The sequence below is a fragment of the Lepisma saccharinum genome, chromosome 20 (assembly GCF_977018435.1).
Source record: "Lepisma saccharinum chromosome 20, izLepSacc3.1, whole genome shotgun sequence".
Classification (NCBI taxonomy): domain Eukaryota; kingdom Metazoa; phylum Arthropoda; class Insecta; order Zygentoma; family Lepismatidae; genus Lepisma; species Lepisma saccharinum.
The window spans coordinates 64,044,895-64,189,073 of record NC_139248.1 but is presented as its reverse complement, the minus strand read 5'-3'; the positions used below and the strand labels follow the sequence as shown (position 1 = coordinate 64,189,073).

General features: G+C 38.3%; 1 protein-coding gene across 2 annotated transcripts; it reads left to right on the top strand.

Annotated features, from left to right (window-relative positions):
* Positions 1-53,757: 53,757 nt before the first annotated feature.
* wapl (cohesin release factor wings apart-like) lies at positions 53,758-139,040 on the top strand. 2 transcript variants are annotated; one of them, XM_083141535.1, is made up of 15 exons: positions 53,758-54,068; positions 55,076-55,268; positions 81,325-81,354; positions 85,116-86,818; positions 90,327-90,454; positions 92,273-92,393; positions 94,962-95,219; positions 106,808-107,023; positions 110,622-110,844; positions 114,746-114,861; positions 118,223-118,322; positions 121,828-122,004; positions 123,738-123,826; positions 128,821-128,922; positions 137,882-139,040. In XM_083141535.1, exons 2-15 carry the CDS (start codon positions 55,091-55,093, stop codon positions 138,002-138,004), a joined length of 3,564 nt encoding a protein of 1,187 aa, XP_082997661.1. In that variant the 5' UTR covers positions 53,758-54,068; positions 55,076-55,090; the 3' UTR covers positions 138,005-139,040. The 2 variants fall into 2 exon arrangements, with proteins under 2 accessions (XP_082997661.1, XP_082997662.1); XM_083141536.1 differs by lacking the exon at positions 81,325-81,354.
* The last annotated feature ends 5,139 nt before the right edge of the window (positions 139,041-144,179 follow it).

Sequence of the window (144,179 nt, the reverse complement as noted above, 5' to 3'; positions counted from 1 at the left end):
GAAAGTGTGTGGAATGAACAATTTTCTACGTGGTTTCAAAGGATGCAAAAGTGTATTCGTGTCTATAGAGAGTACTTTGAAAAAGTGTAAATATCTGGTTTCAGTTGGATGATTTTTGTGGGCAGAGCTAAAATCTTTTGGCATTCCCCTCGTACAGTGCTTTTAGATGGTGCTTCATCGCCAAAAGTCGAAGTGAGTTGATCGATGCACTGTTGTTGAGATAATCCACGTCGAAAGTCATTGCTCGAAAATGTTCTCGAGTTAATTCCATTGTTGGCCTCCGATGAAATTTTCAAGTCCCTGTAACAAACAAAAATAGCATCCGTAAGCACAACGTTCTGGGTACATATACCCTTGTATGTTAACAATTGCACGTGCACTTATACATCATATAATATGTCATACCAAACCTACCCCCCCCCCCCTTTCGTACACACGATCAAGTACTGAAGACTTATTATATTTTTACTCCACATTATATATTAAATGTATTCAATGTATTATTTTTTTCATTGTATAATCTTTATATTATCTTTATTATATTATCATGATCAATATGTATTTTTCTTTCTTTGTTTGTATTCACTTATTGTATTTTTGACAAGGGTTGGTTGTAAGAACGGCCCATGAGGCCGAAACACGCCTGCTTAAATAAAGACCATTCTATTCTACATACCTATTATTCTACTTCTTCCGTGATTTGTTTCGGCAAGTGCTACAATTCAATTGTACTAGCAATATTATCATATTGGCAGAGCGCCACAAGTTCCTTGCATTTCGTTCCTTTGAGGGAAATTTCCCTTCACGTAGCAACACTGCAGAGAAAGGGAAAGCTGCTTCATAAATAAACTCCCGATTATGCTACGGAAGCATTTTTTCACAGTCTGCACACCAGGCGTTATCGCGGCGCTGGTGTCTGTGTGCCAGTGAACTGATGCGCGAACCTTCTCAAAAATTCCTTTATTAAATGGAAAATCCCTATTGCCAAAAAAATCTCTCAAATTATAGAACTTCAAAAAGAGAAGCACAATATTATTTAATTATCAAAATTGAAGTTCAGTTCACTTTTTACTTGAGGCTAATCAGCATTGGAACTAAACTTTAACGTAAAATCCGAAAACGCTGAAATAAGCCTCCACCGGCAATTGAATCCAGGACCTCTTGATGACAAGGTCACAGCTTTAGCTATTTCTGGACATACACATGTGTCATTACTAGACCTCGGATTTTAGGTTTTTGACCTATTTTATCCTGATGAAGTTTTATAGCGCCTAAAAAAACCTATTTTGCTTGTTAGAACCTGTTTTGGGTTTATGTGCCTAAATCAAGCTTTTTTAAAAAAAAGTTTTTATATATTTTAAAAGGATTTACAGGATTTTTATGTCACACAGAGGCATTTGATTTGTTTGGTCACGAAAGAATTCAATGACAAACGTGTTTGAAACGTACTCTGTCGATTTCCCTTCCTCCAAGTCCATGGAGATTTTTCAAAGCTCTAAAGAAAGCAAAATGTCTGGTGCCACTGTTACTTGCACAGTCCAAAGTGCAAACTTCTGATCCATGTGGTCTTACTCACTTTCGCGTCACTTCAGTGCATTGTGGCATTCACACCTTGCAAACTAACATTTCAGCATTATAAATTTGCACCACTGACTATGCTTTTGTTGAAAGATCATTTTCAGCATATAAGATGATCCTCACAGACAAAATTGCGGAGTTTGACTGTGGATAACATGAAAGAAGATTTTTGCCTAACTATATGGCGAAGAGTGGATTTTAATAGCAAATTTCCAATGGTAAGTTCTGCCATCGCCGTAGAGTTAGGCAACACACATAACGTTATTTCAGGATATAGGTGTCCCATTTGCATTCCCGGTGACTATACCTAATCAGCATTTTTCAGGAATTTTGAACTATTTTAAGTGTTTTTGAACCTATACTTCAGGATTTTTCGAGCCTAACTTTAGATATGTTAGGACCTATTTTAGAATTTTTAGAACCTATTTTAGAAACCTAAAAGCACACTTTTTAGATTCTAAAAATCCGAGGTCTGGTCATTACGCTAAACTCTCCTCTGCCCCTCACACAGCAAACACTTTTACATTACGTCGGAGAAAAGCTGCCGAATTATTTAATTCGATTTATTCGTCTGCATATTTCATCCAGAGATGTTGATTTTAATGCAAATGGATAGTGCTCATTAACTTTCACATGTAGTATTTTTGGCATATCACCACATTGCGCCTCCCTGGTGGCTTAGTGGTAACACCGTTTCCTAGTAATCGGGAGATTCTGGATTCGATCCCCCGTGGAGGCTCATGGTTCGGATGCCACCCGATTATACAGTTTGTGCATAAAGTGAACTTAGAACAAAAACTCAAACAAAGTATTGCCAGCTTATTGAAATAAAAATAAAATATTTTTTTGAACCGGACTGGAATAAACTGCTTATTAAAAATCTCCAACATGATAGAAAGAATGAACATTATTCAAATATGAATTCCTCATAACCTGCACTGCTCTAACAACGGACCAAAGAATTGTATATGCTGGCGCGAATCCACGGGAAGGTCAATAAGGGCGATCGCTCCTCCAAATTGCCAGGTTTTTGTTTATATTATTATGCCTAATATTTTCGAAGTCTCAAATGTTCTTGTCATTTATCACAAAGTTTAACAGGCTCGAGAATTCTCCTCGTGAACTGGACTTACATTTTAAATTTTGATCTGATCCACTGTGCAATATGCTTCAAAAGGGGATCCAGTCCGGGATCCTCTGAAAGAATATGTTTTCGTTTCTTTGTTATTCATCTTTTCTTCTCATAATTTATCCTTCAGTTTAACGTGGCAATAGGAAAGAATACAACATACAATAATTACATCTATTCCAGCCCTGGACCCTTATTTTTGCAAAATACCGGGTGTCCCAGAAGTCTTTCCTTGATTACAAACTTTATTCATATCCGCTATATGCAATGTAGAGATGTGAAAGTGGTGTCAAAATGTTGGAAAACTAGCCAAGTTTATTTGTTGCAGGTTTCAGTAATGTGGTGCAGACAAAATTGCGGAGTTTGACTGCGGATAACCTAAAAAAGTGGATTTTAATAGCAAATTTCCAATGGTAAGTTCTGCCATCGCCGTAGGATTAGGCAACACACATAACGTTATGCAAGATATGCATAACGTATTTCAGGGTATAGGTGTCGCATTTTCATTGCCGGTGACTATACCTAATCAGCATTTTTCAGGAATTTTGAACTATTTCAAGTTTTTTTGAACATACTTCAAGATTTTTCGAGCCTTACTTAAGATTTGATGACTTATTTTACGGATTTTCGAACCTATTTTAGGATTTTAGAGCCTATTTTAGGGTTTTTCGAACCTATTTTAGGTCAAGGGTTATGAACCCCCCCCCCACCGGGCACGCAACTGGCGTCTTCTCCTTGCAATCAAGGAGTCCCAGGTTCGATAGCCGGTGGAGCATATAGTGGTTCGGATTCCACTTTAAACTGTAGGTCCGATCCCGATTAGATTATCTGTGCAAAAAACGGACTTACTCAAACTGGAGTAAGCTCACGTTAGAATTGATTCTCGGTGAGGTGTGGCTATCTTACCGAAATTTACCCCTGACAACTGTAATGGATCTCCAGGATCCGCCACTGAGTATATAGTATATAATGATCGATATTGATTATGCAATTGACAATTTATCCATCTCACATCCATTTTGAACGCCATACAGTCGCAATCATATGTCCAGAACCTCACTTCTGAAAGAGAGCGCAGTGTTGCCAACTTTTAAGCTTGCATGAAATGTCCTCCTTTTCCCGTATCTGTGAAATATTTCCCTTTACCGACCAACGATGCTCAGGCGCTCAGGGGAAGCCAGTGAAAAAAGCGACAAAGCTAACGCGGTGTTACAGAGTAACCTTCCGCATGAATATAACATGTGTGTCGTCAATGCAGCGTTGCCGTGATTTACAAGAGAGCAGAGAGGCGTTCGCTGGTTGCTTGCAGCTGCCGCGTCTGTCGTTCTTCAGTGAATCTGTTGGGGTTGGAATCGCAGGAAAGCGACGGCAGCGCCTCGGCAGATACACGCGGCCACTACGCGGACGAACACCTTACAAAAGAGCTGAGTAAAGCTTTCAGTGGTCATGGCTCATTATTTTTGTTTCTTCTCTTCCTACTTCCTCTTTCTCTCTTCCAGGGTGCGAAATTCGGGGAGAGGGGGAGGGATTATCCCCACGAACAACTTGTGAACATGTCATAAAGAAGTGTTTTAAGGGAGACAAAAGAAGAGATGAAAGGTTGGTTGGTTGATTTGCTGTTTGAAGTCCACTTTATGCACAGTAAGGATAATTTGGACTGGACCTACAGTTTAAAGTGAAATCCGAACCACTATGTGCCTCCAGCGGGTATCGAACCCGGGACCTCTTGATTACAAGGCGACGACGCTACCACTGGGGAGGCTCTGAGAGATGAAAGAATAGGAAAGCAATTATATAGAACGAAAAGGAAAGGTAAATAAAGAAACGTCACACACAGTCACACACACACACACACACACACACGGAGAGAGAGAGAGAGAGAGAAAGAGAGAGAGAGAGAAAGAAGTTATGGAGAATATAATTGAAATACAGAAGAGAGGAAAACACAGAAAGAGGGAAGAGAAATGAAGACACGGCACAGAGAGAGAGGGAAAATGATAGAAATAGAGAAACGAGGGAGAGAGAAAGAAAGAAGGCAAAATGGTAGAGAGAGAGAGAGAAATAGAAATGCAGAAGCAAGCGTGAGAGAGAGAGAGAGAGAGAAATAGAAATGCAGAAGCAAGAGTGAGAGAGAGAGAGAAAGATAAATATACCAGAGAGAAGGAGACATGGAGAAAGCGATAAAGAGAGAGAGAGAGAGAAAGAGAAGAATAGAAAATATGAAAGAAAGACAGGCTGGAATAGCAGAAGACCGGTAGAAGGGCTGTTAAAGGTACAGAAATCCGTAAATTGTAATGGGTTCTATTGGGTTCCGCAACAGGACCAGAACATTTCTCTCGCACAGTTTAAATTCGGTCCAAGTTCCGTATTGTTTCATTTCCGGAAAAAGGGTTCGTGGACCGAATTGAAATACTTTACAGATAAAAAGGTCCCTTTACGGTCCAGAACCCATTTACGCTTACTGATTTTCTCTCCTGGACCGGAATTGAATTTATTTAAAATTCCTGCACCTTTAAAAACCCTGATGGTTAGAGAGGAAAGCATGAAGAAGAGAAAACAGGCAGAAAATTGGAGGAAAACTTTGGAAAAGAAGTGATCAAGAAGAGATATTTTACGAGAGATATTAAAACTAAGGAAAGGAGATGGAAAGGGAAGAAATAGACAGAAGAGGGAGGAAAGAGAAGTAGGCAATTTTTCCTTCCCTCCAGGATCCTTGCGGGGGCCCATGACAGGATATATACGACAACAAAAGGTAAAACTATATTTGTGGTATATCCGCTGTGCGAATTAAGCTTTTTGCTTTGGAAAGGATATCCACTCATTGGCGTATTTGTGATATCATTTCGTAAGGTATTTTTGGGGGGGTATGCAAATTTGGACACGTCACCAGCAGTGGCGGATACAGAAGTAGGGAGGGGCGAATTTCAGTCGGGTATATTAACTCAACGAGATTCAATTCTAAGCTACACTTGCACTATTTTGCATAAAGAATATATCGTACTGTAAGCAAGAACCAAGCTGGTATCTACGTTTTGGAGATTAGAGTATTACTTTGCAAAAATCAGATACGTGGACAGGGGCGTGTCCAGGAAGTAAATTTGGGAAGTTGGTCCAAAGCCAATGGCACATCCCCCAAAGCCAATGGTGCGTGCCCATAAAAGTACGAGGATAATTATCTCGTTTTTTTGTTGTTTTTTTGTTTTTCTTGAAATCGTAATTTCAGAATTGAATGTCTGTTGACACTTTTCAGAAGGAGTTTGAAATATTTGGCTGGACTCTTCATCTGAAATTTCCCGAAGTCTCTGAAGCAGTTCTGTGACGTCTCATGGGTAAGAAAGAGCAGAGGCTAAATTGTGATGAGGGCTGTAAACACTTTGTACAGTAAAACTCAAAACCTTTTCACAGATAAAGAGTACAATTAAGAAAGTCCCCTTTTCAACTGCGGCTAGAAGATCATTTGCTTGGGATGGTTCACTCGGACAGCTTCATTTAACTGAAGTCAGATTTTTAGCTGGTTTATCACAACCCAGTGTGAAACTAAAAAAAAAAAAACTTTTATTGGATGTTATTTTCAGAATCCACAAACCGTGCACACAGAGAGAATTTTCTATACCTTCCACATCAAGTATGCTGAATCTACCATAGTATTTAAAAAAAAAAAATAGAAGGGGGTCCAGACCCCCTGGACCCACCCCCTGGATACGCCCTTGTACGTGGAGTAAAGAGAGTAAACAAAGAAAACGGAAACCTATTATCTCAAGAGTTTCGGGTTCGATACTCTTTTGAGGAATATTTCACAGTAGTTCGGATCCAAATTTAAACTGTAGATCCCCCCCCCCCCAAGGCCTACGACGCACTCCCCCCAAAGTAGAAAATCCCCCTGTCCCCTTTATGCCGAATTATTTACTCAAATTATTTTGGTCAGACAAAATTTGCGGAACAATATAACACAGACATATTTAAGCAATATATCTTTACTTTAGGTATTGTTTACAATACAGACATTTACATGTATATTGCATTTTACTTTGACATTGATTGAAATAACATTTCACATAAAAGCAGCAAACGTAGTGATAATTTCCTTATTTTGCACCACGCACATTGTTAGTGTAATTAACCTAATTCTTAACAGTTTGTCTGCTTGACTAACCTTGTATGAATTCGAACAGCACGCCCCCCTTCCAAACAGATTTTAAAGGCATAGGAGGTGGTGTTGCATTTCAACCCATCGCCGCGATCACCCATAGGTAGGTAGAAAAGTTGTACATAATAACCAAAACTAAAAATCAATAACAAGTCAATCAAACGAAACGAAGTAACGACCGCCCACCCCATTTTTGTGTGAAGATACATGCAATTGGTAGCTAAACTATACAATTTTGTCCCCCCCCCAAAATCCGCCTTGTGGGCGGACACCAGTGATGTGCCGTAGACTATAAGTTTACGTCTACATGCGTTGTCTACACGTAATCTACGTGTAGATTACATTGGGTTGTAGTTTACATAAACTACGTAGACAATCTAAAGTGCATTTTCAAGGGTTTCATGAAAGGAAAGTGACATTTTCAACTATATTGGTTCCTAACGAAATGAAAAGAACGCTATTTACAACAAAATGTATCTTCTCTTCTATTATCAACTATGGAAGAAGATAAATAGTATGCAAAAAACAACAACAAATGGCAGTCGTGAGGCAAGAGTGGTCTTTTCCCCATAAAACACTAGAATATTTCATATATTAGGTTTCTCCTAGGTGAGAAATTGTTCGAATTTGGAAGAAATAGTATGAAAAGTTCTCCTCACACATCAAGAACTGATACGCAGTATAATTTTCTTCTAATTCCACGGCGCCCTTTGCTAAGCTATCACCTTTCGCCATGTTGTTTACATAGATTACGTCATCTACGTGTATAAAATAGTCTACGTGTAGAATGTAGACTATGGTTGTTTACGCGTAGACGCACATCACTGGCGGGCACCCCTGGATCCAGTTTCAAATAGCCTATCAGGAATATAAAGCAGACTGAAACTTCAAAAGATATTATCGTGCCTGTTAAACTTTGTGACAAAGACAGAACATGTAAGTTTTCAAAAATATTAGGAACAATAATACATGTTCAAAACCTGACAATTGGAGCGGGCAATCGCCCCTAACACCTTACCCGTGGATCAGCGGCTGGTTACCAGTCAGTGAACTAAACTATTGCCTCGCACTTCTAAGTACTTGATAACATAAGTTATAATCTACGACATCAAATCTCATGGTAACATTTAGACGTAATTGAGAAATAATTAGTGTATTTACATTCTAAGAAAACCCAAAGTCATACACAAAAAGAGTTATCGAACTAGTAATATCGAAAACCTGAACAAATTTCTATTTCCAAGTTTAAACTTAACGTCCACCTAACCTAAGTTTCTTGTGAACACTTACATGTAAAATATCAGCACTCGCCTTGAAAACTAAAGTGCAAACAGCCTGCTGTCAGGCACGTATATAGAAGCAAGTACCTCAATAATAATAATAATAATAATAATAATAATAATAATAATAATAATAATAATAATGTATAAATTAAAGTAATTAAGTTGTAATTAAATTAAATATTAATTAAAATATGTACATTTATTAATATTGCATTTTTATTATTTCATGAATACGTAAAAAGATGGTATAAGAATATAGATATAAATTTCGTGTACTTAAGATCACCAAAATTTGCATAAAAACAAGGAAATTAATGTAAATAGGTAAAGAATGAATAACACTGGGGAACAAAAAAAAGATTTTATTTTGCGGCATAAAGTTTAATAACAGTTTCAGCACACAAAACAGCTGTGATTGCCAATTGTATGATTGGTTCAGTTGAATTGACTCCAGTTATAAAAATAAACACACCATGGAAAATGTAGGAGGTAAAATTACTCTACGCTTTTCTCGGTAATATCAAAATTTGATAATGGGCTGAAATTCCCATAAGAAACTTATTTATTTATTTGTAAATTGTTGATAGGCAACTTATGAAGCATTGCTAGGCAATATATCGGACACTCAACAAACCTTAAGACACACAAATTGCTTGGTATTATGTTGGATGATAAATTGAAATGGAAAGCCCAAGTAGAACACATGGAAGAAAAGGCGCTTAAGGCGTTTAACATTATAAAATGTCTCACAGTCAAGAAAAAGTGGGGAGCAGATCCTAGACTGCTCCACATTGTTCACAAGCAAATGCTAAACTCAAGATTAGAATATGGCTCTTTCTTGATTAACAATAATCTAAATTGGGCATTTGGGAAAATATCTTCAATACAATATCATAGTTTATGTAGAATCTTTGGTCTATGGAAAGGAACACCGAAACAGGCTACGTTTGTTGAAGTAGGAGAACCACCATTTCATCTACGGGCGCAATATCTTGCGAGAAAATTCTTAATGAAAAAGATGTCTTCCATATCCAGTCCGATAATACCAAAATTATCACTTTTACAAGCCTTAATGTCATCAAACCGTACAGCTAAATATAAATTAAATCTTCCAATCTTATTCACAGCATACAAGTCGATTAAGGATTTCATACCGAAAGTTATTAGATTTTCAACGTCTCCGTGCTTTACGACAGACTATTTTAAATTAGCAACAATACTTCCCGTTCACTTTCCTCCATATCCAGATAAAGATACACGAACGTCAATGCCAAGTATAGTGAATAACATATTCATGGAATATGTACACTCTGTAGTGCATGAAGATTTTTACATAGTATATACAGACGCATCAAAGTTCGCAACTGGTAACACTGGAGCTGCAATATATTGCAATAATCTAATGGAATACAAAATCTACCCATTACCAGCAGAATTTTCAATATTCACGGCGGAAGCGTTTGCTATTCGTCAAGCATTGTTGTATATACAGGAGAAAAACCTCAAGACGGTAGTGATAGCCACTGATTCGGCGTCAGTCTTACACTCCCTGGGATCGATAACAGCTGATTACTATGTAGACTGGTACATTGTTAACATAAAAATTTTATATTACAAACTAACCAACTCAGGATACAGTATTTCTTTTGTCTGGACTCCTGGACATACATCCATAGAAGGGAACCACAGAGCAGACGCATTAGCCAAGTACGCAGCTGAAGAATCAAGTCACCGATCGCTTCGGATCAAATTTTCTGCAAAAGCGCTCGAGTCGCATGCTAAAACAGAATTGTTGAAAAGTTGGCAGAAACAATGGACAATTACAGGGAAGACTAATGGGAAAAAATATTTTTCAATTCAACCACTTTTACCTAAAGAACCTTGGCATCAAGACATTAACCTTTCAAGAAACTCTTTAACAAGTATTCTTAGATGTCGGCTAAATTACACCCTAGCACCTAAAGACCTGTATACTAGGAACATTGTTCAATCCCCAATCTGTCAGTGTGGTGCAACTGAAGGAACACCTGATCACATTATATTTGAATGTCGCCTTAATGTAACTACGCGTGATTATTTCTTAAGAGAGCTAAAAGAAGCAGGATATAATGGCGCATACGCCTTGTCAACACTTTTGAGGAACCCAACGAAGAAAATAATATATGTACTTAAAAACTATATTGTGAGAGAAAATATTATATTATAAAATTATGAAATGGTAAAATTATGAAATTGTAAAATTATAAAATTGTAAAATTATGAAATTGTAAAATTATAAAATGTAAAACAAATGTAACTGGTGCATAGCAGCAAAGCTACAACCAAATATACATTTATATATATATAAAAAAAAACCTTAAGGAAGAATACCAAAACATAAAAATGGTTTTAGAAAAAAATTGAATATGCTGAACATAAGTAGCTCGTGTGTGTGGATTTGAAGATGGTGACAGGACAGCAAAGTGGGTACACAAAATATCCCTGTTTGCTATGTTTGTGGGATAGTCGTGCTAGAGAAAAGCATTGGACGATAAATGTTTGGCCCCCCAAGGGAAAATATTAGTGGGAAAAGCTAATATCATTCATGAACCGCTGATAGATAGGGACAAAATCATCCTTCCACCACTGCATATTAAACTTGGGTTGATAAAACAGTTTGTCAAGGCCTTAGATACAAGTGGTGATTGTTTAAAATATATATGCTACACTTTTCCAGGACTAAGTATTGAAAAATTGGAGGCAGGAATCTTTGACGGACGACCACAAATTCGTACACTTATAAATGATGCCAATTTTACAACTTACATGTCTTACATCCAATCTGAGGCCTGGCTGAGCTTTGTGTCCGTCGTCAAAAACTTTTTGGGGAATCACAGAGCAGAAAAGTACCCCGATATATTTGTAAATATGTTGAAAATTTTTGAGAAATTGGTAGCTAATATGAGTGTGAAGATACATTTTCTACATAGCCACATTGACAGATTCCCTGAGAACCTTGGTGATTTTAGTGAAGAACGGGGAGAAAGGTTCCATCAGGATATAAGGATAATGGAAGAAAGGTACCAGGGACGGTGGGATCGCCACGTGATGGCCGACTACTGTTGGAGCTTACAGAGGGATTGTCCTAAAAAGCAATACAGCAGGAAATCGTATAAAAAACGTTTCACATAGTTTGTGACTTCATTGTGTACATATTTTCTTAATTATTTTGATCATAGGCCTATATACATTTATTTTTATAATAATGATAGTAATCACAAAAAGAAATATTAAATTGTTGTTGGAAGTTCATTTATATGTATATCTTATGATTCCGCCATTTTGGTTTAGTTGCATTTATTTCATAAATTAGAGCCAATTCAGGAAATATATTATTATATCATTATTCAGCAGCATGAAATTGCCCTAAATTAGTTCTCAAACACTGTGCCGCAATTTCACTGTTCCCCAGTGTAATCATCGAATAACTAAAAAAGATGTTAGATCCAGTTGACGAAAAATAAATTAGTAGTAGTGTGCATAAATCTTCCTTGGCAATGTCCTTCAGAGCGGTAAGATCCAAATTAATAATAATAATAAATATAATAATAACCCTTGCCTTCCAAGTTGAACGTAAAGAAATAACCATCGATTATAGTACGTACAATCGGGTACATTATTGTGCTGAAATGTACATTTTCATTATTTTATTTCAGTACTTAATAAGCCTTTCGGGGGGGGGGGAGGTCCGACTCCGGACCCCATGAACCTCCTCTCCCTAAATACGTCCTTGCCTGCTGTGTCATGGATCGGTTTCAGAATGATGTCCTTCTTTAATCCACGACTCGGGATAATTTTCAGCAGGAAAATCTTTGATGACGGCCATTAATGGACCCGAACGTTTGTTACATACGTAGTTAAGAAATGGTATATTCTTTCAATTGCATTTTTTTTTGAGCGGGAAACATCCCTAGCAGAGATAAAATCTTTTCTTTTGCCAGGATAAAATGTTTATGTAGGGGGGGGGGGAATCCCCAGCAACCCCCTCCCCGTTAATTCGAACAATGGATATATCTGGGCAGGGCCGTATTTAGAATCTGTAGACACCTAGGCCGAACTTGTGGTGCGGGCCCTACCGGGGGGAAATTTTTTGAAAATAATGTTTCAATTGAAAATAATATTTTAATTTTAAAAATAACATATTGAAATTTTAAGTAAACATGTTAGGCAAATGCAAGATAAAAAAAAGGAATGTAACAAACAAGCAAATTTTACTTATATTTAATTCATATACAGTACTTTCCCAAACAATCCGACTTAAACTGAAAGTGTCAAATAATCTTAGTGGCTAATTGGTTTGCGCCTACATTTCATACTAATGAAGCTACTTATAATATCTTCATAACTTAGTTGTCTTAAAATATCACTTTCAATGCTGACCAAACCCAAAACGTTGAGCCTGTCTTCTAACAAGGAGGTTCGAAGCCTGTTTTTGATCAACTTCAATTTTGAAAATGACCTTTCTCCACTGCTGTTTGTGACCATAAGTGACAGGTGCATTCTTAGAGCGACCTCGATATTAGGAAAACAATCTTTGACTTCTTTTTCTAGGAGGAGTTTATACATTCACCTCTCTTGACTAATGACTTTTTCATTTTGCTCATCATCTTTTTTAACCTCGTGGTAAAAAGCCTTGAACTGAATCAGTTCATTTCCCAATTGATTGTCTAAGTCATTGTTATATGTTTCTACTGAGTTTTGAGCTTCATTAGTAAGTGTATCCAACTTGTTGAGAAACCCAAAACGGGTATCAACTAGTTTGTATGCCTCAAGCCTCTGCCGGCCGGACCCTGTGGCCGAGTGGTTAGCTCATCGCGCTGCAAAGCTAGGGGTTCCAGATTCGAATCCCGCTCGGATTTGGTTGTTTGTGAATGTCCATTCATCAATTTCATCACTCATCCCCATCTTCGCAAATTAACCAAGAAGCACAAAACGCGAAGTAAAATAAACTCAATCAATCAATCAAGCCTCTGCCGCAATGAAGATTCAAATTGATCTATGTCCATTGCTAGGAAAAAAAAACAGAGCCATGAACGTTTTATGGTTTCACAATTCCGTGTTTTTCGCATAAAAGAACTTGTTTGGCATTTTCTTGTAATTTTTTTTTTCTATCACTTTGCTTGAAAGATTTACAGTCAAATAGATCACCGTCACAATTTTGAAGTGCTGTGGCGCCCATTTTTATGCAGTAATCTATATTACCTGGTGTCGTAAACTCCGGTCACAATCCAATGTCATTTTCCAACCGATCGAGATTCTTGAATGCTGACTCAACTCATATCAGCTGTGCACTGAAGAGTTCAGCCGAATTAGCCCACACAACACACAAAATAACTGCGTCGACGTCTTTTATGATTATATTAGGGCCCGCACCACAGTATTAAAACAAATACATTTTTTTATTTAGTGTATTAAAAATTAAAATTCTTAATTTTTTTTTTCTGTGGTGCGGGCCCATAGGCTGCAGCCTAGATAGCCTGCGAGTATAAATGTGGCCCTGTATCCGGGATTCAAGCACGTGGTTTCATATCACTTAACGCTAGCCAGTACACCACGGTCTGCTTCGGCTTATCAGAAACAAACAAAATATTCAGTACTGATGATGAGTGAACAGTGAACAGTGAGGCCAAACGGGGATATTGTTTCATGACGCATTTATACCTACGCACTTGCCCAGCCTCTACAATGAACCGAAAATAACTTTGCGGTCGGAAACGTGCTTGTATTTATCCACACACTTCCGCTTCGAAAACGTATTGTGACATCATAATTTAAACGAGTATGTTTAATGTAGACGAACAACTTTGGGAACACTCACGTTCATTGACTCATCATGGTAATATAAGGTGAATAAACTGGTAAAAAGATTAGCACTGCAGTCGGGATAATCATGTCTGTAATAATTCTTAATACTTCATAGATCCTTCAGCGACGCACACTCAAAGCACAATGGAAAGAGAGAAGGGAACGTTATTTAATAGAAATCGATTACTAAATACTTTTCTGAAGAACTAGTGACAGGCATTTCTTTAGTTAGTAAACTCACTAAGTCTATCCCCACTATGGACGTAGCCAGAAATTTTTGTAGTGTCATTGAAAAATATTGATTAGCGGAAATAATAACAATAATAATTATTATTATCACTATTATAATTATAACTATTATAAACTAATAAACCCAATTATTATTATTATTATGGGGGAGACTTTGCTACTCTGAGTGGATATCCAGCACTACTGTTTTCCATCATCAGTCAGTGTAGCGAATTTCATATTTTGTTATTAACTTTTCGACGCCTCGTTCAAGAAAAGGCTCTAAAACTTAGGGGAAAGTTTTACTCATAATAAAGTTTATGTAGTGGGACCTCTCACAAAAAAAGCTATATTTTTTTCAATTTTGCAAACTGTAGAACCATTTATCCTTTTGATTAAATGATAGAGTATGGAAATATGACCTGGTTCCTGTATTTTACAGTACTTTTTCCATCAAATGCACTTCTTACTTTGGTTATTTACTCGAATACAACTAAATTAACTATATTTATGTTATTAATAATAAAAATATGACGCTTTCTGTTTATTTGTAACTTTAAATGAACGATGCCAATTTCCAGGGGCGGTCGACGGTCCCCACCCCGTCTTGCCGACAATCATGCCCCACCCCTTCTGGTAATCACAAATCGAACCCTGGTATCACAATATCCATTTACATTTGTAAGGACAACTGAGTATAATTTATAATGGAGGTAGTATCATTATCACATAAAATTAGGCTTATGATATCAAACATTCATTACAATATGATATATCATATACATTACAACATTATTTTCACAATCATGTCGTTTGTATTTAAATCTTTTTGAACCAAGTTATCTGTTTACACTGTTATGAAACACACTGTCATTTCAAGAACCAATTTCTCTTCCTTGCAAAGTTTTGTTACGGCAGATTATAAGTTCGCTAGATTGATTTCCTTAGCAGTCCAAAGTATTTGGCTGGGAATGACCATTGGATCACCCTGCACATCAGTGTTTCTCAACCGCAGGGCCGCGGCCCGGTACCAAGCCCTGGCGTCTGTTATATACCGCGTCCCGAGAGGTTTCTCCTGAAGTTTGAAACTTGCAGCCCGAGCTGGCAACCACCTGGAAAGATGGCCCTTCGTTCACCAGCAATATAGAGGAAATTCTTTCTCTCGACTGATGGTGGGAAATCAAAGTCGCTGAGGGGTGTAAGGGGTGCTCCTTCCACGTAGAGCACCCAATAGTCAACCTCACTTCCACGTAGTACACCCTGGACTGCAGACTAACGAGGCTCTGGCGACTGGCCCGATGTCCAGTATAATTTTGTTTGTGTTGTCCTGTGTTTTGTCCTTATTTGTGCTGAGTGCTCCTTTACAGCCTCAGCTTTTAACGAAAGTCAGAATATTTTATGATTTTAGTTATGCAACGTTAGAGTTGTTATGTGTAACGATAAGGGGCTGGACCCGTATAAAGTGACGGGTGCAAAATAGCCTTAGTGCTGACGCACCCAAAATTTTTAGTTCAAAAATTCAAAAATTCAAAGTCGCTGAGAGAAGGGACTCTCACCTGTGCAGCCTCCAAACTTGAATTACAACCATATTTGGCCGTTCTCGAGTTAGAACCGGAAGGATGAAGCTACTTGCAGCCCGAGCTGGCAACCTCCTGGATAGAAAACTTTTCGTTCGGGTTACCACTGCGATTCAAGAGGAAATGCCAGGGTGCGAAATCAATTAAGACCAGTAGGGGGAGAAAGATCTTAATCTACAAAACCCCCTCCCCACAAACATACATATAAATCATATGATATACATATTTGTAAATGTATTAAAAGTAAAAATAAATTACTAATTTAAAAATATATTATTATTATTAATTAATTAATAGTGGCCGCGGTGGCTCAGTCGGTAACGCGTCTGACTACCATGCTAAAGTTCCCGGGTTCGATCCCCGGCCGGTTCAAATCCGGGAACTTTTCTAACGGTGGAAGCGGCCCCGGCGCCCACCCAGCGTCGAATAACATGGGTACCTGGGGGAAACCCTGGGAGGTAAAGGCGGTCAGGGGCGTGATGCTGATCACATCACCCCCACTCACGACCGGATCAAGAAAGTGTGGGGCGTTACCCCCACATCCCCTATACGCCTTCATGGCGTGGTGCTATGCACAGGGGAACACTTTACCTTTTATTATTATTATTAATTTTTAAAAAACAAATAAATTTGTTACTTTCAAATATATCACATATTATGAAGTAGCAAACTATGTCCTTTACTAACTATTTAAAGATGTTAATAAATTATTAAATAGTTGAAGTGGTTTTATTATATGTAAGTTTTTATTAAGCTTTTTGCTTTATGTTAATATAAATCAATTAGATTTCATAGTTGTTATTGTTTTGCATTCTTGTTTTACTTTTAATGTGCGCATTGATGTAGATTTGTTAATGATCTCTTGAGAGAGAAATAGCATTGAACAGTCACAACTACACTAATTTGTATGTTTTTCGATAATATTCTTAGTACAGTATATTTGTAATTTAAAGTAATTGTTTATCTTTTGTTTGTTGTAACAAAAACTCTCTCCCCCCAAAAAATTTTTGGTGGGGGGAATTTTTGAGGCCAAGATTGTTGGTGGGGGAAAATCCCCCCGTCCCCCCAGGATTTCGCACCCTGGAAAATGCTTTTGTGACAGTGGTGGCGAGCAATCAAACGTCTTAACTGAGGGTCGCCTTGCTTCCCGCCTCCAACCACGGTCAATTTAGTTTGCGCAACAATTTTCATTAACAAATATATTGAAGTGGATATATTCTGCTTAATTAGAATTCTTGAAATGAACATTAGCACTTACCAAATTAATTTAACGATATTGGCTAGATGAAACGTAAAGATTCCATTAGATCCAGTCCTTGTCAACTAATTTAAGGGGGAACCGAAGGCAATTTTGCAGTAACTTTTCGATAACAGATGGCAGCACCGTTTGTCATGGCAACGGAGTGCCATGTTGCCAGATCTACGCGTGAATCAAGGGTACGTACTAGAGTGCTGCATCGAGGCTTTTTTGCTCGCTCGTCTAATAGTTCGCACGGATGACCCTAGATGGCTTACGGAATCGACTGTTTCTGCGCTCGAGCGAATAACGCTCGAACGGGCAAACGATCGGTGTACTCTCGAAGCCCATTAGTACGCGTATAACCGTAATTTGTCTATGGTAGTGGGCCTTCAAATGTGCTTCGTGAAGTGAAAGACGCAGTGAGATTGAAACTAAAGTGAACATAGTCACCATTTTCATGTTAAAATGTAATTTAGTCTATTTTACCAATACATAGCAATATATGAAAATGAATAGATGATTATGGACTTAAACTGCCAGCACGAATTTATACATATTTTTGTACGATTATTGTCACATTGAAATAATATTTGATACTCTATATATCACGCTTGAGAGTGGGAGATTCGATCGAGTTTGAGCGAGCGAAAGTGGTCCAATGCAGTACTCTAGTAGGTACTATTTGTCTAGGTCCTCCTCCGCGACCTTGCGGTCTAAGGCGCTGTGTTTTGGGCGGGACGGCTTGGGTTCCAGTCCACTTGGGTTCAGTCTCTGGGTTCTCGGACTGTGTATAGGGCCGGTGGCAACCCTCCATCGTGAGGAAATTTAGGAGCTTCGAGTGAGTAGCGTAACCCAGTCGCGGTTGACAACAAACTAGGCATAATCGATCTAATGCACTCTATGCATATGCCTTAATGTACTTATTAATATTAAATTTCAAGGGTACATATTAATTAACATATACAGTTTTAAAATATAGCAAGTTATTTTCGAGTAATATTGTTGTTAGATTTAATGAAATTTAATGAGAATATGAAATTTCATAAAAATCCGTTCTCTAGAAGTAATGTATTAAAAGTATGTTGATTAGTAGCGGAAGAATTCAGGCTAAAATCCGTGTAAGTTTTGCTTTGATCTGTTTGAGTTTGAATTTCGTTCTAAGTCTACTTTATGCGCAGAAAGGCTAATCGAGTGCTCCGAACCACTATGTGCCTCCATCGGGTATATAACATTTGACCTGTTCATAACTAAAGTTGTGATACAGGGGAGGCATTAGCTTTTGATTACGCGCACGTGCCATAAGAAGTGAATACGAGCGATCTCCGAGGCGGAGTGTTTAGCACAGGGTTCGTATCTGGGCCTGGCCATGGACAGGGGTAGAAAAATACAGGACACCCCGGTAGCTATGCCTAAATTTCCAAATTCAGTGTGCTAAGAAAAATATATATTTTTAATATTTCGAGTTCGTTTATGGATTGATTCATTGATTTGGTGTTTTAAGTCCACTTTATGCACAGTAAGGCTAATCGGGACTGGACCTACAGTTTAAAGTAGGATCCGAACCACCATGTGCCTCCATCGGGTTCGAACCCGCGATCCCTTGATTACAAGGCAATGACGCTACCACTGCGCCATCGAGGAGGCCCCAAGTTCGGTTATGGAAATTTGCATAATTTTCTTTTGGAGTAACGAGTACAGTATCTGTTTTGTAATGTATGTGTTTAGTACTGTATCACGTGCATCATTAAATCAGAATGTAGACATGCCATTATATTTTTTCACTGTTGCTAACCGATAAAGTACATAGTCTTCTATATACTTAGAATGTATTGCACAGTTTTTCATGCTGTTACCAGTTGAGCATTCTTTAGGAAGGTCACTCCGGAGCAAGAATGAATTACTTTTAATCCAATCTTGTATTAATTAATAAATTAGCTTTAACTCAGTTGGATTCATGGCTTTCTTAAACCATATTTGCCCCCACCCCAAAAAATAAAAGATCGTTTCTGACAAAGAGTTGTATTCTTTTTCAATCCCTGGTCATGCATTGTGAATGTCCCTTCATCAATATCGTCATATCATCACTCATCCTCATCTTCGCGATTAGCCAAGGGTGACAGAAAAGCGAACTAAAATTAACCAAATCAATCGAGAAGCGATTCGGTGGTGAAATAATTACTCCTTCCGTGGTCACGTAACTTCCACCATTTCTGACGTCAACATCACGTGACCAGAAAACAGTCTGCAAACGTAGAAACTAGCAGATCGTTTATCGCGGCAGAAGTAAACAAGCAACATAAATAGGCTGATAATTGGCTGTTTGCACCTACGTGGCAGAATGAGACTGCACGTTTCAAGGGGGAGGAAGTGCGCGAGGTTCATTACATACGGAACATTTATTATCCGAAAGCTCTCGCGTCACATCTGATTTTAGGTCAGGAAGTTGGTTTTTTCAATTATCGTATTGACAAGCTTTATATCTCTCATGTCCTTTCGGATATCGGAGACAGAGCATAAACGATTTTGACATTCGGCTGCGTTGATATGGAATTACAGCGTCTCATCCCCGTCAGCCATACACGGGACTTTCAGACGACATGAGTCACTTCAGAGCTAACTTTAGAAATAAATGCAATCTTTTGTTTGAGGAAAAGCGGGTTTGTCTGTGTTTTTTTTTAGTGTTGGTTTGCGTGTTCTGTATTTGTTTGTTGCTCGATGTAAAAAATAGAAGAAATGAGTGCAATTGTGAGGATTTTTTTTACGGCTGAGGTGATACCACATTGAACCGATACCGATACTCTTACCGATTTATTACGGCTGAACCGATACCCATACCATACCGATACTATTAACCGATTTGTTACGGCTGAACCGATAGAACTTTGAACCGATACCCATACGGATACCGATACTCTTAACGATTTATTACGGCTGAACCGATACCATATTGAACCGATACCCATAAGGATAACGATACTCTTACCGGTGTATTACGGCTGAACCGATACCCATACCGATACTATTTACCGATTTATTACGTCTGAACCGATACCACATTGAACCAATATCCATAGCGATATCGATACTCTTACCAATTTATTACACCGCTGAACCGATACCACTTTGAACCGATACTAATACTCTTACCGATTTATTACGGCTGAACCTATAACTATACCGATACCGATACTCTTACCGATTTATGACGACTGAACCGATACCACATTGAACCGACACCCATACCGATACTATTACCGATTTATTACGTCTGAACCGATACCCATACGGATACCGATACTCTTACCGATACCACATTGAACCGATACCCATACCGATACCGATACTCTTACCGATTTATTACGACTGAACCGATACCACATTGAACCGACACCCATACCGATACTATTACCGATTTATTACGTCTGAACCGATACCCATACGGATACCGATACTCTTACCGATACCACATTGAACCGATACCCATACCGATATCAATACTCTTACCGATTTATTACGACTGAACCGATACCACATTGAACCGACACCCATACCGATACTATTACCGATTTATTACGTCTGAACCGATACCCATACGGATACCGATACTCTTACCGATACCACATTGAACCGATACCCATACCGATACCGATAATCTTACAGATTTATTACGGCTGAACCGATACCTATATCGATACCGATACTATTACCGTTGAACCGATACCACTTTTAACTGATACCAATACGGATTCCGATACTCATACAGATTTATTACGACTGAACCGATACCACATTGAACCGATACCCATACCGATATCGATACTCTTACTGATTTATTACGGCTGAACCGATACCACATTGAACCGACACCGATACCGATACCGATACTATTATCGATTTATTACGTCTGAACCGATACCCATGCCGATACAATTTCCGATTTGTTACGGCTGAATCGATACCTCATTGAACCGACACCCATACCGATACCGATACTATTACCGATTTATTACGTCTGAACCGATACCCGTACGGATACCGATACTCTTACCGATCTGAACCGATACCACATTGAACCGATACCCATACCGATATCGATACTATTACCGATTTATTACGGCTGAACCGATACCACTTTGGACCGATACCGATACCGGTACTCTTACCGATTTATTACGGCTGAACCGATACCATATTGAACCGATACCGATACTCTTACAGATTTATTACGGCTGAACCGATACCCATGCCGATACAATTACCGATCTGTTACGGCTGAACCGATACCATATTGAACCGATACCGATACTCTTACAGATTTATTACGGCTGAACCGATACCCATGCCGATACAATTACCGATTTGTTACGGCTGAACCGATACCATATTGAACCGATACCAATACTCTTACAGATTTATTACGGCTGAACCGATACCTATATCGATACCGATACTATTACCGCTGAACCGATACCACTTTGAACTGATACCAATACGGATTCCGATACTCTTACAGATTTGTTACGACTGAACCGATACCACATTGAACTGATACCCATACCGATATCGATACTCTTACTGATTTATTACGGCTGAACCGATACCACATTGAACCGATACTCTTACCGATGTATTACGGCTGAACCGATACCCATGCCGATACAATTTCCGATTTGTTACGGCTGAACCGATACCACATTGAACCGACACCCATACCGATACCGATACTATTACCGATTTATTACGTCTGAACCGATACCCGTACGGATACCGATACTCTTACCGATCTGAACCGATACCACATTGAACCGATACCCATACCGATATCGATACTATTACCGATTTATTACGGCTGAACCGATACCACTTTGGACCGGTACTCTTACCGATTTATTATTTCTGAACCGATACCATATTGAACCGATACCGATACTCTTACAGATTTATTACGGCTGAACCGATACCCATGCCGATACAATTACCGATTTGTTACGGCTGAACCGATACCATATTGAACCGATACCGATACTCTTACAGATTTATTACGGCTGAACCGATACCCATGCCGATACAATTACCGATTTGTTACGGCTGAACCGATACCATATTGAACCGATACCGATACTCTTACAGATTTATTACGGCTGAACCGATACCCATGCCGATACAATTACCGATTTGTTACGGCTGAACCGATACCATATTGAACCGATACCAATACTCTTACAGATTTATTACGGCTGAACCGATACCTATATCGATACCGATACTATTACCGCTGAACCGATACCACTTTGAACTGATACCAATACGGATTCCGATACTCTTACAGATTTGTTACGACTGAACCGATACCACATTGAACTGATACCCATACCGATATCGATACTCTTACTGATTTATTACGGCTGAACCGATACCACATTGAACCGATACTCTTACCGATGTATTACGGCTGAACCGATACCCATGCCGATACAATTTCCGATTTGTTACGGCTGAACCGATACCACATTGAACCGACACCCATACCGATACCGATACTATTACCGATTTATTACGTCTGAACCGATACCCGTACGGATACCGATACTCTTACCGATCTGAACCGATACCACATTGAACCGATACCCATACCGATATCGATACTATTACCGATTTATTACGGCTGAACCGATACCACTTTGGACCAATACCGATACCGGTACTCTTACCGATTTATTACGGCTGAACCGATACCATATTGAACCGATACCGATACTCTTACAGATTTATTACGGCTGAACCGATACCCATGCCGATACAATTACCGATTTGTTACGGCTGAACCGATACCATATTGAACCGATACCGATACTCTTACAGATTTATTACGGCTGAACCGATACGCATGCCGATACAATTACCGATTTGTTACGGTTGAACCGATACCATATTGAACCGATACCGATACTCTTACAGATTTATTACGGCTGAACCGATACCCATGCCGATACAATTACCGATTTGTTACGGTTGAACCGATACCATATTGAACCGATATCGATACTCTTACAGATTTATTACGGCTGAACCGATACCCATGCCGATACAATTACCGACTTGTTACGGCTGAACCGATACCATATTGAACCGATACCGATACTCTTACAGATTTATTACGGCTGAACCGATACCCATGCCGATACAATTACCGATTTGTTACGGCTGAACCGATACCATATTGAACCGATACCGATACTCTTACAGATTTATTACGGCTGAACCGATACCTATATCGATACCGATACTATTACCACTGAACCGATACCACTTTGGACTGATACCGATACCGGTACTCTTACCGATTTGTTACGGTTGAACCGATACCATATTGAACCGATACCGATACTCTTACAGATTTATTACGGCTGAACCGATACCCATGCCGATACAATTACCGATTTATTACGGCTGAACCGATACCATATTGAACCGATACCGATACTCTTACTGATTTATTACGTCTGAACCGATACCACATTGAACCGATACTCTTACCGATGTATTACGGCTGAACCGATACCTATATCGATACCGATACTCTGACCGATCTGAACCGATACCACATTGAACTGACACCCATACCGATATCGATACTATTACCGATTTATTACGGCTGAACCGATACCACTTTGGACTGATACCGATACCGGTACTCTTACCGATTTATTACGGCTGAACCGATACCATATTGAACCGATACCGATACTCTTACAGATTTATTACGGCTGAACCGATACCCATGCCGATACAATTACCGATTTGTTACGGCTGAACCGATATAACTTTGAACCGATACCCAAACTGATACCGATACTCTTACCGATTCTCACCGATACTCTTACCGATTCTCACCGATACCGATACCCATGCTTGAAAGTTGTAATCATTAAAAAATGTTCAAAACATTGTAGTGGGTGAGTATTCCACTCCAATTATATTCATCAATTTACCTGAGCTTTTATGTTTTAAAAATTACATCAGATTGAAATAATACCAGTCATGTAATAACAAAACACAGTTTCTTTTCACATAGTATTCGTCATATTTTTGCTTACCCCGAACGACCAAAATGTCGGAAATGTATCGTTCAGTATCGGTAAATAAAATCAAACCGATACTTTCCTATACAGATACCACTGGTATCGACCGATACATCGACATCGGTATAGGCTCAGCCGTAGAATTTGTCCATAGCAATGAGATTTGTACACCACAGATGTGATTAGCCTATAATATTTTTTTTATTAATATCAGTGTGTTAAATGTTTGGCATATTTAGACGAACAACAACACATACACACCATCACACAAACACACACACACATTATATGTAGGCATCTTTGGTTCGATACCCGGTGGAGTCACATAGTGGTCCCACTTTAAACTGTAGGTCCAGTCCCCGTTAACCCTTTCTGTGCATAAAGTGAACTTAAAACAACAATTTAATTTCAATAGAAAATTTTGATTTTCCAAAAATTTCTGGAGGGCTGCAACTCCATCAGCTCCCCCCTGCGTACGCCAGAGATGATAAAGAAACTTTTCTAAAGAATCAAACTGAAATATTTGCTATTGATAAACATTAAAGCATTCCAAGAACCATACAGGCTTGTAACTTGAAACGAGACGAGAAAGATCAGAACATAGGGCGGTCTTTAAGAAAGTGATCAAAGCGCCACACACGGCGAAGCGAGGAACTGTGCCAGAACTTTAACTTGCTGCGTAGTGCGCGTGTATCAGACACCGGAAGTAAATCTTGTATTAGAACTTCCGGTGTTGCATGTGCATAGGGGACATAGTGTTCACCTCAAAGCACACTGGGGCATCGTATGCTCTGCAATGTGGTTCTCAACCGGGGGCACACGTACCCATGTGGGTACCTTGAAAAGTAGTAGAAATGAAGGCACTTTTGTTGCTATAATTTTGTTTATGTTTGTAGTTAACTAACTTCCTAGCATACTTAAACTCGAAGGTTTATGGCTGCAGCAACACAAGCCCCTATCCTGGGCAAGATCAATCCAATCTTTTCCATCCTTAACGATTTGCTTTTCGTCCACCTCAACGATATCGCTCCATCTTCGTCTTGGCCTTTCTACAGGCCTCTTACCACCAGGTTTCCCAACAAGAATCCTGTAAACTCTTCTTTCCTTTTCCATTCGTGTCAGATGACCTGCTCACCTAAGTCTTCTTGATTTAATTAAAAATTACTAAATTATGTAACCTTCTACACTAACCTGACTTTCCATCTGTCTGTAGCGGGGCTATTATTTACATTAATAATTGCTAATCCTATAGTTGCTGTTTCTGTAGTTCATTTGATTTATTATAAATATGATGTGTGTGTCAACACTGAGGCCACTTGCAACCTTCACGTATTACAAGGACAAGTCTCTTAGCAACAACAAAATCTAATTTGAGTCAGCCAATTAAAATAATATGAAATACCACTGTACTTTTAGAAGAAAAATTAAAAAAATTGAACATGTCTGTACAATAATTTAATAGTTTAAAAATTCTATAATTGAGGGCAACGGTGTGAAGGAATATCCAGTTGAAGATGTCAGAAAGTTGTAATGATCCACAAGAACACGAGATATGTTTTTTTCCACCCGGCGACTGAATTTCTAAATTTAAATTCATTTCTATTTTTTTATAAATATTTCAGTTGTGGTAACGAAGGGGTCATTACTTTATTACAAGAAGCGACTCCAGTCGATCTCCGTGGCGAAGTGGTTAGTCCCGGGTTGAATTACGGCCTGAGCATGGGTGTTATCTGTGAGTGTCCTTTCATCAGTTTATCATATCATCACTCATCCTCACCTTCACGATTAGCCAAAAGAGGCAGAAAAGCGAAGTAAAATAAATGAAATCAATCAATCAATGAATGGTCGAGCAAACCTCCCTCCTGCAATATTATGACTTTATAACACACTTTGGACTCAGCATACGGTCACTGGCGTAGGTATTAATGTCCAAACATGATCATCCTTCATCATCAACACCTCTATTGTACTTTCAGCTTTATATTCTGTTGATTATGCTTAGGTTACATGTTGATAATGCCCAAAGAACTACAGGGGCCTCCCAGATGGCGCAGGGGTAGCGTCGTCGCCTTGTAATCAAGGGGTCGCGGGTTCGATCCCCGATAGAGGCTCATAGTGGTTCGGACCCCACTTTAAACTCTAGGTCCAGTCCCAATTAGCCTTACTGTGCACAAAGTGGACTTAAAACACCAAATCAATCATTCAAGGAACTACAATCTCTTAGCAACCCAAAATGTGCAGGTTAGTACAAGACCATTTTTTTGAAATTACCCAATTGCATTATATACTCGAATTGACGTCATAAGTAGAGCATTAAATGTATTTTAATCCTAGCATTTGCAATGTCCAACTGCTTAATTAAGATTGTTGTCCTGGTTACAAAATTAACATTTTAGTCCCAGTCCAAAGTTGATTCTAACGATAGTTTGGCAAAGTTTCAAAGAATCCTGTGATTTCTTTTGCCATCCGACTCCACCATGAACTGGCAACAGTCGAGTATGAGGTGGGTCATGCGGAAAACGGAAATGTTTGTTTGCCCCGCCAGATAACGGGAGATCTGTCACGCGAAGATCTGCAACAGGATGAGAGAGAGTTTCGTTTTCCAAATATGTGACTGACAGTAACGAATCCGTCGGGGAGGCTAGGGGGCGATGTCCCCTCTCAACTTTCATGGCGGAGTGTCTGCGCTTGTAATGATGCCTCAAATGTTCTGTGTAGGCACCGAGAATATCTTCTAAAAAATCAAAAAGGGAACGGGACCAGATCTTTCGATATCGAGAACGAGACAGAAGTCTGTATAATCGTGACGAGACCGAGACTTAGGGTAGGATACTGTTTCGAGATTTGGGGGTCTCCCCTGTTGTGTAGTGGTAGCATCGTCAGCTTGTTTTCAAGAGGTCCTGGGTTCGATACCCGGTTGAGGTTCATAGTGGTTCGGATCCCGCTTTAAACTGTAGATCCAGTCACGATTAGCCTAACTATGTGTATGTAAAAAATGTGCACTATTTCATTAAAGTAGGTTATTTTATGAATAGTAATTGAAATGCAATAGCTATATTACGCAGGTTAATGAAAATTGGATTGCACTTTGGACATGTGTACAATTTGTTTAATAAACATTGTCCACTAATTGAATAATCGCATCAACATCTGAACAAATCATAATAATATTTGAAATCATTTTGAAAATATAACTTGTGGTTTACAGGTGTTCCAAAGATATAATGAATTGCCTTATATTCTTCATGCACAATAATTTTCATTCTATTCATATTTTCAGAACTATCAGAATTCATAATGCTCAAGCCGGTCCCCGTGTCGGAGTGGTTAGCACATCACGCTACGACGCCAGGGGTCTCGGGTTCGAATCTCGGCCTGGGCATGGATGTTTGTGAGTGTAAATTCATCAATTTCATCATATCATCACTCATGGCCGTAGGCAGGAAATTTTTTGGGGGAGGGTTTCAATCATAACTGTTCCCATGGGCGTCGCCACAAATTTGAATAATAGTAATAATAACAATAATTATATAATAATAATTAAAAAGTTACAGATTTTGGTTTCTGAACTTCCATTAATCCAACATGTCACAAATTTCGGCGGGGGGCAAAGTGGCACAAAAGCGAAGTAAAATAAAGCAAGCCAATCAATCAAACATTATATTCAAATAAATTGTAAAATGAAAAAAAAACTGGTGTGTGTGTTTTTTTTAAAAAAATACAGATATATTTTGGTGTATAATTTGGAAAACCTGAAAATGAAAATATAAATGTATGCAATGAAATAATAATGTACATGATTGTTAATATAGTTGGTGCACGTCGTTTGTACATAGAGGCATTTGAAAAGTAACATTTTATTAATTCGAAACTGTTTGAAGACAATAGCAATGTAATTATTAACCAGTTTACCATTAGTGAATAATCAATCCCTAATCAATAGTTACACGAAATTTTATTTTACTATCCTTGGACGAACGCAAGTTAAACCTCTCCAATTATTTTCGCTGTAAATACGGACTTGGCTTTATATACAATGTTCAATTTGCTTCCTCATATCTTTTTTGCTATTATTACTATTGGAATGAAAACTGGGGATGTGAAAGTGAATGCTGAACTGGACGTAAGGGCCGCGCAAGCCCCTCCCCCCTCCCACGGGGACGCCCATGCTAGTACGCAATGGATCATCTCAAGTGTTGGCGAAAAACCAGCAACGAAATACGTGAAGTTGGATGACCGAATTCAAGAATGTTGACACGTCATGAAACAGAGCGTGACGTGAAGATGCGTTTGAAAATCTTCAGCCCATGTTGGTAAATCGGAACGAAAGGAAAGGTGATTGATGAAGGTCACTGCCCTTTGAGTACCCGTTTCTTTGTCGTTCTTACACTGTGGAAAATAGTTGTACGTGGTACAACCAAGGGCGAAAGAAACAGTAGGCGAATTGTCCACCACCATTTTTATTCGGTCTGTATTACACATTGTGATGACAATGAATTGAAATAATGACGTCAATAAACAGAGAACAATGACTGCTTTGAACCAACATAGTTTCATTCCTTAAAACAACACAGGATGTAGAATAAAAAAGTAATGTAAATAGTGATGGACAATTTACCTACTATTATCTTTGCAGTTGACTGTACCAGGGCCAGATTAAAATCTGCCACACTTACCACACTATTTTCTGCGATTAAGGCACAGAAAAGATTGATGAATTGATTTCATTTATTTTACTTCGCTTCTCTGCCACTTTTGGCTAATCGTGAAGATGAGGATGATATGATGAAATTGATGAAGGGACACTCCCAAATAACAGCCATGTCCAGGCCGGGATTCGAACCCGGGACCTCTGGCGTCGTAGTGCGATGTGCTAACTACTCCGTTACGAAGGTGGTAAACAGGGAAACGAATTTCACTTGTTGTACACCGTTGCTGCACTATCTAAATGAGCGTGCATCAATATAAGAATTTGCAATTGTTATTTGCAACTGGAATTGTACTAAGTGTAATTGTAATTGTAATTTTCAACTCTTAGAGACTGTACAGAAATCATTAGCTAGACTTATTTATTACCAATTTAAATTACTTCGTCTGTATTATGACTATGAAAATATCCGATAGATTACATCTTAGGCCATTATCTGATAGGAGAAGAAATCTTGAAATTAAATGTGCGGGTGGTATTTTGACTGGACAAATATCATGCCCCAATAATCTAATGAAATGGATGATATTCAGCGAACAACTTCCCCCACAATTCATTGCGCTGACTGAAGTGAATGCGAATCCAATTTGTGTGTGTATAAAATAGTTTTCTACATATTAATAACATTCATTACATAATACACACTCAAAGTGTAGCACGTCTTGAAGCTCTCCTGGAGATGAATAATGAATAGCTCTCGAGCTATCAACAAGATGAGTTCTGGAAGGATTCTCAAGTTTTCAAGATCACTTTTACCCTGAAGTTGAGACTGACGTCAGATCTCGAAAGGTTAGAAACTTCCCAAGATCTCACCAGATACATATGCAGAGAATATTCAACATATGATTTGTTTCATTAAGTTTTTGACATACAATATACATACATAAAATACTTATAGTAAAATAGCAAAAATATTAAGCCGATTGTGATTTTCATGAAAATTTTTATAATAAATAATTTGGAGGTTTTTTAATAATAATATCAAAGTAAAATTTCTCTAAGCGACGGATTATTGTGGAGAATTTGGAAGTTTCGGAGGGGCCAGTGCTCCCCGGGCTCCTTAACGACGTCCCTGCTTATAAGCAATATTTCTGCTGCATTTGGTGCTAATTTAACTGTGACCTACCTACAGCAAATATTCCTATCTCCTCAATAATTTCTTTGTGGCGACGTTACCGAGTTCGGAGGGGGAGGAGGAATTGTCCCTTTCTTAGATAAATCTTACCCATGGCCCATACACGAGTTAATAAGAAAAACACTTCATCGCAAAATAAAGAAACATGCCTGGTTTGACATTTGACAGATTTGAACACTATTCGACTAAATGCTTACGAAAGGAAAGTATTGATTTCACTTTCCGGGAGACAAATATAGTTTTTCCTACGCTTACGTAACGCGGGTGAATTATTTATACCCCAACTATACGCAGGGCCATGAAAATAGGCGGCTGGGCAGAATTACGCAAAGCGAGAGCAGGACAAACGTCACTGGTTCCCGCACACTGTGTGGCAACGTCAACCGGGCTGCGTTGCCTAGTTGAGCGTCAGACCGACCTCTCTACGGGGCACTTTTGTGTCATCCCTGGCCTTTAGAACAAATACTGCAGTTTGTATTACGTGGATTATAAATACCAAATCTACAACGAGACCTTTAATTCTCTTAAACCTCGGAACACACGGGGTTGTGCTCTGACGTGGCAACAGCGCGAACTTCTGCCACCCGCCTTATTTCACGGCCGTGAGTTTAAGTAACATGCATTATTTTTCTTTGAGGCTTTTATTTTCATCTTAAATTTGCTTCCCCAGTACTTCACACGCATAAAACGGAGATTATGTGAGTTTTAGTGTTCGTCTATTATTAGTTCGTCTACGTTCGGCATTTTGTTTACCTTTGTTCTGTGTTTCGTGACTCCTGAATTCGTTCATACTGCGAGGCACCTGTGCTTCTTGGAAGCGAGCCACTATCGATTGTCACCCCGGGTGGAAAATATGAGGGGAAATGTGTTCTGGGGACCCGCAATCTCTCTTTTCTTTTGCCACAAGGCCCGGTTTGGTAGAAGAGAGACCTAAAAACTGATTCTCGACAGATAAAACCTTCCTTTGTGGGGGAGGGGGGGCGGTCGCCTTACCTGCTTGCGCCTCGAGTACGGAAAAGATTGATTGATTTATTAATTTGGTGTTTTAAGTCCACATTATGCACAGTAAGGCTAATCGGTACCGGACCTACAGTTTAAAGTGGGATCCGAACCACTATGTGCCTCCATCGGGTATCGAACCTGGGACCCCTTGATTACAAGCCGACGACGCTGCCACTGCGCCATCGTGGAGGCCTAAAAGATTGATTGAGTTTGTGTTTTAAGTCCACTTTATAAACCGATAGGCTGATAGGGACTGGGCCTACAGTTTAAAGTGGGACCCGAACTACTACGCTCCTGAACCGTGTGTCGAACTCTATGACCCTTGATTACAAGGGAACGAGTACATGGACGTACGGAAAAGGGAAAAGGGAGGGACCAAGGCTTCCCTGGAAAATCGATGTTACCATGAACTTATATATTTCACTCATATATTTCATTTCAGTCACAGTAATTTATGTTAACTATTAGAAGGATGTTGCAGGAACATGATAACTTCAATGTGATGAAGTGTTTGTTCCGGGTAACACAACTATGGGGGGGGGAATATGCCTCGTTGCCCCCTCCCCTGTAAAAAATTACCTTGCTTGCGCCTCCCTGGAGGATTATGGAAAAGAATTGGAGCTACAGTTACAGCACCCGAATGCTGCGAAAGAAATCATATGTAACAAGGTCCAGGGGTGCAGGGTTCGAATCCCGGCATGGGTGTTCTTTGTGAGTGTCCCTTCATCAATTTCATCATATCATATCTCATCCTCATCGTCGCGATTAGCCAAAAGTGGCAGAAAAGCGACGCTAAATATCAAAACAATTCAAAATAATCAAATCGAATCATACGCTAGTAAACGTCCCCCAGGTTGTACAGTGGGATCCATAAGTATTGCTCAGCAAATTGTCCATGACCATTTTCGTTGGTATTCATCTTCATCCTACGTATTTTTATGGACTGTATTTTTACGTATACTGGTTGAGAGGTTGTAAGCAGATTGTTTGGTGTTTTGTATCAGTTCTTGAAGCTCTCATTGCATAAAACAAAGGGAGTTAACGTGCTGATGGACAATTTGCTTGGTAATACTTATAGATCCCACTGTACACCAGTCGTCAGAAAGTTAGTCCGCTACTCCTTTAGTCGGGAACATGAGAATCTTTGCAAATCATCAGGGCTTGCTGGGTAGAAAAGAAACACAACACCGTATTCAAAGTTAAACGCAGTTTTATAATCACTTATATTTCCTATCGTATGTGGACTTACAAGCAAGGTACAGATTTGCTTACGTTTCTGCCTGAAGAGGAACAAGTCTGCCAAAAAAAAAAAAAAAAAGTGTTCCCCTGTGCTTAGCACCACGCCATGGAGGCGTATAGGGGGTGTGGGGGTAACGCCCCACACTTTTCTTGATCCGGTCGTGAGTGGGGGTAATGTGATCAGCACCACGCCCCTTGACAGCCTTTACCCCCCAGGTTTCCCCAGGTACCCATGTTATTCGACGCTGGGTTGGCGCCGGGGTCGCTTCCAACGTTAGAAAAGTTCCCGGATTTGAACCGGCCGGGGATCGAACCCGGGACCTTTAGCATGGTAGTCAGACGCGTTACCGACTGAGCCACAGCATATTAAATCACATCACAATCACTAAACACACTTGCATAAAGAATTAACGTTGCACAAGACAAACGTAAATACACGAAAGTTTCTGTACTTAATGATTATTTCCGAGTATAGCTAGAATGAAACGAAAATAATTACCAATTACACTATTCGGGCATTCCATTAACCGTTACCACGTTTCTATTGATTTCTCACCTTCACCTGTTTTCTAACTGAGTCGACAGGTGAAGGTGAGAAACATTCAGGTGGGTTCACTTCCTCTGCTGAGATGAGAAAGTGACGTCAACACGAACAGATTATGACGTATTTCTAAACATATACACAAGTTTCAACCACAATTGTATCAATCTAAGTATAGTTGTCTGTGACAACTTGCACATTATTTGAAGCAACAAACCTTTTAAAAATCTTAACTTCTTACAAATATAAAACCTTAAACTCTCAGGTTCGTTACAATATCTGATCCTCATCGTCGCGATTAGCCAAAAGTGGCAGAAAAGCAACGCTAAATAACAAAACAATTCAAAATAGTCAAATTGAATCATACGCTAGTATTTTACAGATTCTTCTCTGTACCAAGTTTTATATTTCCATTTCTAGTACTGATATAAAGGGCACTTTTTTCTGTCTTCCGCACTACACCCTGTCTCGTGTATATCTGGAGCAGGCTAACGAAAATAAGTCTCTGCAAAGTAGTGATGTGAGACGGCTCCACCCATGAACACGCGAGAGGGAACGGTATTGCGTGAAAGGGTTGGGGAGGAGCCACTGCAGTTACCAGCCTTCGAGCAACGTGTGCTGCTTCAGTCTGCCAATTCGATTCACAACCCCTTCTCTGCCGCTATGCACGTCCTTGCTGCAGATATGTGCGGGACACAACTTTTAGCTTAACGCCCACTGAGACGCGGAGAAATGCGGCAACTGAAAGCAACAGAACTTCTGTTGTTTGCTTCTATAGAAATCAAATGGTATAACGCCCACTACAGGGAAACGCGGAATTTTCTTGCCAGAGGTCTGCAGGTTATCATAAATATTATCGCCCATTGAGACGCCGGAAACTGGTCTCTTGTGTTCTGTTGCAGCGTTTCTCAGTGAGCGTCAAGCTTTTCTTTTTACAACGTATCCCACCCGAGGGGGGTTCTCATAACTAGGGCTTGGAAGTTGAAGACCTGTAAATTGCCAAAAAAAAAGACCTATAAAAAGAACTAAAAATATCAATAAAGGACCTAAAAACGGAAAAAAGGACGTATAAATGTGATCCAAATTAATTAATAACTTCAGTTTTAATTACATATTTAATGAATATGAACCGCACTTCCTTATCTGACTTGAGACTGCAGGCGCCTGCTGTTTGGTCGTATACACCGTGCTGAAAGCTTCAAAACAAGAGAAAGTTGCCACTTACCGCACGACCTTCCAGACAAGTTACGGTTAAAGGAGCTTGTACCGTATCTGCTTCAGTCGTCCAAAAATGTTTTCCTCTCGTTTCAGGGATGGTTCAAATATATATATATATATATATATATATATATATATATATATATATATATATATATATATATATATATTTCTTTACTACAGAAAGGATTGAGAATGGGCAGTAAAACAAAGGTGAAGTTGCAAAAAAAAGCCGTTAAGATCTAAAAAAAAGGCTAAAAAGGACCAATAAGTCAAAAAAACGCCGAAAAAGGCAAAAAAAGGACAAATAAAACCAACCTTTTTCTGGCCTACAATGACCCAAAAATGAACATATATTTTGTTGGGCTTTCTTCTTAGAAATCTAGGAAAAGAAAGGATTTTTCCTCAACTTCCGAGCCATAATCATAACGCTTCTAAGATTGAGTCTGGTCAGGAATTTGTTGTTCAAAAGTGCAGGAAGCAATGAAAAGAACTGGATTTCGCAATAAAGAAATTAACATATCCTAAGGCTGTTACGTAAATAACTTGTTTCTCTTCCCAATTAACGCTTCAAGGTCGCCTAAACGAATCCGTGGTGCAAGAGATCTATGAGGACCAGGGTTTGCCAAGTGGCTTTTAACTGGATAACCTGTAGTCAACGCATCAAGTCCCATTGCCGCTGTTTTCTGGCTTCCAATTAGCTCCCTAGTTGTCCGCACAATACTGGGTGAACAACGAAATTTTTGAACTTCCTTCCTTGATTGATTTGGTGTTTTAAGTACACTTTATGCACAGTAAGGCTTATCGAGACTGGACCTACAGTTGAAAGTGGGATCCCAACCATTATGTGTCTCAACCGAGTATCTATTTCTTGATTTTGTTTATTTTACTTCGTTTTTCTGCAACTTTTGGCTAATCGCGAAGATGAGGGTGAGTGATGATCTGATGAAATTGATGGAGGGACTCTCACAGACACCCATGCCGAGACCGGGTTTCGAACCCGGAACATATAGCGTTGTAGCGCGCTGTGATAACCACTCCACCGGGGCCCCTGGATTACAAAGCGAACTTGCTCCGGGAATTGAATCCGTTGCGTTCGGTAGCGGAAACTCCACTGGGCCAGAAATGAAGGGTCGGGTTTCGGGTTCGAATCCAGTCCTGGGTATGTGTGTTTTTTGTGAGTGTCCCTTCAATTTCATCATATCATCACTCATCCACATCTTCGCGATTAGCCAAAAGGTATGTGTGGGCTGTAGAGAGATACAAATTTTCACAAAGAAGCCAATAACTTCGACCCCCAAAATGAAATCAAAAGTACGCCACTGTTATCCATAATTAGCTTTTTGTCATGGGTTTCTCACCTGGAAGTGATAGGAGAAAGTTATATTTTATCTGGAGAACGACAGAAATTACGTCGGTTACAGAGCATGCTATTTTGGACATGTGATAAGATACCCATGTGCAGTACATCGAACGAATTGAATCTAGATGATAAGGGAAAAAGCCGTTAACGGATTATCCGCCGTGACAGATAATTTAAATATCAACAGGAGCATCCAGAGTGCTAGTCACAGTGAAGACGCGTGCACGTCATGCAAGGCTACGCATCCACGCACAAAACGCATTTGAGTTGCCGGTCAGGATACACAATCACAATCAATAACGGATTTTCCGAGATAGAACAAAAATAAAAGATAAAGGAAAATCAGTGTTGCCGAGAGTTACGTTTTCTATAACTAACTGAGTTAGTTATTTGTTAAGAAAAGTAACTGCTACAGTTACTAATTGATTGATTATTTTATTTTACTTCGCTTTTCTTCCACTCTTGGCTAATCACGAAGATGAGAATGAGTGATGGTATGATGAAATTGATGAAGCGATACTCGCAAATCAGGCATGCCCGTACCAGGATTCATATCCTTGACCTTGACCACTGGCGTCGTAAAACGGTGTGCTAACCACTCCGCCACGGAGGACGGCTGTTACAGTTACTATACTGAGCGCAACTCCACCTGGCGACTGACCTTGACGGTTATTTCTAGCCCCTTTCTGTCCCCCAATCGTCTTCGGGTGTGTGGCTCGATGGGTGTCAACAAACTCAGTTGCGAAGTAAAAGCTGACGGGGTCATATCGCTCTCCCGAAGCAACGTTGCCAAGCGTGCTTCTGTTTTTGCCAGTTGTCTATTTGCGTGTTTGCGTGTGAAACTCCCTGAAGTAGGACCACGTGTGCAGTTGTACCATTAACACCCCGCTGTTTTCTGGTGCTGGCAATATCGTTGCCCGGGAGGACACTCTCGCGCTTTACAGTACATTTGGCAACATGTGGTGGACCCAACGCTCATTTGTATCGTCCCGCGAAGAACGTTCGGTACCTCGTGACTCGAAAATGCCCGATCTCAGTCGAAGAAAATTCAACTGCTCGCTGATTCGCTGTTTCCCAGCCGCCAGTTGGACTTGCGTTCAATATAGTACTTGGAAATTTCCTTGCAAGCAAATTACACAAAAGAGATCATTAATCGTAATAAAATAAATAGAAGGCTTAGAGCATACATGTGTTTTATTTATGCCTCTGATACATAATATACGTCTCCACATATTAATATTATTAAAACCTCAAAAAACATGGAACAAAACACCTAAGTCTTCAAGTACATTCAGAAATCACGATTTACAACAAAGTGTACTTGTTCTAAATTGTAGCATGCAACGCAGCCTAGCTTCCTTCCCTCGGGCGATTCCACGAGAACCCTTTCACCTTTGTATCAGAGAAGACATGTAGTTGGAAAAAGAGTTGTCAAAGTTAGGTCTTCCCTGACACTTAAACGTAACTGTTAGCAACATTATTTGTGTTACAGTTACAAAAACACTAAGGAATATTAATACTTCATCAAATTACTATTTCTGTTTTGATCATTCACGTGGGTAATCAAAACTAATTCTTCAAATTACAAACGTAACCGTATCGTCTAATGATGAAAAAATAATCATGTTCTCTACATATTTTCCATTCCAGAATTTTTGCTAGTGACGAAAAGAAAGATGTGTATTGTCTTACATTAAAGAGACACAGATACTTGTTATATTCCACAAAATATGTGTCCTTTCATCAATTTCATATAATCGCCATTCATCTTCATCGTCACGATTCGCCACCAGCATCGAACCTGAGACCGCTCTCACCAAAGGTTTATATATATATATATATATATATATATATATATATATATATATATATATATATATATATATATATATATATATATATATATATATATATATATAAACTGCTCGCCATTAAAAATGCAACACCCAGAAGGAGTAATCGGAATCGGACGAAATGTGCACAGTGTGTAGAGGAGAGGTGCAGAAGGAAATGATTAGGTGTTCAAGGCCGGCATGCGTCACATGCGCACCGTGGCACTAGGCTTCATGACGCCTGCATCATGCATCATCACACAGGGCCTTCATTGGGTATCATGGTATGGGGTGCCATCGCCATAGGTGTTCGTTCGCGTCTCGTACGCATTCAAGGGACATTGAACAGCCAACGGTACATCACACAGGTTCTCACCCCTGTTGCTGTCCCATTAATACATGCACTGCATAATGCCACTTTTCAACAGGATAACGCGCGCCCCCATGTTGCAAGGAATGTCCTCGCATTTATGGAAGCTAACCACGTGCCCCTGCTTCCTTGGCCAGCACGTTCGCCGGATATGTCGCCAATTGAACATGTCTGGTCCATGGTGGGTCGCCGGCTGGCCCAACTCAGGTTTCCGGCACGTAATGTTGAAGACCTCTGGCACCGTGTGGAAGCCGCTTGGGACGCCATACCGCAAGCAGACATCGATAGACTACTCATTCTGTCCATGCCTCACCGTGTTGCAGCAGTTATTGCCGCCCGTGGAGGCTGTACACACTACTAGCTCCTTGGGGTTATGCAACCATGTTCTACGTGTCACATGTCACACCACCGAGCTCTAACTGTAATCATTTTCTTATCTTATTATGAACTACATATTTGCCAAGTTTCGTGTTTCTATCTCATTTCCATCTGGGTGTTGCAATTTTAATGGCGAGCAGTGTGTGTGTGTATATATATATATATATATATATATAAAGAAAGCCCCTAAGCGGAAGCTTCCTCCATCACACTTCATTCACTCATATCATTTCACTCAAGTCTATTTCAGGACAATCACAAACATCCATGTCAGAGCCGGGATTCGAACCCGGGACCCCTGGCGTCGTAGGGCGATGTGCTAACCAGTTTTTTATTATATAAAGGAAATACTCCCTACACGGAGGTATCCCCATCATTCACACTTTTACACTTTTCAATTGTTACAGTTTCTCAGTTTCTTATCATCTGGACAAACACAAATACCCATGCCTTACCCGGGATTCGAACTCGGGAAGTTAGCGCGATGTGCTAACCAGTTCGCCACGAAGGCCGACACCATTAGGCTACGCGTGACTTTGAGAGATCCACAGCTCCGGCTCCGGCCTTCAATCAAGCTGGCCGTGGTGTGACTCTTCATCAGTTTATTATATCATCATCGGCAGGATTAGCCAAACATGGCAGAAAAGCGACGAAAAATAATCTAATTAAATCAATCTATCAATCTTGTATATATGTAACCATTATCGATGTGTCAGGAAACACAGCAACTACAATACTTCCTCTATAGTAAGAGCAAAGTCTTACAAACAAATCCACATGACTCACGAAAAATCTTATTCGCATCTTCCAGTGCAACATTCGTTTACAATTCCTTCTATTTCAGTAAAAATGGTCGTTAGTTTAGGGACACCCTGTATTCTTACATCTTTGCATCAATTCGATTCCCAAACTAATTTCTGTGGCAACGTTACTGGTTATTTTACTCAAGCTTTTACTAAATTTCTAACATGTAAAGTGGCATATCCTGTGTTGAGAGCTTTCAGTCAGCATGTTAACTCCAGCGCAGGAAGAGCTGTGATAGCTGGACTTGGCAACGTTGTAAATTATGTAGCGGGACTCAAACATTGCCCTACTTTTTTCTTCAGCTGCTTTACCTCGGAACAAGTAAATTACACGTGAGAACAAATGCCTTGGATGGCTTGCGAGTTGATAGAACCGGCCTCAGGGAGGGAGGGGGGCATTGCTTTTTCTGGTTATTTCCACTGTTAGCTTAATCTTGACCGTGCATAGCTATGGTGTGGTTATCAGTGACGTAAATAACACCCCCGAAACACACGTGGGCGAAGGGGAGGGGGAGGCGCAGATGTCGTGACTCAGTTTAAGCGAAGAAATCAAAGAAGTCGAGTTCCATTCTGAAATGTTCACATTTAGCAAAATCTCGAATATACCCTTTTTAAAAATAGTAATCCACTTATTTTCTATTTGGTTTATTTTACTTCGCTTTCATGCCACTGTTGGCTAATGGCGACGATGAGGATGAGTGATGATATGATGGAATTGATGAAGGGACACCCACACGCTCAGGCAGAGATTCGAACCCGGGACCCCTGACGTCGTAGCGCACTGTGATAACCACTCCGCCGGGAGGTCGGCTAATTCACTTTCTTTGCTAACCGGTCTATTCATGAGTTCCCGATGGCGTAGTGGTATCGTCGTCGCTTTGTATAATCAAGGGGTCCCGGGTTCGATACCCGGTGGAGGCACACAGCGGTTCGGATCCCACTATGTGCTGTAGGTCCAGTCCCGATTAGCCTTTCTGTGCATAAAGGACTTAAAATGACAATTCAATCAATCAATCAATCATGAATAATTATTTCAGGGTTTCAGAGTTTTAAAAACCCAGTAGCGTTAATAAAAATATTCTCCCCGCCCCCTCCCGCAAGCTTCTCTTGTGTGCCCCTACCAGTGTTGTGCGTTTACGCGTAAACAACGATAGTCTTCATTCTACACGTAGACTATTTTATACACGTAATGACGTAATCTATGTGAACAACATGGCGAAAGCTGATAACTTAGCAAAGGGCGCCGTGGAAGTAAAACAAAATTATACTGCGTATCAGTTAATCATGTGTGAAGAGAACTTTTCATACGCTCCCTTCCAAATTCGAACAATTTCTCACCAAGGGGAAAAACCTAACGTAGGAAATATTCTAGTGTTTTATGGGAAAAATACTAATTTTGCCTCACGACTGCCATCTGTTGTTATTTCTTGCATACTATTTATCTTCTTCCATAGTTGATGATAGAAGAGAAGAGAACTATTGTTGTTGGAAATTGGATTATTTTCAGTTTGTTAGGAACCAATATAGTTGAAAATTCCACTTTCCTTCATGAAAGCCTTGAAAATTAATTGTAATGCAATTTATAATGTGTACGTAGTCTATGTAAACTACAACTCAATGTAATCTACGCGTAGATTACGTGTAGACAACGCATGTAGATGTAAACTTATAGTGTACGGCACATCATTGGCCCCTACTCGTTAAAAGTACTGTATTTTCCAAACACTAATTCACGCCAACATTTACATTAGATCGTATACAAATAAGTATTAAAGGCAATGGAATGGAAACAAATGCTTGTGCTAGTTGTTGAAGCCCTATCGGTTTCCATGCTCAGCAGCGCCAGTCTCGTCCTTGTGATTGCACTTGTACAGTCACGGACACGCCTGGGTTGTAACTATCAATGGGATCATTACAGCCCACAAGTGTCCATGATTGTACTTCTCGGGTAAGATGAGAAATAAATAACTTCTTACACTGTGTGCCGGAACAATCATGTTAAAACCTGACTTGCTTTGAAGCCAGAAGGTTAAATAACACAGCACAAAACGAATTAAAGGCTCAAGGTTATCATCGCCGACCTCTGTGGCGAAGTGGTTAGCGCAGCATGCTATTATGCCAATGGTCTGAGGTTCAAATCCCCGCCTGGGCATGGTTGTTCTTTGGGATTTTCCCTTTAACAATTTCATCATAACATTACTCATCCTCGTGGCGGAGTGGTTAGCACACAGCGCTACGACGCCAGGAGTCCAGGGTTCGAATCCCGGCCTGGGCATGGATGTTTGTGAGTGTTCATTCATCAATTTCATCACATCATCAATCATCCCCATATTCGCAAATTAGCCAAAAGTGGCAGATGAGCGAAGTAAAATAAACCAAATCAATCAATGTGTGGCAATAATAGACAGATTGGCTTAGTAACTGAATCGTTATACTGGGTTCATCACTGTAGACAATTTACACTCTAAACGTTTACGACAAGCTATGTATAAATGTATGAAATGATGTTTTATTCCTATTGATAGCAGTCTGCAAGCAAGTGATTTAATTCTGTATTTCGGATGAGATCCACATGTCAAGTTGCCCGGAGCCCTGTGGCTGAGTCAGCACGACCCTGCATATTATGGCAAAAATCTTATTGCTGTGTGAGCTGAGGACAGTGTGTGAATTAACGGGGGGGGGGGGGGGGGGGGGCAGGAATCCCCCAACACACACACAAATTTTCATCCCGGCAGGAGGAAAATTTTTATTCCTGCCAGGGATGTTTTTGCCCCCCAAAGAGAATGCAATTGGAAGCATATACGTACCATTTCTTAACGGCGTTAGTGTGGGATAGTGTTGCCCACGAGACGAGACTTTGGCCTGTCTCGTCTCGTGGAAATGCTGTGAAATGCTGTCTCGTTTCGAAAATATTCGTTTGTCTCGGGACACATGATCAATCTCGTCTCGTCTCGAATTTTTAAAAGCCTGTCCCGTCTCGTCCCGTGGGCAACACTACTGTGGGAGGGAGCTCTTTGTAAAACCTTTGCACGCAACGACAATGCAATTGTACTGCATTATAGGTTATATAACTATTTTCCCGAATGATATTTCAGGTTCCACAGTTAAGTCAACTACGAAAACATACCGCTATGGCAGATTTTGATTTCGTTAGCTTTATTCGTTGGAGGGAGATTACCTATTTCACCGAACGCCGTCATTCAATTGAACGGGCAATAGAAATTTCGTCACGTTTTCTCAGTGTTTCTCAGTGTTTAGTTTAACCCTCCCGTTGCCAAGCTTTTCGACACCTTTATTTTACCAAGCGGGGTATTTTGATTACCCCAATACAATTTTGTGATTTAGTGTAATATTTGTTTTTAGATTCTGTTATTTTCAATGAATAGCTTTATTTAGTATTGAAATACAGTTTTTCAAATTATTAAAAGTATTTGAACTAAACATAAACACCGTATGGTGACACTAGTGCAGCGTTGCCATGTATGCGCGCTCTAATTCAACTCAACAATAGTAACCTGACACAATAGAGAACAATATATGTTATTTGAGCTAAACAACGGATGTATGGTAAAACTCAACAATGGAAAAATGAAATAACGAAGATGAATGAGAGACATATTTCGTAAAACTTTCATTTTTGACAAATAAGAAGATAAGACAATTCATATCAAGCGCGTTAGTCTCCAACCCCCACCAATATATCCCGTCAATAATAACTATAAAAACAAAAAAATTGAGTCAGTCACAAGTGTGAATACAATTTCAATCATTTTAGGACAAAGTCATGAAACCACAAGTATGTAGCTCTTCAGATAAAATTATTATAGGATAAAATCAACCTGGGGTAGTCAGAATACCCCGCTTGGTAATGCGAGGGTTAATAACTTTATTGTTGTATGTGTTTTCTTATGATGTAAATATACTGTTTAGAAAACGTGTAAATATTATCGTAAGATTTTGATGTCCTACTTAAGAACCATTGTTCTAAAGTACTTAGAACTGGAAAGTAATAATTTAGTTTACTAACTGGTAATATACAGGGTAATTCAAAATGAATGGTGCAAATTTACACAGTTATTTTGACGTTACTATTTAAGATAGAAAATCAGACAAAGCATCAATATAAAGAAGAACTCTGGACATTTTACTCACATGACTCGCATTATAAAGATTCAACATGGAAACCACGTGTAACGTGGAAAAGGTCAAGTACTTGCTATGCACGAGACAGCAAGTCGTTGTCAACGGTTTCGAAGGCACTAACAATTCACAGTTGTAACTTTGGCAAATCTTTCGGAAGGGTGAAACGTATACATTACTACCGAAAAGAACGCAGAAATGTCTTTGCACCATTGTGATTGAATCAGTTCTCGATAGCTCCAACATACAATACGCCTGCTACTGGTCATTAGCCATTTTGCGGCACTGGCGATCCTGGTGGATCATCGACTAAGCAGAATAAGCCCGCTAAGTGGGAATAAAACTTCCAGAGTTTTTCTTTATATTGATGCCTTCTCTGATTTTCTATCATAAATAGTAACGTCATAATAACTGTGTAAAGTTGCACCATTCATTTTGAATTACCCTGTATATAGAAATTTGAATACCCAAAAACCTAACCCCCGAAATGAAATCACAAATACACTACTGGGCATCCCCCCAGAGCAAAAAGCTTAATTCGCACACTGTGTGAGAACCAGAGGGACGTAACTCCAATTTATCAAATTTGCAGGAGAGAGGAAATAATGTATTCTCAGGAATATGTATATGGACCACTTACACGAGACCAATTGTGAAGACATTCCACTAAGCCAATCCAATGACTACTGGCGCCGAAAACTTTCAAACCATTCTAATTTAGTGGAGTGGCTTGAGACAATGGCTGGATTGCCTCTATTCACATGATGCCAATGTTGGATTGGCTTAGTGGAATGTCTTCACAATTGGCCTCGTGTAAATGGTCCATTACTTTTAAAGAGACTCAGTAAATTAGCAATACGTGACTCCACCTCACTGCTAAGAATTAAAAGTGGAGATATGTCGACCTGAATCCAAATAGACCTCTTTAGAGGAGATTATTTAAACAACCGAAAACAGCATTTTTGGAGTTACGTTTCTTTGGATCTTACCAGTAGCGGCTTCTGCCTATTCGCACGTGCACACCCAAATAAATCTGTAATGCTAATCATTATTATTATACTTATTTATTGAACTCTATCTCCTTCGAAACATCAAATGTTCCCACGCCGCTCCACCAAGAGAGATGGTGGAGAAGCCTGCGATCAGTGATATCAACTCGCGTAGACCAGGCCACGATTGGGGTTGAACACAATGGTAGTTTCGCTCCCTATGACGCTGCTGCAGCAGTCGCGTAGAGGAAGCTGATTGGGTGTTTTGGCTTGAGCGCCGTGTGAGGGGAGGTTGCATCATTTAGGAAGGCAGTGAACACAGCGATCTGTGTTCGAAGGAATGTAGTGTTGCAAACCCATTCCATTAGAGATCGTGTGACGGAGTCGATGCAACCCATACATCATCGCAAATTGAGGGATTTTTTCTTTATGAAAGGGAAATTTCGATATGGTATGTTGTCCCAACCATAACAAGGGAAGAAAAGGAGGAGAGGGCAACTGAAACCAAAACGGGTGTTTTAAGCATGCCTTTGCTTCGTGCATCTTGGTCAAGATAAACGGCCTCTGTGGCGCAGTATAGCCGAATTATCAACCCGCATCAAATAGTCAGCTGTTTTGCATTGTGTGGCTGTTACTGCCTTACAAAATTGTTTAACGCTGTCAAAAGGTCGTTCCTGTTTCAGTGCAAAGTGTTCGATTTCATGATGAATAGGGAAACTGTACATAGCGAAAGCAGACTTAACGTTATTGAATTTTTGGAGGGAAATTAGCTACAAAGCCTGTAGCAATTGCAGTAATATATGGATACGGCGGAAGAGAAGGAAAATTCTGAAGTACGATTACGAAGCAGGGCAGTGTGAACTTAGTGAGTACTGTTATTTGCTTTAACATTTATTATTCTCTTGATTTCGCTTGATTTGCTTGGTTTGATCAGTCTGTCATTAGAAATAAACAGCAGCTAGATAGATTACAACTGATTTCCTCCATGTGGTAGTTGGATCGGTGTACGCCTTTGATGTACGCCAATGTTATTATTCTCCTTGTTCATTAATATCAGCAGAGCGGGGGAGAAAGTTTTTATGAAATATTTTGCAAGTCGACAATAGTATTGATATTGTAGATAGGAATTTCTATGTTTTGAGTGATTTTGTCAGGTTACCGAATACTGAATTACATACTGCACAATAACATCGCTCTTCTCGTGATTGACTGGATAATTTCCGAAATATTTGAAATTTGTAAAAAAATCCGTGTTAAGAATATCATGAAATACGTAAACTCTGTCATAGCCTCATTTTCACTGAAAGATGATCAAAACTTGGGTTGCAAATATATTAAGCTTCATTATGTACACAAAAACGGGTGTGAGTATTTCACAGGGGTGGTATAACACTTCTGGACGATAGACTGAAGTGCACACCCACAGAGCCAGACCACGAGCCGCCACTGGATCTTGCGCGACGTTAACATATGTCAATGGGAACCCACTCGACCACGTCCTCATACAAAAAAACAACGATAAACACCGAGTCTTGAAATTTCCACTTTGAGCACTGGTGAAAACGAGTTCAAAGAGCAGGAAATCGATGCAAATATGTGATAATTTACGATTACGAGCGTACAATTTGTTTTGTTCTATATCACGGATCAATGCCAAATGAATGTATGTTTTCTTAGAAATCGAATGAAGATTATGTAATCGTCTGCATTTAGTTTAAATTATTCACGATGCACATTTTCCCAGATCGAAACTTCGAACTGAGTTGTGCAACCCCGAGTGTGCACCATATGACTTGTTACGCTAGTCTTACAATGTAAATGTTGATATTGTTGTTGTTACGTTGGAAGATTGAACTGGGTACTTTTGATTCAGGATATCATTATTTCAGTGGTTAAAACATAAACTCAGTGTATATATAAACCCATGACATGTGGCTAAATTATGATGCTAAAGAAGAGTGGAATTCTGGTGGGGGGGGGGGGAGGCCGTCACATGTTCATTTGAGCTGAAGAGTATATATTTATCAATTTTTAAAAGTTTTGCTTGGGGGTGGTAGACTACAGTTAACTGGGATTGTTCATCCCTTCCCCCTTCTGTCACCATCTTGTTCGCACCGCCAGGCACGTAGGTACAAATGAATAGGGGGACGGTCCGAACTAGGTGTCTCTCATAAATAATAATAATAATAATAATAATAATAATAATAATAATAATTATTATTATTATTAGTATTATTATTATATTAACAACAAAATTTAAGTAACCATATTATAATTGTATCAGTTTAATTAAAATAATAATTAAATATGTAAATAATTAATATTATATTGTTATTATTAAATGAATAGGTAAACAAAGGTATAAGAATAGATATATAATATCACGTATTCATTATCTAGTTTAGTAACTGTGTAGTTAAGATCGCCAAAATTTGTATATAAAAACTGTCCTGGAAAGGAAATTAACAATAAGTAAATGAATATTTATTGAATAACAAAAAATGATGTTAGATTCAAGTGGCGATAAATAAAGTTCCTGCTTGATATTTTGTACATATTTTTATAGGTAGTAGCGTGTATATTATCTTCTTTGGTACTATCATTCAAAGCCGTATGATACGCATATAATTCTTGCCCTTCCAATAAGTTCGGCGGAAATAACCCTCGAGTATGCAACAAATGCTAAACATGTATATTTTCATTATTTAATGTTCTAATTGGCAAGTCTTTTGGGGGGGAGGGTCCGGACCCCCCTTCTAAGTACGTCCTTGCACCACGCTTATTTTCAAGGTGACATGTATTGGATATTGGTAGCAGGCAGGCATTCAAGCTAGACGTGCTCCATGGGTAATCTCGACACCAGTCACTTGTTGAGTTGTTGGTTTACTTTGTCGCTGATAAGAGCTGCCTATATCAACATTTGGTGTTGCATTCATCTTTTGAAATTCAAACATTCGCTAGCTGGCTGCAACTGTTATTAACGGCACTGTAATTGTCATTATCAGTTACCACACGTTCTCCTTTTCGCGGACATGTCTTAAATTTCAGGGTCCGCAAAGTTACTTTTTAAAAGTAACTGTTTTAAGTTAACTGTTAACTCTCTCTCTCTTTTCCTGTGTTCTTTTCTCCTTCTCTTTTTACTTTTCCCTTGTATCTTCCTTATCTTTGTATCCATATCGTTTTTTTCCTAATGAGGTACCTGCACCCAATATGGCCCACCTAAGGTTTGCGATTGTTTCTAATAGTGTACAAACTCATGGCCGCGTGCACCAACGGCGATTATTTCGAAGTTCAGATGAAAGAGATCAATTTTAATCTACTCTAAATGAATTTTGTTTAAAGATTTGCATTGCACCAACGAAAAACCACGTTCACGAGATTCCGTTCAACTAATCAGAGATTAATTTGTAAAGCTATACCTGATTGGTTGGCTAAAACAAATTACAATCAAGAACTAGATAGAGTAGTGGATGTGTTAAAGTATCAACATGTAGGAGAAGAAAGTAATTCGGGCTGCAAACTTCTCTGAATTTGAGAGATGTATTAATCAACCTTGTCGGTTGTCGACGAGTACAAGGATGTAGTAGAGTGTAAAAAAATATATATATATATATTAAAAAAGAACTGACGGCACAACACAAAAGGGGAAGGAGAAGGCATGGAACCTTCTTCTACGGGACTTGAATGACTTACGAAATGCATTCGATTTCGATTTTGATGCTACTGATATTTGAATTTTTCTTTTCTTAATTCTTATATATTTATATTGTCGTGACATGTAAATAGCCAGTAACATGAATTTTCTTAAATTTATACAATCATATTTCCAACATCATGTAATAATATCGTAATATTGCTCTGGTCTAATTTACCTTGCACTTGCACGAAATATATGACATTTATATGTCTTACGTTCTGGGGTAGAAAGTATTTAGAAACATTACGACTTTGCACCACAGAACCAAAAATTATTATTATTTTTTTGGAAGTTTTTACACAGTTCTCGAATTATCATCATTGTACACCCAACATCTCTAGCGTTTGCACACCCTCGATATTATTTTCCGCTCTTTTTATATTCAAAAACAACTGCCTGCAGTCGAAGCGTCAGTATCGGGAACCAAGATCAGACACCAAAACGGTGGCGAATGGACGATCAGAAGATAAACTCGTTTTGATGTTCCTAGATCGCGATCAAGTGTTGAGCCGTCTTCATGCAATGGAATTTTCCAATGATCCTTTCCCGATCCGAGTCTAAATTTTGATCTTTGTTCGTGCACACGGCCATCAGAAAAGTAAAACTATTCGCAATGTTCAGAAGAGGGAATATTTCTGGGCGTAATTGGAGCCAATTCCAAATAATAACATAGGTGCAGGGAAGATTTTATTAAAAAAGTTACGTTTAGGCCATATTGGGTACATATGTGCCCAACATGGCCTAGTCATATACTTATTTTGTTCTTTCACATCAAAAATGCAACAGAAATTGTAAAGAAAGTCCACAATGTTGTTTTTATAGGTAGATAAGTATATTGATACACTTACATTTTATTAACATAATGACATATGAGATTTGCACAAAGGGATAACATTGTTTACAAACCAATAAACAAGGAAGTGACGTCACAATTTGATACCAGAAGACCATGGATTACAGATCACAGTCTGGGCAAATGAAAAATGTCGTCCTTTATCATCCTTAGTAAGTCTCACACACTCTGCGTGAACACGCTCTTTGCTTCTCTATCCTCAAGTTACTGTACTGGTAGGTACAGCCAACATGTTCAATCAGGTCATTCGGACAGTCTAAATCACATACTAACGTCATCTGTTGAATTAACCATGTAACTACTTGGAAACAGCAAATAGGCCATATTGGGTACTAAGCCATATTGGGTTCAGGTCCCTTATTTGTCTATACTTTTTCCCTTTCCATCTTTCTTACTCCCTTTATCTCTATTTCATTTCATCTATCATTCTTCCTCTTTTTTACTTCTTTGCTTTGATTCTGCATTTTTAGATCTCTCTCTCTCTTAATTTCTGTCGTTGATTTTGTTTATTTTACGTCGCTTTTCTGCCACTTTTGGCTAATCGCGATGGTGGGAATGAGTGATGATTAGACCTCGGATTTTGGGTTTAATGTTGAATATAGTGCTGGAGGGTTTGCTTTCATATTTATATCAGAATATGCTAGGTTTTAACCATTTTTTCCTTTCTAGGTAACTAAGAAATAACATAACAACTGATGAAGTTTTATAATGCCTATAATAACCTATTTTGTTCGTTAGAACTTATTTTAGGTTTCTGCGCCTAAGTCAAACCTTTGTTTAGGTCTTTATGTATTTTTTTAGTGTTTTACAGGGTTTTTATATCACACATAGGTATTTGATCTGTTTGGTGAAAAAAAAATGAAATGACCAACGCGTTTGATGTATAGCTACTTTCTGCAGGGCCTCCCCAATGCCGTCAAGGGGTCACGGGTTCAATACCCGGTGGAGGCACATGGCACGGATCCCAGTTTAAACTGTAGGTCCAGTCCCGATTAGCATTTCTGTGCATAAAGTGGACTTAAAATAACAAATCAATCAATCAACATACTTTCTGTCGATTTTCCTTCCTCCAAAGCCATGATTTTTTTTCCAAATCTCTAAACGAAGCAGAATGTCTGGCGCCACTGTTACCTGCACAGTCCAAAATGCAAACTTCTGATTCGTGTGGTTTTCCTCACTTTCCCGTCAATTCGATGCTACGCCTTGCGAATTAAGGTTTCAACATCCAAATTTGCACCACTGACCAGTAGCGGCTTCTGCCTATTCGCACGTGCACACCCAAATGAATCTGTAATGCAATTAATTTTTATTATACTTATTCACTGAACACTATCTCCTCCAAAACATCAAACGTTTCCACGTCCCATCGGCGACCACATCTTTGTACGAGCGCCTGCAGACTGAGGTGCGTTCATTTCACACAAGTCGCAGTGTGTTCATTTGCCACTGTTTGCAGCACGCAAGGGGAGGGAAGGGATTGGCACCTGTAGCTTGCAGTATTATGGGCTTTACGAACACTGCTAGTGATGTGTTCACAATGCAACACTTCTTCTGACGCAAGGCTGAAGTGCACACCCATAGAGCCAGACCACCTGCCGCCACTGCCACTGACTATGTTTCTGTTGAAAGATCATTTTCAGCATGTATGATGATCCTCACAGACAAAAGGCGGAGTTTGACTGTGGATAACATGAAAAAGGTTATTATGTATTCAGGGTGATAAAATTCAACTGTAATTCTCGGTTTTCAAGGCGAACTTTCGAAAAATTCAAGGGTGCAAGCAGATGTTTTAAAATTTGTTACGGTTCTTTTGAAATTTTGTTTTTCACGATTGTATCTATACTTTGTTCCAACTATCTCTGGAGCAAGGTCGCGTATAGTGGCCGAGAAGGGTGGGGTTCGAGGAGACAGAGCGAAGAAGTACACGCTGCTGCGAAGGCTGGTAACTCCAGACGCTCCCCCTCCAGGCAATCCCGTTTCCTCTCACTTTTTCATTGGTGGAGCCGTCTCGCGTCACTTGCGCAGAGACTTGCTATCTTTCGCTTGCTCCAGATAGGTGGCCGGGAGAGAGTAAAATCATTTTTTTTTCAGGAATTTTGAATCATTTTAAGTTTTTTGAAACTAACTTCAGGATTTTTCGAGCATAAAGCCCCTATCACACGGAACTGGATTTCTAGTTGGAATGCCCTAGTTGGCGCTGAACTAACTTTCTAGGTAGCAATCATGGCCGCCTGGCTGACTGCTTTGGAGGAATAGGACATGTACTAATTGCTACTTGCTTTCCTCGACTGGATTCTGTGGAACAGCCAATCAGAGCAAAGTTTCGCCATGTGAAGATAATCTGTGAGTGTGCAAAGGAGCGTTTTTGTCTGTGGTTTCCGAGTGTTACTCCAGCAATGTATAACGTATACAGCATGAAAGGCGCGTTGAGTGCCGAGTGCACGGTGTTTACATTTGAAACAACTAAAATATGCTTCCATACGTGTACAGTAAACGTTGTAAAGTATGTATTTAAGCAGCGCCATTGTTTTGTACCTGATAATTTTTTTTATACGAAACGTTATTCCTCTCGATTGAATAGTTATCGGCTTTTAAAAATGTGAAGTGATACATTGTTTACTTCTCACGCGGCCGCCATTACAAGTTCCCTCGTATGGGAACAAAAGTCTATCGACAAGTACGCTGATAAGTATCGTGTGAGGCGAAAACTAGCAAATGGGTAGCCAGTCCAGCGCCAACTAGGGCATACCTACTGGAAATCCAGTTCCGTGTGATGCGGGCTTAATTTGAGATTTCTAGAACCTACTTTAGGATTTTTGAGCCTATTTTATGAACGTAAAATCACGTTTTTTAGAACCTAAAAATACGAAGTCTAGTGATGATTTGATGTAATTGATGAAGTGACGCAAAGAACAGTTATGGCCAGACCGTGACGGAATGACCTGACCCCCTCCTCACACCCCTACAAATGTCTCCCGCAACGCCCATGCACGTGAGAAATGCTTGGTGATGCATTCTGCAGATGAATGACACAAGCATCTGCACAGTAGCTACTTGCTCTAAACGTCACACGCTTTGACAACCACGAAGGTCATTTGAGGAAACACAGAGAGGAGGGAAGGGGTAGGGGAAGAGCGATGGAACACAAGTTGATATAACGCTGCGATGTTGCTGAGACTCTGGAGTACCAGTGATTTATCTACACAACTGAACACAGTGTTTATCAATCGCCGTGCCGCGGTCCCGTACCGGCTGCTGGCGTCATTTACACTGGGTCGCGAGAGGTTTTGAACTGCGATTTGCAGCCCAAGTTAGCAACCACCTGGAAAGGTTGCCTTTCGTTTGGGGTTCACCATCGATAAAGAGGAAATTCTCTCTCGTCAGTGCTGGTGAGAAATCAAAACCGCCTATAGAGGGACTGTCACCCATGCAGCCTCGTCATTTGAACCACAACCGCGAGGCCATTCTGGGAAGCGACTTGCAGCCCGAGCTGGCAACCCCTGGGATGTTGGCCTTTCGTTCTAGCTTCGAGGTCGATTGCCATAACAGGAAATTCTATCGCGAAATAGGTTCCTAACGTGAACTTCTGCATGGTTTTTTGCAGGGAGGGCAAGCAAGGTATTTTTCCAGAGGGGACAAGGGACACATATTCCCTCCATAATAGTGTCGCCCGGGAAAAAAAAATACTCTATCAGTTTGAAGTTATCAAATTTCTACAACAAATGCGACTGAAATAAAATTATATGTGTGAAATATGTACTTTTAAGTTGATATTCATTTCCAAGGGGAGCACGCCCCCTCTTCCGGACGTCCATGGTCAACTCTATATTTTCCATTTTCTGTATTTATACGAGTGCGAGGTCAAAGACGGTTACCTCCCCCACATCCCTCGACTACTTGATTTAATTGTTTTATTTTACTTCGCATTTCTGCCACTTTTGACTAATTGCGAGGAAGGACAGGCACAAACACACATGGACAGGACACAACTCAAGCCTCCCATAGGATCGTACTGTTCAGACGCCACAGCATCTTTGATCTGTAACAATGCAGTCCAGGGTGTACACACGTGGGAGTGAGATTGGAACTTGAGTGCCTTCTGAAAACGCTACTTCTTACACGTAGTGGCGTGCCTAAGGGAGGGCCATAACCCACCTTTGGCAAAATATTCCTAAAAAGATGAACGTCATAGTCAGGAAAAGATGGCAAAATCAGGGCTCACTACTAAAGAAAATCCTGAGCACTCAACTGGCCACTGTCTATGGGTACTTATTTTCTTAACACCCGCCTCCTACCAGGCCCGTAGCCAGAATTGATCTCGGGGGGAGGGCCCACGGGTTATCAGAGGGGGCTTTACAAACAAAGTTCATTTTCAAAAGTTTAACAGTATTATATGAAGATACATTATGTGTATGTCGGGAAGGGGGTGTTCATTAAGTTAATATGGAACACAGAAAATATAGAAATATTATTCAAATACAAATAGTTTATTTTCAATATCATGCAAAATCTCTTCTTCCCACTCATAGCAGAAGCCGAGAGAATATTTTCATTACTTCCCTGTAATTTGTAAATGAAATGAATGAATGTGACATATATTCTTTGTATTCTGTGAATTTAACCTTTATCAAGTTCTGGGCAAAATAATATCTGCTGTCTACATTTTCACTTGTCCCTGTCAACAAATTTCAGAAAGTAGATTTACCAAACTTAAGAAAGGGCTGACGGCAATGCCAGGGGTCTCAGTCTCAGCCCCCCCCCCCCCCGGATCCCTGCCTGGCTACCATCACAGTTCATCCGTTTAGAGGGTTTCTTATCACGTTAGCTCTCTTCAGTCGAAGAATGATGTTTTTAAGTTTCGATCCGTTAAAAATATGTTGATTGCTCGGACTGTGATGTGACGTCATCAGAAAAATAAGCGAGCGGGGAGACAAAAAGGGCGGGGATATTTTCTGGAGCCGTCATATTTAGTAGACACTTACACACACAAAAAAAATCATATTTTGGCGAAAATAGCGTGTACCTTATTTATCTATTTTTCCTTCTTTACTTGTGAAGGGGCGAGCTGGTCGACGGGGCGTTCGCTCCCCCGTCCCCTCCGGCGCCGTCATTGTTGGGGTGTGTGATGTGCTTGGCAAGATAAATAAGATATTGACATAATTTTTACTTACTTATTGTCTATAAAATCATAATTATTTGACAAAATTATAATGATGGTGATAGGAGTAGGAGAATGGAAACGTTCATTTTGTCTGCATAAATTATTAAAAATACGTTTTGCAGAGTTAATATCACTTTCCCGCGGCGCGGACCGGGACACACGAACGCGCACAAGTCCTGCGCGTGTTTGTTTGAAATTTGCACAACAGATGGCACCGCTGGAGAAGTGTTGTCAATAGCATGTTTGGTTTACTTCGAATGTGTAAAAAATTAGTGTACGTGAAATCAATCCTCATAATATCATCTGTGCAGTGTGAAGATTACTGGGAATAACTGTTCATTTTATGAAAATGTCTGTGTGCCACATTAACGAAAGGCAAATGAAAGGTTATGAAAATTGAGCAAAGTAGTTCCACTGAATTACTGCGATAGGTCAGCAACAACATGGCTGCTTTTGTTTCGTGTATTGAGTTTGCAACATTAACGAGATGTCTAGCAAGAACAGGATAGTGAAATAAGACGAACCAATTTGGTAAGTTTAACTTACATTTCTCCTTTTTAAGTATAGCAGCATAGTTTCGTAACAGCGTGTATTGTTTATTGTAAGATGTTATATTCTTTGGTACCTTCAGGCATAAGATTCTAACCTGAATTACAGTAGTGCTTCAACAATATAATATGATATTCGGCATACATATATGAACATTTATTGTGTCATTTAATTTTATGAAATACAATGTATTGCCATAAGTTGCTTAGGGTATGAAATAAATCCCTATATTACTTCTGGAGTGTTTTTGCTTCTACTACATATTGCTCTCTTTACCAGGCAGAGAAACCAGATAATCGGAAGACTCCTTGAATTTATAATTTCGGAGATTTATGTACACATATAATTTTGAATTCAGGAAGCAGTGACACTTGTAACGAAGTAAAATTCATACAGTATGTAAATGCCCTAAGTCGAGTGAATGAGTACTTTGTTTATGTTACTACGAACATTTAGTTTTGTTGTGATTGGCGATTTTATTTGGTAATTTTCTGTGATTATAAATAAAGATTGTGTTTTTAAAGTGGTCTCGAAGATTTTCGACGAGGCGAGAGTTGAAAGTTGTCATAAATAAGGAATTAATCAAGATGTTAACTAGCTATAGATCCAGAGCAATACCTTTGACATAGAGCGATATAAATTACATTTGTAATAAAGATGTAAACATCCAGTGAAACTGTAAACAGGGCATAGTATTGTATACTTTGGTTTTGGATGTAATACCGGTTTATATTGCAAAATTCCTTGATTTTATGAAATGTGCAAATAGAAGCAAACTTTGTTGTTAACTTCAAAGACAAGCTTGCTGGTACCGAAGGCAAAACATGTAGTAAGCACATGAAGCATCAATAATATTAGACTTGTGTAAAAAATAATTATTTAATTACTTTTTTTGTGGTTTAACTGTATAGTGCTGTAAATTAGTGTACACGAATTACATAAAGATAATTTTGTTCTTGTATTGACGTCAACTGTTGCTTTCTTCACAGAATCCACACAACACCATGTCTGGCAGGTACTCACGGACTTACAATCGTAAACATGCTACAGCTCACTCACAGGCAAGCATCCAGTTTGATAAGCTATTCAGTACCAATCGTCCATCAGCAGCGAAGTCAGCAGGCACAGTGGGAAGATGGGGCATAACATCATTCACATCCTTAAGAAGTTCAAATATCAATGGTAAGTCTCCATACCTTAGGTGTGCTGATTTCAGTTGCCCAAACTGCATCAAAAGTATTGTATGGAAGCATACCTAATTGTCTCAGATTTGTTGATTATGTTCTGTGCTTTTGTTTTGTATGCATGTTAAGCTGGTGGAGGAGGTATTATCGTAATTTTAATAGAGTAAGTTCATGTGTAGTTAGACTGATGAGGATTATATTGTGATTGCATGAATTGTTTTGAGAGATTCACTGTTATCTGTGCCTGTTCAAAAAAGAACCTTAAGAATTACTGTAGGCAAAGACCTAGGGCTGAGTTGATACACAAACCAGTGCTGATACTCTTACAGATTTCCACTGATGCTTAAGCTAGAAAATTGTAACAATTGAAAGTTGTTCAGAATATTTATTAATATTAATGGGTGGGCGTTCCACTGCAACTATAAGCATCAGTTTGTCATAGTTTTGCTTCAAAATATTCAATAATTACAACAAAATATTAAAATATCTCTTATGTAATCACAAAATACACTTTCCCACACAATATTGCTGCAAAATATAAAACCTTTGAATTTTGCATAATTTCCAGAATAATTAATTAGACTCCACAAAGGCCAAAACACCAGAAAAGGGAACGACTTGAGATGACCGGACCCCTCTCCGATTTTCTTCTTATTTGGCATACTCACTAATTGAGGCCTCCTAATCACGAATCTGAAGTTAAAAGTTGTCGGAAACGTTTAGAAATTGCAAAATAATTGAAAATAAGGCGTTAGTTTTCGGAATGGAAACTGTCTAATTTTGCGAAATTTTTTGTTTCACAAGGAAAAATATATATATTCCTGATACTACCATAACACCAAATTTTAACTATGTTTGCCTAACCTAACCACACGTCAATGGTTCATGGGGCTAGCGTCAATGGTTCGCAATTATTTTGCAATTTCTAGATCGTGATACTACCACGACACCAAATTTTAACTATGTTTGCCTAACCTAACCACACGTCAATGGTTCGTGGGGCTAGTGCCAATGGTTCATGGGGCTAGTGTCAATGGTTCACAATTATTTTGCAATTTCTAGACGTTTCCGACAAATTTTAACTTCAGATTCGTCATTAGTAGGCCTCAATTAGTAAGTATATCAAATATGCAGAAAATCGGAGAGGGGTTCGGTCATCTTAAGTCATACCCAGAAAAGTATTGGCCAATGTCGATACTTTCAGGTTATCAATTCAGTCCTAAAGTCTTACCAATCTCTAAAACTAACCTAGGTCTACATACATCATTTTGTAATGCATGTTTATATGTGCTACTTTCAGTGAACTAGTGACTAACATTTACTCCTGACTCCCAATTCTTAGTTAAGCATGGTGGGACCACATGCAAAAGGATCTGCATAGAACTGCGTGTCCTGTACATGGAGGGGAGTAGTAGAGTGGAGTTAGCTTCCTTATGGCTCGAGTTGAATGGATGGGGGGGTAGATGCGTAAAGACTTTTGACCTTCTGTGGACGTCCTGCACACAAACCATAGCATATTAGTCGGGGAGCAGTTATGCTGTGATGACAGGAGTTCCGGGTTCGAATCCCTCCCTGGGCATGGTTGTTGTTTGTGAGTGTACCTTCTTCATCACTCGTCTTCATCTTTGCAAGTAGCCAAAAGTCGCAGAGAAGTGAAGTAAAATAAACCCAGTTAAACCACCTTAAGAAATTAAGATAATCCTTTGATTATCCTGCCTGAGCCCTGGCCTGAGTATGAGTGTCTTCCCTCAATTTAATAATCACCCATCTTCATGTTTAGTCTATGAAGAGGCAGAAAAGCAACCCAAACATGAGCATCGCCAGGAATATTTGTAAGGGGGGTGGTCAAGCAATTGATGGTAAAAATAATTATTATTATTATCATCATAGTTATGATTAGGGCTCGGAAGTTGAGGAAAAATCCTTTTTTTTTCTTAGTGTCCAAAGACGAGGCCCAATATAATATATGTTCATTTTGGGTCATTGTAGGCCAGAAAAAGGTGGGTTTTATTTGTCCTTTTTTGGCTTATTGGTCTTTTTTTAGCCTATTTGTAGATCTTAACGGCTTTTTTTTTGCAACTTCACCTTCTTTCGACTAGGTTTTTACTGACCATTCTCAATTCGAATCATCATCGGTTCATCACCTTTTAAACATCCTTTCTGTAGTAAAGAAATAAAAAATAAATAAATATATTTGAACCATCCCTGAAGTGAGAGAAAAACATTTTTGGACGACTGAAGCAGGTACGGTACAAGGTCCTTTAACCGTAACTTGTCTGGAAGGTCGCGCTGTAAGTGGTAACTTTCTCTTGTTTTGAAGCTTTCAGCACGGTGTATAGGACCAGACAGCATGCGCCTGAAAAGATCTCAAGTCAGATAAGGAGGTGCCGTGCATATTCATTAAATATGTAATTAGAACTGAAGTTATTAATTAATTTGGATCACATTTATACGTCCTTTTTTATATTTTTAGGTCTTTTTTTGGCAATTTATAGGTCTTCCAACTTCCGAGCCCTAGTCATGATTATAATATAACTATTATAAACTGGTTAAAATAAGCTAATTTTATTGAAAATTATTCTTATTATATCCGTGGGGAGACTTTTTTTATTCCATCCACCAGATGAGTGAATATCCAGCACAAATATTTTTTATTATTTGTTAACATTTCATACAGTTAGTGTACTGAAATGCATAGTTATTCTATTTTTTATTAACTTTTTCACACCTTTAAATTAGGCACAAAAGGAGATGTACTACGTAGAATTTTTAGTGAAAAATGCAGGCTCGACCAGGACTTGAATCCGGGTCCCTGTCATACGGTGCCATTGCTCTAACTGCTGAGCTACCGAGCCAGTCTGATTTTTTGCTGCCGCTGTTTTCTTTCTTTCTCTCTTTCCTTCTTTCTCTTCCTCCTTTCTTCCTACTCCTACTCCCCCTCTCTCTCTTTCCTTCCTCTCTCTATTTATGTGTGGAATCGTCTGCTAGTGCTACCGCAACAGGATCTGTTGCCTTTGAAACACTGTAGATTTCAACGTTGCCTGGTTCCTCCCAATGCAGAGATGTTAATATTTTAAATTAGGTACACACATTGTTCAAGAAAAAGCTTTAAACGTTAGGGAGGAATTTTAGTCATAGTATTTATGTTTTGTGACCTCTCACATAAAACTGTTTCGGAATTTTGAAAACTGTAGAACTATATGTTCTTCGGTTTTAACTGGTAGAAGATGAAGACATAAACTGGTTCTTGTATTTGCACTATGTTTTTACAATTTAAAACATTTTTCATTTTATTATTGCATTTGAATAATAACTATCTAATTTTTTTCTTAGTAATAACAAGCACTAAGTCTTTTGTAACTTGAAATGAACAATACCAGTTTCCAGGGGAAGGGGTTGACGGACCTGTTTGACCCTCGCCCCTCCAGATGACCATGAACCAAAATAAAATAATTAATAACAAAGATGGTGAAGATTGGATTAATAATAATAATGTGTTGTTTGGCTGGAAAGAGCAAAGCAATTCATTAACATAATATGTTTTATTGTCTTCTAATTGTGTTCTGGTGCTTCTTTTTTTCTAGTTCTATAATTCAAAGAATTAAGGTGCTGCTGGATCTTTGTTTCGTCTCAGCAAAGTATTTTTTTTCTGAAAATTTACCCCATTTTTGCTAAACTGCTACGACATCCCAATTCGGAAAACTTGCTCTTTAGAATTTTTTTGCAAGGCTTTAAAGTGAATCTTCGTGTGTGTTGTTTTTGCTGGTCTATCGATATTGTGATAGAGAGGTTTATGGTTATTAAGGGGTTCCAGGTTTGATACCCTGTGGACGCACATAGTGGTTCAGATCCCACTTTTAGACTGTGGGTCCATTCTGATTATCCTTTCTGTGCATAAAGTGGACTTAAAACAACAATTCAAATAGGTTTATGGCACTAGTAATTTTTCATAATTTGGAATATTGTAAGGGTTTCTTGAAATGAAAAATCAATAAAGGTAAGGGAAGAAGTTCTGTTGGTTTCTTATGTTGGCGGATGTCATATGCTCAGCACACCGTGCTTTCCGAGGTTACACAGGTAAGACAATAGACGTTCGTTGCTGGGTGTATACACATTCAACCAGCAGGTTATGGTGGTCAGTGCAGTTCAATTGCCTCTTCTAGTTTGTTGCATTATTTTACTCTCACTTGCACTTGTGCATCTTGTTGGTTGCATGGCACAACACCGACTCGTCCACTTCCTTGATTTGTTGTCAAGCAGTGCATTTGGTGTCTGTACTGTTTGGCCTACGTTCTGGAGTGGTGCAATGTGTGGTGTATGCTAACTAATCACATAAACATTTAAAGCAGCAGACAGGCATTTGTTGAATCTTCTGAACTTCAACACTGCTATTTGTCTACATCATTTCCTTACACCAGGCTGATACACCTGCACTCAACCTAGTAACAAAATGTGCAGCGAATTAGGTGGGGCTTAAGAGAAAGTCGGTGAGGACAGGTGATGCATGTGTACTTGGAATGAGTGTGACAGCAGAAGTAAAAAAAAATACACCAGGCTTTTGGCAAAGATGTGGTACGTGAACATGCGACGGTGGTTTTAAAAAATTAAGGGCCAGCAATGAAAGAAGATGCACCACATGCTGGAAAGTCAACAGGGATGCTCTGCAGGCAGCTGTTGAGGCAGACAGTGGTGAAATATATGACAACTTGTGAGGAGAATTCCATGCCAGTGCAATAACCATTTATCAGCTTGGGAAACACAATACAGTGTGCGTGTTGGTCCCACTTGGCTTGACTGCAGCTTGGAAGATGACATAAACAGATGCCTGTGTTAACTTGCTGTCATGTCTGGAGGCTAGGGATCTCCATCCGGATATTGGATATTCTGATATCCAGATATCTGAATGTGTGCATTATCCGCTCAGTTTTATCATTTATTGATTTTGTGGGTTATTCACTTGTGCTTTTATTAGTATTTTCGTATTTCACTGTACGGATTTTCTTCAAATCCTTCATCAAATCGGTTCTATAGGGATATCCAAATTATCTGGATACTTGGATTGTCTAGATATCTAAATTCTCTGGATATTCAGATATCCAGCAATCCAAATTATCCGGGGTGTAAGGGGTGACCTTCCACGCATTACACCCGGTTGTCAACGTCACTTCCATGTAGAACACCCTGGATTGCATTTTGCAGACTAACGAGGCTCAGGCCAGTAAAATTCTGTGTGTTGCCCTGTTTTTTGTCCTTATGTGTGCCGAGTGTCCCTTTACAGCCTCAGCTTTTAACCGAAGTCAGACTGTTTTAAGATTTTAGTTATGGTAAGGAACTGGACGCCGTATAACATGATGGGTGCAAAATAGCCTAAGTGCTGATGCACCTTAAATTTTTATTCAAATTCAAATCCAAATATTCGGATTGTCGGGTATCTGAATTATCCAGATCTTTGGATATCCAGATTTAATTCAAAATGGTTATGGAATAATTTGAAATCCTGATATCTGGGTTCTTTATGATATTCCGCAACTCCCTCATCACTGGTTAGCATCACATGTACCTGTTCCAAAACCACCACTACATGAAAAGAAGATTGTGCTGCTCAGAGTATCATGCATCGGGTGCTGCTACCAGGCCAGACAATCAATGCAACTGTGTACTTTCAGCTGCCGGAACGTGTTCACAAGAAACTGAAAATACGTGGTGCTAGCGCTCATGAATTGCAAATGCATTCTTTACTTACACTCTATCCCAGGCATCTGTGGAGCGAGCGAACAAAAACAAGTCTGACTCGACAGGTTTCAACCAATGAACTCGTGAGAGGGGAAGTGAGTGCAGCTACCAGCCATTTGCAGAAGCATGCACTGCTTCACTCTATCAACTCGCAGTCTCCCCTTCTGTACTGATATGCACAACCTTTCTCCACGGATTCCTGGACAGAGTACAGTGGAGTGTGGTTAGGAAACACTGATGCATTTGCCTTATTTCCAAGACATTGTCCCATCTGATTACCACCTTTTCCATCCACTGTTTTACCACAGGGATGACGAAGCCTTTAGAGGGCCTCTTGCCATGTATATAATATAAGATTCGTATTGAAATATGTGAATATAAGACAATAAATGTAGTAATTTATCCAGCACTGCAGAGTAAAGAAAGAACCACCTAAATATTGGAAGTTAAAAGGATTTCTTATTCGTTTAATATTTGCTATTATTAAAGGCATGCATATTTCGTTTTTTGACAAAAATACGAAATGTGAAATAACACATTGTAATGTTAATTTTTCATGTTTCTGAAAGGTGTGGGGTGCAATTTCCTACCCTGTTTTGTCACGAAATGATGCAATATGGACTCGTAAACACGAAATTTAGTTTATTTACCGACAGTGGCGCAGGAACGTTTTTCATTTGGGGGGGGGGGGGGTACAAAATTCAGCCTCCCATATATATATATATATATATATATATATATATATATATATATATATATATATATAAACACACATACGAGGGGCGATCAGGTTGCTCTGACCCTAACATAGAAAGAGCGGCAATAGGGTTTCAAATTTTTTTATTATTTTTCAACATACTCCCCTGCAACTCCAATGCACTTCTCCCATCGGTGCTCCAACGCCTGGATACCTTGCAAAAAAAAAATATTCCGACTGGTCCTCCAACCATGAGTCCACAGCCCTTATCACTCCAGAATCATCAGAAATTTTTGCCCACGAATGTCATTCTTCAAATGTTTGAACAAATGGAAATCACTGGGGGCCAAATCTGGGGAATAGGGTGGGTGGGGCAGCAATTCGAACGATGCATCTGCGATGCTATGCGTGAGGTGTGAACAGGTGCATTGTCCTGGTGAAGAAGCACACCACGGGTTTACATCCCACGCCTCTTTTTCTTGATGGAATCACATAATTTCTTGATTAGGTCACTGTAGTATGTGCCAGTGATGGTTTCGCCTCTTTGTAGATAGTCCACAAGAAGGACACCCTTGCAGTCCCAGAAAATTGAGGCCATCACCTTCTTGGCTGACGTTTGCACCTTGAACTTCTTTGATGGTGGAGAATGTGGGTGTTTCCACTCCATGCTTTGTGATTTTGTTTCTGGGTCGAAGTGATGGACCCATGTTTCATCCATAGTTACAAATTGGGCAAGGAAATTGTCTATATCAGCACGAAACTTGTCAAGAAGTTCTTGACTGATGAGCACTCGGGTGCGTTTCTGATCTGGGGTGAGGTTTCGAGGGACCCATCTTTCAGCAATTTTTTTTCATTTGCAATTCCTGGGTAATTATGTTTTGCAGAGTGCCATATGACAGGCCACACATCTCAGCAACATGACGGATAGTGACTCGACGATCCTTCAGCACGATATCGTGGACTTTGTTAATGTTTTCGGTCGTCATGACAGTTTTTGGTGCTCCACCTGCATGTTTATCCTCACTCGACTCTCTCCCACAATTAAACTCACGACACCATCTCTTCACCATACTGTATGAAGGAGCACTGTCCCCTAATGTATCCACCAAGTCCTCATGAATTTTAGATGTAGTCCACTTCTTCTTCACAAAATATTTGATCACCGCTCTCACCTCAGTTTTCTCCATTCTGGCACATTTACGCAACTTCACTCAGTTAAACCCCTGTAAAAAGAAAACTGTACTTTATTTAGACTTGCAATTCAGATTGAAAGCATATAAAGGATCACTAAACAATAACAAAATAAAAAATCAATCGTGACGTCATTTCTTCTATGTTAGGGTCGGAGCAACCTGATCGCCCCTCGTACTACTGCACCTAGAAATACATTTCGGAGGTCCAACCAAGTGTTGCAATAATAATAACAATAATAATAATATTAAATAATTTTAATTATAATAATTATATTTAATTAAATTAAAATATTAATTAAATATGTAAGTTATCTAGCTTATGTGTAGTTAAGATTGCCAAGATTTTGCATAAAAACAACTGCCCTGGCAAGAAATTTAATGTCAAATAGAAAAATAATTGAATATGTATTGAATAACAAACAATTAGTTAGAGCCAATTAACGAAAAGTAAAGTTTGTGATTAATATTTTATGGATATTATCATTAGTTGTGTGCATAAATCTTTTGGGACCCTTCAAAGCCGTATGAGCCAAATTCCTTACCTTCCAATAAGTTCAGCGGAAATAACTATCGATTATATAACAAATGCTAACCAATTATATTTTGATTATTTACTTTTACTTCTTGGTAAGTCTTTCGGGGGAGTGTCCGGACACCCTCCTAAATATGTCCTTGATACTTAGGTATAATGTGAAGGCATGGGAAATATTCTATTTTAGAACAGCACACACAAATCCTGTTATTTAATGCAAAATTTGCATAACTATTTTTTTCTTTGTTTTTCTTAGAATTTATGTTTTTTAAACAGATTTGAAAACCAGATAACAATTCTGAAACATATATAGCTCTGGACTTTGTTCTGGGCTTATTTGAATATAACGGAACGGAAAATAAGGAGTTTGAAATGTAAAAATTGCTAACAAAGATACATCTATTCATTTTAATGCAGGTTGAGATTAAAGGGGGTGAGGAGGATCTTGAGCCACCCCAACCAGGAATAATCACCTCCCACCCACTTTATATAGAAACCACATTATTGAATATACCATACTTATAGAGTTCCACTTCAGTTCAATTCATTCTAATTTCAAATTCCCATAGCTACGCATAAAAAATATCTTTAAACAATTTATGGCAGATGTGTACCACATCCAATGTCTTTTAGAAGCCATGTATTTGGTATTTACACAGACATCTGTAGGGCGTTGTATTAAAAAAAAGAAAAAAACTGAGTTGAGATGGTTCCCGATCAACTCGTAAGAAGTCTAACTTTGAAATATTTGTAAAAACATTTGACAAAGCATTTATTTGTTATATAATTAGCTGTACCTACTGACACTCTTCAAGCACTGAATGTACTATCATTAGTCATTACATATACAAAACCGAAATCATTCAGATGTCGGAGGAAGCAAGGAAAGAATACGTTCAAAAGTTGTTTTTTTTTCGCTTCAATCTTTGGTGGACAATATGAAGAACCGCCCAAGGTTTCTTTTCGTATGTAGTAGTATTAAATGCAGATACATGCGTGTGTTTTAGGGTGACATGTCAATTTCTCGTTTATGTTAAAAGGTAAACTTTAATGTAAACAAAAGCATGTGCGTGTCACAGTTAAAGATTTTCGCATCTACAAAGAAAATCCAAAACACATTCCCACCTCGCCGGCCTCCATGGTGGAGTGGTTAGCATAGCGCTTTGATCAGTGCCGGATCTACAAGCTGCAAAACCCTGCAGTGCGGGGTGCCCGGAGACAAGTAAGCATTTAGGGGCCCTAAGCCATTGACATAGTATAGGGTTTGTATATGCGTATGTAAAAAATAAACTCAGTTACTCAGGGGTACAGAAATGAATACAATATATACAGGTAAAGCTAAAGTTCCCTGTGCTGTGCATCTCTGTAGCACCGTGACATGAAGGCACGGGGTAGGGCTCCACATATTTTTGTTGTCGGCCATCTTGGAGGTGATGTGATCAGCACCACGCTGCGGTCGCGTTTATCCCCAGGGTACCATTTGATTTAAGGCTGGGTAGACCCTAGACCCACTTTATGCTGGGACAAAGCTGAAAAAATTCCGATCTTAAGACACCCACCTGGGTTTCCCGTGTGACACTCAGACAGAATCAAATGAGGCTAGAATTTCACTAGCAATGCAGAGGTGAAGGTTTCTTCAAACTATCTTGAACCAGGAACAACTTACGACTGCATGATTGTAACAAATGTATCATTTTCCCGGTGTGAGAAAACAGTGTCAAATATTCGTATATACCACATCACCTCCCTTTCCATTATTTTAAAAAATGAGTTGAATTCAATATGGTGGGCGTCTACTTGGAACACACCAATGTGGTTCTCCCCCAAGCCAGTGGTTCTCAACCTTTTTCTGTCTGGGATCCACCTTGAAAGATATTTCACTTCATGGGGCCCATAAGCATGGCCGCCGGCAGAATTACTTGTAGGGTTGTGTACCCAGTATATAATCATATATTCCTAACAACAAGTACTTTAAGAAGCCCTCTTTTACGCTTGCTTATACAAATTACATATACTACATTCTAGAAAAGTAAATATGTAATTTAAAAGACTAACCGTGAAAAAAATTCCAGTGAATTCTTAAAACCGCTGCAATCCATTTGTTCATAGGCGGTTAGCTTTGTTATCTAAGCAATCTCGATAGCACGATAGCGATGTGAAATGACTACAGGTGATACCTCTCGGCATTCGCATATATATATGTATATATATACATATAGCGTATGTGTGTGTGTAAAGGTTGGTAGGTAGAAGGGGCCTCTTTGGCAATATTTTGCGGGGACGCCTAAGATTTGTAGATCCGGCACTGGCTTTGAAGCCAGAGGTCCCAGGTTGGGCATGTGAGTGTTCATCAATTTCATGATCATCACCCATCCTCATCTTTGCGATTAGCCAAAAGTGGCAGAAATGCGAAGTAAAATAAACCTAATAAATCAATCAAACATTCCTATCTCACTCAAAGACCTTGTGAATCCAATCCAAAATCTACCAACAGAACCTGCAGTGAGTTTCATTTATCTCGTGCATTCATCTGACTAATGTAATTTTCTTACAGATTGACTTTAGGGTTTAACTTAAAATGGCGTTCTTTGTGTTGCATTCGATACCAAAATTAGATTTTAAGCATCTGATTCTGTCCAATTATAAGTATACCTAATACATAGGTAAAAATAATTCTCCCCCCCCCCCCCCTCTGATAATATCGCAAATTGCACCTTGTTTAAATGTCTAGGAAAAATTTCATTTCACCTAGGAATGATATCGCGATGCGATGAGTCGAGAATTGTCACATCCTCATCTTGTCTCCGGTGTGGCGAGGTCCGTCTCGTTCTTGTTTGTGTTTATTTTTGTTTCGGTTTCCACTCAGAAGTCATTAAAACTTATTCTAGATTCACTTTATGCTCAGATAGGCTAATCGGACTCTATTTTCAAAATCTCTTAATATATAGCTTTAAGTATAGTTTTCCGAACACCCCCTTACAAAGTTATGAAAAATATGGGTGAGGTGAGGTACAGCAGTATATTGTACCCCCAAGTTGGTCTGTAGTGTCTCGTCTCGTTCGTGTAAGTATTTTGTTTTGGAAAATTCCATTTTAAATATTCAAAAGGAAATGGGATCAGTCATATACTCTTCTGATGAAGATTTGTATCTTATCTTCGAATCGACGCGACCATTTCTTTAGAAAAGTGTCCCCCCCCCCCCCTTACACAAAGGAGCATTCGTCTGCAGCATGATTTTCTGAGAGCAAATCTGATTCAATCGTTCCGCACACATTTTAAACAATTTTCATCTCCTTAAAGAGGTTTCCAAAAACTTAGGTCAATGAGCTAACTATTAGCAACTACAATGTAGTAGAATAAGTTTAGAATGGTTTGAATTTCTGTGGTAAGGAAGATAATGTTTATAAGTTATAAACAATATACACTTTTTTATTGGGTGAACTGAAAATAGGTTCTTTTAACAGTAGAACCTTGCGTCTGCTGTCAAATTGCCAAGAGGGTACAGGGGGTACAACTCGATTTTAAGGATTTGGGGGGGGGGTACAATACCCCCCTTCAAAAATTTAGGGGGGTACAATGTACCCCTGTACCCCCCTTCCTGCGCCACTATTTACCGATATGACTCTTTCTGAAGTTTGATTTATCGTGTGAGTTATGCAATTGACAGAAAATTGATTAAATCTGCTGCAAATATTTGAGCAGCAAAAATGGATCCCTTTATACAGGAATAAACTTAATACTGTGGTAACTGCATAAATGTGCTATTAGAAGAGATATGTTTATTTTGTGTAGTAAGTAGGGCTGAGCCGATGCTGATGTACCGATATCGGCCGATACCAGCGGAAAGTATTGGTTGGAATTTATCTACCGATACCAGCCAATACTTTCGTGGCATTTTGGTCTTTCACGGGGTCCGCAAAAATGCTGCACAACACTTTCGCGGAGTCTAATTATTATGTAAATTATGCAAAATTCAAACTTTATTTTTATTTTGAACCAATTTGCATGAAAAACTATATTTTGTGATTACATAAGTTCAATTTAAATATTCTAGTGTAGTTCTTTAATATTCTATAGCATTTTTTTTTGGTAAATTGATGCATATAATTGGAGAAAAATATTTACACACCAGTATTGATCAATATTTTGAACAAATTTTAATTATTGCAATTTTCAAGTATTGGTATCTGAATTGGTGGGTATCGTTGAGGGTATCGGTTCAAGGTGGTATTGCCTAAGCCCTAGTAATAAGTGGACTTTTTAAATCAAATTTAGGATTTTATTCACAATTTTAAAACCAAAATATAATTTTATATAGCACGTGGCTCAGTCGGTAACGCGTCTGACTACCATGCTCAAGGTCCCGGGTTCGATCCCCGGCCGGTTCAAATCCGGGAACTTTTCTAATGGTGGAAGCGGCCCCAGCGCCTACCCAGCATCGAATAACATGGGTACCTGGGGGAAACCCTGGGGGGTAAAGGCAGTCAGGGGCGTGATGCTGATCACATCACCCTCACTCACGACCGGATCAAGAAAGTGTGGGGGCGTTACCCCCACACCCCCTATACGCCTTCATGGCGTGGTGCTATGCACAGGGGAACACTTTACCTTTACCTTTACTTTTGATCCGATTTTCACCACTATAATACTAATATTTTATTTTATTTATTTTATTTACTGCTTTTGAACCTGAAATTGACTCTGTTTTTGTACCGATATTTTGTTTTTTTATTAACCAAAAATATGTGCCTCTAGGTATTATGTAATACTTTTTGGGTTAATAACTTCTCTTTAATGTTCCATATCACAAATGAACAGGGCCTCCCAGCTTGCGTAGTGGTAATGTTCTTGCCTTGTAATCAACATGTCCCATGTTCGATACCCGGTGGAGGCACATAGTGGTTTGATCTCACTTTAAATTGTAGGCCCAGCCTATCTGTGCATAAAGTGGACTTATATAAAAAATAAATAAATTCAAACTAAACATTAATTTATTCCTAACTTTGCTTCCTACCACTGTGGTGTGGGCCTTTTAGTTGAAATAGGTCTTACGAGAAGTTCCGCAGTATAACACAATTACTATTTGCCCCACATAAACACTGAAGTAACTGAATAACAGCGTTGGTAATTCCTTTCTGAGTACATGTTTTTTGTGTCTGTGGAAAAACAATGTTTAAACAACATTTTTCATTTTATTGCAAGATCAAATACCATTATTTTGTTTTCTAGATTAGCAATTGTGCTAACATATCTATTTCATATAAATAGAATGTTACAATACTATTACCATCTGCTTGTTCAAATTGAGGTAACAGGGCCTCCCCGATGGCGGAGTGGTATTGTCGTCACCTTTTAATCAAGGAGTCCCAGGTTCGATACCCAGTAGAAGCACACAGTGGTTTGGATCCCACTTTAAACTGTAGGTCCAGTCCCATAGTAGTGTGCATAAAGTGGACTTGAAACACCAAATCAATCTACTTCTATTGATTTCATCAACATGTGTCGTACATGTCTCTTCTGATTACTGATATTTCATGACACTGAAAACATGTTGGAGACATTTTAGAATGAACAGTCTTGAATTTCAGTCTGCATTTATTGCAAATCATTGTCTTGGTAACTTTGTAAATGTGCAGTTTTCTTCCAGCATCACAAGAATCATTATTATTTTGGATTGTGCTCAGGTAAAGTTGTTTTCAACTTGTCTATCTTAAAGTTGCATGCCCACTATGCTGGTCGGCAAGGCCGAGTGGAAAAGCCAAATAAATGGCTATGAGCTGACAGGCCACACAGCATGTTGATTCCAAGCCTATTAGTAGAGATCTACTTCAAAGTAAATCATGCAGACATCTGAAGTGGTGGATGTCCCACGATGTCTAGATAGGTTGAGGAAGGATTTGTCTTGTATGATCAACTTTTTATCATACAGTGGACAAATATTAATACAAATGTACCATGATCATTCTCTGCTATGAGACTGTAGGCTGCGGGACTAAAAATTGGAACAGTTCTAGAAATTACTACCTATCACACGAATATCTAAATATTTTGCACCACTAAAGCATTTATGCTGCTACCTTATCTACAGATCATATTTACTTCTATGCCTTGTGTGCTTTATTCTTCATTTTTATTCCCTTTGCCATGTGGCTCCATGCTTCCTTTTGCTATCGGATGTTGGCTACTTCCCCCCTCTGTTATTCATATATCTAATGGTGTGGTAGAGTCTAGATAATTCGAGGTGGACAGGACTGAAACTACATCGAATTATGAACTACCCAAGAAAATTCGGTCGGATTTTCACCTGCCACTTCCAAACACCAATAAGCAAGTGAAAGAGACCTTACAGGTCGAATATAGTCCCGTGACCTGTCTCCAATGTTCTGGAAGCCCATGGATTTCAATGTGGTAAACTTTGCAGAACATGGACCAAGGAAGTCATGAAGTGTGGTTTGCATCTTGTCTAGGGAACTTGTATAAATTACCCATTGTATAATCGGACTGAACAATATCTGGGAGATAAGGTGGATGCATAAGTGTTTCCCAACCAAGTGGTGAGTGGTGTCATGGATGATCTTAGGATATGAGCTGCATATTCTGCCAAGTAGATGACACTGTTGCAATTCACGAGTGCTGGTGCAAGTTTTCCAGTTTCTTGTAAACATGCCAGCTTCTGAGAGTACTCAGTTGCTGCATTGCTTGTCAGCAGTTCATGAAATAGTCCACCAAACCCAGGAGGAGAGCATTATCTTCTTTTGATGCAGTTGTGGTTTCGGTTATTTTGGAGTGGGTTCACGTGATGCTAACCAATGATGACGGTGCTGTGGAGTATCCTAAAAAACTCACTGCTCATTGCATGTCACCACTCTTTCTAGAAAAGGATCCTTCTCCAGATGTAACAGCAAGACAATGCAGGCATCTGCTCATGTCACTGCAGTCAAGGTATGTGGGAACCATGAACCCACCATTTTCCAAGCTGATGGAGGTGTTGTCGAATGATGTCTGCACTGACACTGAATTTTCCCAAATCATCACATGTTTGACCAATGTCTGCCCCTTTTGCTGCCTGCAAAGCATCCTTGTGTATGACTGAAGGTCTTCCAGCATGTGGTGCATCTTCGAGGAATTCGTTGCCATCCTTGAATCCTTTAAACCACTGTTTCACTATTATCTCATTCACTACATCATTGCTGAAGCCTGGAGTTCCCGCTGGTGTTGTGTATTTTCCAAAGCCCTTATAATGTTGTTTCTGAGTACCTATCTTTGCTTCACCTGCTCTCACTGGTGCTCATGTTGAACTCACTGACCTGGTGGATGAACATATATATTCCTACCAACAACTGACTATCGCCTTATCTGTCTAATCTGGGAACTCTGCAGTGTGCAGAGCATGTGACTTTCGACATAGAAAGCAACAAAAATTTCTTGATTATCTTTATAAAAAACTGAATATACAGAATAAATTTGGGAAAATTGGAAGAGGCGAAAGAAGGAACAGTAAAACAAATAGCTACAGTATGTAAAAAATGGGTTATTCAATATTAGTATAAATATTGTAAATACATTGCTTAGTACAGTAGCAACAATGATGTTACGCATCCACTAGTTCTAAGCTTCTGACAAAGATACAAAATGATACGTAAATGAAAACGGTAATTACATGGCTTTCAATACATACATTACACAGTGGTTCTAGGCTCCTAAAAACATGGTCAAAATTCATTTTTTTAAACTTTGATAATAACATAACATTGAGATGATTTTAAAAAGTGCTTAAAACTCTATGGTATTTCATGGCAAGAAGATACAAGGATGGGCAGGTTCCACTTCACCCAGAAACCTCACAATTTTACTTTCTTTTTATTTCATTATCCTTTATTTTTTATAATTTGTTCTGAAAATTAAAATTATTGGCATAGGCCCTTTTTAATACACTGATATAAAGTACTGTTCTTTTTCGATGTTGTGGTCCCTGTCACCCTCCTCTCCGGATAGCCTTCTAATGTTGCTTGGCGACAAGATGGGTTGATTTGAATAGAGATTAAAATCACTTTATACATAAATAATTTATAGAATAATGTACAGTGGGGATCATTTGTAATCCCAGACAACGGGGGAGTTTTTCCTTTTCAACGAAATCACCTTCCATGTAGAAGGAGGGAAGGGGCAGCAACCTGAGAAGTATTGTTAATTTCCATTATTTTTCCAAGTATTTCATTATCAATAGTTAAACACAAAGCTCAGAAAGTATACATGAAGCAAGCATATGTGCGTAATATAACAGATCAACTTTGCTAAAGGCAAAGATGATGTGCTCGTTGTTTCAGACTTTGTAAAGTTACTTCGTAAAAGTAAGCCAGTTATAGTATTTTGCCCAAAAATTGACTAAGACATTTACTTTGTATTTAATGTAACCGATTTGCATAGTTTACCGTTACTTTAAAGAGTAACGACGCTATTTGTATATAAGCTAAACCTCATAGAATGTGTAACATGCTTGAACTGAAGGCAGGTTTCCTTGACTTTATTCTCGAAAGTGAACCTCTATAATTAAATATCCACATCATCCAAAATAATCCACGTTGGAAATGTATACTCATAACTAGGGGTCGGAAGTTGAAGACCTATAAATTGCCAAAAAAAAAGACCTAAAAATGGAAAAAAGGATGTATAAATGTGATCCAAATTAATTAATAACTTCAATTTTAATTACATATTTAATGAATAAAAAAATAAAAAATTCTGGTGGTATGGAACACACAGTGCGAAAAAAACTATGTTTTTCTCTCGTTTCAGGGAGGCTTCAAATATATATCTTTCTGTTTTTTATTATTATTTTTTTTTTTATTTCTTTACTACAGAAAGGATGTTTAAGAGGTGATGAACTGATGATGATTTGAATGAGAATGGGCAGTAAAAACGTAGTCGAAAGAAGGTGAAGTTGCAAAAAAAAACACGTTAAGATCTAAAAAAGGCTAAGAAAGGACCAATAAGCCAAAAAAAAGGACAAATAAAACCCACCTTTTTCTGGCCTACAATGACTCAAAATGAACATATATTATGGTGGACCTCGTCTTCAGACACTAGGAAAGAAAAAGGATTTTTCCTCAACTTCCGAGCCCTAATCATAACTATTAACTTTTTTTAAACCATTGAGCAATTCATAGTTTCGTTTTTTATTAGTGAACTCCTTACTATGGGCGTTGCCACAATTTTTTGTGATAGAGGGGGGGAGGGAGGCTCAGGCCATCTATAGTAGAAATAATATAGAATTGAATTGTTGTTTTAAGTCCACTTTATGCACAGAAAGACTAATCGGGACCAGATCTACAGTTTAAAGTATGATCTGAACCACTAAATGCATCCATTGGGAATCGAACCTTGGATCTCTTGATTACAAGGCGTTGATGCCACTATGCCATCGGGGTGGCCCAGAAATAATGTATAAATAATAATTATGATCATGATTATTACACAACTATTAAATACTAATAAAATATACCAATTTTATTCCAAATTTATTAATATTAATATCATTGTATTTGTATTTGATCCATCAGATGAGTGAATACCCAGCACAACTGACTTCATTATCTTTTTACATTTCATACAGTTCGTGCACTGAAATGAATCGTTATTCTACTACATTATTAACGTTTACACACCTCGTTCAAGAAAAAGCTTTAAAACTTTGATAGATATTTTACACATACCCTGTATGTTGTTTGCCTTTCACATAACACTCTAAATTTTGTAAGAAAATTGGGAACTATTTTTTATTTGTATAAAAAGGTATAGTATGAAAAAAAACATAACCTCGTTGCTGCATTTACCACCCAATTTATTATTCTGTTCGAATACTAACTGAACTTTATTTATGTTATTTACAATAAAAATAGCAAACCTCATATTTACTATGTGCGAATTACTCACAAGATTAACAATTACATTTTGCAAATTACAATTTTACTTAACTTTTTTTGCGAGTATGATATGTTTTCTTCAATTACGACGTTTCGAGAGATAACTTCTCTCTTCAGGTTTCCTTGTTATAAGCAATTCATAGCTTTGTCAAGATATTTCTTCCATAGTCAACAGGATCAAGGGTTAGGTGAAATGTGAGCGGGGAAGAAGTATAGAAAAATCGATTGCACACTGACAATTTACGTGCTTTAAAGCCATCGTTTATCTATGGAAAATTTGATGCACAATGCCTCGAATGTTGCAAAAGACGATAAGCATGCACTTGTTTGAGCTGTAAACCTGCTGTCGAACTGTCAATGAAAACACTTCAAATGACTCATTGCAGCATTGCCGTAAACTTGCCAAATCATGTCAAGCGTCTCTGTGGCAGATTTGCCCAGTTTTATGCAGTATTTCATGTTCGCTCTCTCTTCTAACTTGCTGTCCATGATGAATCACAGACGTAGTCAGAATAGCACCAGTTTCACAGCTACCGATGCACACAGGATGATGTCTCTTGGCACACTGTGCTCCCTGTGTCTGTACATGCAGTCTTGTGCTGCCATCGGTTGACATGTTACAAACTAGTCTCGAAACTTGTTGATACCACCTCGTATATAATAGTACCTGCACTCGGCAACTTTGGCTAGAAATCACAAAAATATGCAGTGTGAGCCAATAAAAAAATGCCGACGAGCAAGCAACATTAAAAATGGCAGTGGCCACTGAAACTAATAGAACATCATGAAAAATAAAGAATTTTGTTAAGTGAGTACTTGATTTCAGCATATTAATTTGCTACCTCATCTTTCTTTGACAGAAGCATGAATAAATGATATTTTATGCAACATTTGCACTAGTGTTATTTTGTGTTTTTGGCAATAGAGAAAAGAAGACATAAAAAGCTAAATGTATTGTGTATTTGTCTTAATTTTGATTGCTTTTCTCCATATTCAAGTCATTCCATTCATAATTAAATTGATGAAGGTGCACTCACAATAACAACCAGGAACTTTAGTGTGATGAAAGCACAAGTCAATTGCTCTCAGGCCCTAAGTCACCAAGTGTATTTTGTATTTCAAAAGGCAATATTCCAGCATGTTAGTGCTTTGTTTACATCTCAGTTTGATTTTAAAGTAGCTGTACTACCTTGTATTAATATTATGCTCTGTTTTTATTTGTTTGCAACGTTTCAGCATATGCTACTCTGGTATTCTGATTTATGATTTGCATATTAGTGTACTATATGTTGTGTTATTGTAGACATATAGGTAACAGCACTTTCATTTTTACAGTATATTTAGAATGGGTAAAATTTCAGTATATCGGAGACACATTAAAATCAGATATTTTGTGTATCGCATGGTTCGTACTTACCTATTGTGTATTGCGGAACATAGTTCAAGGTGCCATTATGCTTTTTACATGTAAACAAACCCAATTTTTCAAATTTACAGTGATTTTTTTTATTTCTTTCTTAGCTTCCATGACACATAATATGGTGGGCACAATTTTGACTCACGTTGTGGGAATGCAGTGTTTCCAACCTTCTTCACCGAAAAATATCTAGTGTTTGTCACGTGTGCAAATTGTACATAATGCACGGGTACACAAAAATACGTTAAAGTATTCAAATTGGTCTACTTACGCAAGTGAGTATGTATTCTTATGTGGACGACGTTTCGGAAGCTTTACTGCTTCCTTCCTCAGGTTGTCGTTTTCAGCTCGGAATATCAAGCCATGTCAGAGAAGTGTCATGTAAGGATACTGGGTGAAAGGTTTGGGTTAAAAACACTTCATAGTGCTTGACCTATACAGAATTAAAACCACTTTGCTAAAAACCCCTTAAAACTCACAATAAAACGTGTAAAAACCACTGCTACGGTAAACTGGAGTGGCCGTTGAGAGCCTAAACTCCCTGTCAAGGTGAGGCGAGCGGGCAGATGGCGCCGCGCAGCGGAGTGGTACTTCCCCTCCCATGAGAGATCCCTCCCCTCACTTTTTCTTCCCCTCGTCACCAATCCAAGGAGAATTCCCGTTCCACCTCGGCTGCTTTCCTTACCTCCGATGTGACATGGAAGCCCATCGGGGCCCTTTTATTATTCAAATTGTCCCACTTTTTAAAAAAGCTAATCCATACGTCATCTAAATTGCCCTCGTCCCGGTTCAGTTTATTTCTGTGTGCCGCGCATATGAATGCCGTTTCGTACACGTTCCTATCCAATTTACTATTACTTTTTTTGATAACCTCTCTTTTTATTATTCTATGCCCACTGTTTATTATATGCTCTGCAAGCCCCGTTTTCGGATCCCTTTCTTTGACGTTCTTATCGTGTTCGCCCCATCTAATACGCATGTTCCGGCCGGTTTGTCCAATATATTCCATCCCGCAATTGCATTCAATCCTATACACCCCTTTTTGTTCATCAGGGTTATCTCGCATTTTCACCCCCCTCTTATAATCCGTGAAATGCTTTTCAATATTTCTAGGTGTTCTAGTCCCGCATTTCACACCATACTTTTTCACTGTTTTTTCAATTTTCTCCGTGAGCCCTTTACAGTACGGTATCCCAACATAATTAACTTTACTATCCAACCCTCTCTCCTCATTTTCCTCCTTTTCTAACTTGCTATCGAAATCGGGGTTCCCCTTTGAAATATTCTTCCTTGCTCTCCTAGCTAACACGTTCATTTCATATTCGGAAAATCCATTCTTCATTCCTACCTCTATTATCCACGATATTTCCTTTTCTTTTTCTACGGCATTATTGCATAACCTCTCAGCCCTTATGAAAAAGTTTAAATAAACATTCGATTTGACCCTACTTGAGTGTTCCGATGCCTTATTAATATAAAGACTGCCTGCCAGGGGTTTATGAAACACCCCTGTCTTTATTCCCTTTTCAATTTTGGTAATCCTTAGGTCCAGGTAGTTAATTTTGCCTCCTACCGAATTCTCCCTAGTGAAGCTTATTCTGTCCTCTTGTTTTCCTAACTCCGCAAAAACAGTGTTAAGATCTTTTTCTTTTCCAACTACAAGGATATCGTCCACATACCTACAGTAATATTTTATGTTTACTCCCACCCTTTCCATAACCGCTTTTTCTAAGTAATGCAAGAAAATGTTTGCCGCAAAACCCGATATCGGGTTGCCCATCGCTAACCCTTCTTTCTGTCGGAAAATCTTATCGTTTACGCGGAAATAATTGTACCCGGTTACAAGAAAAAACCACCTGACATATTCCCATGCTACCAATATATCTACGCCATGGTCTAATAGCCATCTTTGAAGGCAGTCACCGGCTTTCTCTCTCGGTACACTAGGGTACAAATTTGTTACATCAAAGCTGCTAATTTGGTCATCCCTCCCGATTTCTAAATTTTCAATTGACTTTTTTACCTCAAAGGAGTTTTTAACGCTATACTGGGTGTTAACATTAATCTTCTTCATTCTTTTAATTAATTCCTTTGCCAACCCATACCCTGGGTGTTCATAGGTGGGGATTATAGGTCTAAGTGGGATGAGTGCCTTGTGCGTTTTTGGAATGCCGAATGCTGTGGGGATATTCCCCTCCTTCACTTCTTTAATGAGCTTCTTCTTTTCCCCGCTGCCTAAGGTTATGCTGGTTTCTATCCCACGTCTAATCTCATTTCCAATTTTACTAATTGGGTTCCCATTAACCATTTCGAAATCATTATTTAGAAAGCATTCTTCTAACTTACTTTGATATACGCCTTTTTCTATTACTACCATCTTATTTTCTTTGTCAGATCGAATGAGATACACATTATTATCTTTGGCCCATTTTTTCACAGTGTTTAAATCATCCCTAATTCTCCGGTCATTTTTCTCTTTTTGCGTTCTATTCCCACCCTTGGAAACACACCCTCTCCTAATTTGACTCAACATGTGTTCATCAATAATCTCACGTACACTCTGCCTGACTTTGGACTTATCCTCTTACTCGTCTAACTTCCCGACAATTTTCTCCGTGGCGATAACAAACTCCTCTTTCACAAACCGTTCGTTCTTTACAGCGAATTTATGCCCCCTGCTCAACATATCACCCAAAGAAGTACCACTCCGCTGCGCGGCGCCATCTGCCCGCTCGCCTCACCTTGACAGGGAGTTTAGGCTCTCAACGGCCACTCCAGTTTACCGTAGCAGTGGTTTTTACACGTTTTATTGTGAGTTTTAAGGGGTTTTTAGCAAAGTGGTTTTAATTCTGTATAGGTCAAGCACTATGAAGTGTTTTTAACCCAAACCTTTCACCCAGTATCCTTACATGACACTTCTCTGACATGGCTTGATATTCCGAGCTGAAAACGACAACCTGAGGAAGGAAGCAGTAAAGCTTCCGAAACGTCGTCCACATAAGAATACATACTCACTTGCGTAAGTAGACCAATTTGAATACTTTAACGTATTTTTGTTTATTGATAGTGAGTAACACGCACGTAACCAATATGCTAATGCACGGGTAGCTGATGGATAGCCCCACGAACCAGTTCCGATAAGGTTATGTTTGGTTTGGTTAGGCAAGCATAGTGAAAAAAGGGGGGGTTGGAAACACTGACAGGGGAGTACATCATGAAACATACGCAGCATGCAGTTCACGTACGCGAAGCAAATTAAAGCAATCACAATTGTGTGTCGGTGAGATATTTCTCTTGAAAAAAACATGATTTCCCAGTCAAATATATTCCACGATGAATGAAAACACCTCGACGAACGTTGGAAACCTTGTAGAAACTCATTTCCGTAAGTAGTTTCTTCTGTAAAATTGAAGAAATGTGTCTCAGATATACCGAACTTTTACCTTAGCATGTTTGTCCCCCCCCCCCCCCTCCTGAATCTTTCAATACTCCCAGATTTGCATGGTATATTAGATAAAAAAAGTAGGTCATGAGGGCATGCAAGAATGTATTTATCCATTCATTAATTTGATTTTTAGTGTTGTTATAAAACAGCTTATACCACGGTGAAACACCTGAGCAGGATACATAATTGACTGAAACTGATAAACGAACAAAACTGATGGGAGATAAATATTATATGTTTTACTGAATTGCCACACTACCCCCAAAAAACACATAATGAAGCAAATGGCATTATGGCATATCAGTTAGAAACTTCAAATGTAATAATACCTAACCTATGTCTTGTGATAACATGATTTATTAATTATAAGGGTCATTCCACGTCAGATCGATCAGAGCCTCCAGGTCATGTTTTTTTGATTTGGATTAAATTTGGCATGAAGGTTCAATCATGTCTGGAAGGCTTGTATTCCAAATAGTAGGTTCCTCCAAGAAATAGTTCTAGAGTTATAGCTTGTGGAAGAAGGTGGTGCGCAACAGAAAATGTGATCCAAATATGAGAAATGAGTCTCAGAGCTACCTTCAGGACTCAATAACTTTGGAACTATTGATAACAGCCTAGTGATATTTACACAACAAACAAACCTCTCACCAAGGAACATGTGTATTGCATCAAAATACCCTCTGCTTCTTCACGTTAGCAAATAAAATACCCCAAAATATGCCTTAAAAAGCCTTAAGTGTCAAAAAAATGCATAATTTGTGAGCCTCCTGTTAGAACTGTAATCCAACCAGGAAGGTGGCATTAATTTTTATAGTAACCCTGATGTGAGTTCAGTATGCACACATTATGTCGTCTCCATATATATCACCCAATCCATATTATATGTTGTTGAATATGCAAGGAATTGAAAAATCACCGGTAAATGGTGGATTTTTGAAATGGTATAGCACAAAAGGGACAAGAGATATCCAAGCCAAGTTGCATACACTACGTAATTAGACCTTCCTCTATTGTGTGTCAAAATTTCAACTTGTTATTGCAAGGTGCTAGTGCACAGTAAAGGTAGACCCTTAAATGCCCAGCGCGTTTTCAGTGGGAAGTTTAAAATTGCGCAACGTGTTAAATGAAGATTTGTATCTCCATAACTATGAATGATAGTTACAAGTTATAGCTTGTTTCTTTCAGTACAGTTTCAGCTAGATGCCTATTGTTGGAATAATCCAATTTACACTAACTAAATAGAAGAAGAAGACGACGAATGTTAATAATCTTATTTTTTCTTTACAAAATTCAATTTCGTCAGGCCCCCACGTAGGCAACGCCAAGACATGTGGGTCCAAAACAGTTTCTGCGTATTGCCTGATATGTATTTCATTCTTGTAGCACGAATTGTGCACTTACTGATGATACTTTGGTAAAAAAATATTTTCTAATATAAAAGCCGTGCTTTTTAACGGGAAATTCAAAATTCCAAAAATTGTTATCTCGGAAACTATAAATCATAGAGTTAAAACTTTTCTTCCCTACACACTAGATGCCCATGGTCGAATAAACTTAATTTTCATTTATCAAGTAGAAGAATTAAGACAAAAGTTAAATAAAACTATATTTTTAAGAAAAATAAGATTATTAACTTTCATCTTCTTCTTCTTCTATTTAGTTAGTGTAAATTGGATTATTCCAACAATAGGCGTCTAGCTGAAACTGTACTGAAAGAAACAAGCTATAATTTGTAACTCTAGCATTCATAGTTACGGAGATATAAATCTTCATTTAACACGTTGTGCAATTTTAAACTTCCCACTGAAAACGCACTGGGCGTTTAAGGGTCTGCCTTTACTGTGCACTAGCGCCTTGCAATAACAAGTTGAAATTTTGACACACAATAGAGGAAGGTCTAATTACGTAGTGTATGCAACTTGGCTTGGATATCTCTTGTTCCTTTTGTGCTATACCATTTCAAAAATCCACCATTTACCGGTGATTTTTCAATTTCTTGCATATTCAACCACATATCATATGGATTGGGTGATATATATGAAGGACATAATGTGTGTGTGAATACTGAACTCACATCAGGGTTACTATAAAAATTAATGCCACCTTCCTGGTTGGATTACAGTTCTGACAGCAGGCACACAAAATATGCATTTTTTTGACACGTAAGGCTTTTTAAGGCATATTTTGGGGTATTTTATTTGCTAACTTAAAAGAAGCAGAGGGTATTTTGATGCAATACACGTGCTCCTTGGTGAGAGGTTTGTTTGTTGTGTAAATATCACTAGGTCCAAAGTTATTGAGTCCTGAAGTTAGCTCTGAGACTCATTTCTCATATTTGGATCACATTTTCTGTTGCGCACCGCACCACCTTCTTCCACAGGCTGCTATAACTCAAGAACTATTTCTTGGAAGAACCTAATATTTGGAATACAAGCCTTCCAGACGTGATTGAACCTTCATGCCAAATTTAATCCAAATGAAAAAACCATGACCTGGAAATATTTCTGAAATTGGTTGATTTGACTTGGAATGACCCATAAATAAATAGTTTAATCATCATAGCTTGTGATGGAGCATTCTTGTTTAATAATTTAATATCTGTTTTAGAGTTGATATTGTGAATAGACAAAATATAAATGTGGCATAAGTGTATTGATTTTTATAATCTTTTATGTAATTAATAATAAGAAATACATATAAAGTATCAGAAATGAATATTTCTAATATACTTAATGTATTGACATGTTAAGTAACTAATGTACACATAAACGTACAACTTACGGTAAATATTCAAGAACTTTAAAATGAAAATCTATATTGCCCATCCTGAACTGAATAAACAATAACTATAAAGTCATAAGGAATTTCAGTTATTATTTTCCATAAAAAATACATATTTACTCTTTAATTTTATTGAAAATGTCAATTGATACAGTGTGTAACATAAAAGATATTCTTGAGTATTTCAACATCAAAATCTTCAGAACTCCTGGATTAAATTAATAAAATAATCATAAGGCGGTGGCTGGTTCAATCTTAAGTTTCTTTTCTTTTTTTAAAAAAAGAGAGACATGTTTTATTCAAGTCCTTGCACTTTCTCAATCTTTTCAGAGCATGGGGCTGAACAGGATCTCCAAGCAGGTGAGACAAATTTCAAATAAGGCCAACAACTAGCTGAAATTGTTATAATGCAAAGTGTGGAGAAGGTTATGCAAAAGTTCTCCTTTGGTTCATTACAACCTGTTTCATGTGTCCTAATCTGTATTCAGTGCAAATGCTTTGCAGTCACATTAATACTGCAATGATACTGTTGGCATTTTAGAATCTTAACAAAAATTGTATTTATAAATGTGAAACATGCTAATGATGAGATGAAGTAGGTAATTTAGTGATGCTGATATATGATTTTCTAATGCAAACAAAAATGCAGTTTCCAAGCCTGAGTACAAATGTTAAAAGCTTTTGTGTATTATCAGGGTTGCTGCACATCTGGAAAACAGGGAAATATCACGGAAAAATCAGGGAATTTTTCAGATTATCTGAAATTTACATGCATTTTGAAGTTTGCAAGAGAAAAAGTTGCAAAATGAACAAGCAGTTCACTTCCACTTCTGGATTCGGTTCTTGTGATTCCACTCCTAAAAAAGATTCAGTTTAGAAACTTTGTTTCGTTATTATGATTCTCAGTCTCGTGCAAAATTATGGTTCCTTCGAATTTTTGTAATAAGTTTTCACTTTTATAATACTAGATATTAGAAAGAATATCAAAGTAAAACTCGCAGTCCAGATATCTGATTGATAACTAAAGTACATTGAAAATATGATCATAATTATCAGAAAGGTTAGTGAAGATGAGGTTATCCTCCATTATTTTATAGATCTTAGTCTTGTTGACATTTCCTATAGAATTCCTATATGCAACAAATAATTCTCCAGATGGTGTGTACTTATAAATGTAAGCAAGAAAGCACGTTTTTCAACAACACTATAAATCTGCCAGAAAATGAAGAATTGTGTATGGTTTATGAACTTTTACTGTTGTTTTTATAATGTGCAGATCTGTTAATGGCGAAATAATGTACCTCTGTTACCTTAGCCTGAAGGCTAGATGCACATGATTGTAGCACTCAATACATTTGTTGCCAACATACTCTTCGAATTTTCACGTGCTCTTGTGTGTGTAGAATTAAATTTGCTAAAAAATAATAATAATTAATGGATTATATATTTAATTGAAAAACACATGGTTCAATGGCAAAAATCATGATGATAAACATGTCTGGAAAGGTTTCATTTTTGGACTGGAAAGCCTGGAAATGTCAGGGAATTTCGTAATCAAAAAATCGTAGCAACCTTGATGATTGTAAATTTCCCCAGAGATTTTACTCAGGTTCTAAAGCAATTGTTTTTACAAGTATAAGAGGATTGAAAGTATGGGAAGATAGATCTTTGTTACGATTTCAAAGATATGAAGTAGAATTTGGAGATTCCCATACTGGATCTAATGTGCTAAGTTCAGTCTATATATTTACATTGGAAATAGACTTTGTCACGTCCCTACTATCTGTGTATCTTATATTTGTTGCTCTAATAATTTTGGGTGGCATCCAAGATAAGAGTTTGGTGTTTTCACCTTGTTTTATTTATTTGAGGGATCCTGAATACAGAATAAATACATTTCATATCAGAATATTGACATTGAAAATGAAAAATGAATGTAATAAAATGCATACACACACACAAGAATAACATCAATAATGATAGTAGAACCAGTATTAGCTCTTCAGCTGCTTGATGCATTCGGTATTGAATTTTTTCTTTCTTTTTTTGATAGCTTGGAGCTAGCTAGAGTTATTTAACTTCAGAATCTTAAGAAGCAGTGTAGCAGTGGGATGTTTCAGTAATACCGATGAAGTACTGATATTTCTTGATACTGAACCAATCCTACATATACACAATGGTAATCTTTTCATACAGAACTTGAAACATATGCACCTCCTTAACCAATTTATATGCGCAGCTAGATCTAACAATTCTTTTTTAAAAATAAACATGAACCATTTATTCAGGAATTGTGCATAAAATTTCCTTTTATATCATAAGAACAAAATCAATTGTGGAGGCAGGTTTTACATTATTTATCAATGACATTGCCATCAGTTTCACAGATACACTTATATGGATGTGCCGTCGTCTGGCAACCTTTGGGTCCTGGGTCTGATACCCAGTGGAGGCACAAAGTAGTTCAGATTCCGATAGTCCCATCTACAACTAAAGTTGTCTAAAAACGAAGACTTTCTTTCCTGCACACACATACTTCCATTAATGCATGTCCTACCAGGTAATTGCACACACATCTTAATCCTGATGATTAAATATATATAAATATAATGATCGAATCTATGTTTGCAGTTCATTACTCCAAGGATAACCAAAAACTGAATTTTGTTACAAATAGCTACCATGAAACTTCCAGTACTACCCAAGGAGGGGATATACATACAAATTCTGTCGCAGAGAAGGTGAGACTAATTCCTGTATAGGAAAACAGCGACCTCCATTGGCTAGCAAATATACTAGGGTGAAAATTTGGTTCATTAGCTGCCGATTGAGACCAAAATGAGCGCAATAGGTCAAAAAGTCGTGACTGCGTAGCAGTTAAAAGACAAGCATGTACATGGACCCCTCCAAGAATCATTAAAATGAAACAAAAAAATTACAAACCACAAAATTTTTATTCAGAATCAGCCATATCGAGTAGACGTACATCTTTTTCAAAATAGGCACCATTGACATCTAAGCAAGCATCCATATGCTCCTGCCACTTTGTGAATGTCTGAAAATTCGTCGTCAGGTAGTGAACTGAAGAAAACTTGCGCTGCGGTGATCACTTCTTTGTTCGTCATGAAATGACGACCACGTAAAGTGGCCTTTAAAAGTGGAAATAGCCAAAAGTCGTAGAGTGCAAGGTCCTGGCTGTATGCTGTATGCAGGAAAATTTCTATTTTTCTCTTCGTCGCGTAATCCTGAAAAGCCCGCACGGTATGCGAGCGTGCGTTATTGTGGTGCAATATGAAGGAGTTCTTCAAATGTGGCCTTGTTGGATCGGTACACTGTGGCTCTACTCAGTCTGTCTTGATCGGCATATGCCTGTTGAAACATTGCATTTGTTTCCGCAACACTTTTCCCTAAACGCCAACAAAATTTTATGGCATGTCGCTGGTCATCTTGAATACTCATCGCGAAAAGCAATGTTATACACAAAAACCTGGAGAGGTAAACGAAACACGTTCCACGTAAATCAACACAGCTGCTCACTAACGTGGTTTCGCAACACAACATGTGACAACTTACTACGGAAACAGAATGAGTCATCCTACATGATGCGACTAGTGCTGAAACCATAGTCAGTGTTGCCAAACCATGAAAAAATCTGTCTCACCTTCTCTGCAACAGCCTTTGTAATAAAATATATTGGTGATCACACCATTCATAGTGCAAAACAATACTTTATACATGCATAGAACTTTACTTTTTGTTTTCATAGTACAACACAAAGCTTAAAATGAATGTGTATTTTAAAAAAGGGGAGAGTGTACCAGACTAAATTCTCATTCCACAACTGTTACACCTTAGTAATTTACAAATCTAATGTTTTGATCATGGAAGTCAAAATATTCTTGTATTCATTTACATGGTGATTATAATATTTATTATGCTGCAATCGTATTTTTTCATTGAATTTATGGTAGCTCTTTCATTGTGCATATTCCTAGGAAGATTAGCATTTTGTTCTGATACCACCAAATGTACCCATGCCAGATTAGACTTGGTGCTAATTCTTAGTGTGATTATGTTTAATGTATTTACAAATTAATTCTTACTTTTCTGTTTCTTCATAGGCCGAAGGGATGAAATTGCTTCCAAAAGGATGCGGTTAGAGTTCAACAGTCAGAATCCACAACTGTCATCCCCTTCAAAGGATCCGTTTCTGTTCGATCCAGATCCAGACACCCTGCAGCAGTCGAAGTCTGTACCCAGTGTAACAAAGCCACCGCTAAAACCGAGAAAGTTCTTCAAGAGTCGAACAATAGACCAGTGTGTGTCACCAAAAAATACAAATGTCGAGGAAGTGAGGTTGAAATCTTCAAATTACTTGGACAATTGGAACAAAGGGCTGAGAGACAGCGAGAATGTGTCATGCGAAAAGGAGGATCAGTATTTGGGGAGAACTTACAAGAAAGATATGTGTACTGGGTGGCAGAAGGGGTACCAAAACGAGTGCAAAGGCTATACCAAACAGGCAAAAGACAATTCTTCTAGTGGGTCCAAGAAATTTTTTACATCTTCGAGCAAAAACAATGAAAACGTAGGACCAAATATTATCGTGGAAAGTGAACAAACACAAGCTATAAACATGTCCTTTTCGGCGCTAAGTAACAGCACCAACGTGTTAAATGATAATATACCAAGGGACTCGCTGCACTATGCTTCAGGAAACGGCTCCTCGCAGCAAACCGATTCCAAACCTCCTATACGATTACGCATATTTAAAGACAAAAGCACATCACATCTCGTGAGTGAAACTCAGGAAGGTGTTTTGCACGGTAAAGATGATGCCCACGAAGTACAAAGTGAGGATGAGGTACAAAAGGAGTCCCAAACTGATCAACTAGCTGATCATAGTAGTATCCAAGCACCAAAGAAGGGTTGCGAAAATAAGGAACCAGTGTGTCAGGGGAAAGCCGCAGTCGGCGTCGAGGAAATTGAAGTGTTGGTGAGGAAACCAGTAACTAGTGATACAAATGGTGATAAGTGTAGTGTTCAGGAAACTGGTAGTGCAAAGGAAGAAGTTAGCACTCTTTCTCAGGTTAGTGATAAACCAAGTTCAGAAGATGTTGCGAAACCCAGCTGTGATCCGGAAGATGCTCAACAAACAAGTGAGACTGAACTGGAGGATCGAAACAAATTGAAGCAAGCAGAGGAACTGTTGTCGAGTACTTACGTTGACTTCCAATCAGCCACAGAGAAGCTACTAATGAACACTAAACCAGAACCATCAAACGTTTGCCTTGAACAGGATTGGTTTTCCGACTCCGACGATGAAAGTGACAGTGAAGCAAAAATCAATATTGCTCAGTGTGAAAAAGCGCTTGAACCTAGTCCTCAGCCCGAGATGTCGGAATCCCAAACTTTAGACGAAGCGCCTGAGGAAGGGCAAGCTTCTCCAGCGACACAGAAAAGCGAAAATAGTGATTCGGGTGAGCAGAATGGACAAGAGCAGGACCAGGCTGCTGAGAAGAGTACGGCCACAAGGAAGTGTATATTTAAAAGTAGGGCTCAGGTTGCTGGTGGTAATAAGAAGAGATTGGCCTTGTACAAGCATAAGTGGTGTGACGACAAAGAAGATAAAGATGCTGCAGCAGCATCTACCTCAGGGAGCACCGACTCGTCATCGCAGCCAAACGTTTATAATGAATTTGATGAAGAATTTGAAGTTCCAAAACTTACCAGGGTAACAACATGGCCTGGGGCAACATCAGGCTTTGATGATGATTCTGCTGAAGCTGTGGTCAGTGTGAAATGCCCAAAGAAGGTTAAAGAGGTAAAAACTATATTTATTTTATTTTGTGATACATGTTTAAAGGAAATATTTTTTTTAGTATTTTATTTTCAAAAAGATTGATGTTAAAATACAGTGGAATATTGAATTTACATTTTCCTGCATGAACATTCAATTTTAATAGTCCCAATAGAGCAAACTACTATCGGATTAAAAATTATAGATACTCAAGTTTGGACTTAAAAATTAACCTGTAGACCTACATAAAAGAAACTAGTTACATCAGAATTTAGCTTATTCAATTCTGCGTTAATCTATGCTAGCCAAATGTTTTTTTGTTTTTTTTAGTTTTGCAAGCAATCGCTCTCTTTGAAATTCTTTAAATAAAAATCGGTTTGTTCGATAGTTGTGAAACTTTAGTACAGTGGAGGCAGAAAGGTTTTTAACACAATCCTTAATTTTCAGTTTTCTGTTAGTTGTGTTCCAATAATTTAATCCATAAGGTTTTCAGTTTGTGGCAGAAGGTAAAACGTTAAGCAGGCTTAATTTTTTGTAAAAAACAATGCAACTTACATGACAAATAACGAGCCCTTCCCCTACACTTGTAGAAGCTCTAGGTGAGTGGCTGTTGTTACGGCTTCACATTCTTTAGGATGTGTGTTTGGGGCCAATCAGAAGAGATCATGTTCTTAGTGGCCAAAGAAGCTCCAATGCGTGTGTTCGAATGTGCATTTTGAGTGTAATTGTTGAACACTGCAGTTTGGCAACATTGTTGAACTTGGCACCCAGTTTGCCTTCCTGGAGCAGTCCAGAAACTATGTTCATTCAGCGGTTATTTAAAATGTATCCATTGTTGAGCTGTTATTAGAGGTCATATTTCAGTGGAGCCCAATAGTGATCCACGCGACCATCGATAGAAGTGTTTTTGGATACGTAGTATTTCTATATATATAATAATGTTTTTTTTTTTTAATCTGTTATAAATATAAGCAGTGGGTGTGTCCAGACCACCAAAAATCTCTTTGCGAAAATTTTGCGATAGAAAATAAAAGTTAGATTGTAAGATATGTATTTTTGTCTGGATTCATCACATCCAATTGCAATCTCTTGGATTTAGAATTTCCTCCCTCCTGTAATGCGTTCAGTGAAAGAACTATAATTTGTTGTTAAGTGAACCAGAATACTTCAGGAAAGGACATTATGCCTCCCCAAAGGTGCAGTGATAGCGTTGTCGCCTTGTAATGAAGGGGTCCTGGGTACGGTACCCGTGGAGGCATATAGTGGTTCGGATCCCACTTTAAACTGTAGGTCCAGTCCCGATTAGCCTTGTTGTGCATAAAGTAGACTTAAAATACTAACTCAATCAATCAAAATGACATTCTAGCTATAATGCCAGATAAATTTTGACAAGTAATGGGTAAAAATGATAATATTCTATGAATCACAATGGTGATCCGCATGATCAATGTCTCGAGTTTTTTTTTTCCGTGCAACTACTTTAGTGTTGAAGAAGGAACTATTGTTATTCACTCATAGGTGTTCTTGGATCTTTCTTCTTAATATTTTTCCTATGTTCCTTAATTCTCTCATTGATACTTCTCTTCGTCTCTCCTATGTATTTGTTTCCACATCTGCCAAATTCTACTTCATATACCCTGCCATCGACAATTCATCACTTTCCTTCTTTCCTTTCTACTCCTTAAACCATTATTCAATGCTCTTTGGTGGCTTGAAGGCTGCTTTTCGTAGATGTTTCTTATCTGTTTCTCCATCTTCTATTTGGCACATTCTTATATTTCCACATATGAGGTGTGGCTAGAAAAAAACCAGACTGATGCTACAAAATCTTTTATGGGTTATTTTGTACAATACGAACAATATCCCCTTCAAAGTACTTCCCTGCACTATCGTTACACCGCTCCATACGAACCTTCCAGTGCTGGAAATCATTTTCTGAAACCATGTTCATGACCTCCGTCGCTTTTGTTTTCATAGATTCTACGGTCGTAAATCTGGTTCCTTTCAGTGCTGATTTGACCTTTGGGGAAAAGAAAGTGTCACGGAGCTAGATCCGGCGAAAAGCGTGGATTTTCTAGCACTGGGATTCCATGCTTGGCCAAAAAAGCCTTGACTGACAATGGCGTGTGGGCAAGAGCAATGTCCTGATGAATAATCCACGACTTGCTTTTCCACAAATCAGTCTTACTCGCTTATGAAGGGTCGTCAGCACCGTAATGTAATAATGTTGGTTGACAGTTTGACCTTCGGGTACCGAATTCGAATCAATTCACCAACATTTGCAATGTTTAATTCAGTTTTTGACGTGCAAGGCGGTCCAGGACGCGAGTCGTCTGCGATCACTTCTCGTCCCTCTTTCAACTTTTGAAACCACTCAAACACTTGCGTGTGTGATAAACATTCATCACCTACACTTCCTTCAACAAACCATGAGTTTCTGTGGCGGATTTTCCGAGTTCACATTGATACGCTGTTCCACTTTCACACTAAACAAAGTTTCAGACGAAGCACAGATGTACGGTTCACTTCGTCGACAAGCTACAGCGGAACTGAGCGCTGCGCACCCTGGACAATCACACAGTCGATAGTCAGGATATCACGTTATTCACTCATGCACCTCTCGACCTTGACGCGCTTGCAGTTTGTCGACAGCAACATCAATCCGGTTTTTTTATAGACACACCTCGGAGCTAAACATCCATGGAATGAATCACATAGAATTCAGTGGAGCAATCTAACAAGTTCTACACAAAGAACCAAATTGGAAGCTTAAAATCAAAGAAGCAGTCTACCTAGTAATGGCCTGTTAATCATTGTAGAGTAGAATTCAAGCAAATATTGTCCCCTTAGCTTAAAAATTTGAAACATCATAAGTGAACTAAAAATGAATAATGAAATGGGGGGAGGGGGCTAGTAGTTGGATAGGGCACCAGATTTGTAGTAATATTCCAGGTCTGTTGTAGGTTTGATATCCCCACCACTGGCAAGAAGAAATTTGCTCACCTGAAGACGAGAGAGAAGGTGCTCTCTTGATACACAATGTTAGAATAAGTATAGTTAAAATTAAATGCATTAGACTGGATAATATAATACCCAATTAACATTGCATGCTATTCTTATATATGGATACAGATTTTACAACAAAATTTTAATGTTAGCATCTGAACCACTGTGGTCAACTCACATAACCTACGTTCTTGCCCACTATATTTTTTAAATTGTTTTTAAAGCATTAAAATGTATACAGTGCAAATTCTAGTCATAATTGAATCAATATTTTTTCCAAGAACAGGTTGGAGTTCTGACATATTGTTAAGAATTTACACATTAACATTTATGTTTATTGATCACTAATTGCATGACACACAAAGTGATAGTGCCATCAGTTCCACACACAACAATATACTCAAATCAGTTCTCTATGTACTTCATTGCATATATGTCTCATTTAGATGCCTTTACAAATTTTGTAAGAGTAGTTAATACCATTATTAATAAGAATTCTATTTGATTTTGATACTTATCATTCCAGTATTACACTGTGGTTAGGATGGTGAAGAAAGCACATCAAATACAAGAATCTGGAGAATTTCAAGAGTTTAATGACGATGTGGAATATATTCTTGATGCTTTGCAGGATAACAATCCCATGGCAACCAGGTGGGTGATTTTTCTTTCTGAGTTGTCTTCCCAAGAGAGGAATATTAATGGGAAAAAAACTAGTCATTTCATGTAGATGGTGTTAGTTCAGAGGCCATTGTAACCTCAAGAAACTTCAGGTCCACAATTTCTGTTCTCATTTGCTGCATTTAAGCTTCCCCATGAATACTTTGCGAGTTCAAACATTCAAGGTATTTTTAAATTCATCTGGCTAGAGGAAGGGCAATATTTATGGAAGTGAGACATTTTCTTTAAACATTTCCAGTAGCATGTAAAACATAGAGTGCTGTATACAACATATCCTTATAATAAAATTGTGGCAGAATTTTACATGGTACTTGGCCACATGGGAGGAATATGTGGGAAATTGAATTCACTTATTACGAGGTGCATTCAAGTTCTAAAGTCTCCTAATTTTTATTTCATGATGTAACGTATCAGGTGGGTAAGCAACATCCAAAGTGGAGCCTTGCATAAGGCTGTGAATCTTTAAGTATGCCCCTGTCTTAGTATGTTACAAGTCTCGATGGTTAGAAGCCTACGACTAGTTGTTACTAATCGCTTCTGTCTCGTAAGAGAACTAATTACAATCACAAATATCCGTCCAATAACGTGCTTGTGATTTAACCAACGTAAACTAATAGATTACTCAAGAACAATTGCCAAGTGCAGATTCATCAAGCAATGTGCAATCTCAAGTGTAGAACGTTTTATTAACTCACTGAATGTTCAGTTTCAAACATTGGCACATGTATGTATAGATCCGTTCAGTAAACAATCAATTAGTATGTTTCCTAGTCTATTGTTATTTGCCGTATGACGTAAGCAAAAACAACCTTCATGTTCATTTAACGTAACAATTTATTATATAATTGATGCATATCAAAAACTACAGTTTGTTACAAACAATAACAATAACTGTGACATACCAGCATCACCAATTCAGATTCCAAAAAAGGGTGTTCATAACCAAACTTTAAGTATAGCATAAATCAAACTTTGGTTTCCAATTATCAAATCATTAACAACAATTATTTATCTTTCATGTACTGCTTAGGTTTTTGTGTAATCATTAAATAGCACCAACATTAATTAAATTTATCAAGTTCAAACACACTAAACAAATTAATCCCTCCATTTAATCGCTTGATGCTCTTTTAATACACAAAAATAGAATAGAAAGGGAATATATTTTTTTTTCCCTAATAATTGCCTCGTAATTGCTCCTTTAACTCTACTTGTCTATGCTTATATGTGCGTCCACAAAGGTCAATTTTCAATGGTACCGCGTTTGTACTTGTACTCTCTTTAAGCAAGATTGCATAAAAATGAAGTAATGACGTCACCGACAAATAATATTTCTTTTCGTTCACGTTGTTCATTGACGTGTTTGAACGAACATTTCGTACATAACCAACTGCACAAATTAACACTGCACTTTCGTAACTTACGTACCTCAAGAAACGTAGTTCAAAATCCTCACGTACTGACGAAAAGGTAGAAAGTGCTGCTTCTTCAATAGTTCCAAATGACGTCACGTTGCTTGCTTCCTTCTCTCGGTCCAATCACGGGACGTAACTCTCTTCGGGTTGACACCCTGTATAACTATTTTACTCAAGAAAATTTCAAAATACTTTGAACATTTGACCTTTGCAAACATTCATGGGGAAGCTTAAATGCTGCCAGTGAGAATGAAAGTTATGCTTTATTTGTGTTTATGTGGTACAAAATTAGAAACATTGTTTTTGTTTTCATTGTTTTGGTATAAACAACTTGGTTTCTAACATTGCAAGTGACAATGGTGTATTAACTTTCCAGATGCCTGTCTGCAGTGTCGTTGGCTTCCAAATGCATGGTACCTGCTTTCCGTATGCATCTCAGGGCTCATGGAACAGTGGCGAAGTTTTTCCGTGCCTTACATGATGCCACATCTGATCCTGTAAGTGTTTGGAAGCAGATAGAGTTATAAGTTTGTAAATGTGAACTTTACACCTGTGTGTGTGTGCCAGTTAATTTGAACATATGACTGAACAAGGACATGGATTCCAGTTTTATTCTGATCGAATTTCTATATATCTGTTTGTCTCAACCGCCAGGCTGCAGCATGGTACTAGGCCCTTGCATCAATTGTACCGAGTCACGAGACGAAAGTAAAATATTTCTTCACATTCAATGGTTACCAACCAACTTCCCCACCACTACTTGAAGGATACTGATTTTTGGCCCCAAAACTTATTTATTTTACTCAATTTTTACTCAAAAAGAATTATTTATTACAAATATTAAAATTTTCATTGCAGCATTATAATTATTGATTGTTCCCATTATGGGAGCCTAGGTGTGATATAGTGTTGGCGATAGATTATGACATTTGTTAAAGTTCGCAAAGTATCTGGGATAATAACTACAGAGATTTGATGTCATCAAAGACAAGAAACACATACATACTAAGTGTATAGTTTCAACACAGGTTTCTTTATTACAGTTTAGTAAATGTTTGTCTATGTGCATGGAAATTCTCAGAGCACTTCCTATGTAACATCACGTTACACTTCATGCACTCCACTATATGAGGTTCTTATGCCGAGACTTGCTGTAACGTTTAGCAAGCCCTACTACAGACTCATAATTTGATGCAAGAGACTACACTACTAGGGCCGGTGGCAACCCACCATCGTGAGGAAATTGGGGAGCTACGAGTGAGTAGCGTAATTCGGTCTCTAAAATCTCATATATCAGCTGAGGGTTCGACGTGCTGACCCCATGTCACCCCATTACCGGTTGAAGAACTCCACACCTCTAGGTAGGATTGTGGAGGGAGACTGACAGTTGGGAGACAGGCCAAGGCCCTTCAAGGGCTGTCGGTCGCGCCACGGATTATTATTAACAGGACACTCCAGTCATCAGCTTTGCTCCTCTTGTGGTAATGAATGGTGTTCACTGAATAGAATAATTACCCAAAACTTCCTCCGGTCACAAACATAATGACATCGTTTTTTTTTTGTTGCAAAATTTAATCATCAAAATACAACTTGAATAATTAATATGGTTCTTCACAACTCAGTCCAGGATGATTGTAAACCAATTTCAGCAAACTTTCACCAGGAAAATGTGACGTTTCACTTGATTAAGTCGAATTTAGTTTGTTTCTCCTGTTTTGGTAGACTGTCTACATTTTCAAAATTTGACCTATCATCTTCAGTGCTATGCACTACAAGTTCACCTGCAATGTCTTGAGGCATAATGTCAACTAGTTCATTGTCGATAATGTTTTCTTCATCGAAAACAGTTCTTAAGTTTGGGAGGTAAGCACACAATTTCTATACTTGATCTAATTTGGTCACTCCCAAGTAGTGTAAGCCCTCTTCTATAGTCAGAAATTTACAAGACATTGTTGAAATAAAAAGCACATAACCCCCCCCCCCCCCCCACACACACACACACACATACTCACACTCTCTCTAAACTCTCCTTTCAAGCCAATGCTCCCATTATGGAAACACCGAAAGTAAAGTACCCTCTCTCTCTTACAGATATTATTATTTTATATATTTTGTTTTTATAATGCAAGTATGGATACATTACTAAAGTCTCACCTAATTAGAAAAAAAAATAGCAATAACACAGCTTGGTAGAAATAAAAATTTAAAAATCAATACAAGAAACAATATTTTTTCCTAAATTGAAAATATGTAATTTTATAACAATAGGGATTTAAGAAGTTTTAAGGGCCTCCCCGATGGCGCAGTGGTTGCGTCTCTGCCTTGTAATCAAGGGGTCCCAGGTTCGATACCCGGTGGAGGCACAAGTGGTTCCGATCCCACTTTAAACTGTAGGTCCAGTCCCGTTGAGCCTTACTGTGCATAAAGTGGACTTAAAACACCAAATCAATCAATTAAGTTTTAAAAAAATATTAATGTTATTCACTTCATGTACTTTTGATATAATAAACATTTTTACATATTTCAACGAGAGGCTGACAAAACAAAGTAAAAATATGTTTCCATAATGGGAACATTGGCAGCTATTGGGTTAAACCTAACTTTATATTTGTCAACAAGTGTAGATGCAATCAAACTATTACCCGTAATAATTATGCCATAATTTGTTTATTAATATTTAATTTCAAGATTACATGTTAATTAATGTATAAAGTTGAAAATAATAGAAAAGTATTTACTAGTAAAATTGTTGGGAGTGGCACATTGACTTTTAAAAGAGAATTTCCTGGACCCTGGTCTCGTGAAGGTTGAGGACCACGGTTTAGAGTTGTCACGGTCAACAGTCACTCAGCAAAGAAAGTAGTGGTGTTTCTGAGTCGTGAAACTTGCACAGAAAAAAAATGAAGTTATTCAGATTTGTATGTTACTTTGTTATAGTAAATTACATGTATTAATTTCATAAATGTTTGCTATGATTGTGATTTAATGGTTAGATTAGCCAGTTGAGAATTAGTCCTACTTGTGGCTTAATTTTCAAATGGAATATGTTGCTTTCCCTTTTCCAGAGTCTGGGTTTGTGCACTGCTACAGTGATGTTTGTTCTAAGTCAAGATCGGCTTAACATGGATCTCGATAGGGACAGTTTGGAATTGATGTTAAATCTGTTGGAAACCGATGCAAGTAATCGAAATGCCTTGGATGAGTTGGCAAACTGCGGAATAACGGGAACCTTGCTGGAGAAAAATAAGCAGAAAGTGAAGGAGCTGTGTGCCGAAATACAAAGTCAGGGACATGCAAAACATCTAAATTTGGATAACATAACAGTAAGTGTATATTTATATTATGACGGTTTTGGGTCATAATTCTCTTGATGATAAAACATTATTCAGCCTTGTTATATTCTGATTGTTGGGGAACAGATCTAGTGAATTGAGTTTGTTCGTCCTTGGTGAGAACGCACTCGAAGCTTGGAGAATTCACAGAAGAGGGCAGATGCTTACAGGCAGAATGTGATCCAGAAACTAAGATTACAAATTTACCCACTAGATGTGTGTCTTTATTTAATCTAATAGAAAGGAAGGAATTCCTTGCTAATTTAATTGTAGAAATTATTAAATGCATTTTAGATTACTCAGTTTATTCAATGGGGACTTAAGAGCAATGGAACAGTTATTTTTAAGAGTACGCGAATATTCTTGGTCTAATTATCGCTCGACGAGGGACATTTTGACGAATCTCAAGGGATCGGTCGTGTTCAAAAATTCGTGAGAGGAAGGGATATAAGAAAATATATCTAATGATAATATTCTAAAGGTGAATATAAGGCGTTAGCAATTGGTAAGAAGTTTCGTTCTTACAAGTGAAGTGCTAGCCGAAACAAAGATATCCACGTCAGGTAGATTTACCATTAGGACAATTGCGACGAGTGAACATATATTATAAATGTCGCTTACAATTTCAAGGTTTCATGCGAAACTCACAAAGGTGAAATTCAAGTAAAGGGATTATAGTGCTTGACCTGTAAGCAAGGGACGCACGAGGCATAGCAAGGACAGCCGTGTTGAAAAAAGGGTACCTTTCCACGACGAAGTTTTTTACCTCAAAAAACTGAAGTTAACTCATGCATAAAAACATCTACAGCTGGTGTTAGAGGAAATGTGTTCTCAACAGTAGTTGTTTTTATTGACCAATTGGGTGACGTCATGCATTCAAATCATCGCATTGCTCGAGCTTAATAGAACGGTGTAAGCACTTTTGAGTTGGGGTCTCGTCCAATATACGGACAAGCTTTGAGATAGAGGTACCTCAGGTATTGCATCACATTGTAATTTTAACAAAGTGTGCTAGGGATCAAACGCTATCATTTGTAGCACAAGAGTTGCCAATATAGATTGTCTATTCTGTATGAAAGATTGCTATTCAACCTAAGAACAATGTATGAAACTGATTTGAATAAATAAGTTGAAAGTGTGGATGAGTTATATTTCTTCAAGGCACACGTTCATAGTGTTCATCTTGCCATTTTTGAAAGTATATTAATCATTTTCTTCCATGTGGGAGAAATGTCTGAATGCTCGTTAGCCATTGGTGACAGTCATTGTAACTGGGATGGTATTAAACTCTTTTAATTCATATTCCATGAGAGTGAACCTGTATTGAGATAAGTACACTGTACCGTGAATGAATCTTTATGGCTTGTCAGGCATAATACAATAAAAGGGAAGGCATGTTAATGTCATGGTATTTCAGATCTGCTATCAATATAAACCCTTGTTGAATGAGAGTGTACAGTAATCGTCCTGGGGCAACTTCTTGGTATAGGGTGTTTCTCGAATAAATTGATCAAATTTGAAATTACCGGGTTTTGTCTTAAATTAACGTAAACTTTGAAAGAAAGTTACACTACTTTTTGCAAGCAGGGAACGGCATATTGAGACCAAGGAATCGACGCCAGCGCAACCGCACGGTTACTCAGAGAGATTGAGGTCATTGGGGAATGACTGGTAACTGGAGTAGGTTAGGTTAGGATAGTTGATAGGTTGGTAATCTCACGTAGTAGTCAGGTTTTGGCAACCCCGCTAGGGCGGACCATGAAAATATAACATTGTACTATGGTTAGGTTATGATATATATATAAAAATATTTTCTGTTTGATATAGAAAATACTTAAGAATCTCGTAGCTATTTAAAGTAGAAACTGAAAATAATCTATGAAGTAAAGAAAAATAACATTAATTTGATTAGTGCATGTTCTTTTGTGAGTATTTTGGTCATGGTGCTGTATTAAGCATGAACTAATGCAATTAAGCAAGTGATTTTGCTTTCTATCTAACCTTTATTGGATACTGTAGCCTGGATTGTGTATCAAACTATTTGGACATGGAAGAACACATGTTCAGTACAATATCTATGTAGGGTGATTAAGTGGCCTCCCCGATGGCGCAGTGGTAGCGTCGTCGCCTTGTAATCAAGGGGTCCCGGGTTCGATACCCGGTGGAGGCACATAGTGGTTCAGATCCCACTTTAAACTGTAGCAGGGTGGCGACAGACCTGGAAAACCTGGAAAACCGGGAAAAGTCAGGGAATTTGAGGTGTCAAAAAAAGTCAGGGAAATGTCAGGGAATTTCGTCTTCATTGACTTTTTTTTTTATTATTTGTTTATTTATTTAAAGATATGGTAATGGAACTGCATGGGAACAGGAAATCTCGTTCGTAAGTTTCGGCCTCAACTTTTAGGCCCCTTTTATGCGCAACATAACCACGGCGCCAGAAACCAGTGATGGCAGGAGGAGAGAGAGAGAGAGAGAGAGAGAGAAATTTCTCTCGCCTGGGCTTCTCGGCCCGAATTTTAAATTCGAACACTCTTTGGAGGAAAATTGTTATAACTCTGGCGCTATGGGAGCAATATACTTCGGATAACTTTTGTTTTTCAGCTAAAAGCTCAACGCATGCAACCGTTTACAATTCAGAACACCGGACCGAGGAAGGGGGCTTGGGGGGCACGTCCCCCGAACTTCAATGGAAAAATCATAAAAATTGGAGTTTGCCCTATCTTTTCCCACTATTTTGGGGAGAAGGCGCGAATTTAGTATTCTTTTTAAAGAATGGACATTTCTCAAGAGAATGAAAGATGTTTCATGTTCTTGGGTCCCATACAAGTTGAATAATAAGCCAAAATGTGAATTATTGTTTTACGAAAAATGGGTAATTTCCATTTTTGGAGGAAATTTGTTATAATTCGGGCACTATGGGAGCAATCTACTTCGGATAACTTTTGTTTTGCAGCTAAAACATCAGAGCATGCAACCGTGTACAATTCAGAACGCCGAACCAAGGAAGGGGGTTTGGGGGGCGTGACACCCAAATTTCAATGGAAAAAACCATAAAAATCTGGAGTTTGCCCGCTCTTCTCCCGCTATTTTGGGGAGATGGCGCAAACCTTAGTATTATCTTCAAATAATGGACGTTTCCAAAGAGATTGAAACATGTTTCATGTTCCTGGGTGCCATATAAGTTGAATAATGAGCCAAAATGTGAAACTCTGTTCGGAAATTTGGCATGGATATGTTGCGGAGAGGTCGGGGGAGAGAGGTTGGTCATCAGTGTGAATTTCCCAGGCTTGCTCCAGACCTGTGTCTGAGTTTCCACCCAAACATAAGAATATGAGGGTCCAAAAAGCACATTCATTTCGTAATCAGCACCATGATACCATACGGTATCATCGGGCGAGTACGACCTTACTCTGATGATACCATGTGTTATCATTGGGGGAGTAAAGGTTAAGCCTCTAAATATTACGTGGAAAACGCATTGAATTATCATTTTTTCTTGTCCGTATGGGAGTAGTAAGGGGACTTGTCAACAAATGGAGGGGATAAGAGTGGGTAGTGCCGTCCGATAGTTGTCGGACGTCGTAGTAAGGCATTTTGTTGGGCAAACTGAAGGAACATGGAAGCAAGTATAGGTTCCATTGATACCTACGATTTTTGTCGACAAAGTACCTCACTACAACATGCGACAGAAATTGCATGGATTGCAACATCCAACAAAAATTGAATGCATAAACAAGAAGAGCTTTAGACTGAAAATATGCTGCTGGAATTTTATTACTCTTCTGGCTCACTTCACCTTATTTAATGTAGCAGTGCTTACGAAGGTTTTCTTTCATCATCCTGACGTATTACTGGTTTCGCACAAGTTAACATACGTTTATAATGACATTGCACTATTTTTAGATATCAAGAAGAATCCAACCAAACGGGATATATATTGAATACTATCACGAAAAAGTGACCGTTATAAAAATTGGCAAATGCATGCTCCCAACCTCAAATTTACTGCAACACTAGTATTGCAATGAAATTAACGCCACTCTCTGCCCTGTCTCTTTAAACTCTAAGAGATGGTCATTAATCTCTCACTGAGCAAGGTTAATGTCCAATATTATGAAATAAAATAATATTTTAATATCATATTTACTCAAATCATTCAATCATAAAAGCAAATCACTTTCTTCAAGAATTGACTTCTCTCTGCCAGCCCTGCTAAATTTTCACTTTCCATCTACTGATTTATACGAGGGGTGGCCAGAAAGTAATTTCCAATTAGTAGGGACATGGATTTATCGCAAACACCAAAACCGTGAAAAATGGTAATTGCTATGAAGTTATGTTTAGGAATGTGCAGTGATGATGTCTGGACACATTTTTTGCCCATTCGAAATATATAAATATGCGAATTTGGCATAAAATGTGAATTGTTGGCATTTTTAGGTTTTTTTTTTAAGAGAAATGTCCTAAAACAACGAAAACTTGCATGAAATCCAACATTCTTGTCTTTTCTAGGCCATGTTTGTGTATATAGAACATGAAAGTTTTCCAACATTTTACTCAAGAGTAAACTATAGAGTTAAAGCTACATGGAATAATTACGACAGCCACATTAAAATCATGTATTTCCCACGATTTTTTCAACTTCTATCAAAACCATTTTCAGCACAGAGCAAAGTGGCAGGGTTCTAACAGGAGATCGAGTGCGTATCTACCGTCACACGGGAACCACATCTTCGTATTTATCGCACGAGATATGTTTTGAATTACCAAGCTAAGTGCGCACCATCGGCATTTGTCGAGCGAGAAATAATGGAGCTCAGTCGTTAGGGCATCTGACTACTATGCGAGAGACCCGGAGTTGATCCCCTGCGGGGGAGAACCGGGATGTTTTCCACCTATTCAAACTGCTCCGGCGCCCACCCAGCATCATATGAAGCTAGTACCTTGAGGAAACTTTGAGGGATAAAGGTAGCCAGGAGCATGGTGCTGATCACATCACCCCTACCTTCAGCCGTGATCAAGAAAGTGTGGGGCCCTAACTCCACACCCCTACTATACATCTTCATGGAAAAGTGCAGGGGAGCACTTCATTTTTACTTCCTCAAGAATCTGTTGCAACATATCAAACTGTCACGAAAATACGTAGACCATGTAACCTACAATTTAAATTAATAGTTTAAAAGCACAATGGAGTATTATGTTTCTGTATATTTGCAGATAAATGTTCTAAAACAAAAACGCGAATTTTGGGAAACGTAACACTAACAAATCAAAAAAAGATAATGCCAATTTTTGGTGCCATAATACGTGTATATCGGTATCTGTCACGTGAGATTGATTGATTTTAATTTTTTGGGTGCGTCGTCACTTATGGTCATTATGCACCCCTCAGTATATACATGAAAAATTCCATTATCTAAAATCCGTATCTTAAAATTAAAAAAGGGTATGGAAAATGACTTTCCCAAAATAACTTTCAAGATATCAAACTCTCACGAAGAGGCGTAAGCCATGGGACTTACAATTTGAAACAGTAGTTTAAAGACACCATGAAGGTATAAATTCAGATATTTGCCAGAAAATGCACTAAAATGAAAATGTGAATTTTGGGAAAAATATCACCGTATAGTAACAAATAAAAAATAAGAAATACACCAATTTTTTAAAAAAATAACCAAATATCAATGTCCCTACCGATTAGGCATAAATAAAACAAGAATATCAGTTGTAATTTATTGCATAAATAACAGTGAGTCCTAACCTAATTTTCGGCATAATCACCACCGTTGTTCTGGCATTTGTCGTAGCATGGCACGAAATTTTGTATGCCCATGGTATATGTATCTGACAGCAAAGACTGGAACTATCTCTACCGCAGTGTAGCTGTCAAATCCTTGCCCTGCCAGAAACCTCTTGAGTTAAACAGAGATGAAAGTCGGTACATTCAAGGCCAGGGCTGTACAGGGAGTGGTCCAAGATCTCTCACCTGAAGTGATGCAAAGGGCCCGTGTGTACTCAGCTGTATGGGGTTGTGCACATTTGATTGGCCTTCCGTGAATTGTCTGCACCATCGTCTGACCTTACTATCACTCACGACGTCCGGTCTGCACACCTCCCACGATTGCTGGTGGCTCTGTGCCAAATTCTGAGCGTGCAATATAGGCTACATCGCAGTCGGTGGGAGACTGTATGAGAGCTGCAATCTTTAACCTAGAACTGTCCTAAAACGGCTGCATTGCAACTGTACCAGATTACAGCTACATGCCACTTCTTCCTGCCTACATGCGTGTGTGTCGCTCTCAGACCACTAGTGCTGCGTATAGGCACCATTGGAGCTTTTTTCAGGACCCCCCTCGTATATGAACTTTCAGAATCTTTTATTATTAGAGTGTTCCTGTTTTAATGTGTTGTTAGCTAAATTATGTACCTATACAATGCAATTCTATAAATTCCTTGCATTAAATTTCTAATACCTACATACCCTTTTCGTCAGCATTAATGGTATAACTGCATGTTCTCAGTTTCACAGTACTTCACTTGGATATGCTGTACTGAAGCAGAAATCCCATTGATAATGTAAGGAAATATGACACTTTATTTTGTTCAATTCAATTGTTTCACTTATATGCAAGAGTTAAGTTGTTTGCTTTACAGAGAAGAGAGAAGTAGCTTTATGCATTGAAAAATGAGTCCGCACTCATGGTTCTTGCAAGCAGAGGGTTCCAAACCTCAGTGGAAATATCAACATATAATACCGAGAATGTATAAGGAGACTGATAGATTACAAATTGTATTTCTTAATCATTCACTCTTCACGCTTATCTCATTTAGTCGTAACTTTAAAAATAATCAAGTATTTTATTTTAAACTTACTGCGTATGACAAAATTCCGTAATCCTTCCCTAGCTTGTGAATTGTAATAATTTTCCAAATTCACTACTTTGCAGTTTGAATTCAAATCATAGAGAATAGAGAAATTAAGTCAATTTCATAGAAGATAATATTGGTACTTAACAAAACCATACGTGGATCTGTGTGAGTATATTATTTCTATTTGTAAAAACATCGATTTAGTTAAGTTTGTAATTGTCAGGGGAAAATGTAAATTTTGTCCTGGAAAACCTGGAAATGTCAGGGAATTTCATTTCTGCTTGTTTGTAGCCACCCTGTGTAGGTCCAGTCCCGATTAGCCTTACTGTGCATAAAGTGGACTTAAAACACTAAATCAACCAAGCAGTGTGATTAAAAACTCGTTTCCCATAGGAGAACCATGTTATTAGGGCATGTAACGAAAAATGGAAAGAGGGGAAAGTTGTTGGAAATATGTGGGTTTCAATTTAAGGTGCTTTAATTTTCAACGTAGCATGTGCCATTGTGGCTGTACACTGGTACGAAACACTGTAGTAGCTCAAAATACCATGTTTATACATGCCACCAACGTTTCAGTTTGTAATTGTTCAAATATCTGTAGAGTCACTCGGTAACTTTGCATGGCATCCTCTGCCTTTTTCGACAACTAAGGGGAACAGTAACAGTTTAGCGCTGGTGTGAATTTATTTCAATATCGTCCGAATGGGCACTGCTGCTAAAAAAAATAACTGTGTGTAAGAGAGTATGATTTCTTCTTATGTTGCAAATTGAAACTTTTTTTATATTGATTATTAAGCTAGACACGATATTTGAAAAATATGATTGAATAAGAATTTTCAGAATCAACTTCAACTTCAAGTTACAGCTAATGAAATGGAAGTTTCGACTTTTCTGCCTGTCAATTACATATTCAGTCTGCCCTCTTTCCATTCATATTTTTTTCTGTGAGCCGGCTCCTGTGGTAGAGTGGTTATCACATCATGCTATGATGCCAGGGGTCCCGGGTTCAAATCCTGGCCTGGGCTTCGATATTTGTGAGTGTCTATTCATCAATTTCATCATGTCATTACTCATCTCCCGCCTTTGCAAATTAGCCAAAAGTGGCACAAAAAACCAAGTAAATAATGCAATTCAATCAATCAATCTTTTTTCTATGTCATCGGAAGTTTGATATTCCCAAGAGAACAAATAAAATAAGACTCCCTTAAGCGCAATGCATTTCTCCTTGCCTCCTATGGCCATCGTGGCAGTGTTGCCAAACATGACACACATAAAATATCTAAGTGACCTTAAATGGAGTGACGTTCAAGGAGCTAGATTTACAAAGACTGGATAAGTGCCTCCTAAGGTAATTTTAAGTGTTTTAAGGGCTGGTAGGCTCTGCTATTACCGTTAATTTTAAAGTGATGACAATTTATTCATAGTTTTGACTGTCTAGATCTGGCGGCACCACCCATCTTAATAATCCACTGATGGTCGTATGAAATCGTAAATCAAGTATTCCCAGATAACAATATTGTCATCTTCACCTCAGCCATGGCGCTATGTAAAAGTATCTGGGGAGGTAAGAGGGGATGGAGCAACAGCCAATATAACAATATTACCGTACTTATGCATGTATAATGCGCACCCTGGTTTTTGATTGGGCAAAAAAAAAAAGAAAAAAATATGTTGTATAATGCGCAGTATAATCCAGGTTCAAGAAATGGCTTTCTAAGTTGTGGGTCGTAAAGCTGTTGCTATCCCAATCAAGAGCTATTCAATGAGTCACCTGTTGCTATGTGAACCAAGAGGAGAATATCCTCTTGTGTAAACAGTAAGTCACCTCTCCCTCCACTGTGTTTAGCATCCTAAAGCTTTCACTCTTTAACCACCTTATTTATTCTGTAATAGTAGAAAGGAAGATCAAACTTACGTTAATGAATTTGCAGTGCTCAGGAAATTATTTTCTGATATTTCTTGCACAACAAATACTGCTCATACACATTCCATCACATGCGAGGCGAATGCTCGAAGTCTGCTGGAACGGCACTGCTTTTCTTGTGTCGCAGAACATTATTACAAAGTGAAAAATCGTGGGAAATGGCCTTTAAACTTTTATGCATGGTTTTGCTCATTTTCTCTTCACTTTTTCTAAAAATAAAAAAAAAACTTCAAAATATATATACTTTTTTCATGACTGACGTAATATTTATAATTCAGTACCATCAAACTAGCAGTTAGCAGAACAAGATTTATTTCATTAAGGCAATTTACACACACCGTATGTGCCATATTATTTGGCCAGTAATACATTTTAATTATTATTTTCTTCCTCTTTATCTTTTCTTTCATCCAATGTACCACAAAAATCAGAACGTTCCTTCATTTTGTGATGAGTTTATTTCAACTGCATTCACATTAGTGTCACCATCTTGAATGAAATACTGTTGGCATATTCAGAAACTACAGAAATCAAGCTTTACAACGATATATAACATGATAGGGTTCCATAAACATGAAAGAAATATTCCGTGCATAATACGCACCAAAGTTTTTGGGTGCAAAAATTTGGGAAAAGAGTGTGCATTATACATGAGTAAATATGGTATGTCAATGTGCAAAATGTACCCTCATGGCCAAAGTTGGTCTTTGTGGGCCGGAGCTAGTGACAGCATCATATTGGGGCAGGGGGGTGGGTGCCCCAGTTCACAGCCAAACAAGTGCTTGAAAGAGTCAGATCTGGCTCCTAAAGAGTTAAGTTGGCAACATTGCCATGGAGGGAAGAGCATCGAGGAAACTGTTCCTTATGGTCTTAGGCAGAATTAGGGATGGGACCGATTAATCGGTACTCTATCGGTATTGGCCGATATAGGCATATCGGTGTATCGGTAAAATTACCGATTATTTTACCGATCCGATTTATCGATAAATATCTGATGATTTAGTGCAAAATTCTGGTATTTTGTTGTAATTTTTATGGATAATCTCCATACCCAACTTTCTAAAAGAAGTAAATGTCTAAATATACAATTTCTTTTGTACTGCAGTCACCTCGAAACACACATTTATTAAGGAGGTCAATGAACCTTTCAGGTTCTTCAAGGACCATTTCTAATTTATATCGGATTGGTAGAATATCAGTTATCGGTATCGGTAAATTTTATATCTGTACTTTATCGGTATCGGCCAAAATTTCATATCGACCCATCCCTAGGCAGAATGGATGTCACTGAATGAGGGCGCAGCCAGATTGTCACTTGTGTGTGTTTAGCCTTTTGTAATGTTCATGTTATTTACTTTGCCTGTAATGTCATCATCAATTCTTAATTTGTCCAGTATAGTATGCATTGTTATTGAGGCTCTTATCAGTGTATGCTACATTGAAAATCCAAGCACTTTGGTTTGAACCCCGTGGCCGCGGTGGCTCAGTCGGTAACGCGTCTGACTACCATGCTCAAGGTCCCGGGTTCGATCCCCGGCCGGTTCAAATCCGGGAACTTTTCTAACGGTGGAAGCGGCCCCGGCGCCTACCCAGCGTCGAATAACATGGGTACCTGGGGGAAACCCTGGGGGGTAAAGGCGGTCAGGGGCGTGATGCTGATCACATCACCCCCACTCACGACCGGATCAAGAAAGTGTGGGGCGTTACCCCCACACCCCCTATATGCCTTCATGGCATGATGCTAAGCACAGGGGAACACTTTACCTTTTTTTTTTTGGTTTGAACCCCACATCTTTTCAACAACTTTCCTCTTTTTCCTTTTTTTCATTACGTGCACTAATAACGGAGTTGTCCTATGGGACACCTGAATCACCTGGTATGTAATCTTGATATACATAGCACAGAAATTCAAACAGACTGTTTCCACATATCAAACAAACTTCTTGTTGGTATCATCAGGGACTGTTTAAGATGGCCAGTTTCCATGAAATTGATTTGATCTTATGATGTGAATCCTGTAGTCAGAGAAATCAACAAGAGTAATAAAAGTCTTGGAAAACATTGTAAAAGCATTCAAAAAACCTTGGAAAAAGCAGTAATTTGTTTTTTGTTTGCAAGGATTAAAAACTGAAAAGGCACTTAACTTTTTCCTCCCAACTGGTTCCTTTTTTTTGGGGGGGGGGGGGGGCGAGGAGATATTTTGCATATCAATTTCAATTTTCTTTTATTTTTTCATTTATTTTCAACAATGTTGAATATACTTGATTTGCTTGATTAACATGCCAAGTTGAAAGAAACATGTATTAGTATGTTAAATCATTATAGTGTGTTCTGTACAGTTATTAAAAACACTGGGAAGTGTTGTAGAGCATGGTTTTGCAAAATGTATATGAACTGTGTTTTAATCTTTTCTAAATGTCTCGGCTCAGATGAAAGAACAGTAAATGGTTCCAAAACTTAGGATAATAAATTTTGGACATAAACCACTTGTACATACAACTTCTTACACTTTATAGGGGAAGGATGTGTTTTGTCCCATTTTACATACTGCAATTTGAATGTGGTGCTATTGCAAGTACAAATTACCAACAGCAATACCCATATTTTCTCCATTTCAGTTCATGTACCAACATTAACCTTACCTTTTATTTCTGTTGTTGTGTACTGCTGTCAACAATGACAATGGCCGTTACTGTGTAGTGCACTCCACTTCTCCTCCACAGAACTATTTATGATAACATGCGACCATTGGCCAGTATACTGTAATTAGTTGCTTATCTTGCAGGTTGGCCACTTGGCAATGGAAACCCTTCTCAGTTTGACGTCACGGCGAGCAGGAGAATGGTTTAAGGAGGAACTCCGAGAGCTTGGTGGTTTGGAACATATAATCAAAACTGTATCCTATTGTTGCAATCATTTGGGTGACTATGTGGGCAAATGGGATGAACCACTGCTTGACAAGTTGAGGAAGGTGGACCGTTGCCTACGAGTTCTGGAAAATGTAAGTTTCATTTTTTTTGGTTTTTTTTTAGTTTTTTTTAATTATTTTTTTTTTAGCAACATGGTTACATTCAGTTACTACTAAGAGAGGAGGAGGGGGATTGAGGATGGGCTGGTCTAGGGGTGGCCAAATGGACCAGGATTCGTTTAGAACCTGATCCAAAGTTCTGCATCCAGGATCCAGACCCAAGGTTTCAAATCCAGGGTTCCAGATCTGAACTTCAGTGTTAGTGATCTGGATCTCTGGTCGAAATTCCAAACCGAGAGTTGCAGGTCTTAGTTTTAATGCTTAATTCTTCCAAACAGAGCTCTTTACACAAGTTAGGCATTTCAAACGGGTACAAACTTAATGTAGAAGAATTATCATTACCTTAAGACACTATTACTCTAGCTAGAACATTAGAAATTCTTTATAATTTTAATGTTACCTGACCAGTGGCTTCGGTACCGAATGGAAGCATAAATCATAATAATCTATTTATAATACAAGTTGTGTTCTATTGCTCGTATGATAATAGTGCAATTTTTTTCATGCCTTGGATCATTTCCATGTGTATTTTGACAATGTCCTGTACTTTGTTGTCCAGGGGTTGAGGGGGGGAAGGAGCATTTTTCTTCAGAAATTTTGGAATTTTCCGGTTCCTCCCCTTCCCCCATTCATATATACACTCAATGTGCATAAATTGCATGTAGTCTGAATCTATGGTTCATTCCGCGTATAACAGTACTTGATTCATCCGTCTAGAGCAATTAGCCTCCAATGTACAGTATTTTTTCAAGGTAACTCTGCAATCCGAGGCTTGAGTCAGTGGCGCACATACATGTCGTTGGGGGGGGGGGGGGCTACAAGTCGTGTTCTATTGCTCGTATGATAATTGTGCAATTATTTTCTTGTTCCAGACATGCCTGTGATCATTCCATGTGTATTTTGACAATGTCCTGTACTTTGTTGTCCAGGGGCAGAGGGGGAAGGGGCATTTTTCTTAAGCAATTTTGGAATTTTCCGGTTCCTCCCCTCCCCCTGCATCCATATATACACTCAATGTGCATAAATTGTATGTAGTCCGAATCTATGGTTCATTCCACATATAACTGTACTTGATTCATCCATCTAGGGCAAATAGCTTCGGACCTACAGTCCGACATGCATGCGATCATTTCCATATGTATTTTGACAATGTCCTGCAGTTTGTTGTCCAGGGGCATTTTTTTCTGAGAGTTTGGAATTTTCCGGTTCCCACCCGCATCCATATATACACTCAATGTGCATAAATTGTATATAGTCCGATTCTATGATGTTCATTCCACATATAACGATATATCATTTGTCTGTCTAGGGCAATTAGCCTCCGATCTACAGTCATATAAATGAAACTCTGCATTTTGCTTAAAATTGGCCCGGAAAATGGGAGCTTACCTGGCAAAATGGGCTTGGTAATCAAAAGGTTAAACAGTACCGCACTCGATAATCACTCTGGTTTGGATTCCACTTTAAACTGTATATATAGTCCCGATTAGCTCATCAGCATAAAATGAATTCAAAACAAGCTTTACAAAGCTTGCATATTTTCAGATATCAAAATGGGGGATTGTTATTTACTTTCATAATAATCGACAATTTATTGTTGGATTAGGGACTATTCTGGAGGCCAAACAATCGTTCCACAAAAAACTTTTCCTCTTGTATAACTTCTTTTTTTTATCGGTCTTGGGGCCCATTCCTAGATTGAGGATTGCAGAATTTTTTTTATACGTCAGCAATGTGAAAAAGAAAGAAATGATCCTTGCTTTAAGTTTTATGATGCAACAGACAATAATATGGGCAATATTTCCTATCCAGACATCTGCATTCATACAAGAACGAGGGACCTGAATTCTGCAATTATTGCATCACCATGCACACCAGTGGCGGAAAATGAGCTGTTGTAGGAAAAGGGAGGGGGGTTACTTTTTTCTTATCGTGTGGTTTTTTTTTCGTTTTGAAAAACGTATTCACAACTGGTTGTTTCATTTTAGATGCCAAAGGAAAGGAGGAGGGATCCTCCCTCGCCCGGCATCATCCCGTGTGTGCACACAAGCAAGAAAATCGTGGCTGAAACACTATTTACTGATAGGAAAAGAGGGAGAAGTCACTCAGCCAACAATACTATTTTGGCAAATTTTATGACCGGCACAGTTGGGAAACGTACGAAGCGGGAAATGGGAGTTACAACATACGTAAGATCGAGGTAAACTTTTGCGGAAATCTAGATGACAACGCATTAGGCAGGTTGACGATCTTTAGTTGTCCTATGTGGCTTTGATTACCTGTAACATTTCCCCTTTTTTATGAATATCTACAGGGCACAAGGAACACGTTTTTAATGAAAGTGGTTACCGGAAGTTTTGTGCTACCAGCCCAAGAGTTGCTCGCTCACAGGAAACTGCTGAATCTCGAGCTCACCTAGACAGATGGGTGAGACTTTCAGGTGCCACGCATCTTGTATTTTGGAACATTCCTGCGATCTTACCTCGCATTTCTCATCTGACACTGGTGAATATTTCCAAGGTGGCACATTCAGCGGTGAAAGAGCTTGACCTGCCATGCAAATTGACAAAGAATGCAAGTCCAGCGGGCATTTCGGGCTGCTTCCCTCGAGTTGTCAGCAGCTCTTAGGACATGTCAAGTTAAAATAAAGTCCAAGCTCTCTCCACATGCGATCTTCTCTTGTCGACTTACGCAGGTGTCTACTTCGAATGAAGCGAAACCAGTTTTGCCGAAGGGTCTTGTAAACAACTTTGTATTAAAAATTATCCGTATTTCGATTTATCCGTCCTGAAATACATTATAAATCCTATCTTATCGGCTGGGCAATGGGAAGAACTTCGTATTAAAAGGTATTTCATATTACCCAATATCGTATTAACGAGGTTTTCCTGTATACTATTGTTTCCTCAATTTTACATTTTGCTGTATGTTAGTTTTTTTTACAAACAGGTCACTGAAGATCGTGTTATCATTGTTTAACTGTTATTAGTAATTCATAAAGTTTTATTAAGTTCATCCACACCTTGAACAGCACCTCATAGAATGCAGTCTAATTATTAAAATTTCATTTCTTTGTGATTGAATGCATCACAATTGGGTTGGGTGCAGGCACACCCAGCTGCTAACACATCGTGACAATGGGTTGCTAACAGCCCTAAACCTGGCCTCCTACCATAACATCATGGGCATTATTAGAATTCTAACTGGAAATAATGCATGTAAGTTAGTTGGTTACTAGGGTTAAGTAAGTGTAAGCAACTGGATGTGCCCTGCACCAAACCAATCGGAAATGTACTTAATTGCTATAAATTAAGTGCCTTGAAATATGACAATGAGTGAAAGTGCACATATGGTGTGAATAATTAAGATTTTCTCATTCCAATATTATTGTTATCAACAATGAGAAAGAGCAATGGTAATCTGCACTAGAGACCATATGGACAAGCTGTACTTTGCACATGTTTTTTTTTTTTTTATCCATGTTTCAATATATGCCATACATTTGTTATTATGTACTTTAGAAATAATAACTTTTATTTCTTGGTTATTTATGAAACCTATTTTGTTCCAGGTAACTCATCAAAATGAAGAAAATCAAACATATCTTTTAAATTATGCAAGTGGGACAGTAATCGACATACTAATGAAGCTTTATAAATTATGTGATACAGAAATTCCACTCTACCCTGTAGTAGACCCATTGGACAAAGAGTCTGTTGGAGCTATCATTCGAGAAGCTTTCTTAACAAATATGAAGGTCCTCATAAACCTTACTCATGATTTTCGTCATCAGTGTAAGTAATTACTAGAATGTGCAATGTTCAAATTAAGGAATTATGTTATATTTGGACAGTGTTTTGTAACACCATTCTCCTTACAGCATACCGTAAATTATGCATGACAAATACGGCACGTCAAAATGTTATTCCCCTCAAAAGCACACCTTTGTGACTAAGAGTGCTGCAGTGAGGAGAATTCGCTTGAGCGAATAATGCTCGAGTGGTATACACTTGAAGACCAGTAGTGCACGTATAACCATAATTTGTCTGTGGCAGTGGACCCTCAAATATTGATCGTGGGGTGAATGAAATTGTGGCTGCGGTGGCTCAGTCGGTAACGTGTGTGACTAACCATGCTAAAGGTCCCGGGTTCAATTCCCGGCCAGTTCAAATCGGGGAACTTTTCTAACGGAAGCGGCCCCGGCGTCCACCCAGTGTCGAATGACATGGGTACCTGGGGGAAACCCTGAGGGTTAAAGGCAGTCAGGGGCGTGATGCTGATCACATCACCCCCACTCATCATCTCCATGTTCAAATGAAGTTTCGTCTATCTTACTAATACAATGAGAATGAAAATGAAGTAGATGATTGTGGGCTAAAAGTTTCAAGGAGGATATTTTACATGTATCTGGTGTTTCAGAAATTATTGAAGGGTTACAAAAATGTATTTCAAGTAAAGTATTGAACTTACGTTAACGAAACCAGTCCAGAGCGATCGAGGAACGCAAACAGTTTTTTTTACACCTTCAACTGTTCAATGTGTGCAGCACAGACATTGACACGATAGTCTACTTCTTGACACACTCGCATCAACATTAGCCTGTCGATAGTGTGTATCGCTGCGATGATAACGCTTCCTTACGGCTGCGATATCTTGCGGCATCGCGGCCCCCATGGCAGAGTGGTTAGCACATCGCGCTACGATGCCAGTGGTCCCGGGTTCGAATCCCAGCCTGGGTATAGATGTTTGTGAGTGTCCATTCATCAATCGTATCATCACTCATCTCCATCTTTGCAAATTAGCCAAAGGTGGCACAAAAAGCAAAATAAAATAAAGCGATTCAATCAATAATGCGGCATCGGTGAGACCCTGTCTTTGATGAAACCCCAGTAAAAGAAGTCAACATGGTGTAAGATCGGATGATCTTGGGAATCAAAACATTGCACAAGACTTCATGATGGTTGCGGTAAACGTGGTTTAAAATTACTTACGTGAAATTTAGAAGATTTCGCACTTCCGCATTGCACAATTTAATGGTTAAATCCTATTAATTTCGAAGATCCACTGTCACAAAAGGCTGAATGAAGACAGTGGATCTTCGAAATTAATAGGATTTAACCATTAAATTGTGCAATGCAGAAGTGCGAAATCTTCTAAATTTCACGTAAGTAATTGCACAAGACATTTGAGTGTCTCCTAGCGGCAGGGATACGAACTCTCAGCTTAACAAAACATACACGCACAAAGTGTTGGAGTTCCTCGTTCGTTCTGGACTGGTTTCATTAGTGTAAGTTTGCTACTCTACTTGCAGTATTTTTTTGTAACTCCTTAATTATTTTTGAAACACCCAGTATGTGTCTACATTTATTCACATTAAGATGATATTCCATTGTAAATGTTCTAGCGTGGGAGACTTGAGTGAGGGAAAGTGGTCTAATGCTGTACTCTATTAGTAGAGGCACATAATTTTGGTAAATAAAATAGCAAAATTTCGGTACAAAAACAGTCAATTTCGGGTTCAAAAGCGATAAATAAAATAAAATTTTGGTGTTAAAGCGGTGAAAAATTGAATGAAAAGTGGTATATAAAAAGACATTTTGGTTTTAAAATTGTGAAATAATCTTAAATTTGATTTAAAAACTATACTTATTACACAAAATTAACATTTCACTTGTAATAGCACATTTATGTAGTTATCAGGGTATTAAGTTTATTTCTGTGTGAAGGAACCCATTTGTGCTTCTCCAATATTAACAGCGGAATTAATCAATTTTCCGAAAATTGCCCAACTCGCAAGATAATTCAGACCTCAGAAGGTGTTGCGTTGGTAAATAAACCCTAAATTTTGTGTTTAAGAGTTTATTTCGCATTTTGCAGTTCATTTTGCATTATTTTGTGACAAAACATGGTAGCAAAATGCATCTCACACCTTTCGAAAACATGAAAAATTAATACTACAATGTGTGTTTTGACATTTCGTTTTTTCGTCAAAAACTAAATATGCATGCCCCTCTCTATTAGTGACATTAAACTAGACACCATGGCACAACAGCCATGCTACTTCTTTTCAAGTAGCTCCCTAATTGTCATCCGGATGCTGGGTCAACACCAAAACATTTGGGGGTTCCCACCGGGAATTGAACCACGGACAGCTCACACCCAAGGCGAGGGTGCTAACCATGGGAGCATGTTAGCTGCAGTATTGATATAAATACAGATATTCTATTACATCCACAAGAATAAGTCACAATATAATAAAATGTAAAAAAAAATATATATATATTAGATATTCCTTGTGCTGGAAAATACATGTTTAAAAAAATTCTAAATGTAAACAGCAAAATTTATTAATTTATTAAACAAATGATGCCACAGAACATTTATCCATTGAGGCCAACTACATCTTTCAGGGAGTCACAACTAATAAAAACATCAATAATAATTAGAGGCATGCATATTTCGTTTTTGACGAAAACACGAAATGTGAAATCAACATTGTAATGTTAATTTTTCATGTTTGTGAAAGGTATGACGTGCATTTTCCCACACATTTTTCTCATGAAGTAATGCGAAATGAGCTGCAAAATGCTAAATAGACTCTTCAACACGAAATTTAGAGTTTATTTACCGACGCGATACTTTCTGAAGTCAGAATTATCCTGAGAGTTATGCAATTCACGGAACGTTGGTTAATTCTGCTGTAAATATTTGAGAAGAAAAAATGGACCCCTTTGTACAGGAATAAACTTAATATTTGGTAACGATGTAAATGTGCTATTAGAAGGGATACGTTTATTTTTTGTAGTAAGTGCAGATTTTAAATCAAATTTGGGATGATAATCACATTTTTAAAATTAAAATGTCATTTTATATACCATTTTTTCACTGGTATAACAGCGAAATTTTATTTTATTTACTGCTTTTGAACCCGAAATTGACTGTTTTTGTACCAATATTTTGCTTTTTTATTTTCCAAAAATATGTGCCTGTATCAATAATAAATGCCTACAAACTAATATTTCACACATTAGGCCCAAATAATGATACCACAGTGTCACGGAACTTTATAGACAATAATTTTTAAATTTTTTTTTAATTAAACATTTAATTAACATAGTTATTATTATCATAATCGTTATGACCTGAAAACTACTTGGTGCAACAGCCCATTCAGGGGCAAGGCTTGCCAAGTAACTTTTTGTTGGAAGATGTGTAGTCAGTGCACAGTCTCTCATTGCCTCTGTTTTCTGGCTTTTGAGACTCAGGTTCAATACTGTTGCTTTGAAGTAACTTCTCAATTGTCCTCAATGCTGGGTCAGCACCAACATTTTTGTAACTCATGGAAGAAGAACCTGGGACACACCAAAGACCAGCTACATGGGAGATCTTCTTTTATGTTCTAGTATGTATAAAATTATTTAGAACAAAAAGTAGAATCCAATGATCAACAGAATTTAGTTCTGGGTTACAGCACTGATTATTGCTGTGAATAAATAATTATTCAAAATAATCTCTTCTTGATACCATCTCCAATCATTTAGGATGTTTATCATTTTACCTTCCTGCTTCACATTTGGTTAGAGAACTTACTAAGAAACTTACATTTAAATAATTCATACTGCAAGTTAGAATTAATTATTTTCCTTTACAGGGTTTCTTCTTTCTGTTTTTTGAAACTTCTCTTTTATTCCACAGCATATGGAAGCACTTTGGCTGGCCAAAGAAAAGGAATTGTGGACATAACTTTGCATTCAATGCTGAGACTACACGAGTATGTCCCTGAAGAAAAGAAATTTGAACTACTAGTACTGGTAAGTATGAAGCTCCAGTTAATCGAGTTCAGATGTGTAGCTGTAAGTTACACATTTTCTTCTTTTGGGAACAATTATTTGATATTCCAGTGATCTTGAATGCTGCATAATATTTCTTAGCAAAACATGAACATTGGGAATTCTGAAAAGTTGTGTTTGAATTGAAGTAAGACTGATCTCGTAGCACTTTGAATGAACCAGTTGTAAACAACAGTGTTACACTACAAATAATTCAGGTACTTTCACTAGATTCTTCTCAGTCTTTATAGCTGATATTCACATTTGGATTCAAGTGAAACAAGTGTGGCTAATCGAATGTGCTGATTTTACTTTCCTTAGACAGAGCTTTAATCTTCTTAACGATTTGTGTCATCCATGTTGGGAGATGATTACAAGTGTTTGTAGCTTTTTGAGAAGTGTAGGCCTTGTATACTGTTTCTGAGGAAGTTTTTAGACTCTTCTTAACTTTTTTAATGTGTTGTGTTTGTCCTGTAAAGGTTTCTTTACAACTTGCACTTTTAACCCTTTTCAAGAGGATCTTTACTTCATTCTTTAACTTTAAGAGGATTTTTTTTGTCCTATACCTACACTGCTAGGCTAGAGAGTTAGTTAGTTATACCTACACTGCTCCACAAAACTTAAGGAACGCCAAGGGATTATGAGGGAGATCAGTAGAGTATTAGAGAATATTGTAAATCTTGATAATAACATTACTATAAAGTATCTCTTCTGCACATCATTGTTCCACTACACTGGCGTACACAGGGATGGGTTGATGAAGCTTCAGCCCCATCCAAAATTGAGAAAAACAACATTTTGCGTTCACATGTTCTCAATTTCAGTGGAACGTTTGGTCCGGAGTTCCTGTTTATGGATGACAATGCTCGCCTGCACCTCGCACGTATTGTTTCATGATTGATTTGCTTTATTTTACTTCGCTTTTTGTGCCACTCTTGGCTAATTTGCGAAGCTGAGGATGAGTGATGACACAAAGAAATTGATGAGTGGACACTCACGAACATCCATGCTCAAGCCGGCACGCGCACACATTGTGTCGGAATTCCTGGAAACAGGAGACATCGTCTGTATTCAGTAGCTTGAATGCTCACTGAACCTCAATCCTATCGAGCATGTTTGGTATGAACATAACTTCTTGATAGGGTTATGAACACCAATAAGGTACAGATGAAACATGCAACGAAAATGAGCAGCAACATTGCAAAATGGTACACAGGGTGAACCCTGTTTTTGTTTCCTTCTCTTCCCTCGGTGTTGCTTAAGTTTTGTGGAGCAATGTAGAAGGGTGCAAAATTGCCATTAGTGCCGAAGCACCCAAAAGTTTTAAATCAGTCAGTCAGTCAATCAATCAATCAATATCTTTCTCTCACTCACCCACTCACTCACTCAGTCACAGGACTGTAGGTACATCTTTTACTTCGGAGAGTGAGAGCAAGTGTCTTTGGTTGCCTGGTCTCATATAAAGATAGAATCAAAGAGAATCAAAGACAATGTTTCAAGCAAATATGTAAAGTACTAAAGTACATGACTATTATGTTCACTTTAGCTTCAATAGATTAATCCACCAAACACCTACTTGTGCTCAACTAGTCATCTACTTTCACAAGCACTATGATTACCATGAATCTTTTGCCATTTTTGAAACATTCAAGCTTACATTTTATATCTAAAGTATCATTAAATGCAGAGAAACTTATACTCACTTTTCCGCAAGCGTTCTATTGATTTCAGTGGCCCCTGCCACCATGTTGGAACTTGCTGCAATGTTTCTTAGTGTGCTTCTAGATATTAGTTTCACTGCCACTCACTTGACCAACAACAAATGAAAAGGTGAAGCAAATGATAGGTCAATCACTTTGAGGCCATATGCTTTTCTGATCAAATAATTAATATTTATGAACTACCCAAAAGACTTTGGTTTTCTAGTTAACATGCCTTGTAACACAGTAAGGCACCTGGATGTGAGGGCGAGTGTAAGAAACTTTATATTACTTCATCATTGTTGTTTTTTTTTTAAACATTTTGTAGATAATCTTAACAGTCATTCTTTTGAGCACTTTTGCGTAATTAATCAACTTCCAAGCTTTAATCATAGTGGAACCTTGATATTACATTTATCAGGGAACCACAATGAAAAAAAAATGTGGGAAAATGTAAAATCTGGTACAGTTGTTGGACCATGAAGTACCGTATTTGCGTGTGCGTGCATAATGCACACCCTGTTTTTTGATGGGGAAAAGCGACAAACAATTATATCTCGTATATAATGTGCAGTACAATTCAGGTTCAAGAAATGGCTCTCTCAGTTGTAGGTCGTAAAGCTGTTGCTATGCCGGTCAAGAGCGAATGACACTTGAGTCACCTGTTGCTATGTGGACCAAGGGGAGAATATCATCTTGTGTATACAATGAGTCACCAACCCATGGCACCTCCTCCTCCTCCTCCCTCCACTGTGTTTTATCATACCAAAGCTTTCACTCTTGAACCACCTTATTTATTCTGTAATAGCCGAAAGTAAGATCAAAATTACATTATGGATTTGCAGTGCTCAGGAAATTATTTTCTGCTATTACTTGCCCAACAAATACCGCTGATATGCATCCCATGTGACAGGAGGCACATGCTCGAATTCCACGAGAACTGCAGCAGTTAGCAGCACAAGATTTCTTCCATTACGGCATTTACACACTCCATATGTATCATATTATTCGGCCAGTAATGCATTTTAATTATTATTTTCCATTTTTCAACCGCATTGCACATTAGCGTCGGCATTTTGAGTGGAATATTGTTGCTGTTCAGAAACTAAAGAATTTAAGCTTTACAACGATATATAAATGATAGAGATCCGTAAACATGAAAAATCAGTGCAAGTGTCACAAAATCATGGAATGGCCCTGTACAGGTTCATGTTGGCTGTTTGAATTATTCCGTGCAAAATAAGCACCACAGTTTTGGGGGGCAAGAATTTTGGGGAAAAAAAGTGCACATTATACATGAGTAAATACGGTATATTGCAGTAAAATTGGGGTTCCACTATGAAAAACAGCTTTGCAGAAAAACTGAGTTCTGTGGTTCTCTGTATTTATTTACTACTGCATCTCTCATTTCCCAAATATGAATCAGTAATGTAAGTAAATGGATGACTGTACTGACTCATATTTAGTGCATATATTTTATATTTGAATAATGAGAAAGATAAAAGGTAAGAATTTATTCATGACAATCAAAATTTATTTGCCAAATTTTAAACATTTTTATTTTGTCTGGTAAATAATTGCAAGCATTTTTATCTAACAGAGAAGAGCATGTTTGGTTTCATGTGAATGAAATTTTCTTGCAGGCACTCAGTTTGTTAATCAACCTTATGGAACATTCTGTGGACAACAGGAAGCTGATCGTTGCTGCAAAAGCTCCTTCAGATTCTGAAAATATATTCCATCGTAAGTATATTATATTTGATTGACAGACTTTCTTCTCTTTTTAACTTTTTATTATTAAAAAGATAACTTTTTAAGGGCAAGAAACATCTCCGTTGCCAAAAACATTGAGACCCTTATCTCATGATCTCAATATTGAAGGCTCTGTCATTGAGTCCTTCCCAGATGATGTGTTTTCTAATGTGCTAATGTGCTTGTTCTTTCATATTAATGTTATTGTAATTACGCAAAGAGAATGATGATGTTAAATAACCTGGTCATCGATGCACATTGAAAATTTTTGCAAGCAACTCCACAGCTGTAGATTCGCGATGGTTTAGTTGGTAGGGAATCTGACTGCCACACAGGAGACCTTGATTCGATTCCTGGGGTGGATGATCTAAGGTCAGAATTTTTCCAGCCTTGTCCCTGCATAAACCGGCTCAGGAGCTCACCCAGCTTCAAATCAATGGGTACTGGGGCAACCCAGGCAGGGGAAAAGGCAGCCGGACCATGGTGCTGATCACATCACCTCCAAAATGGCCGAGATTGAGAATGTGTGGGGCCTTATCCCCACATCCCCTAAATGTGCCTTCATAACATGGTGCTATATGCACGGGAAACTTTACCTTTTTTTTTACCGCAGCTGTATCTTTTATCCGTGTTTGTGTTTACTCCATACAATAACTTTTTTTACACAAAATTTATGCTCAGTATAAGTTTCATGTCTCTATTGGTTTTTTGTACAAAAGTTACGTATGTTCAAAACATTAGTTGCGTTACTTTTTGGACATCCTGTACATGGAGCTATTAAATCAGTTATTAAACTATATATCATTATAAATATATGACTTTGGGTCTCCTTGAGGTGTAGTGGTAATCGTTACCTTTTAATCAAAGGGTCTTTGGTTCAGTTCCGGCTAAGACATGGTGGCCTTTCAAGAAGGCACCCGAAAGTCGACTTCTCTTCCAGGCAATGCACCCAGTAATTGCATTTTTGCAGGCCAATGAGGCTCTGGCTCCTGGATCTGCAGCCAATATAATCCTTTCTTGGGTTGTTAGTTGTCCTGTGTTACTTCATATCCTTGTGTATGCTGAGTGTACCCCTTTACAACCCCAGCTTTTATCAAAGCTATGGCATTTTAATTTCCTAGATGATGCTGTCATTTTAGTTTTGAAGGAATGAATTTTTGTATTAATCACAAATCCAGTGAATTATATTATCTGTTTTAGACCCTATCCTTACCTTTGTTTATGTTTGTCCCTGTATTAAGCGATAGATGCAAATAGCCAGTGTGCTCACATGCCCAGAAAATCAAATAAACTCAATTCCCAGTGGAGGGATATTGCACGGTGGTTCAGGTCCCACTCAAACTGTAGATCCAGTCTGCAACAGCCTGTCTGATCGTAAAGTGGACTTAAGCAAACTTTTTTTAATGTAGAAAATAAGCAAAGTGTAGATGTAAATGTACTGTACCAATGTTAGCCAAATTATAAGGATACTTTTTTATAAACATATGATCAATAAATATTTTTGGATTCATTTAATGTAAAGGCAAACATTTTCCACTTGACCTCCTTGGGTATGTTTTCAGAGCAAAGGTGACAAAGGCTCGCGTTATTTATTATCCAGTTAAAAGCTGGTGAGATAACTTTGTGTATACATGAAATTGATAGAAAAGGCAAGTGGAAAATTGTAACTCAACAGTGAATTAAAGCTGCAGGGTGTCCCACTCGAAGGTAGCCCCAGAAATTGTTGTGTAAAAAGGGTAGGTGGAGAGGAAGTGAAACAAAATTCGTACCTGATAAACCTGAATATGTGAGAAATTAAATGAAATCGCATGAGGTGCTGGGAGTGTCCTCCCCAGCATCTAAACACTTTTGAACAGGATGTCGCAAGTTTGTGAATGTGTGTGCCAGAACGTTGGGTGTCACTGCCTGGATTTCACGGTGGATGTTCTCCCGTAACTCATGAAGGGTGCATGATTTGTCCCGATAGACCTTGGCTTTCAGGTGACCCCACAGGTAAAAGTCTGGTGGGTCAAATCCGGTGACCTGGGAGGCCATAATCCTCTTGAAATGCTTGTCAGGGGAAAAGGATTCCTCCTCAGCCATGCTCACTCGAGAAGTGTGGCATGTTGCTCCATCTTGTTTGTACCAACCGAGTGTCAATTCCTGATCATCCAACTGATTCACGAACTCTCGAAACAATTTGATGTAAACTTCACTTGTTACAGTCGAGTCGAAAAAAAATAGGCCTGATTATGTGCCGCTGTGATGATGCACAGAACATGCCTACCTTTTGTGGATGAAGGGGTTCCTCGAATAGTGCGTGCGGGTTTTCAGTATCCCAGACAAGTGTGTTTTGGGAGTTCACATAACCGGATAGATGGAACCACGCCTCATCACTGAACCACGTGTACTCATATGTTCCAGGCCTTTCAGCAATAAATTGCTGAAACCAATGGCGAAATGTCATGCGTGTATCGTAATCAGTCTCTTTAAGTTCATGAACAACTGTACACTGGTAGACATATAGGTCAGCCTTCTTTGCAGCTCTTTGACACATGTTTCGGGATAGTCCACTTTCTTGCGATAAACGTAGAAGAGATTTTGTGGGAGAGGCCAACAAGCGGGTTTTTAAGTCTGCCGCTGTTTCTTCCGACAATTTTGGGCAGCCCTCGCCGTGCTGAATCCAACACTGTTCCACTGGTTTCCAGCTGCTTCACTACCATTTGTATGTATCGTTTAGACGACCGGCGTGGACCACCAAACTGTTACAGAAACATTCACTGACATGTCTTATGGACCCACTAATCCAATAGTGTTTCACACCGATATGTCTACAGTGGCCAATACCGATAGATAGGGAGACAAATTTATGGTAAATAAAAACTGAGGGGAACTGTAAATAAAATGTTAGATCAGCGGTGGAAAAAACCAGACTAATCTTATCGCTGCTACAGCTAGCAAGTTCAATGAAACTGGAAGTTGAGTAGACATTCGGGGGAAGAAAGGAATGCAGCTTGACAGGGAGCGAAGTTTTCGAACTGAGATTATGTGCAAGGGAAATCCCAATTTACAGCGTCTTCCTGATGTGATCGAAGATAAAACGTTCTTCAGCTGCAAGTGGTAGCAAACTTTAGGTAAACCTTTCGTTACAAATTGACAGTTTGCACGCACAACCTCGATTGCCGGTTTTTGCATGTTTTCTACTTAATTTGATGATATTTCACGGTTATTTCGCGAAAAAGCATTCATTTCGTGGAAAATCACACAATTCGCATTACTTCGCGAATAAAACTCATGCATATTTCATCATTGGGGGTGTAGTTACGTCCAGAATGTTCAAAATTGCATCTTTTTTTCACATTTCGCGATTTCATGCATCGCGAAAATTCAGTGTCCGTACCGATAGGGTATAGATTAGCTTGTCCCATCACTAATATTAAGTTATGTACGACTCGGACTAGCAGCGTTATTAGAGTTTTTCAGTGTAAAAAAGTGTGAGGTCTTTGTTTGATTTCAGACGATGATAAAACTGCCATTGAAGCACTGATAAGATTGTTTTATGAGAAGGAGGAGCATGCTAGACTTGAAGAAGCAAAAACAGATGAAATCTTGGATGGAAAGAAGGATGAAAATCAATCTGAATCTGAAAATAATAAAAGTCAAGAGGAATTCATAGAAGAAACTGTAGCAAAATGTGAGTATGCTAGAGTGTACATAAAAACATGCTAGTGTGCATGCATTTGTATGTTTAGAACATTATGTGTGTACCTACTTCATGTATTTGCTAATAAAATAAAAGGATTGTAGTCTGCATCGTGATCTCATAATACAACATTAAACTATAGTAGAAGCACACGCAAAGGAGCTTGTGCAGACCCGTGACTCCTGTACATTGATTTCCCTTCAAAATTGAATATCAGTCACTTTTGACCCTAAATTTCAGCCATTTGCATTAGATGTGGTGAAAAAAGATACGGAACATAAAATGTAGCCTGAAATGTACTGAAAACAATGTTTTTTACCCGAGATTTCTATAATCTTTCTTAGCTGAGTTATCATAATTATCGCAACTGTCTGCATAGGCCAAAAATGTTGCAAGTCATGAAACAAAAATGGCAGCCATTTTCAAACATAGTCTAGTTTTAGAAAAATTATGCCTGTTTTGAACTACCCTTGTACAGTGGTTACAACGACAAACAAATGATTTTTTTTAAAATGGTTGAGCGACCAGTGCTGGACCAATTGGTGCGGATTGACCCTGAAATTTTAGGCAATTTCCAAAAAACGTAAAATTTTCGTTTGAAGGAATAAAAAAAAAAATTGTAGAGAAAGAGCATGTCTTTGCATTGATTTTCAACATCAAAAGTTTTTGGTTCGATCATACCCACATGTTGAAAATTCAGATTTTCGTAACTTACTTTTCCCACCACACAAATTAGCTATAAATCCATTATTAGTCTTTTTATAGGCATTTGTAAAATTTCATGAGTGCTAATGTATTTTTTTTCTGTTCATTGAACTTTGTCTAAAATTTCAGAGAGATCTGATGTTTGGTTAAGGAGAAAAGAAATAAACTGTAAGCAAGGGTATCTTGTGTCGAGGGTCTCAATAGTGACAGGCAACACTGATTTCATGAATTTTCAAAGTGCTGTAAAATGAAAACTGTTTGAGATAGAGTTAAAACAAATTTAGGGGTGTTCTTTCAACCGTAAAGGAAAGGTGTATAGCAAATTTCATCGAAATCGGAGTTGGTGGGTGTCAATATCTTAGTTTTTTGCGTATATTTGATGTGGAATGACCCTATTATTAATTGTTTTTTAGCCAGTGATTTGAAACAGGGTCATTTCAAGTCACACAATGATTGTTGGGATTGTACAAAATTCATGTGTAGTATGATATGATCATAATTTTTGCTATTTCACAGGAAATCTCTAAACGTTTTCGATAATTTTACAGTTGCTCTGTACGTGCAATGTTTGCCACTTCACAGATATACACACAGTAATCCATTCGTCCTAAACTTGTTGCATCATTCAGTGGTGATGATTCCGGGGTCAATGAAAGTGAATGAACATTGAAATCCCTGACAGTCATTTTGGATAACCCACTATTTATGTAGGATAAACACGAAGAAGTACAATCAGAATAACCCTGTATTTATGTTGGATAAACATGAAGAAGTACAATCAGTTATGATACAAATGTGGCATCTGATGTTCCCTCTCTTGAACCTACTAACAAACGATTGATCAAATACTTACTGTTGTTTCAATGTTACAGTCAGTAGATAATGGTAATTAAATCAGATATTTTTATTTTTATGCTATTATGAAGAAAATTCCAAAATATTTATACATTGTATTATATTACTGTTATGATAAAATTTTTTTTAATTATTATTATTATTATTTTTTTTTACTTTTACAGTACTTCAGAAGGCTGGTCGCCACATGGAAGATACATTAATTGCAGCATATATTGCATTACTAATTGGATACATTATTATGGATGATAAGGTATGTGCTTGGGAGAAAATTCTTCCTTTGTCAACAAGCCGAGTGAGTGGGATGCTACTATTTCTTTATGTAAATGAATTTTCAGATTCTAATTTCTAAATAACCATTATTAGTTTTGTGTTAGATTTTTAACAGTCCGCTTTAGCAGGGTTGCCCAAGCCTGACTACTCCGTGAGATTACTTATCCCTCCTCCATTGCCACTCCCACCTATCACGTCCAACTCAAACAACCTAATCTTTCCAAATCAATTCCCTCTCATAGAATAACCGTACGGTCGCACTGGCGACGATTGATTGGTCTCAACAAGTCAATCCATGCTAGTAAGATATAGTATAACTTGTTTCAAGTTCACATTAATTTAAGATGAAATTCGCAGTAAGACGTGATTATGTCAATTCACATTCAGTCTTATGATTTATGAATAAAACGAGTGCCATGCTTAAAAAATGTCACCACTATCGAACAAGCACCCGGACATCTCTCTCACCTGAAAGAAATTTCATGGTTAGCTCACAAATGGAGAACTAGACATTATGCATGAGTACCTTGGTGAATTATAACTAGAGGCTCATATTTTTGGTAAATAAAAAAAGCAAAATTTTGGTACAAAAACTGAGTCAATTTCGGGTTCAAAGCGGTAAATAAAATAAAATATCGGTGTTATAGCGGTGAAAAAATGGATGAAAAGTGGTATATAAAAAGACATATTGGTTTTAAAATTGTGAATATAATCCTAAATTTGATTTAAAAACTACACTTATTCCACAGAATTAACATTTCACTTCTAATAGCACATTTATGTAGTTATCAGAGTATTAAGTTTATTTCTGTGTAAAGGAGTCCATTTTTGCTTCTCCAATATTAACAGCAGAATTCATCAATTTTCCGGGAATTGCATAACTCTCAGGATAATTCAGACCTCAGAAGGTGTCGCATCGGTGAATAAACCCTGAATTTCGTGTTTAAGAGTTAATTTCGCTTTTTGCAGTTCATTTCGCATTATTTCGTGACAAAATATGGTCACAAAATGCATCTCACACCTTTCAAAAACATGAAAAATTAACACTACAATGTGTTTTTTCAAATTTCGTTTTTTCGTTAAAGACGAAATATGCATGCCCCTAATTATAACTCACTCGTACATTCAATTATTTATTCAAATCCGTGATGAATCCAAATTTACATTAGATATTGTAATTCGTTTGAATGATATTCCTTTCATACAAAATAAGCAATTTATGTTTGAAAACTCTTGAGTTACAAACGATGACGTTAACTTTAATGTACTTGATCAGATAGCAATATGATATAATGCCTGAGGTACCTCGTTTTCAAAAACTAGAATGAAATGTAAGATTAAATGTCAAGATAAGTTCTCATGTTCTACTGAAACCAGCTGGTACACCTTATATATCTAAATAGTACGTGCAAGAATTAAATATTACAATAATATCATCATATTATGTCAAAGCAGGTTTCAATCCAAATATTATCAGTTGTACTTTCTAGTCGCTTTTCATATCAGGTTTGTCCGTGCACTGGATATTACCCCAACCCAATAGCGCTAATACTAATTATTCATGCTCGAGCAACGCGAAGAAATGTATACGTGACGTCACGATATCATACGATCAAAAGTAATACTGTTCTTGCCAAGTTTCTTCCGTTACCAGCTGTGGAACGTAATGTGCATGGGCGAGATTTAACTTTCCTAGAGAAAAGCCTGGTGCTGAAAAGTACTACTTCCCTTTTAATAAAGTGTCTTCCGATGAGCCATGTGCATTCCTGGATTTTAAGCCAAGTATTGCTATCCAGTTGCACGAATGACACCAATGTAAGTTATGTACAATTACTAAAAATTGTATGCAACATTCATCCTTTTACTTTCGTCGTGATTGACATGAAGGTAGATTTACCTGACGCTGGATTCTTTGTCTCGATCGTCACTGCACTTAATGGAATGAATGTCCTTACCTCATGGGCGAGCTCTCATCACTTGTTACTATCTACTACAGGTGCGTGTGTTAAGGTACAATTATCAATTACTTATACCCCACCTTTAGAATTTTAACATTAGAATATTCCCTCGAGACGTAGATATTTTGATGTCTTTTTTCCATACCTTCCGCATCCGAGTTTCCGAACACGACCGTTCCCTTAAAATTAGTCAAAATGTCCCTGATCGAGCGATAATTAGACTAAAAGTATTCACGTAATTTTGAAAATAAATGTTTGATGGCTTTTAAGTTCCCAATGATTAAACTGAGAGTTCTACAAAAAATTTAATAATATTCACTACTAATTCAACTAGTATTTCCTTCCTTTTTTAGATTAATATAAAGAGAGACCTTTAGCAGGTAAATTTGTAACCCTAGTTCCCGGATCAAGTTATTCCCGTAAGCAGCTGCCCTCTTCCGTGAATTCTTTGAGTTTTGTGTGCGTTCACACCATGGACGAGCAATATTGATAGGTTAGATCAGTTCTCCAACCATCAGAATTTACTGTAGCTGACTTACGTTTTATCAACAAGGGAATTATGACCCCAAACCGTCATAGATTGTGTAATAAAATGAAACTGCATTGAGTCCCGGTGTAAATTTTATAGATTTAGGTATATATTCCAATAGTGTAATGATCTTATATAAAGTTGCAAATGCATCATGATGTACCTAAATGGTTCATTCATTTGTACCAATCCTGATGTATTGTAAATGTATTGTAAATTTTCTCAACTAATTTACATCTACAGATCTACATAGATATAATTTTGGAGGCTTATGGCATATGCAAATGCATGATTTTCATCAGCGTTTTGTGCTGAAAGTATCTTTCCTTATTTACATTATGTTGATATCATACGCTTTGTATATTTGGTTATTTTTATGTCTAACCTGATACCAATAAATACTTTTTGGGATCTAGATGTCCTGCAGAGCAGTGTAAGGTGTAACTCTTTTGAAAGGGACCCAAATGCCAACCTCACTTTCATGTTGTACATCATGGACTGCATTTTGCAGACTAAAAAGGCCCTGGAGCTCTCTGTATAAATTGTGTTGTGTTTTCCGTGTGCGTTTGTCATCATGCCTTCATCCATCTTATCATGTCATCCTCATCCCCAATTAGCCAAAAGTGGCAACAAAGCAACATTAAATGACCTAATTCAGTCGATCATGTCCTGCAGTGTCTAACGGGAACGGGAGGGAGGGAGGTGGGGAGAGAGAGAGGGGGAAGAATGAAAGAAAAGGAGAGTTTCCTCTCTCTTCTCTCTCTTCTTTTTTTTCCTTTCTCTCTATGCCTCTTCCTTTCTCTTCTCACTCTCTCCTTCAAAAGGAAAGAAGGAAAGAACTGTCTTCCCTTCTTCCTCTCCTTCTTCTTCATCCTTCTTTCCTTCTTTCTTTCATATCTCCTTCTCTCTCTCTTCATCTCTCTTTCAGAGAGAGAGGAAGGAAGAAAGAAGAAGAGAGAAAGAGAGTAGGAAGAAAGAAGGAAACAGGAAGAGAATGAGAAGAAGGAGAAAAGAAAGAAGCTCTCTCTTTCTTTCCTTCTGTTAAAATACCATCTAATTTTGTAAGGGGAAAATGTTTTCATGATTAAGTGATTATCTCTTATGAAATTATGAACATTTTAAAGCAAACAACTGGCAGATTTTACAAGCATTGGTTTCGATGGTATCATCTAAGAGCATTAGCCTTTGTATCAGTATTTGTTTAAAATTGTATCGGCTTAATCCCAGTTACTTTTATTACTTTCCTGTTTCTCTTGAGCCATGGCAATCTAGTTGGACTGCCACGTGGGAGACCAGGGTTAGATTCCCAGGCCTTGTCCCCACATAAAGTGGCCTCAAATCAATTGGTATCGGGGAGAGGGGAGGGTAAAGATGGTTGGAGTGTGGTGCTGATCACATCACCCCAAAAATGGCTGAGATTGATAATGTGCGGGGACCTACCCCCCACTTCTCCTAACTGTGCCTTCATGGCACTGGGAACTTTTACCTTAACTCCATCTTTAGGTTGTAACATTGGGAATGACTGGTTAATTGGCAAAGTATGTGATGTAACAATTACATGTCTCCCTTAATGAGGATTCAAATCAAGAACTCCTTGTTTCATAATGTGCTATGCGAGCTTCCTCAATGAGTGATCTGACAGTAACTGTTCACAGTGTAAAAAGTATAAAAAACTTACGTGAGTGAGTATAATAGTCATAACAATCCTTGCAAACGATGTTTCGTGAAGCTACACTTTGCTTCTTCAGGTTTTCTTATCAGTAAATAAAATACTTCGTCCTAAATATATAAATAAATCCAGGATTAGGTAAAAAGGGTATTGGGATATAGAATGTAAAATTACATGACGTTAAAAGTGCCATATAGTCTAGGAGATAATACTCACTCACGTAAGTTTTTTATACTTTTTATACTGTGAATATATTTTGATAAACAAAAAAATTCAGAATGTACAGTATGCAATCAAAGGGTGCAGGTTCCATCTGTGGTGGACGTGCATAGTGGTGTGGATCCCACTACAAATTCTAGGTTCAACCAAAATTTATACTAAATATCAAAAGACCAAGGTTTTACTCGTGCCTCCTCCTCTTTGGATAATGTTGTGAAATTCAAGCTTTGTGTGGCCTGCTATTGAAGCATGCTTTTCCCTTTTCATGTTTTGGAAAATGACAAACAATTGTTTTAATGCCAATTTATGAGGAACTAACCTGAAACATTGATAACTTTTATATAGAAGTTCAAAGTAAAATTTAGATTTGACCAGGAGTTGAACCTACATCTTCTGTCATAATGTGCCATAGCTCAGCTGATGTAATTTCTACCTAGCAACTGTTTGAATATCACATGATGAAATATAAGTATACTTTTGTTTATGGAATTACTGTATAATAAACTACATAACATTTGCTGTTGCATCACATTGTTTATTACATTTTTATTTTATGTTATTAGAAGATAAATGCATTGTTTTACATTTTATTTGCTTAGGAACATGAAGAATTTGTAAGAGGCTTTTTACCTGAAGGAAATTTCCAAACCATGTTGGTAGTCCTTAAGAAGTTCTTCAGTTTTATGAATTTAACAGCTTATGTAAGTATTAAATCTTCATTTTATGCATGGTTTATCAACACTAATCGTATTAACATTATCAACCTGAAATCAAAATATTCCAGATTTGATTTTCAGTGACAGTGCATTACTGTGTGAAAGAGATCCAGCACCAATTATATTATTTCTGCTAAACTTTTTCATTTTATTCTTTGAATGTCTGGAAAATTATATTAATGAGGGATTGTATTTTATGTTGCTCGAAACCTTTCTTTTGGTTATCGTTACTTTTCACAATGTGTTTGTCACTTGGGGGAGCAGGGAGTGTCCTTCTATGCCTTCTGCTAAATCCGTCAATGGATGAAAGGATTAAACTTTATTCTCTTGAATAGGAAGTGCAGTTCAACACTTATAATTCTGTTATTGGTAGAGCCACATATTTATGGTGAATAAATTATAAAGATTTCGGTACAAAAACTGGGTACATTTGAGGATCAAAAGATGTGAAGTGACATTTCAGTGTCAAAATGGTGAATAAAATCTAAAATTGGATGTGAAAACTGTACTTATTGCACAAAAATAAAGATTTCCTCTCGAATAGCACAGTTATGTAGTTATCGGAGTGTTAAATTTATTCCTGTGTAATGGAGTCCATTTTTGATTCTCAAATTTTTACAGCAGAAATAGTAAATTTCCTGTTATTTTGCGTAACTTTCAGGATAATTCAGACTTCAGAAGGTGTTGCATCAGTAAATAAGTTCGAAATTTCATGTTTGAGGTTATTTCACATTTTGCATTTCATTTCTCATAATTTCGTGACAACACATGGTATGAAAATGTACCACACACGTTTCCAAGACATGAAAATGAACATTTTATCATTTTTTCATATTTTGTGTTCCATCAAGAACGAAATACACATGCCTCTAATTATTTGGTTTAAACCAGTGGTTTCCAACTTCAAAAGGTCCGAGGGCCAAAAAAAAATTATATCCAGCAGTTGATAGGCAGGCTGCATTTTTTTTTTTGGGGGGGGGGGGGGGGATTAAAAATTACAAAAATTGTAAGTACTGAACTGAAAATGTAGTACTTTCGCATGACCTAAATTTATAAAATGAGGCAATAAAATAATGGAATTACAAATCAAAATTGTATAATTACAATTTATTTCACAAAAACCCAATACTTATTGATGAATTGAAAGAAATTAAAGATACACCATACAAATAAGAATCCTTCATAGTAAGTGTTCAATGTGAAAATTGAGACCAATCTACTTCTTTTATTAAAGTTGTATTTGAATTTCTGTATTTGAAAGTCGCAGAAGGTGAAGCAGTGAAGAATCTGCCAGTCTGCTTCTGTAGCGGTTCTTGATGAACTTCATTGAAGAAAAAACACTTTCACACGTGTATGTACTGCCGAACATCGATGTCATTCTTTGTCCAAAACTACGAAGGTTTGGAAAGCGTTCTTTTGAAAGGTATTTGCAAAACTCTGGCCTAGTTTGAAGGAACACATCGCCTTGCAAATCACGCAATTCAAGTTGGAGAGATGGAGAGAAGCTATTTTATTTTTCAATCTTACATTTTTTTGGAGATATTGCTCATTTCGATATTTGCACAAACTTTAACAATCAGTCACAGTACAATCCGAGTTGGAACACTGGAAATGTCTTCGTACTTCGTGCGTAGTAAAACAGATCTCTACAGCGCCACTCTGCAGTTTGTTTCTAAACACAAAGAGTGAAGCCTTCGTGGAAGCGGCCGAGTTCATTCCGCATAGCGAAGGGATGGTGTGAAGAGAAAGTTACGTCACTTTAGATTCTTCTGATTATCATTATTCACTGCAAAATCAATTCTACCTGTGATATTGTCTTTCTTCACAGAGCATCCGTTCCTTCAGTAAAAAAAGAACGTATTTTAATAAAAATAAATAAAATTAATGTATTTTGCAAACTGGCTTCGCGGACCGCAGAAAAAGGCAAAGTGGGCCGCCAGTTGGAAACCCCTGGTTTAAACCATCTCACTATCCACTCTGTAGTTTTCCTTTGTGTACTATGTGATTGACTGCATCATATCTAGCTATCTATCCATCCCAATGCAGTCTTGAGTACCTGTATGCTGTTTTTATGCATAATTCTCCCCCTCCCCACTGGGGTCATGAATCTGCTAAAATAGATGTCACCTTTCAACTATGTCAGAATCAGAAGTCTCTTCTAAACTCACATTTCGACACCTTTAGCACTAGATGTGCAGAGGGATATGTATGCAGCCTGGTGTGAGATGAGCTAGAATTTTACATGCCACTTCTTAAAGTACTCGCCAAATATTTTCTTTTATATGAGGAGCATTCAAGTCAAACCAGGACTTGGGATTTTTCAGAATAATGGAACTCAGTTTGACGTATAGGAAAGGTGTACCCCCCCCCCACCCCCCTTTACACTAATGCACTTAACCCAGCATCACTAGTTCTTCGACACCAGTGGTTTAGAAAGCTTTCTCTGTATGTTGGAGCTATGGTCAGGCTGCTTGCATCAGCACTTCATCACTGCTGAAATGCTGGGCCTTTCAATGAACTTCTTTAAGGGTCCATACAGGCGAAAATAGCTTGAAGCAAGGTCTGGACTGTGAGTGGGGTGTGGTAGTAACTCCCAGCTAAGTACCCATAGTATGCAAAGTATGTGTTAATTTCTGCCACGTGGAGCTGGTAAACATAACTACCACTTGTCTTGAGAAGGTACCTAGATGCATAGCACAGAATAAATTAAAAACTTAAACTTTTGATTCTTTCTCATGTACCATATAGGAGGAGCACATACAGTTTGGAAGACGAAGTAATGGAAATTTGAATTTTGTATAATTTCCAGTGTAATTATACTGAGAAAGTGTTGCACAGCATTTTCAGCAGTTCCCATGAAAGACCAAAATGCCAGAAAAGTATCTGCGGATATTTGTCTGACTGTACTGATAGGTTATGCTTGTTTGTGTACACCAACAGCAGTGTTTATGGGAATCTTTATTTTTATTTCACTTGGCACACCATGATAAAACAGGGTGTCTACCAATGAAGAATCTCAAGAAAGTCCAGAAAAACTCGAGAAATCAACAGATAGGTCAAGAAATTATGCTTGTGGTCAAGAATTTTTGCTATTTTTTTCGAGTGCAGTGAATTTACATTGTTATATACCTGTACTGGGACTTGATAACATTGAATTTATGGAAATCTAAAATTGTATTGTGGTTAAGATTTATTCACTTTGTTTCTTAATAATTACATTCTTGAATGCGTGAAGATTTGTAAAAATATTAAAATAAGTAATGTGGCCATTCCCCATCCAGGATAAGTCTGAAGCATACATTTTTACAGGCATTAATAATTAAAGCAAGTCTAAATCTCTTGCTAAAGTACAGTCTCGGTTTCCACGTTAACCAGCCTTGTGAGAGTTTTTCATTGAATAAAAATATATATTTTCTTAATTTCCAACTATACCTAAGTATGGGGCAATTAAATAAATTTTGAGGAAAAGGAAAAAAATTGTCGAGAAAAAGTCAAGAATTTTGGATTTGTTATTTTGGTAGACACCCTGTAAACACAAAAAGTTGAGTAGGTTTTCAGATAGGGCTGGGCTCTTACCACTTTGAACCGATGCCAAGACTCTTATCAATACTGATGCTTGAAAATTGTAAAAATTAAAAGCTGTTCAGAATATTTGTTATTTGTGAGAATTTGATTTCAATTATAAACAGCATCATTCATCAGTTTTCCTTGGAAATATTCAAGAATTACATCGGAATTTTAAAATACCTGTTCCATAATCACAAAATAAATTTTTTCCATACAATATTGGTGCAAAATAAATGGAAATTTGAATTTTGTATAATTTCCAGTGTAATTAGACTGAGAAAGTGTCGCACAGCATTTTCAGCAGTTCCCATGAGAGACCAAAATGCCAGAAAAGTATCAGCTGGTATGAGTAAACAATATCCAACTAAAACACAGTCTGACAACCTTTTGCGGCCCAAGGCCTTTTTCACAAGTAAGCCTCTATTGCCCGAGCCGATTTTGAGTAAAATGCAGAGTTTCAATTAAATGAGTGTAGATCGGAGGCTAATTGCCCTAGAGAGATGAGTGATATACTGTTGTACGCGGAATGAACCAGAGATTTAGACTATATGAATTTTTTGAAAATTCGGCGTATATGTGGCAGGGGGGAGGGGGCTAACTCTCAAAATTCCAAAATTTCGGAAAAAAACCGAAGAAAAAAGTACATGACAGTGTCGACATGCACATGGAAATGATCGCTGACATGTAAGGAACACAAAAATATTTGCATTATTATCATATGGCCAATGTAACTTGAGTTGTACACCACTGATTCAAGCTTCAAAATGCAGCGGTACCTTGAAATGACTATAGCTCAGAAACTAAATGCCCTAGAGATATGAAAGATATACCGTTGTACGCAGAATGAATCACAGATTTAGACGATATATAATTTATGCACATTCGGCGTATATATGGAGGGGGAAAGGGGGAAATCCCCTGAAAATACTTTTTTTTTAAAAAATAGGGTTTCGCCCCCCCCCCCCCCCCGCCCCCCAAAAAAAAGGATATGAAAAGTTCAAAATGCACATATAAATTATCGCTGGCATGTAAGAAACAGAAAAATATTTGCATCATTGTCGTATGACCAATGTAACTTGAGTTGTACCCCCAAAAGGAATGGTCGGGACGCCACTGATTCAAGCTTCAAAATGCAGCGGTACCTTGAAATGACTATAGCTCAGAAACTAAATGCCCTAGAGATATGAAAGATATACCGTTGTACGCAGAATGAATCACAGATTTAGACGATATATAATTTATGCACATTCGGCGTATATATGGAGGGGGGAAAGGGGGGGAAATCCCCTGAATATACTTTTTTTTTAAAAAAAATGGGGTTTCGCCCCCCCGCCCCCCGAAAAAAGGATATGAAAAGTTCAAAATGCACATATAAATTATCGCTGGCATGTAAGAAACCGAAAAATATTTGCATCATTGTCGTATGACCAATGTAACTTGAGTTGTACCCCCAAAAGGAATGGCCACAGATTCAAGCTTCAAAATGCAGCGGTACCTTGAAATGACTATAGCTCAGAAACTAAATGCCCTAGAGATATGAAAGATATACCGTTGTACGTAGAATGAATCACAGATTCAGACGATATATAATTTATGCACATTCGGCGTACATATGGAGGGGGAAAGGGGGGAAATCCCCTCAAAAAATACTTTTCTTTAAAAAAATGGTGTTTCCCCCGCCCTGAAAAAAAAATGTCAAAATGCACAAAATGCAAAATTTATGCAAATTTGGTGTATATATGGAGGGGGAAGGGAGGAAAACCCCAAAAATTATTTTAAAAAATTCACTTCACCCAAAAAATGTCCTCACACTTGGGCACAAAACGACACTATGCACAACATTCACGGACGAAAAGCTAGAACGTAGTGACAAATGAGCGCCAATTCTTGCAGCTGCTTGAAATTCTATTTTTAGACAATGCTGGGTAACCCCTGTTGCCACTTGTGCTAAAAAAAACAAAGGTTTCCTTCAGCGCGCTTCGAAATTCCATTCTCACAATGCAGATTCAACAACCAGTCTTCCCCTGCTTGCGCGCTCACGGAAAACTTTCATTTTGACATCGGATACTGATAAACAAGCTTCCTTCGAATGCACTTAGCAGGAGGGAGTGAAAAAGCATTGCTTTAGAACAACAAAGCCGGTCTTCCTTTGTCGGCAAAAAATTGACCTTGAAAAGAGACACAAAAGAGAAGTCCCTTTTCCTGCCTTTCCCCCTCCATTTTCATGAAGACAAAAAAATGCAAAAAACCATTTCTGTTAAATACATGTGTTAGGAACAATATAAAAAAATAAAATCGAAATTCTAGCCAAAAATGGAAAAGTTATAACGTAAAAACTACGACCTTGACACAGCATCTCGATCGAGACGCTTGGTCCCCTGAGTGTTACTTTTGGGTATCTCGTTCGATATGCTTGGGCAGCAAAAGGTTAAGTAATGAGACAGTTGTTGTCAAATTAAAAAGAAACATAATATTTGAACATTGCCTGTTTATTACTCAAAGTACATCCATCCTGCATCAACACAGCAGTTGACATGGTTAACCAGCGATTCAAATGACTTCTGCAAGTCTTCATGTGGTATGACTTGGAGATATTATGTCACAGCCTGTTGGATGTTCCTGTGTTCATCAAAAGTGTAATTTCAGCAGCAGCTTCACTTTTGGGAACAGGATATAATCAGAGGGGGATAAATGTGGGGAGTGGAAAGCGTGCTTCAACAGACACACTTAGGCCTTCCCGGTGGCAAGTTGGTAGCATCGTGGCCTTGTAATTAAGAGTCTCGGGTTCGATATCCGGTGGAGGCACATAGTTGTTCAGATCCCACTTTAAACTGTAGGTCCAGTTCTTTTTAGCCTTATTGTGCATAAAGTGGACTTAAAACATCAAATCAATCAATCAACATGCACACTTGTTTTTGGACTACGAATACCTAGACAACCACTGCTTGCTAGCACCGTGCATTATCATGGAGCAGGAACCAATTGCCAGTTCAGGATACTGAGGTCGGACATGGTCAGTTCTCTTTCAATGTCATTCAGAGCACTACAACCAATTACAGTTTCACTCTTTGAAACAAATACATCATGAATAATGCCTTTGTTGTGGTAAAAAAAGAAAAACATATTTTTCACCTTTGATTTTTGGAGCTGCATTTTCTTGCCTCTTGGTAAATTAGCGACTTCCATTCTGCGATTTGTTGTTTTGTAGGAGGACCGTAGCAAGAATGTTCTGTTTCGTCCTCCACAACAATAAAATTCAAGAAATGTTTATTCCTGCAAGCATTTTTCAGAATGTCTTTCATGAAACTGTATGTTCGCTCACTGCTCGATGGTGATTACGTAACAACATCCTTACACCTCCCTCACAACATGGCGCATAATTCCCAGCATGCCCATTGGAAGTTCATGAGGTGTTGCCAGGTTGTAGATTATGGACCACACCACACCATGAACAATTTACTTAGTCTTATGAAATATTATAGTGGATTAGATGTCTCACTCAAAGAAACTTTTATCAGTATCATTGATGAGAAAAGAAAACTTGTTAAAGAAGAAGTTATTGCAAGTGAGAGCAGGTAGAATGCACATATGGGACAACATAAAATCAGTCTCATTCCTCAATTGTCGGACTTTGTACTTGCATGATCATCGGTATTGGCTCGGCTCTAATTTCAGCCCACTGTGTGATTGCAAGAGTCAGCCATACATCCAGCAGATAACAGAGAACTTCATGTCCTCATGAGTTTTGAATTTGGCTTGTGCTGTTTTTTTTTTTTAACTTTTAGGCTCCCAAGTCCAGTGTTTTAACATAAAAAAAAAGGTTTAAAATATTTTGACCACCCCTCTCGCATGAGCAGATCCAAGGGGAGGGCGATGTGTGTGATTGCCCCTCCCAAAAGCCTAGAGTAGGTTTTTGCATGCAATATATTTAATATATATTTTATATGTATCTCAGTATTGTGTATAGTAAGCTATGATTGTAGAGAAAAGGTCCTTATTTCTCTTTGTCTACACTTTCCATCATATATTTATATCATTAGGTTTAGCACGACAATGGAGACTATACAGAACGCAACTCCAACTGGCAGCTGGGAAACAGCGAATCAGCGATCAGTTGAATTTTCTTCGACTGAGATCGGGCATTTTCGAGTGACAAGGTACCGAACATTGTTCGCAGGATGTAACAAATGAGCATTGGGTCCACCACATGTTTTGCCAAACGTACTGTAAAGCGAGAAAGAGTCTTCTCGGGTCAGCACCAAAAATCAGCAGGGGTTTATGGTACAACTGCACACACGGTCCTGAACGATGAAGTTTCCGGAAGGACCACCCACAGGTTGGAATGCAGGTGGACACACAGCCATAGAGAAGACAACTTGCAGAAACCGTAGTACGCTTGGCAACATTGCTTCGGGAGAGCGATGTGATCCCTTCAGCTTTTACATCGCAACTGAGTTTGTTGACACCCATCGGACAACATGCCTCCGAAAATGTTTGGGGGACAGAAAGGGCCAGAAATAGCCTTCAAGGTCAGCCGCCAGTTGGGGTTGCTTTGAGTATAATGATAGAAGAATGTTTTAGTTATCCGGAATTCGAACCCTGTATCCCTATTTTCACCTCGTGCATGTTAATGCTTTTGGACCATGGGGTAATGCTATATTTTGTTTACGTAAGAACTATGTAAATATTAGGGATGGGACCGATTAATCGGTACTCTATCGGTGTATTGGTTTATCGGTAAAATTACCGATTATTTTACCGATCCGATATATAGATAAATAACTGATAGTTTAGTGCAAAATTCTGCCATTTTTGTTGTAATTTTTATGGATAATCTCAATGCCCTACTTTTTTAGAAAGTAAATGTCTAAATATGCAATTTCTTTTGCACTGTAGTCACTTTGAAACACATTTTTTAAGGGCAATGAACCTTTCAGATTCTTCCAGGACCATTTCTAATTTTATATAGGATCGATAGAATGTCGGTTATCGGTATCGGTAAATTTTATATCAGTACTTTATCGGTATCGGCCAAAATTTCATATCGTCCCATCCCTAGTAAATATTAATTTGACGTAAGCAAGTTGCTAACTTTTTCCGTGAAACTTACGTGGTGGCACGCAGGGAGACAATAGGATAGGAACCGGATGCCAGCCCAGCAGTGAAGCAACGAGGTCCCAAGCGGATGGTGGCAGAGGACACCTACAGAAGTTTTGCGGAAAAGTTAGTAACTCACTCACTTCTCGCATCTTTTATTCCCCATACATGAATGTGTAAATATTGGTGAAAAATTGCCCATCCTAAATGCAATTCTTGGATTTGCCTATGTCCTTGTAATCCTGGATAAATTAACGATTTTATTTTTTCCATGTGACAGGCTGTAGGAAGCAACCGGGGAATAGCAGCAACCGAGCGAGTAATCAAGTATTTAGAGAAATGCGAGGTGACCACAAAGGAAGAAGTGAAAACAGAACCAGAGATTAGTGAAGACCCATCTTAGTGCATTGACAAAGGACGAAACATGCTTTCTGTGAGTTTTTAAATAGGAGATATATTTTCTTCCATTAGACTATTGTACGTTCATTGTACGAGAGCATCTAAGAACGAGATCTCAGTGTGTTGAAGTGCTGAAAGACTGGCTCTTGTGAGACTGGAGTGATGGAGAAAAACAAGAAAATATACTGTTGGCCTTTATAAGGCCAAAAAGATAATAGAAGACGACTGTACAGTAGTGATGGAAAAGTATTTGTGACCAAATAAACTATAGGTGTTGGTGAGTGGTGTGTGTATGTGTGTGCGTGCATGTGTGTGAAAACCTGAGAACCTTGTTGTCTATCAGTCTATCGAAACTCGTGCATTGAAATAATAATTTTAGATTGAATAGCAGTTTAAACTCCAAAGAACATTCAGGAAAACCTACATAGTAAGAAAGTTTTTTGATTAGAACCCAATGAACTTAAAGTGGGAAAAGAGAGAAAGAAAAGAGTGATCTTCAAGATCATTAGATGTAAGGGCACGAATTTTGCTATGTACATACATAGATTATATATTATTATTATGACTACACATCTATCCAATTATATTTCATCTTGGGTGTAAAAATAACTTTTTTATATGATGTCATGCTGAAGAACATTTCTAACTTTGTAAGTCACTGCACTTTTTCTAAGATATTTTTTCTTTTCATTTATTTGACATCTATGTTACTGAATATATTGTATCGGAGAAGCATGGAATTTTACGCAGAGAAATGAAATCCAAGGATGAATTTTAATTTATTCTCTGGATTCACTTTGTTTTAATTTAATTCTTACCCATAATTTATTTCATAAACATGCTGTACTTGTTTCCCCATTTTTCTACACAATAAAGCATGCAGATGTAAATATATACAAATATATATACACATACATATAATGTGTGTCTGTACTGGTGAATTGTTTAATTTCCTGTAACGTGTGTACCACTGAAAACTTTATGATTTTATTTTTTTAATATAATCACAGGCTCTGAAATAAATGTTTGTTTTAGTCTTATATTGAGTTGTTGACAATTGGAAGTTTTCGGCTGAATCATATTTTGTTTTTAGAGTGCTGTACAATGCCTAACACCAAAATATTTAAACGTTCTTGCAAAATTTACCACAAAAAATGACAATAGCTGGAATCTATCTGGACATGTGCACTCGTGAGAGGACGGGGATATGGTTGAGGTAAAAGTAGAACATTAATGTTGGGCTGTATTCTGAGTTCATAATGGAAAGAAGAGTTCTCATATAACTAAACTAACTAACTCTCTAGCCTTCTTAAACCCGGAGGATCATGGCTGCAGCAACACAAACCTTCCACCTGTCCCTATCCTGGACAAGATGAATCCAATCTTTTCCATCCTTACCAATTTCCTGTAGGTCCATCTCAACGTTATCCCTCCATCTTCAGCTTGACATTCCTACTGGTCTTTTACCGTCAGGTTTCCCAACAAGAATCCAGTAAACTCTCATTACCTCTCCCATTCTTTCCACATGGCCTGTCGACCTAAGTCTTCTTGATTAAATTATTCTAATAATATCTGGATGGAAATGAATTCTCATATTGGATATACTATTCTCCAATTGTATAATTTAGTGGCCGCGGTGGCTCAGTCGGTAACGCGTCTGACTACCATGCTAAAGGTCCCGGGTTCGATCCCCGGCCGGTTCAAATCCGGGAACTTTTCTAACGATGGAAGCGGCCCCGGCGCCCACCCAGCGTCGAATAACATGGGTACCTGGGGGGTAAAGGCGGTCAGGGGCGTGATGCTGATCACATCACCCCCACTCACGACCGGATCAAGAAAGTGTGGGGCGTTACCCCCACACCCCCTATACGCCTTCATGGCGTGGTGCTATGCACAGGGGAACACTTTACCTTTTTTTTTTTTTTTTTTTTAATTGTATAATTTAGGAATGACTATTATTGGATAGCAGAATCCAGTGTTTTCTGTATTCCGCAATAACTCCCAATTATTCCGGGAGTGAAAAGTATTGACTGACTTAACGGTTTTGTTCCTTTGTAATTCCACCACCACACAAAGAAGATATTTCTGTTAGAATTAGTATATTTCATGAAATTTAAAATTTTATTCTATTCACAGAAAAAGTTGTATGAGAACAAGAAATAAACAAATACAGACCAGAGCAATTGTATAATATACAATAAATTGAACCTAAAGGAGCAAAAAAAATCATTACCAAGTACCTAATATATAGTATGAGTGCAGGTTTTTTTCAACCTCTGCTGAGCTGTAAAATTTATAACATGGTGGACCCAGAAACATGAAGATCGACAAAAGATAGGGATGATGCCGTGGGTTCGAATCCCAGCCTGGTCATGGGTGTTCTTTGTAAGTGTCCCTTCATCAATTTCATTACATCGTCATTCATTCTGATCTTCGCAATTAGCCAGAAGTGGCAGAAATGCAAAGTAAAATAAACTAAATTAATCAAAAAGATTGGGACATTCCTATGCTACTTACCATGTTTACAGATGTATAACGTTCACCCTGGTTTTGATAGGGAAAAGTTGCAATAAATTATATGTTACATAAGTCACGTCCTGCACCTTGTCTGTGCGGTATAAGGCTTTGGGCTTGGGCTATGGGATGCATTCTAGTTTGAGTGTCCTGGGAGAAGTATAACAACTTTTCTCATAAGATTTTGGACACTGTATGGGACCGGTAGCCACCCACCATCATGAGGAAATTGGGGAGCTACGATTGAGTAGCTTAACCTGGTCTTGGAAATGTACAATCATGGGAAACAGCCATTTCACTTGGTTTTGTGTAGCTCTAGAATTTATTGTTGGAAAAAGTGCATGTTATACATGTATACATAGTTGTCACCCATGTTAAGGCAGTTGTCTTAATAGATCATTTTGGCTTTTGTATTCTCTCATCAGAAGATTTTGGTTTCGGGTTACAAGGAAGTTGTAAGTCAAGAGATCTGGTTCCATATTAAATTTAATTTTGTGTTGATTTCTTGCATGACCTGTGCACTCAAAGCATTATTACTCAAAACATAATCTTCAGAAAATGAATTGTGAGATAATTTTTTTTAGAAAATTGTGTAATTAGACAGAATTCAGTTTTTATTACCAGGAATGGAGTTCTCACCCAATCATTTTTATAATTTTTCCTTACAATACGAACATTGAAAGTTTCAACTTCATAGCACCAAGCAAGCTCAAATTTCCACTCAACATTGTTCATTCAGGTACTCACGTTTTCCGCAAAGCTATTTTAAGTAATTTTCTATTAATTTTGGTAGCCACTGCCACCATCCTCGTTGGAATTCGTTGTGTTGTTGCTTGGCACGTTTCTGCTGTTTCTTCCTAAATCGCCGCTAACTGTGCTGTTGTCGCCTGTATGTCTGCATGTGTGTCATCTGCTGTTCACCAATGGTAATTGCTGCAGTAAAGGAAGCCAGGCGTGGTGTGCCTGACCACTATCTATGTTGAATTCATGGTTGTTGTGCATGATGGCATGTGTTCCTTTGATTTTTGTGTCTGAGACATACAGGCAACAACAACACACCTAGCGGCGATTTAGAAAGAAACAGCAGAAACGCGCCAAGCAACGACACAACGAATTCCAACGAGGATGGTGGCAGTGGCTACCGAAATTAATAGAAAATTACTTAAAATAGTTTCACGGAAAACGTGAGTACCTGAATTATCTATTACTGCGTATCTCATTCCCATAGTATGAAAACATTGTTCAGTTCACATGATGAACATGTGATGCTGAATATTAATTTCGCAGAACCTGTATACAAATTCCACTCATATTGACAGAACAAAATTGGTTTAGTTGTGTGAAAATGTTTTCAATTACTCAAGTATAGAAATTTAAGAAACTAAAGTATGTTACCAAATGACTACAGTGCAAATGAAACTGCATATTTATGCATTTATTTAAAAAGAAAGTAAGGAATGGAGATTTCATGCTTATATGCATTAAAATTATAAGTCCCGCATGGTGTAAGGTGCAAGCTTTGGACTTGGGCTACGGGATGCACAGAGGTTCGAGTCTCCTGGGAGAAGCGTAACAACTTTTCTCCTGAGATTTCAGCCAGTGTATTGGACCCACCATCGTGAGAATATTGGGGATCTAAGAGTGAGTAGTGTATCCTGGTCATAGAAAACCTGCAACAATGACAGGATTGATACTGCTGACCATACGCTACCCAGTAACATGTTAGATGATCTTCCATCTCTAACGAAAGCGAGGTCAGAGGTCTGTCGGTAGGCACTGGCTCTCACGGACTATTAGTATTATAAAATTATAACAAAATGGCAGAATACTGCACTAAATCATAAGATACAGTCAACTCTCGATTCTACGACCCCGGGTATAACGACCCTCTCGAAGTAACGACCCTTTTCCCGGGAACCGTGAAAAATTTAGAAAAATTTGGAAAAAAAAAAGTTGAAAAATTGAAGGAAATCGGCCGAAAAATGCGTTGTTTTTTCCTCCACTCATTCCCTTTACGAGCGCTCTACCGCCCACAATTAGGTCTGAACTAAAAATAGACACCACCACACCATGCTTGAGTGATATCCAATAGCACTTGACCTCTGCCCTCCCCTCCCTGAAGCGCACCAATGTTACCCAGCACCCGACTGCCGCTACCCAACGTTCCAGGCTTGTTTTGCCACGCTTGCTCTTGGATACGCGAGAAGAGAAGATCGTATGTGCTTCGATGTTATTTTAAATCGACTTGACTTGTTTCCTTGTCCTAAGAGCTGCTGAAAACTCGCAGGTGAGGAGGGGGGAGCAGCCCGAAATGACTGCTGGACTTGCAGTCTTTGCCAATGTGTATGGCAGGTCAAGCTCTTTCATCGATAAATACACCACCTTGAGAGATAAGATCGCAGGAATGTTCGAAAATACAGATGCGTGGCGCCTGGAAGTCTGGCCCATCTGTCCAGCTCTGACCTAGAGTTCAGCAGGTTCCCGTGAGTGACCAAATTTCGGCCTTGTAGCCGACAACTTTCGGTAATCGCTTTCATTCAAAACGTGTTCTTTGTTCCCTGCAACACTTCATAAAAAAGCGAAACTGTTAGAGATAATCAAAACCACATAGGTGAATTAAAGATCGTAAACCTGCTTAATGCGTTGTCATCCAGGTTTCCACAAAAGTTTACTTCGATCTTACGTGCATCATAACTCCCGTTTCCCACTTCATACGTTTTCATAATTGTGTCGATGTCGTCATATCTGCCAAAAAAAGTGTTCCGTTGGCTGACTGACTTCTCCCTCTTTTCCTGTCAGCAAACGTGGGGGGGGGGGGGGTGATACACATTGTTTCAGCCTCGATTTTCTTGCTGATGCGGGCTGATTACAGGCGAGGGTGGAAAAGGAACCACCCCTCTTCCTTTCCTTTGACGTCTAAAATGGGGCAACCAGTTCTGGATATATTCTTGAAAACGAACAAAAACCATAGAACAAGTAAAAAAAAAAAAAAGTGACCGTCTACCCTTTCCCCAGCTCATTCTCCGCCACTGGTGTGCACGGCAATGTTGATAATTCCAGATTTCAGTTGTTTTTTTATTTATTTATTATTATTATTTTTTAATGCTGTTGTCTGCATTGGAAATATTGCCCGTATTATCGTCTGTTGCATGGTAAAACGTAAAGCAAGGGTCATTTCTTTCTTCTTTACACTGCTGTTAAAAGTTCCGTCTTCGACAGTTGCGTTATCTTTAAAATACTGGGACTTTTCTCTTCCGCCACCTGTTGCTCGAACTTCCAGCCGGTCTCCTTGTTTTTACGATGCAGCTGGCGCCAATGTTTTGTCTAGCGTCTGCAAAGCTCTCGCTTGCCGATAACAGCGATGACTCATCCAGCGCGAAGGCAAAAGTTATTGTTTTGAATCTCGCAAAGATGTTTTGATTTGACGATAACGAAATTCGATCTCCAGAACGGAAAACAAGAGTTAAAATAACTTCATGTTCTGCGCCTTCTGATAAGCAAATCTGTAAATTTAATTTGCATCGGCTTTTCTTCAGAACCATTCATGTGGAGGAAAAAAAAAGTGTGTTCAATGTAGGAATGGTCGCTGAGACTGATTAATAAGACATTATTCAAGGGGAAAACGTTTGGAAGGGTGGGTGTTTGACATCGAGAATACTCCTAAA

Excerpts from the sequence above, each read along its gene's own strand:
- wapl (XM_083141535.1), top strand. The coding sequence starts at position 55,091 with ATGTCTGGCAGGTACTCACGGACTTACAATCGTAAACATGCTACAGCT. Across the intron at positions 86,819-90,326 it reads GCCCAAAGAAGGTTAAAGAG|TATTACACTGTGGTTAGGAT; the intron begins GTAAAAACTATA and ends TTATCATTCCAG. Across the intron at positions 92,394-94,961 it reads ATGATGCCACATCTGATCCT|AGTCTGGGTTTGTGCACTGC; the intron begins GTAAGTGTTTGG and ends TCCCTTTTCCAG.